Below are 142165 nucleotides of genomic sequence, written 5' to 3'. Positions count from 1 at the left end.
CCAGGGTGCGGGAGGCAGGGGGGTAGAGGGGGCCAGTTCACCAGCACGAGGCATATGTGTGCATGCCATGTTCCACATAGAGATAGGGAATAGTATCTCATCTCCAGGATCAAAATAAAAAATCTACGATGTACAATGTAATATTCTAACGATAAATATCGTGAATTTGATGAGGAAATCGCCAACAAATGCCCGGGAATTCGACTGTAAAAAGGGAGGGGGCAGTATTAGCCACTGAACTGTTAATCCCCCAATTAACTCCAACATCAGCCCTTGACCCAAGTCCAACCCTCGAAAACTCCGGAATAAAATCGTCTCAATCAGTAGTATCAACCATAAAATATAAACACCCCCTGAATCCCTGCCAGCCATCCGAGAATGCATTAATTTATACGAAACAACAGTGGTTATTAATCGCCGTGGCATAGCCGAGGTGAATCCTCTTACGTGGGTACAAATAACGTACACGAATGCGGCATCGCAAGAGAGAGAGAGAATAAGAGGGGCGCGAGGTGAACCAGAGAAATGTTTCAAGACGCAAAAGAGTAGAAGTGAGCGCACCCACGCTCTTATAAACGTGTGTACGCTCTTCTAACGTACGCCGATGTTGCCAACAGACGCGCCGACACGCGTGCACAACGCCACACAGTCCCTATTTCAGCCATAAATTAATGTTCTGTCTGCTCTACCGAGTGGATGCATAATTGTCCGGTGACGGTGAAGGGTGATGAGGGGGGCTGAAGGGGGAGAAGGGGGGCTGGCATATACCTGCGGATCGGTGCGTTTTCGCGTTACTCTTTTGCGCTTAACCGTGGCATCTCGCGTCGTCAACAAAAAGTTATTCACGGCAGTGACACGTAACGAAGGTTCTAATGGCTTCGCGGACACCGGCCTGTCTCTTCCTCTTCTAGGGACGCCATTTCACTCATTCTGGTTGGCTTCCGGGCATGAGGCCCCTGGAATTCCCGGAATTCGAGGCATTTTAGAATTTATCGATTTATCAGTTCGGAGGAATTCCAGGGAATGATATTAGAAATGTCGTCATTTTCGTCCCAATAAATGATCAATAAAATACCCGGATAAATAAATGCACAAACGAATGAATGAATACACAAATTCTAGGACTTGTTCTCACGCGATGAATGTAATACCGTAAAAGCCACTTGACTATCCCCAACACCAGAACAATACTCATGATTTCATTTGACGGAATGCCATTCTCATACCCCTGTCATCGTAGCTGTAATTGTTGTTTCTACCGCCAGTTAGAAAGTCCATTCATTACGCGACTCCTTGAGATGAAGAGCCCAAACGATCTAATACAATTAGTCTCCTATTCTCGTTCGACGAATATCGAGGAAACAATTCCCACTATCACCGAAAATTGATGACGACCATTGCCCAACACCCGACCAACCAACGCATCCAAAAAATCTCCTCTTGTTACCAGAGAGATCCTCCGCGGATTCTCCGACGGACCCAATTTTTTCCGCGAACGTCATCTCCGAGACGTGCGGGCCCCTCTGCATCACTGGCTTGATCCACTGATCATAATTCATGTCGCTGAATAAACACATCGACATCGTCCTCACTCCCTGATGAATATACTTTCGAATCCCTCGATGTATCATTACGAAGTGGCTGCGATACCGTTCGATTTCACAACTGGAAAAGATGATCCACCGTCGGTTACAGCGTCCATATGTTCACCGTTCACCGAACGAATCCATTAGCTCCATCCGCGCGGAACACTGGCCGAATGTTGGCGCAGTATCCCACCGATATTTCCACGCAACGAATGCTAATGTATATCAGCCAACTGAAGTAACAAAAGTAGAAACAAAAATACGCGAAAAAAAAAAAATGAAAAACAAAAATGTGAGCCATGTCCGAGCGATAAAATCAAATTCCGTGTCGCACGGGGCACGTGAGTGACAGCTCTCGGATAGTTTGTACTCAACCCTCAGTTCACTTCCCTGCGCGCGTCTCTTGGAAGATACTCTCCACGGGAAGCGCAAGATAAAAGGTGCACGGTGCAGTGCCCACCGGCATATAACAAGGTGCCTCTTACATTGCGCCAACCTTTGAGCTGTTAACCCGCTGACAAGAGTAAGTGGATGAAGCTCACTTCATTTTCCCTGGAATTCGAAGAGAATTAGAATCAGAGTGACAAGAATTTCGCCTCAACCCGACCCGGAATCAAACCCGTGTCTCCCAGCATCGCGCCGACCTCTCTTACCGACTGAGCTAACGGATGCCACATAAATTCACTCTCAAATTCACCAGAAACACTCGCCATTCAACGGTCATCCTGAAATGGAATCAACCAATTGTCCAAGTGATGCCCATCACGTACTTGAATTTCGATGGCGCAGGAAGGTCGTGTCCTTCGGGCTATTCGATCGTGATTCGCGCGTGTTTCGACCATCGAATTGAGGATAATCGAGCGGAAAAGGTGTGCCCACATATCTGATACAAATTTTATCGTCTTCTGGGGGGGAGAGAACAACATCCTTTCTTCGGAATGATGATGAGTCCTGGGTTTTCTTGGAATTCTGAAAGAGTTTCATTGATTCTCACGGTTGAGGATCGCATATTGAACTTGAACTGATCGCCTAAAAAATTGTCTGAATGGCACCCGAAACTGGCAGAAATTCAAATAAATTCATTCATGGAATGGTCATCCCCCTGCAGGGACCATTTGGGGGTTGCCCAACAGGTGCCACAGAACTTCGATATTTTCCATTCGATTGCAGTTCGAAGTCCACTTTTTAATGTGGACTCATCACATTTTTTTCACCCCTTCCCGGGCTACCCTTACGCTATGTCAGTTGCGTTTTGGGACACCCGGTATAAAAGAGAAGATATCCGCAAAGTCACGATTGGCTGAGGGCAGTTACCCGCGAGTAATTTCACTTACGCCAAAGTGCTGCCAGACGTGCGCCGAGTCTTCTGTCCTGAAGTTCTCTCCCCTCCTTCCCCCCTCTCTGCCCCCTCTTACCACCCCATGACACGCCGCTCTCTCAGCACTTGTGATAGATTGCAATATCGAGACTGTAGGTTTCGATTGGAACCATTTTCCATTCCTACGATCGATATCCCACACTCGATAATCCAACGGTAATCCGGAAGTGTCCCAGTGGACTCACGTGTACAGGAAAACCGTTGGATATTGCGGTGATGACACCTGCGGGGTAGGGGTGAACAGGGAAATTGAATTGAAATTTATTGGGAATAGGGACTGATCGGTTTTGAAAAATTACTGGTGTTGGTGGAGGGAAATTTTTGATGGACATTTATTTGTTTAAATAAAATTAATAAAATCAAGTTGGTGGGGGGTTAATTGCACATATCGAGAGCGATCGCCTAACAATTTCTAAAAGTCTAGTGTCGTTCTAGAACGATAAATGCACGAAACGAAAATCCTGAGGTGGAATAATCCTGAAGAATATCACCTCCTCCACCTCATTTGGATGCCACTCAACGTCTCTCCCTTCATCGAATTCACAGGAGCAACGTTTCGCCTATCCACCACACGCCGCTTTTGTTCCAAGTTTTATTTTCATTTTTTATGAGCCCAGAGATATTGGAGTTGTCTCGTCTCCTTCCTCTTGTCGTGCTCTTTGGTACCACCCGTGCGTGTTTCCTCCGTCGCTCTGTTGTCAATACGTACGATGAATAGAAAACATTAAAGAATGAACGTAAAAAAAAAAACAGGGGTTCATACCAAACCGGAGAGCGGATGTTGAGAGGAAGAAATTTGTCTTCAGTGTCAAGACCAGAATACGCACACGAAGATAAATAAAAAAAATGTAATAAGAATTCTGAGAAAAATAAACGTAAAAAATATATTTAACAATTTATTGAACGAATTTGATGGACAGATTTGCCAGAGAAAATGTCCCTGTAAAAATGTATCATTTATTTATTTATTATCTCCTCAAGCGCTTAATCGAACAAAAAAATAATTAATTGTTGAATAAGTAGAGATTATTATTAATAAATTCAAATCAATATTTAATTAAAAATAATTTTTTAAGTGAGACATTTTTTCCAGGATAAAATATCAAAATAATAATTAAGTTGAGAACGTTTTTGTTCGTATACTTGACGGATACTCAATTGTCTACTTGTTATTTATTTACTTATTTTTTCCCTGACGTCTTTTTAAAATGAATTTCGATGCATTTCACGGTGCCCTCGAGATTACAGGGATCGGTTAATTAGTATACTGGGAAATAATTAATATATCGGCGTGAGCATGGAACGTGTTATTATACTGATTCCTTCGGGGCCCCAGGGTGACGGGGCCTTCATTTTTCGAGGCGACAGATTCGGCAGCGTGACGGTTTTATCCCCGATACACCTCATCCCATATTTGATTTTATCGATGATAAACCGCATCGGTAGAGCCGAAAGCCAACGCCGCCAGTATTTTCGCCAATAAAAGGAATGTGAGACTCAATGTTCCAAATGAAGTTTTAATTTTTAATTCGAGCGCTGAAAATATGAGATTAAAATACCCCAGGCATTAGGTGGCATTGACCAATTGTGGAATCGATTTAAAAATGAATAAATCCTCCGAAAATTCTGAAAAAAATCTGGAGTGTCCTTTGGAAGTAACAAATAACAAAAAATCCTCCCCCCCTCCCCCCCTAAAATTGCTGTCACAAAATTCCTCAAGCCGAAGTAACTCACCGATAAAAAAACATCAGGATAAACTCCTGCGGGTGTGTACGGAATTCCCGATTCTATCACCAGTGAAAATTCATTTAACTGGTTTACTTCCTGTTGTGCTGCATCCGAGGTCATCAGGGTTGAGCGAACCGATAAGAAAAAAAAAAACCTCTCAACACCGTCGCATTTCCCGTGGCATTGGCCACGATATCTATTAACGACGTTTTTCCCGTTTTAGAGAGACCCCCCTCCGCTCCCTCCCTGGCCATCCCCCCTCGCCCTCGGTCCCGTCAGTCCCCCGCCCCCACCGAGACACACATTCACCAGTCAATCGTGTGGGCCCTCAATACATTGCTCACTACCGCTGATTCTCGGGATGGATTCGACCGACGATCTCGGCATTAGTTGATTTTATAAGAGTCGGCAGCCGACTGTGAGGCGATTTGCCCCGATCAGCGTGATATTTTAGACTCTCGATACGGTGAAAAGCAACCAACGCCAGGTGGAATGAGTGGCCAATAGCTTACATAAAGCCTTAAGGAATTGGCTTACCATGTTTGGGATTAATTTATTCCGTGTGTTGGCATTTTGTTTCACCTGGACTGATTGAGGAATTGACGAGTCAACTGCTCTTCTCCGGCGAGTGTTGGGTGTGGAATTAATTGAGGGATGTTCTGGGACAGGAGGGGGTTGATAGTGAGGGGGGATATAACTGATGATTGAGGGAAAAATAATATTTTAATGAGACGACCCGATTTTTAATTATTCGATTGATTAAAAGGATTTATTAAATTAAAATGATTAACGACTCTTCCCGTCGTACACCCCAACCCCTCCAGATAAACTGCAACCAGTACCATATCATCGCCCGTTCGTGATTCGGTCACTCCCCGAAATTCCCAAAATACCTCTCGTGAGGGAAAAAAGAGTCCTGGAAGGGGTTCGTGTCCTGAAAAGGCTTGCGAGTCGATCCATAGGTGAAGCACTCTGGATGAAATGTCTTAATCACGGGGGCATTGAAAACGATCTGCCTATTCGCACACCGGACGATTATAAACTCGTTCGTAGAGTAACCGGAGAGGCCGGCGAGACCACCGAGTTCTCGTAACTCGATGCCTGGTAATTACGCTTACAATTGCCCATCCCCAAGTGAGCGTGTGATCTCGAATATTCATCTCGAAAGAGAAATTAAAAATATTGAAATGGTATTATCTTCAAAGGTTCACTATTTCAAACCCGACAAAATAACTGACTGAATAATTACACTATTTTTTATATAATATAATATTATATAAAATAATATAATATAATATGCAAATATATTCGTTGTACCACTGAATATCACAAAAAAAAATTTTTCAACCCAAAAAAAAACCCAATCAAGACTTTAATTATCATTTAAAATCACAACGATAATTTTTGGTGTTAAAGAACCTCTCGATTGAATCGTCAAAATTGCCGGAAAGATCATTACCAACACCACATGTGTATTTTCATCCTCAGACATTATGATTTCTCACCCCGCTGTCTCGAGTCTGTCACGAGCTGTTGGATATCCGCTCGGCTGAAGCAATTTTCCTGAAACCCCATTAACCCCTCGCAGATGAAGAGTGATCTATGTATGAGGGGCATGTCCATCGTATCGGGACCCGGTGGAGATGCGGAGAGAGGAAGAGACGAGCACTGAGATGATGAGGATCCCTTGTCATTCACATATTCATTAGCTCGTGGGATATGTTCGAATTGAACAGCTGATGTCCCCGAGTGGAATTCAATTTGTCTTGAATTCTGTAAAAGCTGAGGGGAAATTCCTCCAAATAAAAAGTATTTGATTTATTTATAAACTATTATATATTATGCATTCACCCCCTGAGTTTCAACCCCTGCAATTGATTTGACTCGCGATTTTTGTTATTCATCGACGTTCACGTGAACAGATGAGAATGTCAGGACTTTAATTTCCTCAGGAAAATGATAAAATTAAGGTTAGAAGGCACCGAAGTTTCACATTGTTGTGTAACCCCCCTTCTGCCCCCTCTTTCCCCGATTATTTTCAATCCAGCTAATAATAAAATTTATACTCCGTGCATCGAGTGGATTTAACTGATCATATCATTTTCAGAGAATGCAACACACACCCCTGGAGTTGAGAATGAACAGGCTCCTCTTACACGGGACACGGGGCCCCGTACATATTGCACCATAATATTATTCGATAAACGGCGATGGCTTGTATATGGTTTACATAAGCGGCTTGGGGACTACGTGACCCCACTGCACTTCCTCCATCCTCCGAACGAGATCTAAGCTCCTCTCGAAGTGTGCTTGATCGACGAGAAGGTGCATCCCGTCCATTGAATGCTATCTAACCGCTGTTTTCCCGTTCCACGTCGTCAGGGTCGATGAATTTTCTGGTAAGACTTGTGTCCGAGATTGAAACACATCCCCTCATTTGTATAAATTTTTTTCTCCTTTTTTTTGTTTATAAAAATTGGAGAATTGGGCGGGCATTAAGAACGTTCGGTAACTGGTACCGAATGATGTTTTCGAGTATTAATTATATATTGTCGTTAATTATATGGGTGTTTTATTGGGTTAATGAGGTTTGGAGCCAAGTTAATTAATCGTGTAGTTCATTCAAGGAATTGGAAAATTGTTTTTAATTAGTTGTCTTAATTTAATCCCTTGAAAAACGATTTTCCCGTACAGTAAACTTCGTCAACAATCGCAGCACTCAGTCAACGAGACTTGAGTCTAGTGGACTTCGCTTTTTCCCGTGAATGATCTCAATTCATGTCGCAATGTCCACCGGTAGCTGGCCAGCTCGTTCATGTCCCCCTGGTCCGGTTAGCGCCCGTTGACAAATTTGACAAGGTACGCAATCCATTGCTCTTAATCGCTGGTAATCGATACAGCGATCGCAGTCCATTAGACATCGAATAGCCGATACCCAGGGTTTTATCGGGACACACTCCATTGGCTTTTCGATCACGTAGTGATACTCTAGTCAACGAGAAAATCGAGTACCGGGCTTTTCTACCCGGGAGACACGTCACATGTCACATTGCATTGGACATCCACCAGCTTCCCCTCGCTTTTTTCCATATTTATTTGTGGGTTTTTATTCATGCGCAGACGCAATTCTCGATCCCCGTCATCTCTGAACGATAAAAAATCGCTGCGGCTCGTGGTGACGGGCTGATCCATATTCCGCAGCGGTCTTTTTCTACTTCATCTATTTACCATATGAATATTATTAATTGCTTCTTGCCACATTAAAAATATAATTTTGCAGTCATTCCGTACCTCCCAAAATTAATACACTTCGCGATGCAATTTTGGTAATTGAGATCGTTCGTACATTTATCACTCGAGCACTCGAAAAATTCCCCGGGGAATAAATAAAAACTTAATACGTGATTTAATATAAAAAAAAACTACCCACGGTGGGGAGGGGGGAGGGGTAGCACTTGATGGATTGTCGTCGTGGCATTGGCGGATCGTCGATCGGCAATTTACGGCCCACCGCGGCGTTAAACGACGCGCGCCGTTGGAGAGCGCCGCAAGAGTCGTGCCATAGCGGCCCAATTACTTCGAATTGAGTTATAACCGGCTCAAATTGCCGATAATTGGCGATTGCATAGCTTAATCGTTGTTTTCATTGGATTTTTTTTCAGTTGTACACGGGGATTCGATGGGTTGCACGTGCCAACGATGCACTTCCTCGATTTTTCATTCTGATGTTTGTCGTTTGAAAAAATATGGCCGCAATTATTGAATAATTTTATAAAATATTTTAGTGTTATAAAATGGATGGATTGTTTATGTTGGTGGACAATTTAGTGGGAAAGATTGTTTTTGAAAATGGGCAGGAAAAAATTGTTCAGGTGAATCGTACGAACTTTTATGCAACGGAAAAACCTGATGAACGAGAATCTCGATCTGTTAACAATTACCTCCATTTGTTTGTTCACCCAAATGATGCATTCCGCTAAAAATAACACTCCACAATCCAAGAATGTACCCACCAAGGTCAAGCATCACGATCTCACGACAGGTATCCTTAACTCGATGATTTTGCAATCCCCTTCCTGGTGGTATTGATTAATGGTCCCCAGTTTTCCCCGGAGAGCATCATCTCGTTGGTATTCCACGTAGATAAAAATCAACTAGAAAATCCAAACGCTCCTGAAAAACAATATTTTTAACAACTCCTCACTGCGGAATTTTCGACCCTCAATTAAATACCGCAATTACTCAATTCAATTAATTCATTCGTCGTAAAAAACCCGAAAATATCCCGAGCAACTGATGAAAAATATTTCACGTTTAATTACAAACATTTGAAAAATTCCATCCGCTTCAATCGTCTTGAATGACGTCAACATTTTTTTTTATTCATATCTGCCACCTCAACTGAATCATAACCTAAACCCCGCAAAAAGTCCTCAGCCCTCTCTATCGGTAAAAGGTCTAAGGTCGCCGTTGCACCAGGGAATATCGCCTACGGTAGTTTTCTCCCTGTGTACACACTTTTCTCATGCACCAGAGCCTCCTCCGGCATGATTTATAGGCCAGGTAAGTGATTCCCCCGTGTGTAGAAAACCGTCTTGCCCCCCCCCCCATCTCCCAAGCATTTAGGATTAACGCACAGTCGTAAATATATCTTTTTAAAAAATCTAAAGATCAGAGAGAACAACTTACGCGTACGGTTCCAATACACGTTACGCCTTTGCGCTTCTGCAATTCATGGCGATACCGAACACAGGTTGGGTAATAAATGAACACAGGTGGACTTGTACATTGAGAAAAAAAAAGATTTCCACTTCTTTTTATTTCGTCGCTTACTGGCCTCATCATCACCTCTTACAACCTATTATGTACAAGAATATAAAAGTTTTCATTCTCTTGGGGCGATACACTTTCGGGGATTTCCCTATTTACAAATTGATATTTTTTTTATACGCTAGGGATATATTTGTTGATGAATTTTTGTTTTATGGAGATGAAAATAATGTAGTGCCCAATGTTACTGGCTGTAATGTCCTTAACACTAAGTCTTGATTGTCTAATGTGTACAGAGACTCGAGAATTTCCGAATATTTATAGGGAAATTCTCGCCAATCGATCAATCGCATGATCAGGGAAATTTATTTATATAAATATATATTAAGGCACTTTAGCATCTGCCTCTTTTATTATTTTATGATTCGGGTGTGGAGTGTCATATTGTATGACACAATAGTGTAGTTAGAAGGACAGCTGATAAAGATAAAAGGGAAGAGCGGGACAAAAAATATAATAATAAAACATACAAAATAAAACTCTCTCATCTAACTACTCAATAATAAATTAATTGTCGTTGCGATTTGAATAATAGATTATGTACAAATTGAACACAATTTTCTGCTGAACCCAGGCCCAGCCATTTTCGTCAGGAATCTCACAAAAAAATGTTGACAGACGTTAATGAAAAAAAACGTCTGAATATTCACAGTGATAGTGGTAGTTCCGCTGGCCTCTTGACACCACAAGTAAGATCAAGAGGTTTACTTTTGGCTGTTGTCTCCTCGGTGACGTTGTCCCTGCTCTCAGTTCGCGTTTCCGTATTCTGAACTGGACTTCTACTAGGTCTCGGTGAACTTCTGGTCGACCTGATGCTGAGGTCGATGGGCTCGTCCTGTTCGACAGCCAGACCACCAGGACTTGGGCTGACGAGTAGGAGATCACCACCACGGGGTGAGTGTTGTGATGCTGCTGGTGTGACAAGACCAGGTGGTGGATAAATCAACCCAAGACTGTGATGCGGATGATACCCAGTTGTCAATGTGACAGTGGCATTGATCTTCCTCGGTGGATATTCACGTTCTGACAGTGTTGGTGATGCTACCTTGAAGAAACTCAGTGCTGAATTACTTCGGGACTCATCGTGATCATTACCATCTGGTGATGATGCACCAGAATCACTGGGTGTATCCGCTGTTCTACCATTGTACACAGGTAGAAACGGCCGGAAGACCTCTGGTGGACTTGATGGTAGAGTAATCATTTTCTCGGGTGCAAAGTTCACGGGAAACATTGGTGAGGTCGTTGGGTGCTTGTAGCTGAATGGCGGTGGTGTACTGTCTCTCGGTGGGGTGCCAGGTTGATGTTGTTGTTGGTGACCGGATCTTTCCCGTTCGCGCTCCTTCTGCCATGCCAGTAACCTCAGCTGATTTTGCAGTGCAACATCGTCTGGATGTGGTGACTTATTGCCTCGTTCGCGCTCCTGTTTCAGCATTGCAACGTGAAGCAAGTGTGATTGTAGTGCTAGATCTTCCTGACTCGGTGATGCACGATCTTTGTCTTTGAAGACACTCGGCGATGAGTGAGATGGCGGAAGAAAACCGGGAAGAAAGCCAGCACCAAAACCGGAGGGGCTGCCACCCTGACTGCCATTGGTTTGTTCCTGAAGAAGACAGTGAATCTTGAACCAATTTGATCGTCTACCGTACCGTGAGCCCGACTTTGACATGCCAACCATCAGGCATTTGCGTAATCTGCAGGCTTTACATGCCGTCCGGTTCTTCTTGTTGATGACACATACACCGCCGTTCTTGCATTCTGATATACTCCCGAGGTTGTTGTAGGTCCTACCGAAAAATGACTGCAACAGAAAAAGCCGATACAGTGGTTAAGTCTCCGGTTGAGATGGAAATAAATAACGATTAGATACTATTGATATCTCTCCCAGTCGAGAAACAAATGCTCTTTCAGGGTCAAATCCCAAAGTTATCATCATCGGATTAAAAGATTCTTAATACCAAACGCGTCATGGGAATTAGCATCTAGGTCCATTTGCAAATGTACCCACGAGATAGAGAATAACCGACTCGAAAGAGGTCCTGGAGAAAATGAGAGAGGGGTGAGCCAGCAAATACCGGCGTGGTCGATCGTAAAGTTAAACGATTGTCGGCCGACGATAAAACTGCCTCGATGTGGAGAGAAACCCCCCACAGGGGATAGGCAAATTCGAAGAAGCTCCTTGAACTTGAATTCATCGAGATGTTATTTACGACCCACTTCGTATCAATCCAATTCCAACAATAATTTTCTCCCATCGACACGCCAACATTCAGATGAATGATGTTCCCCTCATTCGTGACAGATTCGGAATCAACACCTGGTGGTGATGATTCAGGTGATGCAGGTGGGTGGGACCAACTGCTATGACCTAACGGCTTTTTATTCCGTGTACAAGAGGAAAAATTTTCCAGGTCAACTGAAGCTGTCCTGGTGATTGCGGGTGGACATTCAGGTTAGCTCATCTTGTCATTTCTCATGGTGTACAGGGCACCAGGAAATTATTCTCACGGCAGCATTTCGTCCGGTCTGACGTGAAAATGACGAGTCATTGCAGTGACTGTATTCCAACCGCACTCACACACATATGAGTAATCATAAAATACTGTGTGCACTTCTCGGTGCTGATGCCACAACGATGCTGACACATTATGTATAATATCTGCCAGTTTGTCGCCCGGAGGAAGACGAAGAGGGAATGACCGAGATGAAAATGAATCGCACTTGGAAAGATCTTACATTTGGTACGGTTACACTGAATGCTGGTGGGGTATAACCCAAGACTGGCTTTGTAATCTTACAGTAGCAATCTCACAGATCGTTGGGGTAGAACCGGCAAATGCGAATGGCAACATGGACAGTGGAAACTTGGAGATGATGATCCGCATACACCGGCTGTCATTGCTACTGTGTGAAAGAGGCTATCGTGCGGTTATTCCGTTCAGCTGTTTGATGGAAATTACCGAGGTCAGATGTAATTTTAATTAATTGACGCTAGTGGGGGAGGGGGATGAAGGGAAGGGGGAGGCCAAGCGCAATCGTATTAACTCGAGAGAAATTAGCTGTGGACATTGCGAAATTTCGACACTCGCATAAGGATTTTACGAGCAGGTTCGCTACGTCAGTTGCCTCATTCCCCTGATTGTAGACCGGGAATATGGATTTGCAAGACTGTTGCCGTTGGATGAAAAGACCATTTCGGGCGGACGCGTGCGACAGATTTGTCGCACGCCGACAGACTAATGGAGGGATTATCCTCTGTCCGTTGGCACGCCCGGAATCCCGGTGCTATTTACTCAGAGCCTTATATATTGTGAGGAGATTGGAAATGTATCGCTCGGTGATCAATTGGAAGTTTCGTTATTGAACGAATGTACAACGACTTTTACGATGTTGCAGGTCTGCCAGGTAATTCGATAATGTGGAAGTAGTGCGGAGGTAAATATTCAATTTTATGTGTTAAGCTTGAAGTATGTGGACGTATTAGGGGCACATGGGGGGGAATTCCAAGGAATTTCGCAGCGACGATCGGTAACTTAATTAGATGAGTGATTATGTAGATGGAACGATGATTTTTTTGGGAATTTTTGGTCAGTGACGTCTGCAAATGTTTTATTGTACGCATGTGAATCATTGGAGATTGATGATTGATAATTTTATTGATGCGTCTGATCATTAGCTGCTCTACTGGGGGTAATGCCTCAGGAGGCGGTCAAAATCTCAACTTCCGCGGGAAAAGAATCGGTTGCGGGGTAACGATCGGGTCTAGTTCGACGCAAGATTGGTTTTTCCGCAGGTAAATAATCGCAAAATCATCCGGTCGAAGCCCCGATGATGATTCCTCCCTCATCCAATACCCGAAGATGACTCAGAGGCGTTAAAAACCCATTGCATTAAGTATATTACTCTCCTCTAGTCGCAACCGAAGAAGACCTGAAAGATCAAGTTTTCCAGTTATGAAGCACACGTTCCCTCGAAGAGAGAAGTAGTTTTATATACCATCACCTGTGCCGTGAGACTATCCCACCCACCTAGGTCCATTTCACCTTTCCTTCGTCGCCCTCCCACCTCCCCCTTAACCGCTGTTATATACCCGCCGACCCATGAATCGCCAACACTGAATATGTATCCGTGTGTGCGTTGAACCGTCTACTCGTGTATCAACAATCTATATTAAGGACGTGGGAATGTGAAATGGCCTGTCCAGGCGCACTGTACCCAGTGCCTGAACTGTTGGCGCGCGAGCGCGCGAGTAAACAAGCCCGGAGAGACGCTTCTAAGAGTCGGGAATTTTTTTTTTGTTTTTTTTTTCCCGCCATTTTTCAGATTATTTTCCATTTCTTATCGTGGCTGTGGCTGACTCGGACTGGTTGCTGTGTGTGGTGGTCATGTCTGCCTGTCTCAGACCGGGTGAGAGGGTCTCGTGTCGCGCGTCGCCGGGATAACCTCGCTTGGCTTCTCTAGGTACATGACCCGCCATCATACGATCAGGTCGCATGCGCAATGTGCGGTTCCCATAGCCACCTGTCGGCGATGAGACGAGGGGACCATGGCCAGTGGTGCCATTGGAGGTGGGGATTTCGGGGATTTCCCGGGGTGGAACGTTATGAGGTGTCAGAGATCTTCAGGAACATCATCGACTGATCATAATCATAAATCATAAAAAATTAATTTCTTACGGGAAATAATAATTGTCAGAAGGAATTAATTAATTAATTTTCAGTGCGAAGGTTTGAGTCTCTAATCCCTAATTTAAATCATCGCATTTTACCCCTCGTTTCAATGCGTTTAGCTTAACTAAATAAGCGTAATTTCATTCACTTTATTTTCGCTGTTATCTTTATGGAATGAAATGGCAAATGGTAAGGAAACTCTTAAGTAGTGGAAAAAAAATAAAATGAGTGGACATTATGCAGTTGTTAAAAATAAAACTCACGGAGATTATAATTCACCGAAGAATCCTTTCCACGAAAGAGATACAGAAACCTCATCGAACGCTTAAGGAAAACGAGAGTGATACATTTCACATTCCTAACACGCACGCAGAGAGTTCAGGCCTCAAGGTCCGACCCACGAGAGAGCCCGTGCGTTCCATTTAACCGTTGGGTATTTGCCAAAAAAAAAGAGAGAAGAAAGGAAGAAATATGGAAAGGAAGGTGAAGAGACAGTCCATTTCGTGAAAGAGAGAGAGAGAGAGACAAAAACATATACATTTCCCTGAATCTCTCCCGGGTTTTATTGGTGTCCGGTCCAGTGAGACGAGTCATCCCAGATGGAATGCCCATCGAGGAAGAAAACTCATCGAATTATCTGGAAATGAGATCAAACGATGAATCATGTGAGAATGGAAACTGCTGAGTCTAGTCATCCTGATCTGAGAGATAAACTCTGAGATATGACGACAATTGCGGAGATGAGAAAACCATGGATCAATCTATTCAATAATGAACTCATTAATTTCTTAATTACTCCCCGGACTAAATTATTTCACAATCAATTTTAGAAATTCATTAAAAAGCCTCAACAGTTCTCCTTTTGAGGGCATGAAATAGAACACTTCTAGTCTCTCCTAGTTCCAAAAAACCGCCTGATGGCGCCACCCGAATACTCCCACCTCCGGTGAGCTGACGTCACAAGACCGTCTCATTAAAAAAAATCTTTAAGGCGCATAAAAAATTATCGATCAACACATATTTGGGTAAAAAAAAATTTTGAGTTCACCCTTCCCATCCCATTCGTCTCTTCTATATTCCAAATGTTAAACTACCCGGCCAATGAAAGTCAAAGCCCCATGAATTTGCCAAATAGGAATCTACCGCACGTCTTGGGGGTATACTTTAGAAAACATAGGACTTTGCGATTGTCGATTGACTGCGCCGGTACTCACATAGTTTTCCATCACCATAGGGGGGAGTGAGGGGGATGGTGTACACATGGCGAGGCCTCGGGTGCCCAGTAGTTTCCGTAGATTCCAACCGTTATGGCAAGACCTCGACGGCAGGATCGTACGTCAACAATTTTTTTTTTCTCCTCTTCCTCAACTGCCTCTCTTTTTCCAGCGAATGCCGTCTCCTCTCTCTCTCCCACGCGCGAAAGGCGAAGGGAAAAGTGAGAGGGAGAAAGGATGGACTGATAAGGGAGAGGAGAATTTGTCTCCTGGGCGATTTGCTTGCATCAGTTTCTCGGGAAAATTGTGTCTAGGATCGGGGGTAATACACGTACTGCGGTATCGGTGGAGAAGTTGATCGGCCCATTGGTACGTCCGGGCATTCGTTGCGACGGGGATTGACGGGACGACTTATCGATTCACATTTCAGGTGAGTCTCAAGAGATCGGGGATTTTTTATTGCCGGGGAGATTCGAGGGATGATAGGGGAGAGAATGTGGCAGGAGGAATTTACGAAGGAATAATTGTCTTGATTAAATATTTTGAAAAATAATGGCATTGATCGGAAATCGATAATTCGTTGATTGAGGATTATTTTAATCGTCTGGGGGTCATTTCGGGAATTAATGAGGGCCCACTCGAGATTGTGGCTGATCTCTAATTGATGATTTTTGCCTTGGGGCGCGAATTAAGACGGCAAAAATATCGTAAAACATTTATTTCATAAAAACGCCATCAAAATGTCGTAAAGATTGTGAGCAAATGTAACCCAGTTTTGATTCCCCCTCGAGTGTCGCAATTCTCATGACAAAGTAAATAATCGTGATTCCAACTGAATGCCAAGTGTCGCCCGATCAAGGGCACCATCGGCTCCTCTCTTCGCCCAATATAATGCGATGTGGTAATTCACGGTGTACTCGAACGTCGAAGGCACTTCGTTCGATGAAAATTAGGACGCACGCAATAAAATTAGCGAATTCGATTCGCGTTCCTGGTCGATACTAATACACGAAACACACGCGCCAGTTTTTAAAGGAAATAAATTGCAAAATTGTGTTACATGTCGGAGTCATGCTGTGATTACATGAATCATGAGTATAGAAATATAAACTGAAGATTCTGTGGGGGAATTTGAATTTCTTCATGACAAGGTGAGACTTGTGAGGCTATTCCGCTCGTAATGCGGAATTCCTGGAGCAAAACGAAGGATTTCTCGCAAAAGGAATGACAAATTCCTGAAATTCTACGTTTCCTAAAACGCAAATCCTTCGCGCGCCCCTCCGACCGACGCGGGGGGCTCGGCCCCCCCGGCATCGCTTCACCGGCGACGAAATTTCGATCACAGCGCGTTCGCACACAGTCTCATCGCAGAAATACCACTCAGTAGCAAATTACCGGTTTATTAACCAGAATATATTAACAACGTTACGACAAAAGTATTTTTTTCTTTTTTTTCTCTCTCTCGCAGTGACAAAATATCACGAAACAACGGATATTATTCGTTCCCGATGCGTGATCCTCCTGATGGTGCTGGAGATCCATAATTTATGATCTCGTAAAGGCAATCGTAAATGGCTGAACCAACGAAACTGTATGGAACCCAGAAATGTCGTCTCTCGAGAAATGCTTTGGCCCACATACGGCGAGTTCATCCGTAGGTGTAGTCCTGTACACCTCAGCATCACTCAGAGTGGTCCCCCCCACCTCCCCCCCTCTGTCCCCACTCGCCAAAAATATACAACGAAGCAAATAGGAGTGGAGAGAATATTCCCATGTACGTTGCAAAAGTGAAAAGAGAAAGACAGAAAAGAAAAAAAAAAAGAAACGATCGTAAATCGCTCGCTTATGGGCGCGATCTGTGGTTCGCGGTTTCCTCCCCGGGGTCAGCTCGAGATTTTATATTTATACACAACACGAGCAACCACACATACTCATCCCCTTGTAACTTTTCTGTCTCCTCATCGGGAATATGGTATTTCCCCTCGCGCTTCCGAGTATTCGCAGTTCGTGAATCTCACCGCAGAATACACAAACACCTGCTATGTAACAAACTGCGAGTGGATACAACGTATTTTAGATTTTGAAATAGTGAGTGAGTATATTTATTTATTATACTAAATATGTAAAGAGACATTTTTCGGAGTACGAGAACTGGGAAAACCGAAACGCGTCGGTTGTCCGCCGGTAAAAATGACGATTCCGCCATTTAATTTCCCCAGCCCCTTCCGTAATCGATAATCGACCCCGACCCCCATAATTCCAACCGAACCCAGACCCCGCGCACTCCCATCGCCCCTCAAAACCATCGAAATTGGGCTGACACCAACCGCGCGAAATTCAAATAAAAAAACCCTCCGACCGATTCCCCTAGAAATATCCCAGAAATAACCAGAAAAAATTCAACTAAAATTTCTTTATCTCATTCACATGGTCCATTCAACTCTGAAAATCTCGGAATTTCATAACAGAACAATCAAAATACCAGAGACAACCAGACTTTACTGCATTTAATTCTCTTCACCGCGTGTCCCGACGACATCTCGACGAGTGCAATAACCAGGTAAAACGTCAACGGTTGGAATTTTACCCGGCATCCGAATTGTGGGCAATTATAGTAAGCTGTATAATCGTCGCCTGTACATAACTCGAAAGAAATACATGTACATGGGGATGGAGTAATGCACGCACGTGTACAAACCATGTATACACATTGGAAATACTTGTTGCTTTACGATGGTACTAATCGCTTCTACGACCGACGAGGACAACTATTGCAGGTCGAATCCCTCGGCTCGGATTTTATCGTTTTGAGAGGTTTCACCTGTTGCACCGGAGTTATAGGGTCAATGGGGAAAGGGGGATGGCGGGGGGGTCATGGGGGAGTCATGCGGAAGTGGTGACAGCTATTCTAAAGTGCCTTTCACGATTCGATGGAAATAACGCGGTGGAGAGATGCTAGCGTTAATTGTCTGGTGATAGTTTTACGAGAAATGGAAATGAGATGCTCTTGGAACAGTTTTGGTTTCACCGGCAACCGAAAGCAATTTTTCCGAGGGAAATTTTCCGGACGAAAACATCAAAAAAATGGAAATTTATCGGATCGTTTTTGGTACAGATCGATTTCCGGGGGGATTTATTATAGGTAATATATAATATATATAATGTATCATATGCAGAATATATTATACATAATATATATATAGTATATGATATATATATATTTTTTTTATATATTATATCGCCTTCCATATCGCCCTAAACTCACATCCCCTGATTTTACCCCGAAATTTCCAAATTAATTACCCAAATAATTTCCAATAATTAAACCCCATTTTGAATTCCCTCCACTTGAGAATGGCGCCACCATTCAATGCATAAATAGCCCCTACATACGCCCAAGTGTGCAAAATATTTACACATGACTAATGTAAGGTTTTTCAAGTTGAATTTCTCACAATGGTCAGTGGCATAAATTTGTCGGACTCCCAAGAGCCATTGAATTCCCCAGAGACAATGGATGAGTACATTATTTGCATCATATTGGGCCTCCACTCGACCCGAATTTTTTCTCCAACTTGTTGTGCCCCCTCACCCCCTCCCTCCCTCATTACAAACGAGGTAAACGGATTTTTTTTTCTTCTCCCGGTGCAACGAACTACTAAAAGGAACATGGGAGAGAAATCGCGTTAATATTCATACGGATCCTCATTTTTTTTTTACTGGCCCCGGCCACTCCTTTGACTCACGCTCATCATCCCGTATCTTCACCAATTTTGTGAATTTCGTTCATCCTTATATTTCGGTTTTATTCTCTCTTTTTCATTGGCATATCACGAAATCCGGTGGAATTTTAGTAATTCATGTGCCTTTGGTTTAACCCTGTGTGAATACACGGTGGATGCCGTCCACACGGGGTCACGAAATTTGATGCTGAACGAATTATGGACGAGAGAAGACGAAGAAGAGCAGACGGGGGAGAGAAGACCTGGAGAATTCGGTCGTTAGTATGCTAATAAGAGACGATTCTTTTGCAAATAAAATATATTTGATTTTTATTCGGTTGTTGGTGGTGTGTTGGTCTAATCGTTTTTGCCGAGCCACGTGTGTGACCCTCTGCGTGATGTATTCTAATTTTGCGAGTATAATCGAATCTTTCTCGTTCGGTATTCGATGGGGGATTTCGACATTTTGCGAGTCTCGCATTGAAATTGATCGATCAAATGTCGACGGGTTTTTTTATTCTGATTTTTTTTGTTAATGATAGGGAAATATATCATATATACTATATATCGTGTATGATATATAATATATTATGTATTATATATTATATTTAAGACGTAAAAAAATTTTTTTCTCATGTTTTTCAAAAATTAACTCCCAGACGTTTCCGCACAAAAAAATCTTCTTCACATCCGGAATAACCTCTCGCAAGCTCTCATGAATATCTCGCGATATGGACCATTTCCCGTCGCAACTCATTACAACTGAACCGACGAAGTCACGGTGAAAGGATTCGTGAAAGTGCACGCGGTGCAATAGAAAAGGAGATAAAGCCCCAGTAAAAAAAAAACTGTACCCACGAATAGGAACTTGTAACTCGAGGCAAATGTGCTTTTGTTACAACGAAAACACGTTACCCCGAGATTTAGGATTGTACCTACAGTTGGCAAGAGAATCGGTAATTATTGTCAGTGGCTTACGACATAAATCATCACATTTTGCCGCGGTTACAAGATAGCGGAAGACGGGATGCACTTTGCTGCCCTTTCGATCAGTACTCAATGGAAATAATTCATATGGAGGTCTCGATTTAATATTCATATGGTGGATGTGAGGGGACATCGGGGGTAATCGATTAGGTGCGCCGTCCACTTACTGATTCGAAACGGACGCCAGAAGGTTTTCTCCACGGGCTTTCGCACATTTCGGTGGACGAGTCGTGATTAATATGGGATAATTAATGTAACAGCTTTTTTGTGGTGAATGGAGCTACTGGGGGAATGAGGCATTTGTGGGAGACGTAATTAATGTTATCTGATTTTTATTGGGTTCATTAGAGGGTGAAGTACTGATTTTTCGGAAAAGTAATTATTTTGGGGAAATTTTTCGAGGAAAATATTGCAGAAAAAATATTTTAAAATAGTTTTTAGCTCCACTTTTGTTATTGATAGTGGGGGTACATATTTTCGGAGTATGAAAATTTTGAAATAGTCCTGAGAAAACGACGAAAATGTAACAGCTGCCAGCAGCTCAACGATCTAAATAAATTTATCTCGATCTACAATTAATTCCTTCAAAAATTAATTGTTTTTATCCGAGAAATTGTGCTGTTTTTTCTCTCTTTTGTCGCGATATCGATCGATAATTGTTCCACCATCTCTTGCCGTCGGTAATCTTCTCCGTAAAAATATGAAAAATAAAAATATTAATTTACCTTGCATCCCTCGCAGGTAAACGCCCCAAAGTGGAACCCAGCAGCGGGCTCGCCGCAGACCTTGCACTGTTGATTCATCTGTAATTACATAAACTACATTATTTCGGGTCTGATTATTATACAGTGGCAGTTCCCCAAAAATTCTCAAGGTCGATGGGCCGTCGAAAAAAGGGAGAGAGAAATGGCCGCGATAATAAAAGCAGAGGATTGAAAATAGAAGTAACCGATGGAAATAAAAAAAGAGAATGAGGAATGATACAACAGGCGGGGGAGCAACCGGTTTTCTGCACCTTCCCCTTTAAAATTCAACCTCGATTTTACGTTAATATACTCTATTTTCAAAAATTCCAACCGCAGTTTCGTCTCCGATTTTTCCTAATTTTTCCCATCATTTTTCCAACAATTGCAAACCATCAAAAATTCTCCCACCGCCAGCGCCCGATTTGGCCGACCCTAGGGCACTAGTTTTGCCCTTCATGTCCTTCTCAAGGTAAATGTCATAATCGTAATCAATTATGGAACACGCGCAGGTGATTCTGCGCGGCAAAAAATCCCAAATTTCCATTTCCAAAACACTGCGACTTCGGTGTAAAAAAAAAACCGTCATTTTCACTCCGTCAGAGCCCGACGAAGAGGAGTTCGAACGGAAACTCGTTCTCCGGACGATACTGTTCCATAAATCAGCGCTATCTACCCGCCCGGTGCCATCTGCCGGACGGCGATCCTCTCTTCATGCCCCCTAAGCCCCCCCTCCATCCCGGGCCCTGAGGCCCACCAGGCCGGGCCTCATCTACACTCATATACGTCCCCGGACCCATTTATTTTTTTCTTCCCGAGTAAACTGGAATAAAATTAGGCCACAATCTGATAAACCATCGGCATACACTACTCTTGTGACTTTACGAGTCCTCTCGGCGCCTCTTCTCCTTCATTTCTCCATTATTTTTCATTTCCTTTTGTTCACGTCTTCTGCATTCTTCATCGGACTGGAGATCCCAGGGTTCACCGACGTCTGATTTAGAACACCATCGCCTTAACGGTTTTCCCAATTTCCAAAATTCCATTGGAAGTATTTTTAATTGAATTTTTGTACTGACGATGCGTTCGTTTAAATGGAAAAATAGCCCAGTATTTGTTAATTCGAGGAAAAAAATGGTTCTGAGTTTTGCAGGATGATAGTTAGCGATAAAATACTTTTAGCAACATCTTTAATTTTTTTTGCAATATTAGAATAATGTTTGAAGTGAATTTATCGGGTTTAATCCAATAATTTTGATTTTAATTGGCAGTAAATAATTGGTGGACAGGAAAATAAATTATAAATCGATAAATAAAATGAGATGACGTATATATACATACATATATACATTTATATACATATTTAATGTATAATAAAAATTCTCAGTCGATTGCCACCGAATAAATCAATAAACCAAAATTGATATTTTCGAACAGATGAGACATTTAAGGACTGAAGACGGAAATGAGCAATTGTGACAGCACAAATCCGCTATTTTACGGCTGCCAAGCGTTCAACAAAAGGAGGGATGATGTTTTTACTCACTGGGGTATTTTAACGAGAATTCGCCTTCGGGTAATTAGAGCTCTCTCTCTCTCTCTCTCGCTCGCGCTCGTCCCGACTCCGGGATAATTACGTTAAAACCCATGACTCTCGCTCGGTCGTATAACACCCGTCCATATGTCCACTGGGGCTTCGTTAACGCTGAGAAAATACCCCATGTTTTTTTTTTGTCATTTGTATCAAGTCCCAGTTAACCATCACGCCCTTTACCCTCTCACTGATGAGGTTCGCTCCACTTTTTGATTGTCCATCGCTACTCGTTACTTCCGCGAAATCCCGACCGAGCGACTCAATTCTTGTCACTTTTTTGAGGGGAATGAATGCAGACCACGTTTTTACCCTACGGGTATTTTATGGAGTTTCTGGTAATCTCACGGTTCCCTTCGACAACTGAAAATTCGCATTACGAGGCACGTAAATTGCCCGGGGCAGGAGAACATGGAGACGTCGCTCGTTAATTTTGGAGTTGCGAGTGGAACTAGGAGTGGAATTCAAAAATAGTTGAGAGGATTTTTGGGTCTCGGGGGAGTGGGGGACGTTTGGATATTGTTGGGAATTAATTTTGTTGATGAAATAAATTGGGGGGAAGGGTGACAGCCCGAGGATATTCCGCAGACGAAAAGTTTGCTGCCCCCAACGGCTCCTCAGAACGTCTCAATTCGAGGCTCAGAATTTTTTTTTTTCACCGCACAATTATGTGAAGTACAAGGACGAGGTTGCCCTACATATAGCGAGGATTAACCGCTCTACCCTAGTTATTTAAGCGTCAATATTTGCCGACACTTGCACGTTAATGAAGTCGAGGCGACGCGCGTGCCCCGAAAATTCCGACACCGACCGGGAACATGTCACCGATGGAGTCAGGAAGTCGGGCCCAAGGTGGGGCCCTTTTTCACCGAACCCAGGGGCCCCCATTGTCACTGGGCCCTAGTGCAATCCGGTGACTTTTGGACACACTGAGCGAAAAAACGAGAACGAAGAAGATGTTGTAAAGGGACGCTGCGACCCTAGTCTAGTTTACGCACCATTAAATTCGAGAGGGCGACGTTTACCCCCTTCGCAGCCCTTGAGTTTTTTTTAGCACAAGGACCCTGGTGCTTCAACTCTTTCAGTTAACCCCTTTCTTTTACCTGACTTTTGTCACTTCCCCACTGGGAGTTCATGGGGGTAAGGGAGTCTCCGGATTCTTCGAGTGGAGCCGATGACTAATTGACGGATTCCCGGTTTTTTATGATTAATTTATGAATCTGGAAGATCAAATTGTTGATAGTGGGGGAGAGATGGATTTGGAATGTTGGAGAATTTTTTCAGATTTTTTTTTAAGTCGATTCCGACATTTTTATCGGGTTTTATGGAGAGTTTCGGGGGTAAATCGAATGGAGATGAAATTTCCAGATCAATTTTCTTTTGAAAATTCACATAAAATCAAAAATTGGCCAAAAAAATTCCAGTACTGCCCCCAACAAAATCCCCAAAAATTCTCTCCTCAAATTTCCAAACAAATTCCTCTCAAACTCAAATCGAAACTCAAATCTGCCCTAAATCGCATTCATCCCTCGCTTCCCCCAACGATTCCGAGAATCTCCCGAAAGTATTTCCTCCCCCAAAAATTTGTCCGATCCGAATAACTTTTTAACGATTGTCCTGACTGATGGCACCGCCAGGATTCCAATTCTCACAAAGGCCGCGTCTCCTGGGCCCTGAGGGTCCTTGAAAAATGATTCTCCCGTGAGTGTCAAGGGTCGGCCTCCTCGGGTTAATGTTTTCGCGATCGACAATGAAAAAAAGTGTCTCAAAGAGAGAGAGAGATAAAAAATCAAAACCCAGAAGCCGAATGCGAGAGACAATTAATAACTTTCCACCGAGGATCATTTATCGCGTCAGTTTAGCTTCGTCTCGGGCCAAAAATAGGGGGAGAGAGAGGGGGGGGGGCACCGTAAAAAGTTGGAATAATAATAGAGACTGGCCAAAAGTGTATTTCCAGGGCGACATTGTTCGACTCCTCGAGCCCGTGACCGATTCGATTTTTAACAGAAGTATGCATTGCACATTTGAATTCCAAGGCATCTCGTACATCAACCCTTTCTCCTTTTATTTTTTTTTTTATTTTTTTTATTCAACTCTACACGTGTCTGGGAATTCTAACGTCTTCGTTGCAATTCGCTCTGCCCTTTCGTGTTTTAAATTCGATCGCCAGATGTTACATATGTGGTTCAAGAGGCCGAGACCAATCATAATGGGGCGATAATTTTTCTCGGGAAGGATTTATTGGAAAATAAAAAATGGGGAAATATAAAATATCTGGGGAGATTGATAAAAATTATTGATTGTTTATTTAGGAATTATTGAGAATATTTTACTCGGTGGGATCGAATTTTTACGTACGATAAAAAATCATTTTTTCAATGTAAACGAACCTTTTGTGGATTGTTTAAAACGATAATGAAAAGCCGGTGTTTTAATTAATTAACAATTCACTCAGGATAAGGAGTCGTGAAAAATAGAGGAAAAGAATGGGAAAATCAATTAGACAAGTGACACCTCAATGACTGACATTGCAAATGAAAAATAAAACCCGAGAAAAATCATCTAATTAAATCTCGAGTTACTGGAGCAGAAGGAAGAATCATGTTAGATGTAAATCGTTTCTCGGGAAGTTGGGTAATACCTATAATTAGAACGTTTCCGCGTCACGGGGGGGAATATCACATTCCCACAATGATTGAAAATGAAATATTTCCCACGGCGTTTCCACGACTACGATCGCACAAATGAATTCATCTCAATCGTTTTGTTATTTTTATTTTGATTATTTTTTTCTTTTTCCTCATCGTGTCATTCACGATTACTCCCCATTATCTACGAGAGAAGTGATGAATAAAAAAACTACTCGTAAGTTTCCTCGTGGCAGTCGCGTGTGTCTCCTGGGACATGTAAACGATAAAACTGATAAGGGCTCCACTCAAAAGAGATTACGAAAACCGTTAGGTCAAGGTGTTTTTGCACTGTTTCCGTTTGTGATAAGGGATATTATCGTGTCGTAAATAGCCAATGCAACGATATGGTCAATTAACTTCTGCGATAGTTAAGAGAAGATCAATAAAATCTGTGTCCTAAATTATATGGATGCCATTAAATACAAATTCCCGGGATTTTAGAAAAAATATTATTTCGTGGGAGATTCAGACGTTGGGGAATAAAAAATTTGTGGATTTCCGGGAGCTGAAGATGTTGAGAGATGGATTTAACTGGGACGAGTAGTTTTAGGAATTTATTGCGGGTTTAATGATTTATTTTAATCGTGAGAAAATTATTTTATCGCGGCTTTTGGGCCCTTTCATTCGATGGGAGTTTGGAAATTTTATTCTGCAATAAATAGTCGAAAGAAAAAATTTGAATGAGCTTTTCTTCGTCGATTCCTGATAAAAAAAATACATTGACGAGGAAACAAATTTGTTTTTCAATTAAAAATTGGAAAACAAATGTCGTATATAATAAATAAATGCTTCTGTCCGTCATTTTTATCGAAACTTTCAACCCCTGAAATCATTTTCCTTTAAAATATCTCCGCCAAAACGCACACTCTGACCACCATAATCCACCCAAAATATGCAAATACCCCCCTCTCCCCCTGAAAAGGGAAAGATGAAAAAAACCAATAAAACAACCCCAAGCAATCACCTTGCGAGGTAGATGACTCCGATAATAAGGGTACGAAAAACTCACAAGGGTCCTCACAATACACCGACATACCACAGCCTCGTTTTTGACTCGTATCTGACCAACTTATGCCCAATGAACAAAGCCCTTGAACCACGAGACAAAACGAATCCCTCCCCGGCGACGAAGGAAAAAAAGCACAACTGCAATAAATATATTTTGACACGCAAGAACCCATTGTCATATGCATAATAATTGTAACGTTTCACACGAGACAAATCCAGACCCTCGGGAAAAGGGTCGACCCTTCATCCCCCGAATGGCAAGACGCAAATATTATAGCAACAGAGACCGCCGGGGCACATTTAATGTTTTCATTCCGCGAGTGCACGTGTGTGAAACTCAATGCGAACCCTCGGAAATTTCGCAATAAAACACCGAAGACATCCGAAGTCATTTCAATTTTTTTTTCCTGAAGACAGCGAGACTTCATTTTCATTCCGGATGAGGGAGAGCACAGGAAAAAATCGCGAGACGGAATCGGGAACGGCGAGCGAAGTTCAAATATCGGTTTTTCCCCAGTTCTCGTCCTAAAATCTATTTATAAACATTTTCCCATGTGTTTGGGACCGAAAAATCCCATTGACGCAGTTCAAAAACGTCAGAACTTCGGCACAAAAAAATTTGAAACCCCCATCGATTTCAATCTTCACACGATAACAAAAATAATCGAAAAACCGTCGACGAAACCCCAAAACTCATCAGTCTAAGGGCTGACCAAATGCTGACCCAATTCACTGCTCCTCCCAAAACCGCCTCAAATATCAAAATATCGCACCCCCCGCGTTATAAAAATTCTCCCAACCCCCCGTACTCGATTATTATCATCTCCCACCCCCTGAAACATCATTCCCCGAAGGAATTCCCCCAGCGCCGAAAATAATCGGAGACTTTAACGCCCGGACTGGTCGCCAGACGCATTGAAATCATCGTATCACTCACCTTAAAAATTTCCGAAATTCCGCAATCGTTCGGAATTCACCGGAGACTCAACGATAACAGTCTCTTAACAAAATAATCACAAATCACATAACCTCGGTTGACAGCACTTCCGCTACAGTTCCACCACTCCTCCAACAAATGTCGTTTCCCAAAAACTCAACGATATTTTTACAACCGATATCACGTGGTATTAAACTTCACTGACGACACCCGATCGTCAGCGGATCCGCGGAATTGATCGGTAGTGGACACGGATCCTGGCGACTACCGCTGTATCGACAGTTCGATAATCCTCTAAACTAATTGTTTATTTATTTATTTATTTATTTCAACAGCTGATACACGACAGTGGCGGGCACGCAGGGGACACCGAGGTGCGGCCACGTCGATGGACGGGAGAGGACTAGAGGCTCTTCGTGTACGGCGACCTGTTCGTCTGGACTAAGGTAACACTCAGGGGCACCGGGTTGAAGCGGTTTTTTGCTGGTGGGGTAAACCGGTACCGCCTATACCGGCACGCCTCGTAGACACTCGGCGAATTGCCACGAGACGATCGGCAGAACGACCAATCGGCGATGGGGAATCGAACTATGACACTCCCCGTATTGCCCCACCAACGGGGGATACCGCTGACTCCGACCAGGGGTGGATTTTTTGATATCTGGGGAGACGTAGGATGAGCCCAGATGGATCGGTGTTCTCGATCGAATAATCCTGGAGTCCACCGAACCACCCGCCAACGGATTGACTCGACACCGTCTGGACACGTTTTTCAGGGACTGGAAAACGTCGGGGTGAAATCGGTTGTCAAGGGGTAAGTCGATTCGAGGTGATTCCAGAAGTCGAGGGGTTGATGCGAAGCTCTTGAACCGATTTTTGTGCCGATCTCCCTCGGTTTTACGAAGGAGCTTTCGCAGGAGAAGGATCAGCCCTTAGGGAAATGTCTTTGTTACGATTATAGTCCCTCCCCTTTCAATATTTTCATGGACTTTCCCTAAAAGTCTCTTCTGTAGTTCCACACCCCTTTGTTTTCCCGAATCGATTCATTGATTTTGGTTCCCAATATTTTGACGCGTCATTTTATCATTCCGATTTTGCAATCGTTTCCACCCCTATTTCACCCCATACCCTACATAATGATATTTATATTCTTACCTTTAAAGTCCGCAGATGATAGACTTTGACAGGACCTCCTACTTTAAACATTTTTTTTATCGATCTATTATTATTATTCAATTTGATTTTTGGATGTGAGCGTTGCGTCTGTAATTAAAATTATTGTTAATATATTTTCTTGCTTTACAACCCCTGCCGCGTACCTGGGCGGGATTAAAAACTGCCATTAGGTCAGGAATCCGGAAATTAAGAAGTTCATCCGGGATAACGGACCTAATAATCCGGCTATGACAACCCCTGCCCATAAAATCCCCTCATTTCTGGATTAATCTGTATTATTATTTAAAAGTTATTACAACAGAAACAATTGATAAATATCAAATACCCAACTCTTTCAGGCTTTCGTAATCAATGTGGGGCCGTCCTAAGCGCCTCAGCTGCCCTTTCTGCCCCCACTGGGCCTCAATACCCTCCTTTAGTCTTCGTTCAGGCCTCGGAGCCGATCTCGAAATTAAGTACAAGGGTTGAATGACTCCTTTAACGATTGGGGCCTCGATTTTAGGATTCGTGTACTCCTAAATAATATTCTGCCCTCTTCGTTGTCTCCTAAACATTTGGGTCCCAGTTAGTGATATGGGACTCAGATCTGTAATGAACGTGAATTGAAATTAAATTGAATTTTCTGAACTGATTGGTATTTTATTAGGATTCTCTGATGGAATATTTTATTGGTAAAAAATAGTCACTTAAATATTAATTTGTCCCTTAAGCTAATGGGCCCAATTTTACTGAACATTTCAATTTTCGCGCGAGACAAGAAGAATATTAGAATCAAGTGATTAAAATTCCTCGATTTGTAGTTGAAATTTCCTCATAAAAAATTCAAAATAAATTGACGACTAATTAAATTTCATCCATCCATTTTTGAAAATCCCCAAATAATTTTCTCCCTGTACTTTCATCCAGCAAATTCTTCAGATTTCTCCAAAAAAATTTGATTCGTGCTTATGATTTGTCTCTCCCCGAATTAAAATAAATAATAAACTTGAGATAATCGATTGCCCGAAGCAATTAACGATTATTTTTTATTCAACTTCACGATTTGAGAATTTCGAAAGACATTTTCGAGTGAAATAATTCTTCCGATATGAGGCCTTAGATGGAATAAAAATAATTTCGAAATGCGCTCAAGGCAAAAGGTGGCTATAAATTAACGAAGAATATTGGGCTTTGGTATTTCAAAGAGATACATAAAACTGGTTTTTGAACTCTTTAACGACATTTAATTTTCATTTTATCTCTACAATTTCCTATTAGCGTTTAATAACAATAAATCAAAGGTCTTAATAAAGAATATGTTTCAAATGCCCATTGATTTATCACTTTTCATTCCACTTTATAAAAAAAGTAGAAGTTATGTGATGGGTTCCAAGGAGCCCGCGTGACAAACACTAGAGGCGCGTTTGGATTCGTGATCAATTGGCTGTAGATAATCCGGATCTATGTATCGTTTTATTTCTCTCATGTTTTCATTTTTTTTTTCACCAAGACATGAATGCAGTGCAGAGGAGGTACGCCGTCGGGGGACTAAAGGTGATATTTGTTGGCTTCAACTGTACCCATTCACTCATGCAGAAGCGCATTCGAGGAGGCAGATGGGGCTAATATGGACTCGTTACCAACATAAAGTCCCTACATATCCAAAAATATGAACTGATTCTTTTGCTTTGTTCAGCCAACTGGAAGACGACGCGATGATAAATCGTAAACGATTTTTTTCCCTACGTATTTCCACACCAAGACCCGCGCACAAGGTCGCATTGGACACCAGAAAAACATTGTTGTCCCCACCAAAAAAAAAATTGCCACAACATTTTCCAAAATCAAAATAATACATTCACCGCGTTAATTATTATTATTGACTTCCCTCAGTCTCCTTATCTCCCAAAAAACGACGCCATAATATCTCCAGCACCCGCAGAACCCCTCCCCCCAGGAAAACACTCATAAATTCATGCTGCAGAGACACAACTCGCTGCCGAGGATTTAGGACTCATAAAAACCGAAATCGGAGTCTGGGAGTAGCACGTTGTGCAACCTGCATTCCACACACCCGATGCTCCCATTGAGAGTCCTCATAATTTTTTTTTCAGGACTATCTCATCTCACCACCACCTTCACGAGCCAAATAAGACGCTCCAAGTGTATCTGTATTTATTGTTGCAATTCGTAATATATTTATTATTCACTAAAGTGATTATCGCTGCTCAATTCATTCCATACGTATTCAACATAACATATTATATATAATATTATATCATTATTATTATATATATATAGAGAAATATTATATTACACGAATATATGATATATAATATGTGATATATAGTATATAATATACTATATATCCGATTACGCTGATATCGAGTGGCATGAGAAGGGGTGAAAGGTGTCGAGAAAAAAAAAAGACAATTGTAAAATAAATCTGAGGGTAGACCACCTCTGTTGGGTGACCCTTGGCGAGTATCTGGGCGACCGTTTTGTGGGCAAACATCCTTTGGACACGCTCGGACCGCTCGAGTGGCCATTCACCAACACTTTTCTTTTCTCTGACCCCTCTCTCCTTTTAAACGAATGGGCGAACACGGGGCGACGAAGGGGTAGGGAGGGGAGAGGGGTGAATAGAGGGAGGGCACCTCCATCAGTTCACCCGAACTCACTGCTATGCACGAGAGGGATGGAGAGAGACGTTGGAAGTCAGGACAGACTGAGAAACTAAAAATTGAAAAAGAAAGAGGCCGATGAGTGCGCAGAGAGAATTTCGCATTTGTCAGTGCCACGAAAAGTGTCCCGGGGCCACTCAAAAGAAATGCAGAGCATCATCCCCGAGGACTCAAGGAGGTTTAAATGTACCAGTGGACCGCACGGTGTGATGGCCTCCTTTCCGACTACTAACGACTTTTTGGTTTCTTGACGACTAGATTTCGTCTTTGAAATGACGTTAAATCTTTGGTTTAATCCCATTAGTGGTGGGGATTGTGAGGGTAGGGGTTTGGGGTAAGGGGTGAGGTTTGGGGTGGGGGTTTGTGGAGGATTTTTTTCTGGATTTTTACGCGGAAGGAAAGGGTTAGTAAACACTGGGGATTTTGATTGTAATTACGAAGCGAAATGTGGTAGGACATTTGACGAAAGGGGGTCGATGATTTAGGGGTTGAGTTGGAATTATTGTCTGCGTCTTCCATAAATATTGAGAAGAATCATTGAAGATCTCTTTGGTGATAATTGATAATTCACATCTGATCGTTATCAACCGTATGATCCACATAAGAATGAACCCATCGTCACAATCATCCAATAACATGACATTCTAAAAGAGTTATGTCACATTTGATGTCCTCCATTCACCTCAACCCGAGTGATTAATAGAACCCCACTGCAAACCCTGTGCAATCCACTCCTATATTAGCCCTGAAATATGACTGACAATTTGATACGGTTGACACTGAAAGAGAAAGGAAGACGATTCGTGACTCTGCACTAGACTCTCGTTAGTGGTTATTCATCAATTATTTACACGTTTGCCTACGGAGCTGTTGGCTACCGAGCTGAAGCACCAAAAAAAAACGGGTCCAAAACGAGAGGAGAGACATCGACTGTTTGAAAAATCGCTTGCTAAAGAGACCGAAAAACCGCGGGGTTTCTGTGAGAACCCGGGACGAATCGACAGATGTCGATGACGGCTACTTAAATCTCGTGGTTTTCCTCTGTGATTCCAATCGGTCACAGTTCGTTTTCAGTTTCAATCCCCCCCTCCCCTTGGCCCATGGGGTATAAACATGTGTGACGGGATATGAGCATTCGGGGTATGAATACCAAGGGCCTTAATGGGGATTTTAAATGAGGTGGATTGACGAGTCGTCGTCGAAAAATTTGTTTGCGAGTCATTTCCCAGTGGCAGAGCTTCGATTCATAATTTATTAAGAACCTGAAGACGATTTTTTATTGGAAAAAAAATTATATGACATTGCAAAGTCAATTTGTAGACATTCGGGGTGCGCGCACCGATATTAGAACACATTTAGCAGAATTATATGATAAACAATGCGTTATATTAAACAAAAGTTGGGGAAAACCGTTTAAACCTCAAAACGCTTCACCCAAAATAAAAAAAAACAAATCAAAAACAAATTTTAAAAAATTCGTTTTGCCAGTTTTTTTTGCTTCAATTTCCTCTTCGATTGTTACAATTTTAGTGCAAAGTCCTCCCACAATTGTTTAATTGTTCACGCGTGTCATGATCCGGAAATGACCCGAAGTATCTTACGATCGCCTCCAGAAACTTAATTTCTCGGTTTCAATGAAAACGCCGGGTTTCTTAGTTACAAAAAATAAACAATAAAAATACTTAAGGGAAATGAAATGCGATATCTTACTGGTAGAATATTGCGTTGACTACCAAGCAACCACTTTGTCCCCACGGAATTTAATATCACCGCTGATCGGTAAGGTTTTCGCGGCCTCATTCGGTGCAGCAGGGCCGCCCACATGCATTCGTGAGATTATTTTTAAATACCTCTCTTGTTCGCGGGAAAAATAAAGTAAACCAGTTGGATTCGTAAGTGGGAATTTGGGGGAGATGTTGGGTAATTAAATAGCATGACATTCCTGATGATCGTCATTGCCATCCAACAGGATTAATTATTATTTTACAATTCCCCAGCTCAAACGAATATTAATTACCCCGTAATTAACGAAATTATCGTCTTCATGAATCACTCCAACTCCAGTCCATTCGATTAATCATCTCCTTCATTGTTTAGAAAAATTTATTCGAAGACGAATCCCTCGATATTTATTAATTGAAATTATATTATATTATATTATATATTAACGGGTGTTTATTGATGAAAAAATTGAATTAAATAATCCCTTTTAATTCAATCTAATTTGTTATCTTCCAAAGGCACCTCTGAACGTCAAATCGATAATTAGGTCGTCAAAAAAAAATTTTCGCTGTGTTTTTCCACATTTTCCGTTCTCTCTCACTGCGATTGATCAATCATCGAAGAATCACTGAACAAAGCATCCGCCAAAAGATAATATATAAGCACGACTTATCTTCCAAACCGTAACCAGCAATCTGGTTAACAGCCATCTAAACTCCAGCCCTCATCCTCTCCCTGACTAATCCACAGGGCCCAGATGTCTCTGCGATTGTAAATTAAGAGGAGGAACAGACGAGCAACGCTGTCAACCACAAATGATAAAAAACAAAGGAATTGGTACATTAACCATCCAACAACCTGTCAGCCAATCGTATCGTATCAGGAGTATCGCTCATGCGCGCAAATCCACTGTGTACGGGGCCCAAACAGGCCCCTGTACCTGATCTATTTGAAAAAGTACTGGGAGAGGGCGCGCTGCGGGTGCTTAAGCCGAATTTAAATGGATTCGTTGCAATGCGGAACGGACCAAAGCGTCGGAAACTCTCGTTGAGTGGGCGGTGCACGTGTAGACTATGGATTAGGCTTTAATCCTGGGGTTAAGATCTTCTGGCCCACTGTTATACCGTCAACAATTGCCTTCTCCAGAGCCGGGCGTGAGAGGTAAATACAAACTGAATTTTTTCTATCGATTCCGGAACAATGACAAAGACGAAACGAGACAAAACGATAGTTTCCAAATCTCAAGTCGATCTCGAAGACGAATAATTACTCTACGGTGATTGGAATTGATATCGATTCATAGGACATTTGTTTGTAATTAATTCTATCAATTATTTAATTGGAGAATTGAACTGGAGGATAATTTAGTAGCGAAGGGAAACGAGATAATCTGGCTCAACTCTGAGCCGAGTTTTTGGGCAATACCTCTGAATCTATGAGAGATAGAAGAAATTTTGTTATAACATTTTTTGTAGCTCTCAATTCGCTCCATAAAAAAGGTTCCAGTGAAAATTTTCCTATCTCGTGATGGAGACCACCAAATCTCATCGAACGTGAAGCCTTCATAAAAAAATCGCCATTTGTCGCAGGACCATTTATTTTATTTATAAATGAAATAGAAAAAAAAATAAATGGCCAGCCGAACATCTGGCAGTCTCAAGACTATTGTCTGTTAGTGTCCTCACGACCTACCACACCCATCACCACAAAGTGTCCTTCTCCTGAGCCTCCGTGCAACACCCAGCTTCTGGGCAACCCTTTCGTGATGAGAAACCCAGGAAAAAATTGGAGGAGGTACCCTGAACCGGGCAGGAGCACAAATGTACCTCGGTAAGGCCACCTACGGTGCCCTGCAAAACCACGTTAATTTACGATACGGTATATCGCACTTGACTGAATTGTGGGTGACCGCATCCAACGGAGAGCGCCTGAAAAGACCCAGAATCGATCGTAAATTTTGGAAATGTCATCGATGCACGTTATTTCCAGCAAATGAATTTTCCCCTTTTCTGTTTTGTCATTTCCTTCACCTCCTACAGCGCCCCATAATTGGCACTGAGAAGGTATTTCAGGAATTGTGTTGATCCTATGCTGACAAATGGATATTAATTTTATTCTACAGTGTTTTTTTTTTGTTTTACTTACTGAAAAATGGGTTATTTAACGTAATAAAAATTCTCCTCCACAAAAATATTTTTCATTTTGAAGCACAAACACTCAGAAGAGTATGAAATTAATTTTTGCTATTCATTTCATGAAAAATCGAACAGGTCATCTCGCATTACCGTATATTCCATGAATTTCTGGCCGTCCGCATGAGGACCCACTTTGTCGAAATCGAGTCAGCTCTATGGGCGACGACCTGGTGATATCACCCGTATTTTAAGGCCAGCCAGATCCTTCTGAGTTGAAAAATCTCGAAGTCACTGAGGCCTCAATTGGAATATTCGAAAAACTAGGAGACCCGGCTCCTTTCCCAGCTCCGATCAACGCGAGACTGGGACTTGGATTTTTCCCGGGACCGATCCAAGACGATACCATCAATTTCCACTCCTTTCAGACCCAACACAAAACCCCTAAATATCCAAATATAATAACACCACATTTATCCATCCCCAATAAACCGAATCTGAAAGCCACTTCTCGGAACGGAACATCTCGCCATCTGCGACACGTCATATCAAAAGCGCAGAAAAAAAAAATTCTCTCAAAAAGTCGCACGATGTGACTCCCCCAATATTATGACTAGTGTGTCAACGAATAAACTGGTGGCTTTGAATATGCCCAGCCAGCCGTAAAGCTATTCATTTCCCCACGCGTGGACATATTGGAAAAAATGTACACACCACTGTGGGCCCAATGGTTGCGACGGAGACAGTGGTATGTTGTGTTAAACGGTGCGCAGATTTATCGAGTCCCGAGTGTCCCGGGTATTTTCGGTGGTCAGATTTGTGGCTTTCGGTGGTATTGTTCGCACGGCGAGAATTGTTGGTAGCATCCTTCAACCGCAGGCGATCATGTAACTGTGTTTGGGGATAAAATGCGTTCCATTGACTGTAATCGTCACGAGGAATAAAAGTATTTCAGTGAATGTGCAATGGAAAAATAACAAAATTGCAAAGTGCCCTTCGGCGATCGGAACTAGCTGACAGTATCGATTTTTCCCCATTCCTCCTTTCCCTCCTGCTCCCCACCATGACAGGGGTAATGGCCTAAGTGTTTGATAACATGTGAGTAGAGTAGATCAATAGGTCACGAGAGGTTTCCGAAAACCATAACCTGGCAAAGTTGTTGTCATAACAGCTCATTAAGTAAGAGACCAATCGATATATTGATAATAATGAGGGCATCCCTCTGAGAGGGTGAACTACCGAAATTATCCAGTGTGAGCGGTAAAATTGTCCTGACCTGTTAATAAATGGATTACAAACAATGTTTATCGGAAAATTAGAACACAACTCTTCGGTTTATTTTCGAAAATCCCTCGACAAGGTTTATGACGTGTTTTAAAGAGTCTCCAGGTCTTTCCGTAATTTCTACTGAATATTTCCCTCCGTGAATTGAGCCCATCGTCGAGGGACATAATTGCCGGTCAAACAAACTCCTGGAACTCCCATAACACGGCATAAATTCATTCCCAAACCGGAGTGCCCCGACCACAAAAGAATTACAGATATTCGAACGAGTCCCAAGGGACCAGCGGATCTTCAGTCCCAGCGAAAGGGGGCGCACCATCTCGCAAAAATCACCAAGTGGGAAAAAATCGTTGGGCGTGACACTCCCGTTACCCTTTACCCTTTGCACTGCCGCACATTTGGGAAAATGAGGAAGAACTCAACTCGGAAAATGGGATTATCCTAATACTGGCCAATACACCGAGAAATTGTAGCCCATCCCAAGTCAAGGAACAATCCTCAACTACAAACTTGTCGACTCGTTCAAGCGATATAACCGACCTATTGTCCTTACTGAATATTTCAGCGGTCTCTCGAATCAACTGGCCAGCTTTATATTTTAACAAATGACGTGCAATTGTCCTCACAGACCAAGTTGCTCTCGCACCTTGATGGTTGGCAGAAAGCTGGGAGAAACGGAGGACGGAGTATTGGAGTCATTATGCCGATGGAGAAGTTTGGCCGCTTGTTATTTAGGGCCACCTCTGCAGCCTCAATGGTTTACTGCCTTCATTGTTGGGCCCACCTGCTGTAACGAGCCGAGGTGTAGCTGTAACTTTCGCGGTCAGCCATCGCTAATCTCCCTCAAAAATAATTGAAAATGGAAGAATTGTCTGCATGAAAAAAAGCCTAGCCCTTGGGAAACGAATGAATTGAAAAAATAAGACGCTATAGTGGGGGGGCCAAGCCCCCCCTGGGGGGGCTCCGCCCCCTAGATCCCCTCTTCCTCGAGGGCGGCCCATTCTCCCAACTCTTCTGCCACCCCAGCGAAGCACTCTCACCCCCTTCGATATTTTTTTGTAGGGGGGCCTAGCCCCTCCGAGCGCCTTCTCCCACACCAGCCACGCACTCGCACACTTCCTCACATATTTTTTTATCGTAGGAGGGGCCAAGCCCTTCCGGGGGGTGGGCATTGAACTTTATAAAAACTCCAGGGCCACATCTACATCGATAATTTCTCAAAATCCTCCACTTCGTCGATTTTTATTCCCCTCCCCCCCATTCCTCACAATCACCCGAGTTGATGTCAAGTGTCGAACCGTTGATATTTCAAAAGGGATATCATCTCGAAATATGTTGACGTAATTCTCCATTTCCCTCACACACTCGTATGGATTACCAAATGCAGGAGTGACATGCAATACACAACGATTGATCCCTTGTAACGGTTAATCGACCCGATCACCGATATAGATTCACTCTCATGATCTCAGAGAATCATATCATTATGATCCACGTTTAGATACGCATTTCAAATTCATTAGCGCATACAGAAAGTACTGAGATGATTCCGATTGTCGTATCGCTCTTTGACTTCGTTCATGTGATATCGTTCTCAATGAGAATTGACTTCATTCGATTAATCATTGGGCGATTGTGTAGACGGTCCGAGGGGAGAGGCCGATGAATGTAGATCTGTGTGGCCCTCGATACTATTTATAAAACAAAGTCACGAGTGCGGACAAACGAAACCGAACGCGCTGTAATTATGAAAATCATGATTGAAATTTTCAAAATTCAATGAGTCCAGAGGAGGAACCGTCATAGACACAATATTTGATGTACATTATGTACATTAGGTTCTACAAAATGATAATATACAATCTGAGACCTCATAGCACCGGTAATACAGGCGGCAGTGCAGGAAAGATAAACGCGATGATAAGATAAACGTGTTATCGACAATTTTGATAACATTCGCATATTAACTCGACTAAACATTTTTATTCTCCGGTGCCCACTTGAGGCTGAAAAATAGACCACTTCCCATCGGCTCCTTAGCTCAGCTGGTTAGAGCGTCGTGCTAATAACGCGAAGGCCGTGGGTTCGATCCCCTCAGGAGCCAATTTTTTTTTTCTCGAAACCGAACATTTTTGCATTTTTCATTAAAAAAAATTTATTCTCCAGTCAATGTCGATAAAATTATCTCAGATCCGGGTACAAAAATCGTTAACTCTTTGGAATCTGTCAGATGACAGCTATTGTATTCCAGTAATAAACAATATTATTCAAATACCGATAAATTATCGATAGAATTTATTCCTTCAAGTCTAGAACCAGAATAATCACAAGTACAACAACAAAAAAAAATTTTTTTTAGTTACAAAATGGCGATTTAAGTCAAAGGGAGAGAGTGAACTTACCTTCCGGGACGTGATCAATATTAATTTCTCTGCGACCCTTCCCAAAAAAAAAAAATATACTGGAGTACTTACCGCAGCATCGACCTTGCCAATGGATTCGATACTCTATGATTCTTGAATTTCCATGCAGCCCCCAATATTATCTCCTTGCACCTCGGAAACAGGCTATCAGTGCCAGATCTAAAGCGTTTTCCAAGCTCCCCAAGGCAACATTTGTTTTACTGCCGTCAGGTGTTGTCTATCCAACGACTAACCACCACAATCGCACTCCTCCGAGAAGCGATGCATGAGAAGAAAACGAAATGAGCTGGTGTATGCTCACATCCACCAGAGGATACAGTCCCTCCTGATGGAGTGTACAGGCTACCGCGCACGAGGCTAGTTAAGATAGCGATCCTCAGGACGCCAACAATGCCGTAAAGAAGCCGGCCTGGGCCCGGTGAATCGGGCGTTATGGCGAAAACGTGAACGATTAGCGTTGAATCTCGACAGTGTCTTGAGTTCAGAATATACGTAATACAGTGGTGACTATCGGCATCTCCAGCAGTTCTGGCTCATCGATGTCTGGAGATTCACCTCGAGTTTGATGTCTGGTCGATCCTAGGGTTCCGGAAGACAAGTCCACGGATCTAGATCCATCAATTCTCCCTTCGAGTATCCTTTCTCCTAGGGTCAGGTTGTCCTGGCTCCCTATTTCGTCTGTCTTCGTTCATCTGGGACCCTCGGGTCCATCTGCCTCGTTGACCGAATCGGAGGACACCTCGCGATTCCAGGACTGACCAGACTCCGCTCCAACTATGACTCCTGGCAATCTTATTCATGTTATCAACTATTAGTATGATAGCGTCGATGAAGTTGGCGCCAGCTGATCAACTGCATCAATGTCCCTCTGCTTTCTTCGATACGAAACGCGTCATCTGGGCCAGTACAGCTGACAATAACACAATCCACATACTCGACGGGAGTTGAATTAGTCATGTGAAAGGTACTTGAAATGTTAAAAGATCGGTAGGACAATTGCTCGTCAACCAGCCGTCAAAACATCCCCAAAGAAGCCGTAGCAAATCATCATTCTCACCCGAAATTCAACTATTCAATGTCGAAACTATGAACACACACTCGAGTTATCTTCAATTTTTTTTTCCTCCACCCGTACCCGTTTTTCCACCCCTCTGACAATGTGCAACCGCAAACAAACAAGTCAACAGATAGGGGGCGCCAATTCACATTCAAGACGAGACAGAATGTCATTTGTCAAGTCTTTTCATGTCTCTCTAATGACACGCACTGCTTTTGGACAGCTTTCTTCTTATGTATTCCAACCCAGGGGGCACCTGGCAACTGAAGTTTGACTCTTTATTATTCTCTCTCTCTGCAGCCCCATATCTCTCTCCCTCGGATCCCCTTTCACCGCGTCTGAGGGGATGCGCGTCAAGCTAGAGCAGAACAACCGACGGTTAGGTATTCGATTTATTAGGATTATGAGGGAAAATATTCCGAGACATGTGAACCGGAAGTCGAGGAAAGCAAAGCTACCCCTAGGGGGTGAAGATGCGAGGAAATGAAGCCTCAACTTATTTGGGCTATCTAACCCCTGTTATCATGTTCGCGAAGAAGTCGATAACATTCCATCCCTTCGACCTGATAACCCTTTCCAATTTCGGTCCCTCCCCAACACCTCAAATTAAGCCGTCCTCGACTCCCACCACCTCCACAACCCAATATGATTTAAACTCATTGTGTGTCCATCTCCAACCCCTCCACACCGAAGGCACAATCAGCCAACAATGACGCAGGGAAATAAGCCTCCAAATACCAAAAAAAAAAAGGGATAACCCACCAAACGAAGCGCGCGTATTGCGGTTGCCCTTGCTACTTGTGCAACCGGGTTGTGGCCTCCAGTTGAGGCATCCTCTGGTTTTGTGCCACCCACCTGGTACAGAATACCGCACGAACAAGCCAAGAAGCCCCCGGAGGAACGCTCCGCTTTGCGGCGAAGCAAGTCGTTCCTCACGGAACACCAGTGAAGACGAAGATGTTCCGCTCGGTCTCCCTTTCCTGCCATAAAACTCGTGTCACGTTTCTTTTGTCATTCGTGAACTACCACACATATCCACCTGCATTGCCCTCCATGAACCACTTGAGTTCACATTCCCATACCTCCACCCCTCAAAAACATCATGGCCATCATATATTTAACCATAGAAATTGTTTCACAATGATACCATATACGACTTCCAAGTCAACTTTGCAATGGCTCACCGGATAATTTTATATTATTTTTATTCACTGCTATTTATAAAGGAATGGTAAATATCATCAGTTGTGGAGGTGGAAAAATGTGGTGCAGCTTAACAGAAGCGGTAAGCCGCTTATCACGGACATTTATAAGCGGTTAAGAAATGAAAGCTAGAGGCCTACCTTTGCTCACCATTACTGTTGGTAACATTGGCTGGTAGCTCAGGCTGTCTCGAGCCACCAGCATTGTTCTAGCCGACTCACTGATGGACGACTGTCGTTTGTTATATGACCGCCCTCGAGCATACGTCACGTGAGAGAAGGCCTTATACCCCTTGTGAGGAAGATTCAAGACAGTTAGGACGTTTTGTTGGACGCGCGTTTGTGGCTTTGTTTTTTTTTTCTCGTCATCTGTGGGTCGCGCGCCGCTGTTTCAAGGTAGCAGCAGCAACCGGGAAGATTTATCTCATTCATCACGTGGAGGATGTCTTTTTTTGCTTTCGGGAGGAATTTTTACCGCCATTTTTGCCGCAGGGGTGAGATACTCGGGTGGATAATCAGGGACAGGGGGTGATTGTGTCGATGATTGGTCCCCGAGTGCGCCATTTTTGATAATGTAGATCGGATAGTGTGTGAGAATCTACGACGCATACGCGTACACACATGTTGGCGTCTCATACAACTTGTTGGGGTCATAAAACCAGGAGTTATGGTTATTTAAAAACTTATTGGCCCGCCCCGTATGTATGGAGGGGTGAGGGGGGGGGGGAAAGAGGGGGTTTTGTTGCATTGAGAATGGGGTCCACTGGCTTGCCCGAAGCGCCGTGACCCAGCCGAGATAAATCAATGGATATTAAGACCACGTTTTCTTCTCTTTCTTTCGTTTCTCTTTCACTTGGAAATTCTCGAACATCTGAAGTGGAGGATACATTGCTGGGAAGGTGGAGGCCATCTCGTAAAAACCTATTCATGATTTTGCTGGTGGGAGGATGAGGTGAAGGAATTCGTTGAGGCGTCTATTAGCTGGAGGGGTGGAGATAATTGTGGTCGATCTAATTTTTTTACACTAATAGTAATTAGTTTTTGGTTATTGTTGGAGGGGCTATATGTCTTTGAATCGAGGAGACATCCCATTGGTTCAGACCATGAGGGATGCCTTCACTCGAGGGGATAAACAAGTTTTATTGAAGGTCGATCGATATTTGGTTTTCCCAAATTGATGACAGGATTCGAAAACAGATTTTTCGAAAGAATGCTATGCTAAGGGATGGACTGGATCCATTGACATGAAATTTGGTACGTTCCTCGGGTACCATTTGGGGAGGTCGTACCTGGAATGTCCCATGTCCAGACTGAAAACTCTGTCCGTGAACCAAAAGTGGTTTGCCATCAGAACTCCTCGTGCTCGAAGAACATCCCACCCATCTCTCCCCTCATAACGATTTCGTTGCGCTGAATAAATGCCAGGGTGCAGAAGAGGTGAGGTTAACCGCATATAAAGAGAGCATGAAAGGCACCGGATAGGTTTGAAGAGTAGTCTGCAACGTTGTAGAGGTTCTCGCGCCTCGGGTAGACGCCTAAGAGGATTAATGAGTGCATCTCAATCTGGCTATTTTTCCACGTCCATCTGGGTAATGCGCGAACCACAGGGGGGCCCAGCCGGGCCATATTGCCTGATCAATCAAAATCCAAGTTCTTGGGTAGTTACCCAGGATACACCAGCATCAACGCTTTTGATCCGGATCGAGGTCGAAAGCACTTATCTCCCCCCTCTTACCTCAGCGCATCCAACAATTACTCCACCACCATCAGCGCATATCTGTCAACGGCCAAAATCATTCTCGGCTTTTAATAATCATCCGATAAATAAATACCCCATCAATCATGATCACTCAATTCGTACATTTATTTATTATTCATGTGTTTAATCTCTCACCGTTCATCGCCTTATTTTTTTTTTCTACCTGCAGGCGGATGCCTTTTCATCGATTGTAAAAAATCGAATCAATCAATTTCTGATGCTCCTCACAAATATCGCCCAATGTCACTGCATACGCTTTGACGAAAGGTCCTTTCCATGTTTCTGCGTATCAGGATGCAGTGGAGAGAGGAGAAGAATTTACCTGACGCACTGCCACGCCTATGAAGGAGGAACAGAAGGTCGTGTGTGAAAGTTCATCCCTCCCTGTTGAAATCATAACAGCATTGTCGGAAAATCACAACGTTTTGCTGTTTTTTTTTTCACTCCACATTCTTTTTAACGATCTCGAGTGCTGCCTCTGCCTCGTGGAACGGATTTCCTTTGTCTAAGGATCAGCTGTAATGTCCTACGGTTGACAAATGGCTGAGGAAAGCCGGAGGTCGGAGAAAGATCGGGGGTTGAGAAGCGAAATGGTGTCGCAAGGGCTGAGCGACTTTGATGATACCAAATTGCGAATAGGTGAGGGGTGGGTGAGGCGGGAATTCCAATGCCTGGAATTTCTAATGCCTCGAGTCAGGGTTTTCGGGCAGGTTTCGAGGGACCGCCGGCCGATTTGTAACAGGAAGTTCACGAATTACATCTGCTGGTGGATGGCCTTGGGACAAATGATATGGTATGAATTGAGGTGAGATTGCTGCGTGGGGATTCTAACAGCTGCGCGGAGCGATGACCGACCTTGTGGATTTTGATCAAAACAACCGGATCAGTTTTTTTTTTTCGACACGTGGAATCGGCTGATCTGGTAACGGGGTTATTGGTTCGGAGTAACCGCGATAGAACGAGATTTTAATCGACGAGAGTTAGAAATCATCGTTCCCTTTATATATTCATTTATGTACAAAATAAATAAACTAATGTATCGTCTGGTCAAAATTTTGTTTGTCATTCATGCAGTGCTGAGATCAGCAATCATAAAAATCATAGGTTTGTGAAAATAAAATTGTCATCTTGTTCAATCATGTCACAACCGCCCGATCCCCTCTCCTTCATTAAATTCACCCGATCCGCACGAGAAAGAGTCACCGTGGGTTTGAAATCGAATTCTTAATTCGATTTGCGGTCACGAAATACCCGAATGAGGACCTCAACCACCGTAGAATGGAGTCTCTCAGGTAGAGAAAGAAGATTCTCCTTGTGGGTTAACATATACCGGATCTATCTCAGATGATGATCTTTGATTCAGCTATATCGGCACGATCCGTTTTCTCTGATTGATCTGATTAGTCCCCCTCTCGATATTCCCCATCCACTTTGGATCCCGGTAAATGACCCGAGCTATCTCAATCAGCTTCTGAAAAAAACTGAGATACTGAGGATTATTTCAACTATAATCTTCCAACCGAGAGATTATCAATTCTGCTTTTGTATCTCATGTCCAGTGTAATGATCAGCCTCCCACGTTGGAAGTGGATGGGAACTTAACATCGCCCCTGGAAATTGATTTGGAAATTGTATTGCATTACCTCCTCATGTTTGTTTCTAGATCAGTATTTGACATTGAGTATCCTGAGGGGCTGTGCTAACGGCCCAGATACTGACGTGATTCAAGTCACTATTTGGGCCTGATCCAGACCAAAACCCTATCATCTGTTGACATCCCATTTCCTCCCAACTTTTCATTAATTCCCATTCTATTTCAGCAGTGACTTGCCCATCGATAATTCTCGAGGTATCGCGTGACCGTGCGTGATGATGTCCTTGATAAAAATGATCCCCAAGGCTATTGTTTCGGGCAGGAAAAATATTTCTCCTAGAAGCGTGCCACCAAGAATATCACTCAGCCCATCGGCTCAACAGTATATTCTCCACCGAAGTATTTTTTTTTTTTCAAACGTGTCAGGCCCATTTGACTTGTTAGCCACGCTCGATTACGCGCACGTGACTACGCATATGGGACCATTGTCCAGTGACTCTAAACGTCTCCTCATATTTATTTTTTTTTTGTTTCTCTTTATCTGTTCGAAGAACGAGACCATTCGAAGATAATTTTGTTGGGAAGAGTGTGCCAACCACGGAATATTGTATTCGTCAACCAGGAAATAATATTTTCAAAGGTCGTTCAGGTGCGTGAGAGATTCCTTCATCGTGAATAGTTTTTCAATGTAATTGCGAATATCTATTCCTGTTTCAGATCTCACTGGCTCATCTTGACAAGTTTGTACCTCATTCCTGTGCATCGTAGTGATGGCTCTCACTGGAGACAGAACAACAAGGGAAATGCCCTGGGGAAAAGCGGATTGCGGTTCATCTCGCAGTGTGACAGCTAAGTATACTCTTGCCAGGTGAATACTGTGTATTGCACGAGGCAATTATTCTTGGATCGAAGAAAGTGCCTCCAGCGGAGCTACGATTTTCTGATTTCAACTGTTGTTTAATGTTGTAAACCGCCAGTTATTCAATAATTTTATGGGAAAACTCTTGTTCCCCAGTCCTGTCACTGTATATTATATACTCAACATGGAATTTTATTCCATCGGACCCAAAATTCACGTCAAGTCAAAATAGTTCTGCGCATTCAGCTCGTGACTGAGCTCTCGACAATAAGTCATTTCGGAATCATAGTATATCACGCTTCGCAGGGGCCAGCGGTTGGCGGCCAAACTATTGGCTAAATAATTCAACGAAATTCAAACGATATATCGCGATATTCCAATGGCAATACTAATGCCGTACCACCAGCAATGATGAATCCAATCATAATTTAGTTACATCTTATTAGACTCCTACCGCGCTGGCACGCCGTGAGACTGGCCTTTGCAACGGGTCCTTAATCCACCAAATGGCTCCCTCACCCTTAGGCTACCCACTTTGCTCCAGTCCATCTCTCCCCCCCCCATGTCCTCCACCTTCCCTTTCGCATCTTATACATTGTAATTTTGTTCTTCCCCGTGTTCCAGGGAATCAATCCACGTGATGAATTTATATTTCGTTGAAAAACCGAGTCTGCGAGAATTGATGAATCATTTTGTGATTGATATTCTTCGCGATTCGAGAATAATTCCGGTCTTACGAGGAATCGAATCACCAAAGATCGAGGAATTTATCAGATATGATTTATAATTATATATTATATATGAGATCAGTGCAGTTTTATGGGTTTTAACAAAAATAAAAATAGTAAAATTTGAAATAGAGAAATATTGCCTTTTATTATTTATTTATTGATTTTTTTGTTGTGTCCTGGTAACCGATGGAGGACCTTCCCATGAAGTTAACGATCCTGACTGATGACTGGTCGTAGAGTGTATGTGTCAAAGGATTTTTTACAGAATTTTAGTCATTTTAATTTTTAATAATTCTATTGATAGAAAAAATAAATGATAAATGTAATTAAGGAGTAAAATTAGTAGGCATTTGTTCTGCGTGGTCACTCACTCTGTTGTAATGATATTGCCCGCCTATTTTTTTTTATTGAAGCCAGGAGAAGAGGGGACTTGATAGGATATTGTGAATTTTATGGGATCCCGCGGTGTGAAGGTAGATCACTTGACAGTACCATATGGCGCAATCAGCGATGTACCCGTTCATCCTTCAGATCCAATCGTACGGGTCGCCCGTGAGGTTGACGGTGTATCGATATCTCGAATCGACAGGGGAAACGTCTACTCATTGGGCATCGTCAAGCCGTGTGTATCGAGAAAATTGCTGAATCACTAACACTGGTTATCGGGGTCTTTTTTCGCTTCCGAATGCAGTCTTTGTTCTCTGCAAAAAATTTTATTCGACGAATTTTTGAAAGTCTCAGTCCCTCCAATTTAATTTTTCTGATTAAACCTCGTTAGACTAATCGGCAATTCGTTCGATATTTCATGAAAAATATGGAGAAAAGTGAAAGGGATTTTTCATCGTTTTGGGGAAGAATTGATATCGAATTTAATCTAATCGAGGGCTAGTCGATGGCAGTTCGATTGGTTGATCATCGATGAAATAATGATCCACCGATCTATTAACGATTCTCAGGTTATTGCTGACGAAAAAAAGATCTGCAGATAATCAAAATTGAAATCACCGAACTCAATGAAATTTTCGACTGTAATATCAGGGTTACATTAATGTTCCAGTCTGTTGTACGTTATTTTCCTCGTGAGCGTGACGACGCGATCTGCGCTGACTAGATGATGATCTCGATACTGATGGGATGAATAGACAGTTAAAGCGTTAGATTCCAAATGTCAGGGGGAAACACGCCTTCTTTTGATGGATGAGGAATGTAAACACGACACCCGAAGTGAGCGTTGATAGAACGGAATATATATTCTCTAACTAGTTCTCGGTCTTGAAAAATATATTTTATCATTTCATCGTTTCAAAATCACGAGCCCCGCAAAACGCAAATTCCTCCAATTAATTTTACATTCGTTCAAATATTAAAATCTCCCGCCTAAAGATTTTCCAATAATTGAAGTGTCAACTTACTTCTTATTTTAGTCTTTCAAGTCATTAAATAACAAAATAACAACCGAATAAACAAAAGTATTGGCCTTCGTCGTGAAAAATAATTGACACCACAATTTTATTGACTCAAATAATTTTTTTTTTTTAATTAAATTATGTTTTTACAATTTGACGAGTGGTCACTATTTTTTAAAGTCCTCCCCAGGAATGAGATGTTCAACCCTAGTAAGTGGACTTCGGTAATGATTCGAGGGAGCCAGTGTACACGATTTCCAGGTACAGAATATGAAATACGTGATTTAGTGTTTCCTCGTCAGTGGAGAAGACTGAACTGTTGGAGAATGACAATTGAATCGATTATGACCCATTCAGCGTGAGTATATACCCTTCATGGTTTATCCATGGACATTGGGTTATTACTTTACGGCGGGTCAAATGGAGCGGGAGCGGACCCATCGTAAACCAAGAGGATCAGGACGTGGTGTACGCGGGAGGACTTCGGAGAGGTCGAGAGTAATGACAACGACGGTTTCTGTCTCTGGAATTAGTTGATTGGCATTCACTAATATTTTAAAAAACCCGAGATGCAACGAAAGGGTCGATCTCCTTTCCTTTTCCATCTCATTATTTGATTTCAGTGTCAAAATATTCGTAAAATAAATTTATTGAATTTAATTTGAGTAGAATTTTAAGTATAATAGAACCACTATCCAATAAATTATGGGAATTGTGAGTAAATAAAATATGTATTATATATATAGTTTCAAAAAATACCAGATATTTTAGTCACGTTATAATCGTAAATCTAATCTCGAGACGCTTTATTTTTCGCCTTCGACCAGACAATTCTTCAGATCCTAGAATTCCTAGATCAAAGTGGATCACGATCGTTCGAGACCTTTTCCAAAAAAAACCTCCGGGTAACAAGGGTACAAGGGCCCCTTAACGATTGAGCATTCAGAATGCGCCCGTTTGCCCACGTGACATGCAAAAATCACCCTCAGTCATGAGTCTCAACCGACCTCGTGCGTCCACAAATGGGGAATGACTGGTCGCGATCGGTAGGGACGCCCCGATGGCTGTGAAAACGAGACAGAGGGAGAACGAGAGAGCGGTTACGAGAAAAAAAAATCTCCCAATGCCACTGCGAGCTAATTCAACCAACAAAACGAACGTTTATGTCCTTTTTGCATAAGCGCCGAGTCACTGCGTGCCCTTTTTACAGGGTTTTATGCTCGCAGGAGCATTCAAGGTATTTCTGAAAAAAAAAACGTAGCCGAGGTTACCTTCGGATAGCCTTGTTGATGAGCCAATAAAAATGAAACATTAATTCCGACGAAAATGATTTTCCAATGCTCCTGCTCATTACATCGGATAGTTCAAGGAAAATGTCCCCCTAAACAGCAAATAAAATTCCCATCAACATCAATCTACCCAACCCAAAGGTACGGGGAACCAAAAACCACCCGATAACACCCTCCAACCGCCCATTTTTAATATTTTCCAAAATTATCATTTCACCCACAAAAATATTACTCCGATCCCCTGGAAAACCCGAAAAAAATATAAAAAATCGTTTGCTCGAGTTCCCAGATGACTAAGCACGACAATAAGACCCACACATGACCGGTGTGGAATAGTTCGAAAGGCGACAGTGTCAGTGGGCGTCTCCAGATCAGATTAATGACATCATAAACCCAATAAAATATCACCACGTTTGGATCAAGCCAACAATGCGGGCGAATCCCCCTGGAGTTTAAAGAATTCTCGTTATTCCATTTCACCTTCTTTCATTCGTGTTTTATCCGTCCAACCTTTCTTTTCCTTCTCAAGAGCGGTCTTTTCTCCCTTTTTTTTTGGCTGATGGATGATGCAAATAACTGTGCCGAGCGCCTGACGCAACCCTGAAATGGTCCACCGTCCCGGGACGCCCGAGTATTTTTCACAGCAGGTGGTTCCCATACTGCTCTACGTCTGTCTGTCCTCTACCACGGTGGCAGGTCCTTCAGTTTTCAAGTCGCGAGGATGGGATAGTTGAATCAGAGAGGGGGATGAGCAGCCTGACTGTGTCACAAAGTCACCCCAACTGACTTTCAATAACTCCAACAGGAGTGGATAGTCATAAGTACAAAGGTACCTTAACAAATTACTAAAATAGTAACTATGGGCTCATTAGTACTTCATTTTTATTTATTCATTTTGGTAAACATGTATTAAAGTAGAAATTATATAACTATTTAGTACCTAGGGTGTGTCCCCCAATCTTCTGGCTGTATCAGAACCAGAAGGACGCCCAAAATTTTCTTTTCATTTTCGGAAATTTAACGGATTGCCAAGAACATGATAATTTCCAACGATAAATTTCTTTAAAGTGTCAAAACACGACAGTCAACACCCCGAGAAAATCCAATTGCACCCAAATCCTGGGCCCACAATTCTTCTCTCCAATTTAACCAACAAAGACGCCCGGAAAAATGCCCAAATCCCTCTCTAAGTCCCATTGTCCGGCCTCAGTTTTGATGTCGTTCTCCCCGACAACGGGACCGCAATAAACCATTTGACCGTTGTCAATGCGAAAATTAAGATAGCGATCGCACATCTCAAAATAAATAGATCTCCATCTATCGAGACGATCGAACTACCCATAAGTATTAATCCCGTGTATATCGTGACAAACTATGCAACACATCCGGCTGCGTTTAGAAAAAAAAAGGGCCTCAACTGTAAAGATATTTTAATATTTTTCCCGGCATCCGTAAACTCTTCGAGAGATCGTTGAAATTGATTTGAAACCTTTGATTGTCGACAGCTGCGAATAATTTTCAACTCAAATCGTATTTTCATGGGGTTTTTTTTTTTTGATTTTTTTTTCTCTCGTATAGGTTGGCCTCGTGAAGATTCGAAAGCACAAGAACATGACCCCGAGGCCATACGTGTGGGAAACAGTTGAGACTTATCACACGCAAGTGCCCCGGAATATCGATACAATGCGCGATCTGAAAATCGGTACATGATCTCCCGCTGCTAGATCCCTGAATCCCATCAGTTACACAGGGATCCATTGATCCCGCGGTGTGCTGGGCGTCTGCGTACAACATTTATTGTTATTATCCATCGATAGGCCTTCTGATATTGTTCAATAGCTCTCCACAAGCCTCCGCGACTTTTTCACGCGTTCGAGAGGGAAAAAAAATGGGTTTCAATTGTCTAATGGTTTTGTTAATGGCACTTACCGCAGGAAAAGGTGGGAAAAATTTTAATTTCCGTAGATCACAAACGAGACTGAAGATCGGCCTCGCAAAACCCCAAAATTATATTTTTGAATTTTCCCCGCACTCGACGAATTGAGGTATCAATGTAAACATAATGTAAGCCCGTTAACAAACTTTCTCACGTCACCGGATTATCCAAAAGAGCCACCACCCCACCATCTGTTTGAGCCAGATCTCATTATCCGTAGCCGAACAAACGGAAGTCGTCGAACAATGACATCGGTATAATCCGACAGCGTCCCATAAATTGGCGGGAACGAGTTAGTTTTGAAAATCCCGCGTGTCTAAAAGGGTTTCCTCACCAGGTGCTGGGAAATTCCATTGTTCTGATCATCACCGAGGATCCTAAGCGAATCACATCTGAAAATATTCATGAGTCCGATGCTTCTGTCATCCGGGCGTCGCATCTCGAGGCGGTCCCAAGAGGTCTGGAACATCCTGAGGTCGAGTTCAGGGCGTTGGCAATTTTTAATCTCTCGGAAACGATCGACGGGAAGTCTAGACCTCAAGAATCATCGGAAAGTGAAAGGTTTATCGGCCCTGAGGATGTGAACAGCATTTCGGATGACATAATCCACTGCTCCCAGGGAAATTCGTTGACGTCACGTCGGCCAGGGTTTTCCCATGGTTCCCCTTGACCACCAGAAGCCTCGTGGGGAGCAGCTCCTGGGGGACACGATTCCCGAGAAAGTCGACCCCCGACACACTGACAAAACGAACCATAAAATCCCCACACGAAAGTGTAAATAACCACAGGAACAGCTCCACCACAAACCACCAAAAAAACCGAGACCTTTTATTTTTCTTCCTTTCGAGATATCGATCCGAGAAAATTGGTCACACCAAAAGGGTTCACCCCCCTCCCACTGCTGCCCCCATTAAAATACTAATCCTTCGCACAAACCGACGTGAAACCAACGAGAAGTGAAAAAAAACCCTGGGGATAACCTGAGGATAACGTAACCTCAATCCAATGAAATGCGTTTTTATCGACAGAATGAAATATCGCGGTTAAGTTTTATAGGGCCTATTCGACTCACTGAGACCCGTAGGAGACATGGATTATTGCCATTGGGTTTTGAACGGTTATGGGGCGGTTTGAACGATGCATTTTGTATCGCGGAAGAAAACAAGTACATGAAGAAATGAGAGAATGAAAGAAGCACCTAGGGTTAATGGGTTTGCTGGCTACCTGTCACGGATATGGGCACGGCTATTCGAAAATACTCTGGCGTATTGCCTAGGCATACAGTGGCTGTTTTTTTTTTTTACCACATGCATATACGTATACGCGTGTGGTATTTTTTTATTTTCCATATTTTTTTTAAATTTTATTATTTTCGTTTCTTCATGCAGGTTAACTCATTCTTCGCCGGTGGACGCGATCGTTTGCGCACGAATTAACCACCGCTTGGGGCCAAAGTGCAAACCGCTTGCCGGCAATATGGCGCCCTGTTCTAAATTCAAAACAAGATGCCTGTTTAGCATATACATATAGTCGTGGATAGGAAGCTGGGGGAAAAAAATTTTTATTTCTCGGGAGATGAGTCGTATATGGCTGGGGGTATGTACTCGGTGCAGGAGGCACGGTATGACATTCGCAATTCAAATGATACATTTCTATTACCATTTTAATTCGAGAGCAGGAGATGGGTTGGTAGCACGAGAGGTTATGAATTACTGATTCGCACGGGGTAGCGCATGGACATTTGTTTTTTGACACTTCCGTGGCGGTGGGGGAAGGAGTTTTTGGGGTTTTATGGGTTTGGGAATTTTTGGAGGGTGGGACAGAGAAAGAAATATTTTTTTCACCACCAAATTGGGTTGAATATCTCGACTTTGAAAATTCCACACGAATTTTTGAATGCAGGAGGGAGGGGAAAGGGCATTGTTGTTTTACGTGACCAACACATTTCCTCTGCACGAAATTCTATGGCAATTAGAGGATCTCCGGAGCGTTCGTTGGGCTCATATTTATCCAGTGCAAACAGAAGTATTTTTGTTGGCCGAAAAAAAGGTGGAGAAGGCTGAAGAGAAAAAAAAATCCTGATCTTCGTTCTGGTTTCCGTGAGCACAGCTTTTTGGAGCGGTTTTATTATCCACCCGGGGACCTAAATCAACATCACCTCCGTTTCCCTGATGTCCTTCGACCTTCAGTGATATCCCTTAATAATTATGAACATTAAACAATTCGAAACATCGAAATTTTTCTGGGTAAAAAAAATCATTAAGGGCTTTGAGGTTCTGGGTCAGCTGGTCCTCCTCAGAGAAAAAATATTGTCAAAATTGGGCCCAATAATTGTACTTTGCAAAAGTAATTTTTTCCCCAGAGCCGTTGCTGATATTAAAAATGAGAAAACTATATTTTTTGATGGGTCAAGTCCTCTCGTGTCATCATATGCCGACAGACAAATGTCTTCTGACAAGGAATTGATGATTATAATTGATGTGAATATCCATAATACCTTTATTCACAGTGGAATGTACCGCTGGATAAAAAATAGTGATAAAAAAATGATTATATAGAATTCGATCAGAGGTTGCGCAATGGAAATTACATCTCTTTTTTCGTTAAATGATTTATTGCCTCGAGTCAGTCAATCTCGGATGAATGGAGGGGAATCAGGGACACGAGAGAACACACAAAAACCATCAGGAAGGCTTCGGTGAAAAAAAAACTCGCTCGGATTCAGAATATTGTTCTTTACTTCAGTGGAATTCTTCGGGCTCGAGGTGATTATTTCGGAGGCTGAGGCGATCGCTCAGTGAGACCGTAATGATAAAGTGTTGTACTACTGCACCGAGTAATTGTTAATCTTTTCTGAGTTCAATATAATTAATAAACAATTTTTTTCAGTCGTGAATCACTCGAGGAACATTTTTCGTTGTCGATCTACTTCCAAAAATCGTTCAAACGCCTCTTCCCCTCTTCACCCCGATTCCCACTGATCTCCGGCCCCAAAACAAATCTCGAAAACTAATCAAAACGATATCGATATACCAGACCAGCTGTTTTCCCCCATCCACCCCCCTCCTCCCCCCGGAGCCCCGAGGAAAATAGTGAAATCAAAGGCGACCCATTCAAGAAGAGAAATCATCGGTAACGAGAATTTGAAGACTATCCATCACCCAAAGAAATTCAACAATACCTACCTACACCTTCGGAATAGCCCTGAGGGCGGTGCCCACCGCAAGATACACTCGAAAAGAAATTCCGTATCGATTTCGATTTTTCCTAAAAATAAGAGGGTAATAATTTATCGAGTTACACGTGAAAACGAGATAACATGTTTGATCTTCAAAAATTCAATGCCTATTCATCCCTCTCCTTCTTCCTCCTCTCCCTCCTCCCTGTCCACCCCTCTTTTGTCCGATTTATTGGGTGGAAGTGACCGAGCGTGAAGATGAGGGTGTCGTGGACCGGTCAAGGATGTCGGTGGGCATTCACGAAAAACCAAAACATTCATTTTTACCCCAGGGTATGAACAATAGTGACCCCGTTGTTCGTCCCGGTGACAATGACCTGGTGAACGATGAATGACGAAGACGAGGGAACTGTGGGATATTTTCACATTACCCCACCCCCGCACCCCGCGGCCCAGATCACTAGATAAATGTTTTTCTTTTTTTTTTTTTTTGCATTTTCTGTGAGGAGATTCTGAGATCTCTAGCGTGCGCCGTGAGGCTGCCACCTTGGGGGAGGACAATGGGGGGGTAGAAAGGGGAGGGGACGATGACGGATAAAGGAATAAGTGGAACATAATGGTGTGTCAATATATCTTTTATTCGGACGATTGTCGGGGTTGAATTGTCGGGGTGTTGTAGTTGGCGGATCGTGTTGACGAAGGGATGTGATGGCGATTGTCAGGGAGGGGGATGAGGAGTTGATGGAGTCAATATATTCACTAAAAAATATTTTTTAATGAATATACTTTGCGCCCAAACTATTTCCCCGAAAAATTAATTTGTAAATTCTATTTCCTTCTCCCCCCGATTAATTATTCTCCCCCCAATTTCCGGAAAGTCTAATCACCCTATTATCCCCTTCCAAGTCTCCGAGCTACGTCATATATTAATTCCACAACCCCCCAAAAATTACCAGATTTTTCAAAAACTCGATCCACAATTTCCCCCGGAGTATTACCTCCTCTCCCCGAGTAAACGCAAATTATAATACCGAAGTATGTTGTGGGTATCTAACGTTATAAAATTTAAAAAAAAATAATAATAAATTTCTCGATGGTAAGGCGAAGTCACCCAGCAAGGTGGTGTAGGTCAGAGGTGAATTTTCTCCTCCTGCCAGCCGATTAGAAGAGGCTTTAATCATCGCAGCAATGATGCCTAGCGATACACACACCGTTGTGAGAGTATTGCACGTATCCAAGGTACATAAGGCCCGTAAGATGGGATATAGAAGTGCATAGGAGGGCCTCATGGGGGCGGGGTGGGGGCAGGTGGATACCGGAGGGGGCCAGAGGGGACCGGAGGGGGCCAGAGAAGACCAGAGGGGGCCGGAGGGGAGGAGGAGGAGGACAACGGGCCCAAAGAGGCGAAGGAGACGAGTGCAACTCGCATATGGCCACCCACAGTGGTTCTCGCATAGCGCGAGTAGCCTTTATTTCTCGAGAAAATATTATCGTAACACCTGTCACCTTCGTATAAGCTCCAGTGTTGGTGCACCAACAAGTTTTATTCTCTTTTTCTCATGGCGCACGCCGTATACCTCGTTTTTCGTGTATACATCTTCTGTCAACTATCACGGGGGGAGAATAATATTATTTTTTTAATGGGGATGAAGAGGGAGGGAGATGAATGGGGGTAATAAGATGGTAATTGATTTTTGGAGTTCGATTTTCCGGGGTCAGGTGATTATAATAAAACATTAGAATTCCATTTTTACTTTTCGATCTCGATTCTAAATTTTATTATAAACAAATTTATGATGAAATGTGTTTTTAAAAATACCCTCAGTTTGGAAAAACGCCCAGGAAAAAAAATATTCCATGATTTTTTATAATCAATCGATGAACCGGAATAATTCAATAAAATTATCGTAAATCTCGGGAAAGACCTGCAAGAATCTAAAGTATTCATTATAATATTTCCCAGGCTAATCCGATGAATACGGACTATCCAATAGTCTTAATCATAAACTCTCCCCCATCCAGAGACAAATAAAATCCGCTGTGGAAATCGCTGGATAAACGATATTACAAAGGACACCATAAAATCACGATTGCAGTATTTTCAAGAGATCCCAGGATTCATTGGATTCTATGTACCAGATACGAAATGTACAAAGTGAGAGGAGAAATATCATTTTGTCCTTGAATTTTGATGACGTTAACCGACTAGACCCTTGCCAATTCTCATCAAGTATCATCTCCACTGACCACACACGCACGTTTCCATTTAAAGTGCTCGGGGTGCGATATCACGTAATGCATTTCGCATGCAATTGAAGCACATATTTCCGAGGTAAGAACGAACCCCAATGACAATAATTTATAATCACGAACGTTAATTTATAATTTAGGTATCAGCTCCTAACATGATCCTGAAATTTTCCATCACATTCGCTAATTATGAAACCTCCAAAAAATCCTAAAACAATATTTTTTGCCCCCAATTCTCCCTCAACAACAACTTCCAACTACCAAATTAACCAGCCCTTAAAAAATAAAAATAATTCTACCCCAAAACATTCGCCGAGTCCTCCAGTGATGTGATACCAGGAATAGTCCCACCACATAAACCGTCAACGTCTCCTTCCCCCCCCTCTCCACCTCCACCACATCGGCATTACATAAACAATACCCGAGTGCTTATTATTCCTTAAAAAAACTCACTCAGTAAAAAATAATAGAAAAATGATTATCCCTGAGATGGCGTCGATGACGAAAGAAAAGAAGACGAGTTAGTTCTGTAATAAAGAAAACAAGTAATCCTGTATCACTGGATGATCTTGAACTAACACCTTTCAGGACACATCCTGGCCATCTATTACGGATACGAGGTGTTCCAATAATTGCGCAAACAGATTGAAGAGTGTTGGTGGCTTGATTGCTTTGATGCATGCATAAGTCATCGGCAATCGCTAGAGGAGAAACGCATGTATCGGTCAGCCTTCGTGCGTTATATCCCCTTTATTTTCTAGCAGATGTTACAACAGAAGGTCAAATTAACAATATATTCTTCATTTTTAATACGATAAAAAATGGCTGAAGCCGTCACGATACCAATACTTCGACGACATGGGTATCTGCGCCGATAAAACTAATTATTTATTATTAATAAGTCGATTTTTTATCGATTGATAACGGATTAGGGTATGTTTGGGTCCTCTAAATATTTCTGTACCAATAAAACTAATTATTAATTATCAATGAATTGATTTTTGATCGATTGGTAGCAGATAGGGTGTGTTAGGATATGTTTGACTCCATTGAACGTTAACTGTTAACAGTTTTTGGTAAAAATGAGGGCCTCGTGCTGATTTCATTGATCTGTCGCTGTTTTCATGGAAATTTCTGAGCTCTGGAGGGCAGTAGACTGATGATGATTGCAGTTCTACTCGTATTGAGAGGCGGGGGGAATTGTTGGCCGATCCTGGCTGCGACTAACGATGTCCAGAGGTCGCAGCACAACCTCGCAAACGATGTAAATCTTAGTGACAAGCGCTTAATAAGTGGATAATGCGTACTTGGGGCTTCGATGAACCAATGGATGACTGACCGAGATATTACTGCCGATGAATATCTAATGCCCACTGGCACCGCACTTCGTCCTTTCAAAAATAGAATTAAATAAAAAATGAAAAAAAAGAGTTGAGGGCAGAGAAATAAAAATTTTAGTGAGTGTCTGACTCAGACGAGGTAAATCTACTTATCATTATCGAATTTTTTACGAATCGACCGACGAAGACCGACGATCCATCGCATTAAAAATAATTGAATCTGCTCAATAATCGATACCCAAATTTCCTGAACTTCTGACCATAAAAAATACCAGTGAAATAATTTTCTCCCCTCCACTCACTTCGGATAAAAATTATTCGAGTCATTCCTCGATGTTGATGGTAACGTGTGAGAAAAGCCATTACGGAAATGTTCACCATTTTACGCCATGAATTCAATCGAAAGGCCTCGTTATCGTTCACCAGAGTCCATCCAAAGTGGATCCCAGCCAGTCGCTCGTCTTTTTTAACGAGATCGGGGTGTTTTATTTACCCAACTCCACACGGCCCTCTCCAGGTAAGTGCGAGATCGACTTTTCAACAATTTTCTCTCACTCATTTTTTTCTCACTCAGCCTCCACCACACTAGTCACTTCTCTAATGGGTTCCCATGCACATAAGTATAGAACCTGACGCTAACGCGATCGTACCCCCCCTCTCCACCCCTCCAGTTGTCTAACAGAAATTTATATACGAAGATTTCTCACACGGGTGTGTATGTGTTCATAAAAATTATTCCATTTACAATTCTCATCAACACAACAATAAAAGAATAATAATAAATTAACTGATGAATTTTTGCTGATTAGTTCTGTTGAAATGTCGAGTATTCAAGTATTTCAAGTACTTTCATCCCTTTATTTACCCATTTTTAATAACAATTTGGGTCTTGAGTGACTCTTTCGATACCACAAATTATTCCAAAAGGTCTCAAATGATCAGAATAACAACAAAAAAAATCCAAAATCCGCTCAGTATTTTTTTCTCATCCCTACCCTACCCTTCAGGAACAATTAACACCCCACGTAAGTCAATCCACCCCCTCATCAATAACCAACAATAATTGTAGTAACAAATGGCACCTGCGACGGCGATAATTCAGTGCAGTTTCTGACCGAGAACAATGCCCTCAATTAAAAACCCTATCCCCCACGATCCCGGGTCCCGGAAAAAATCAGCGGTATTATCCTGCTGCATACCTCCCCCCCTTCCATCACAGCACGCGCTTATGCGTCATCCAATGAATATTGCAGCATAAAATCCAAACATATACCGCACCGAGATCATTCCTCCGGTTAAACACACGATGCGTGGTCTCACGCCGGAGCTATTTTCACCAGATGACGTTTCATATTAATTCCATGTGCGGTATTATGCATTTGTAGTGTCCATACTCTCACATCTGCCCTCCACAAGTATCATGACCCATTCAAAGGACCTCAGAATAGATGAATTTTCCCGGGATATCGTCAGGAAAAAGCAGCGAGATACACCGTCTACACTTAATGCACAATAAAAATTTACTCATGTGTCACTGAATATATGAGCGAGTCACATTGAACAACTATGGCCGTCGATTATCAGAGGAATATCTCGTCGTTTGTCTTCAGATAATTATTTAAAACCACGCTGACACTTATATACACGATGAAATTATGTGAAATCACTCCGTCGACTCGCACACACACTATTATGGACAAGACACCGGCTAATGTAATTGATGTTGACCTGAGATGAGGATGAAAACAACAGTAAATATAAAAGAACAAATGGAATAATCACCGCATACGTTCGGCGATCGTTGGCAAATCATTTTGTTAAATTTCCGAACCTTTCGCGAAGTCAGAGAAATTACGGAATATTTCTCTTTGTGAAGAGACCCCCATCCACATAAAATTATAAAAAAAGTAATGATAATGGGAATAGAAATATCCTGGCGAATCTCCGATGTTATCGAGCCGCCATTTGCGGCGATTGTCATCGATTTTCTATTAACATTTTTTACGATATTTCCGGTGTTGGAGGCTCTACGCAGATGGAGATTTCTCTACTATTTTACGTATTGTATACGTTCCGTTGAATAAAACAGGAAAGGGATTTTTTTCCCCGGGAAAAACACGGAAGACCGCGTCCTTGAAGAGAATTGTGTGCACACCTTCACGCTTCTGTTCGAGAGCTCGTAAACACAACAGTAGCTGGACCCCTTGCTCTCACCTCCTCACCCCTCCTCACCCCCTGAAGTCATTGTGATGCTGAGGAACATGACAGCGAAGCGATTTAAACACTTGGATTTCATCGCAGTAGAAAAGCTCATTCATAAAACTGGAATTTTATTTATTTATTTATCCACTCACTCATTTTGAAATTGATTACCTCCCCCCACCCTCTCCAGCCCTAACCCAGACGATAAAAAAAAAATGGAATTGTCCCGGGGCAGAAAAGTTCATTCGTTAATTTGTTGTCCAGTTGATTCGACTTTTTGTCATTGAAAAAGGTGAATAACCAGTGAAACTTGGATTTTGACACATTTTGACACGAGGACCACACAACGAGTCATCGTCGTCAAGATAAAACATTTCGTGCAGACGTATATTTTGCTACAATTCACCGAGTTGGAGAGAAAGTCAGTGTTGTCCGGAGGGTCTTTAGACGAGCAAGAAGTGACCGACGGCGCCCTTGGCTCTGGATAAGTTATTAGCGTTGGTCACATGAGGATACAATAAGAGAGTGAGGCATTGATCAATAAGAAGAGAATTCGATCGACTTCTCATTGGATGTATTTATTACCACAATCGGGTTTTTCGATGATTGTGAATGAAGGGAGGACATTGACGATCAGGGGGTGAGTGGGAATCCCATCTTTTCCAGAATCTCTGAGATCCGGTTCTCATTGATTGATTGATCAGCTCAGGATTGATCCAGAATCATCAGGGGATGTGGGTAATTAGTGGATGGGGGTCAGGAGGGGAGGGAATAATTCGGTGGGGGGAGTGAGGGATGATTATGACCTTCGGGGGGGAGCTTTAATTGATTATCAATCATTAATCAATCTCTCCTCCCTCCCTCCCTCCCTCAATCACCAATTACAGTCCAGAGATTATTCTTTTAAATAATTACTCAACAATATGGAGATGAATTTACCCCCCGGTATTATTTTTCCAAACAATTCACCAATGAACGTATCTCTTGTAAAGCGAACACAGCAACAGTGAAACAACTTTGGAGCTAATCCGAGTTGTCCATGAGAGGGAGGTGAGAGTCGCTCTTGATGGCGAGCGGCGTAATAATCCGGAGAGGCCGTACCCTCCCGACACTTTTTAGTGCTCGTATATCACAAAACAGGGGGCGAACCGAGAGAATATGAACGAAGAAGGAGAGAAGATTGAAGTCGACTATGCGGCATCCGTAAAGTCCCGACCGTTATACTATCCCAGGGGTATATTGCTTTGTGTCCAGCTACCGCGCACCAGATCATCGGACACGTGATTTTTTTTTTACCGCACGAGGTCGGGAAGATCCGAATCCCCTCCGCCGCAGGAGATAATCGCTGATTATGAATCGAAGGACAACGAATTGGAGGACTGGGATTCAATGAAAACAATTGTCGTGTAGAAACGTCGGAGGAAACAGTTTAAGTGATAAAGGAACGGAAAGTACAGACCTCGAGGCACTCAAGGGTTTATAGGATGGGTTCCCATGGAGCATTCGCCCACACGGTAAATGGTGACTACGGTAACTGGTCTGTCGTCAATCCGACTGCAGGAGCATAAAAGTGTCCACAGTGTATATGTAGACACGATGGGAGTGTAGTTTAGTCGGTGGGGAGAGCCCACCCGGTGGGGTAAACCCCAGGTGAGAAGGGCCGATCCTGACGAGGGAATGAGGTGGATTTGGGGTGGACATGGAGCCGGGGAGGACCGGGGTGGAAGCAGGATTAATTTTCAGGTTGAATCCTACATTGATCCCACTGTCCCGATCAATCTGACCTTGAAACAGTCCTGCCCTTCCAGGCTGAAGGGCCCAGGACACACCTGAACTTCATTTCATCGAGCGAGACTTCAACTCATCTCGATTCACCACGTCCTTCCTGATAATCCATTAAATAAATAGGAAAAAATTGCCTCAGCCCTTTGTCGTCATACACAATCACCCCCTCCCCCCTCCGCCAATAATAAGTTAATGAACAAAACAACCCTCTCCCGATATTCAACCAAAACATTCATCCCACCCCATTCCAGTCCACATCTTATCTCCAGTTTAGCTCTGACACACACGGGCGGTCCCTTCGCATTAGTAATTTATTGTAACTATTAAAGGTATAGCCGCGCGTCGCCTTCGTGGTGGGCAACGGGCGTTATGGTCGAATATAATCGTTTCTATGGGTGCACGAGGCGTCTACCATGATTTACAGTACCTTCGGAGTTATGACGACGTTGGTAGAGAGTTCCTCTCTCGTACTCTCACATCCTCCTACTTTCAAAAATTTATTTATTTTTTTCACGACCTCAAAATATCAAGAGCGCCCGTTGGGGAAGGCCCCCAGGTATAATACGAGTCTGAAAAACGGTGGGAAAAAAAAAATAAAATATCGACGCGTCGGAGGTACACGTGTAAACTGATTGAATGACAGGGAAAAAAATGTGTTCCTGGTGCCTCTACGGGTGCATTTTGAGTACTCTCGTGGCATTGATGGGTATGGGGGCTCTCAGATACCCCAAGGACTTTGAAATGACGATGGCTCGGAGTCGAGTGGTGAATATTGCCAGTTGGAAAAACCTTGGATAGGAGCTTCTTGGCTCTCTCACAAGGTGTGTGGCCGTAAAATCACATCGTGAGGTAAAAAATCCCCACATATGTGCCATCAATGACATTTCGAGACAGTAAAACGACGGCTTATATGCCCCACACTCAAATCCAACTTTTCAAATTTTTTTTTCCCGCCTTTTTTTTTGTCGTCTCCGTCTTTCTTGGGACTTTACCCTGCCTTATCTGCTCCTCTCGTACTTCAAGTCGTTGCAGATATACTCAGTTTTATTCGATTTTGTCGTTTATTTTTCACTTTTACTTTTATTTCCGCACTCCTGGCAAATCGCTGGCGAGTATCTTCATATCGTGAATCTGTCACGTTTCGAATATTCAAAACATTCTTGCTAATTTTTAACACAGTTGAATTGCTGGAGGAGTTCAATACTAAATTTTGTAGTAAAGATTATGGAGTTTTTTTTTGCTCACGAATTTTTATGGGGAACAATTTTATTTTTAGAAGGGAATTTTATTACTGATTTGTTCTCGTCGAAGGTGATATCGACTGAGGGATTTCAGAATTTTTTAAATTGATTTTTCGATGACTTGAGAAAATTCAATGATCGTCGAGTTCGATTAATTATTCAATTTAATTAGTTCTTAATTTTTTATCAATGTGGGTATGTAAATGTACAATGGGGGTGGGGGTGAAATGCAGGTGTTTTGAGAGGACATTTATGTGATAAGTGGATCACAATTGAAATGGCCAGACAGTGGTATGAGAATGAATAAATTAAATTCACATACTCGAGTGAAATGCTGTTTGTGAGAGTAAAGTTTCTCATCTCTTCACAACCAAATGTTTGTCTTTCTCACGATACGGTTACACTCATGACTTGCACGCATTACTCTCTTCAGGGTCTATTCCCATTCAGCTCCAGACCACCTTCAGTCTCTTTGTTTTGTCTTCACATTCGATACTTGAGACAAACAGAATTTTTTTTTCTCTCGGGTACCTCTTGAACCGTTCGGGAGTACTCGAGAGTGAGAAATGTCAGCTAATGGGATCGATGGTGAGCTCCAGTGGTATTTTCCATCCGGTGGGCCCACGAATGCGAGGAATTCGTTTTCATTTCGACGTAATTACGGACTCAAAGCACTTGATGAAGAGCTCTCGAGTCTAGTGAGCGTTATATTTTGCTGAAGAATTTTTTATAATTTTTTTGGTGGACCTGGGGTGATCAGACGACTCGGTCCATTTCCACTTGAGACGGGAGAAGTAGAAAAATCCGCTTCCGTCATCCGAACATGTGATAAATAAATTATCGAGGTGATACTGACACCGAGTGGTTGACAAATTGGAATTGGACAACCGGAATTAACCTTTGATTGACCTGGATAATGAGACCAATCAGCCAGTCCGAGGAAAACCAATTAATTTCGATAAGAGGATTCCGATTGATTTAATCTCATTTAAATCCATCGAATTGTCTTAATCAGGAAATAAATCTTAATTTTATTCAATATCTTCTGTGTTATCAGATCCGATGAAAGAACAAATTCAATAATAAGGATAATTACGTGAAATATTTAGCCGACCAAAAAATGCTGTACAAACGAGTTGTGCGTTAACGATAAATCGTGATTCTACTTGTTATGAGATGGGGGGTTATAAGATGGTGTATTTTACTGGAGGATCCACGGGGATCCGCGCTCATGTAAAGACCACATCACAACATCAGTAATGTGACCATAATGCTTATTTACCGTTTACGCCATAGTTGAGCGAGAAAACTCGGTATATTTACCCAACATAGTGGGGTATTAAGCTCCAGAATGTAGATATGCACCAAGGGACGTGGTTAAGAGGTTTGACCTTGGTCTGTGTCACGACCCCCGTGGGCCCAGTCTCGAGTCTGCGGTCGGTTGATTTTTTTTTTTACGTTTATATTTTAAGGATGATTAATAATAAAAATTACGGTCGTAAGGAGTTAATGAGGATAACTTTGTGGAGATGATGGAGAACCGGGGGATTTTCACTGTTTGGGGGCTATCATCCTCGGGGTGATCGGTCTCGGAATAGTTTTTGAAGACTACAAAATTTTGGATTTTTTGGGGGAAACCGGGGACAAATTGTTTTTGTATTTTTACGGCGGTTATTTTCTCTGATTCTTTTTTATATTGATGTGAAAATTAATAAATTAATTGGTGAATCAATTCATGAGTAAGTAGATTAATTAATTATGAAATCGATGGATAAATTATCGTTCGATGATCCGTCTGACAATGTGATCCACAATTTCCAGACACCGAGAGACCGTCAATAAGTGGTGATGCTGTGTTATGTGATGGCCAAACTCAATGTAGAGGGACTGAAGAGAGGGAGAACGGGCGGGAGGGGAAGTTGGCTCGGGCGCATTGTTTGCCGTGTGCAGCCGATAATTCAGTAATGAACGTAAAGGACGCGCGCACATTCGAGGGCTATAATTACTGATACCATGCCCGATACTGAATGAGAAGAAGCGGGTACCTTAAACTTTGGCAGCATGTGAGGGAGGTCTTGTACCAATGGGGAATGGGCAATGAAGAGGAGGACAGAGTGATTGGGTAATATTATCGTAGGGTCTTAGAATGGGCAGCTCTAAATTAATAAATCAAATGGTAGAGAAAAGAGACTTTATCTGATCAGACCGTGGGTGGAGTTTGTTTGTTTAAGAGCGTGGATTTATTAATTTTTCGCTGGGTGGTATTACTTACCCCGTTTCGAGCATCCGATCGAGAGTTCTCGGTTTTTTTTCTCTCGTGGGCACTAACGCCCTCTCCTGATATCGAGATTTTTTTTTTTCACATATCCGAGGACTTGAGGAATTGCTAATTGCGATGGGAGAGATTTTTGGAAGCGAATTGAGGATTTGGGACAATTAATATCACACCCAGAAAAATTATTCATTCAAATTAAATTCCCTCCATGACCCCATCATCCCAACAAATCCAACCTAAATAAAACTCTCCGCCATCATCCAATTAACAACGCACCGCCAGTAATTGACGATAGAAAGTGAATCTGAAAATTTATGGAAATTGAAAAACACGGGATAATACTATTTCCCTGAAACAATTAACCTCACTCTTCTCACTGGATTCATTGAACCATCTCCGGAATAATTAAGCCCACTGACCCCCTCCCCCCCTATCACCTCTTCCCCCCGCCCTCTTACAGTCGATTTTCTCCTCCAGCATCGGCTGAAAATTTTCTCTCGCAAGTGAAAAAGAAAGACAAATATTGAATAACTAAATAGATATTCAACGAGATGTTGCACGAGTGAGGACATGTGAGATTCACCATGTGATAACTACCGTTGTACATAGGGTACAATATAAATGTACACCTAGTGCGCATGCAATCAAGAAATGAAAAGTGACGATTGATGGTGAAGACACGTACGGTTAAACGCACAAGTGATTATTCTTGGAATAACAGAGAATCGAAGGTGTTTAAATTTTTTTTTTTCAAAGTCTTTTAGTTTTCGAGTCGAGGGGAATAAAAAAAAAAATAGTGAATAAAAATCGGAGGTAGAACTTTCTAATTCATTAAGACTTCCCACACTTAAACCGTTAAGCGTTTTCTGCTGGAACAATGCCGAGCATTGTTCAACCCCGGTCATAATTCGTAATTAGCTTCCTGATTAATTATCGATTTATCGTCTAATTATTGTAATTATGGTACGAAAATCGTGTGCCTCGATGTCTAATCGGGGTGAAACCTCCGGCGTTTTGGTGGTTTGTTTTTTTTTTTGGTGGAAGTGTTCTGGAAATTTTGATGGGGAAGTTGGGGAGGGATTTTATTTCATTGATTTTGGGTTGGAGGGGGCGGGGATGGGGAAGGTACACACGTGGGTGTGGTAGATGGATGATTAGGTCGGGATTCACCTGACCCCCGAGCTTTATCGTGTTTAATTAATTATGGGATGCGATAGCGTGAATTCTCGGAGTGATGTTGGGGGAAATTTCATTGTGAATTTGGAGGGAGGGTTTTGGGTGAAACAATATTTTCTGATCTCGAAATATCGAAAAATGTGGGGCAAAACCGATCTAAATGTTTATTGAAAAAATTCCCTCACGATGCGAACGTTTTAGAAATATTTTCTTCCCCTAAAATTAAAATACAAAATATTAAACAGACATTTCTCCTCGGGTGGGCGGTCCACGCACACCCTCCCCTATCATCCCGCTGATGAACCCTTCGATCCATCGTTAGAACGTCCTATAAATACTGTTGTTGACACGAAAATAAAATGGAAACGCAAATGAAATACCATAATGAAATGAATGAAAAAAATTGTGCGGCGATTGGTGCATTGGACGTAGCACTTATGGATTGCCACATCGCACCATAGGGTCTACACGAAAGCGGCTCCTTTCAAATTTATCGACGGCCGCGCACGCGTCAACGTGCGGGCCTTAGGACGGGGCAGCAACACTTTCGTTGCGCACGAACCCGAGTTAATAACAATTTGCCGTCGTCGGATGTTGGATGAGGTACAAACCCAATGATGAGGTGCAACTGAGATGAAAATTGAGTGTTTCATCAGTCCCAAAATCTCGGGGCATGAGCACAGAAAAATGGGCGCGAGTGCATTAAATTCTTCATTTTTTAATAATTTTATTTATTCCCCCATCCGGGAATTCGTTATTGTAAACATTGAACTATTGAAAATGTTCAAGGCCCGTTCATTTGAATTTCCCTTGATCCACGATCTCGCGATTTTCACACACATTGAAAACATTTTTTCCCGCATCTCCATATCTCCACAATTCTCACCGCTCCGTTTGAATTTCTCTGATTTCAATAACACTCCATACACTTCACACACAGGAATATCCGTGTGATCCATCGAGATGGAGTCAGCATGATTGGGAAGTGCGTGACGCATCTCGCACCAAGTGCGAGATCGCATCTCCCGGCGGTCGATGTATCCCATGTTTCGATTAGTAATAACCGATCCCGATGAGCATACATGGAAAATATAATAATCAATCTGATACAACTGATACGTGATATTTCCAGGCCTCAATACTCCAGCAAATCACATATCGTGCATGCGATCTAACACAATCGAATCGATCATAAAAATATCGTTATTGTACCCCCTCCCCCCTTTCCGCCGTTCACTGATGGTGAGATTCCCGTACCGTACGATTTGGAAAAAGTTACTTTGGTCGTTCAATAAAAATGACCTGTCAATTGATGAATTTTTATCGAACGATCGGACAACTGTTACCACGCACTCAGCGGTTGACAAATATTTCTAAACGGTCCGGTCATTTTTTCCGAGCAAAACAAAGGGCGATTACCATACGGTACAGTCATTTCGATTGAATTTTTTTGTGCTGGTGTGGGGATTATAAATTATGTGAAGATTCTGTGCAGTCATACTTGATAATTGCGACCGGTGTCTGAGTGTGGGTGAGACCAGTCCAACGTGGGAACCGGTCACTGCGATATTAGAAAATTTAATTAATGCGTTACATATTTTAATTACGAATTTCTGAACAGCGAAATTATTTTCGTTTTTGTAAAACGTTTTATGCGCTAAAAAATTCAAAAAACCCTCGCTCTCTCGAGTCCTCGGGCATTTAAAAACATTAAAGATTGTACAATAACGATAAATAATTAATACTAAAAAATATTTCTCCAAAACTCTCTCACAAACGGGTGAAAACGTTCGGAAAAAATATCGAAAATTTAATTAAAAAATCGCAGACGCGCCTTTTTAATTCCCGTCTCCCATCCGCTGACTGCAAAAAAGATTCCGCAAGATAGAAGTCCCAGGCAATAACGGTGGTTTGAATCCTAAGTCATTATCAAGGGGTGAAAAGTGTGCCGCCTTCGATTCGTACCAGTTGAACGAATGATGAAAAAGGAGGAAGAAGAAACAGCGAAGAAGACGAGCCGGAGGAACGAGAAAACTGCGAAAGACGTGGTGGGGAGTACAGATGGACGATGAAGAAGAAATAGAGAGGATGAGGAGGAGAATGAAAAAAATTATGAAAAGCCGCGCCCTGGCGTACAAGTCTCACGACCTGTGAACTGCGGTCTCGTAGTAACTGCAAATGGAATGAAAATATTAGAAGCCTCCGGCGATGCCTCATCACCTGTACTATACGCTTGAATTGAAAGTCTTTCTCACATATTAATGCAACGATCCGGCGATGCCAGTCTGTCTCAAGAAATGGGATTAAATATTTTAATCGCCTGGTGATTTGTCCTACGATCACCAAAATCCATCGACTTGTCCACACGAAATGAAATTTTTATAAAAATTAGACCTTTAAAGGGCTGAACGTGAGACGAAATTACAATTAATCAATTTTAGGTCAAGTTATGTAGGAAAAATGGGGATTGGGGGCTCGTTCCACCCCCGAAGAGCTCCCACCGACCCTTAAATAACATCCGCCAATGATTCTCCCTTTTTCCACCCCCCTAAAGCACTTCCTCAACCCCAAAAAATCCAGAATCTCCACCCTTCCCCCCACAAATAACCCAATCAACCATACCCCCTCCCCCTAATCATGAATTCAAATTGTCGGCAATGTCCAATTAGCCTTTGCCTCCCATCACCATTTGAGATCAGCGCATGGTTTCCTCATCAGAGCCTCTCCCCCGGGGGGTTCCGCCGCAAAATCCGCGACAACCGCCAGCGCCCCCTTCTCCCCCCAATCCAACCGATCAAAAGCGCCACGAGTAGTCGCATCAAACCCTCCCCCTCCCCCTACGACACGTCTTACGACGAGCGACGGATGCCATCTCTTCAGGTATTCACGACATTCCTCAATGACACTGGTACGAATTACTCATTCCTAACCAAATCGCCTAGCTAACGACCTGACTAGGCATCATGAGAATCCGCCTGTTGCACATCCCGCTCATCATCCAGGAAGTCATCCCCCCCTCCCATCCCGTCCCTAACAGGGTAATTAAACGTTTTTACTTCATCATGTGACAAGCGCCTACCCACCGAGATCCAATTGAAACTGTCCCCCTTTGTTGGAGAAATCCTCAGTCCAGAAGAAAGAAAGAAGCGAAAAAAAAAAAATTAAAAATCTCATTCAATTATATTGCCTCATAGATTATATTCGACTTGTTCCTGTGGTGGCTAAGAAATTCTCACCACCACCGCCACTAATCCCCGGTCGCAAAGCCAAGGAAATAACGGGCCATAATTCATGAGTAAGAGCTCTTCCCCTGGTGCATCACCTCGCTGGAGCACAGTGGCTGGTGGCAGTAGTGCATGCTCTCATGGAAAAGAGAAAAGAAGGAGAGGAGGAGGACGAGGGAGAAAGAAAAAGTAATGAAAAATCGAACGCAGGGAATAAACAGAAGACTTCTAAAGACATGCATAGGTTGTTGTGCCTATTCGCCTGCCAACGAAAGAGCAAAATACTCCAGACACTAGTGCAAAATGCAATACCAATGGTAGATGACTGGTGATCGTAAACTGAAACGTACATTTGAATATGAATAAATCGTTTAGTCCAGCATCTTCGGCCGCGTCATTTGGTTATTTCGCTTGCGCGTATGCCGCGTCATCTCCTACTCGTGCGTTACAGTCGCTGATCTAAAGCGCATGCGCATCAGTGAGGGAGGGAAGAAAGTGTTTTACGTTCAGTGCGTTTACGGTTTGTTTAATGGCGACCGCCTACAAATTAAAGAAGCGGTAAATCAGTATCGAGACGGACCACCAGATGAGACGGAAAGAGCGTAACAATCGGTCTACCGAACTGAGTAATCAGTTGCGAATGAATCCTACGATTCCTGAAGACGTTAGGAGTTGGTCAGCTTCTGTGATGACGAGGGAATGTCAATTGGATTCCGCATTTGAGTTGTTTTTGGGATAATAGGGCTGTCCGGGAGGTGGAGGTAACCTGGGAATGACTTAATCGTTGTTTGATTGTCGTTTGGGATTTGATGCGGTGGAGACACAATTCTGGTTGGGGCTGTCAGGGAGGGGGAGAGGAAGTGGGGAAAATGCAATCGAGTGCGGCAAACCACTGGCCTGATGAATATCTAACGACTGGGCGAGAGTAAAAGAGTCTCAGGGGACAGATGAGATAATCAACCTGCAGCCGCTTCCTGGGGGAACTATGACAGAGACGTTTGGTTGTCCAGACTTACCAACACTGCTTTTTGTAATCCGTCATGAGAGGGTGTGGGAACGAGAGCTGGAACCATTGCTATGAGGCCTTCCTGGACAGCGTCCTGAAGAGAATGACCACCTTCAGTATGACATGGGGATAGACCAAATTGAATCCCTCGATCGTTTGCGATTTTCCAAAAAAAAGTGTGACAATCAGAAAATTCAATGTATCGATTCCGTTCCTCTGATGTTTACGGATTAGCCTTCGCCCTGACAAACCTCATTTTTTATATGACAACAAAACATTCCTTCCACCTCCTCTCAATGCAGAGGCGTGAGACGCTCTTCAGTTATCCAGCGGCAGTTTCTCTCGTCTCGACAGGGACAAGAACTTCAGCGACAAGAAGCGGTACTCGAGAATGTCTCTGCATGTGGACTTTCGCACGGCTATCAGTTTTGCCACTCTGCAATAGCAAATTGTTCTGGTATGATGTCCAAGAATGAGAACTTGGAGAAAAAGGTGTAGTGCAGCATCACTGATGATTGTTTATTTTCATAGTACCTCGCCGAGACATAACCCAAGGGATCTCTATATCTACCGTATGTAAACTGACCCGTCTTTCATTCTCCTCAGCTGCTTCCAACCACCGACCAGGAAATATTCACGAACTTATTGATTCCTTCCTTCCACTGCTGCACGATGTACCAAACATTCAGGAGGCTGACAGCATTGAGACGATTCCCGGTCAGGTCACCTCAATCACCTGCTCATCGCATGATCCACGATCTGCCACCAATATATCTTGAGGAATCAGTATGCAAAGGGAAGGCTTCATTCCCATTTCCGGAATTGGCGATCGCGGCGCAAGGGAAAGACGTCTGCAGCACTTCGCAGTGTCCAGGCATCCGCTGTTAATCGAGGAGAAAGTGAGAAGGCAACACACAACTTGAACATCATCCACAACTCCCGTGAATTGCCCATAAACACCATTACCGCCGGCCTGCACCATTTGCACTACACACTCTGCTGGAATTATGACGAGAGTCTGCTTGAATTAGGTACCCGTTACCGGTATTACGTTCCAGAGCAGTCTTATAACCTGGGAAATACGCTGATGTGGAATCGAAGAGTTTTCTATTTGCATTTTTCCATTTTTAAATGAACCTAAAGTGGTTTCCCGCCAATTCCATGATTCGGAAAGTCGTGGATTCCCGGAGGGACGAGACGCGCGGAACGGGAGCGCATTCAATTAACCTCACGACGATCCAAATGTTCCATTAACGGAATTGAGTCTGACCAGCACAATTATCTCTTCTCTAGTATTTTTTTTATCGCCGTCGAGTCGTTCAGGTCTAGCGTAGAAAAATTGAAGTGGAAGTAGAGTGGGAACTGATAGACGACGGAAGATGCGTGACGCGACGTAGGTTATTGCCAATGCATTTTAAACAGTACCTGAAGTAATGTGGCAACGGGGAACATACGGACAATATTGCACCTGTGGGTATGGACGACACGCATTTTACCGCGCCTAACATAACGTCCCGTGGCTATTGCTCTTTACGGGTATGTTGTATAGTTAGATATATGAGGTATACAGTTGGGCTTCGCAGCACAATGCGACTGATTGCAGATGCTACCTAGCTATTTCTAAACGAGAAATGTTTCTTGTGTACACGAACAAGTAATTGCAGTGATTGCACTCCAGAGAATTGAAGTCCTCGGTGAATGATTGGAATAAGATCAAAAAGATTGAAAGTATGAACTCGGGTTTCCTAAGGTCCCTCCGACTGTTTCGCGAATACTGAATGCGTATATTGAATGTTTTTGCGGTACTCTTGAGGGAATTGACTCGTAAATACGACAGGACCTACTTGTTGTAGGTGAATTCAAGATCCTCGAGACGTTAGACTCGTTTTTGGATGTTTTGGTTTGGGCGGAACTCACCAAACCCCACTCCCCTACGGCAATCCGGCTAAATTTTATTGTTGATATCGATTTGTTGTGGTGGTAGCTGACGAGATATTTCACTTCAACAAAAAAATGTGATGTAGGAGCCCTTCGTCCCCGCTTATCAACCGCTGAATCAGTTGATGAAGTCTTTGTGGCGCCTTTTTAAGGGAAACAAGCGTTGAACATAACTTCTAGAGTCAGAAGTGTCTCCCCTCGATTCAATGCGGTCTTTCGATAATATTCATGCTGTACGCACGTGCAAATTGAATGGATTCACCAACTTCCTGGAATCCTTCTTCATAGAATCTACTTTTTCAGGGGATCCGCTGGTTTATCGTCTCTCTTCCTCTCATTATTTTAAATCCCCAGCCATTCGCATTATACTTCGCCGTGAATTGTTGATGAAAAAAATTATGAAAATTCTTGTAATGGACGACGATGCCTCAACGGGACTTTTCGACAGAAGTGAGTAGGGTTAGGGGAAGGGAAAGTGGAGAGCCACTATACAGCGCATCTAATAGAGCTATACCTCATTACAGTGAATGACCGTGTTCTCACGATGATATACACTACGCCTTACCTTTGCCTCGTCTTCATCATATTCATTCTCCTTTGCATTGCCCCCTATCACCCCTGACCATCCACTTGCTTTACCAGATAGATCTCATCCACCTTCAACTCAAACCGCATATCCCGGAGGTCTTGACGGAAGGCTCAGCATCGCCGGTTATCGGTCATTATTTTTTGTGATGAATTTTCGGAAAGTGAATATCACCCGGCCATTTTTACTTGATCTGGACTATAATATTATTGTTCAGATTGTTGCTCCGTCTTGTGAAGCTTCCGAGAGTCGAGTGACGACGATTTTTTTGAGATTTTTCAGTTCCTTTGGTTCCAGTATTGAGCTCTTAATTATCAATTGAGTAGTCGGAATTGAGAGCGGTGGACGTTGGAACCTGGTGATTAACTTCCTGAAGGCTTCGATAATTAAATTTTCTCGGAGTTGATTTACTTGGTAAAATAACCCGTTGATGTACCGACGACAACCGCTGATTTTCTGTTCTTTCAATTTACTACAAAACGCGCCTGAACTCGATGAACTCTAGCGGCCAACAGCTAAGACTCTATTGGAAAATTTCTCGGTCAAGTGCTCCTAAATCCGATTGACCCCGAGGTCGTCAGGAATGTTAGGAAACTGGTCGATTTGAATGACTGGAATTTTTTTGATTTCGAACGTCTGTTTTGGCCCGGGATTTTTTTTATGGTCTAGACGATATTTCTCCTCATCGTTCGTTCATCCAAACAATAAGTTCTCGACGACCAATGATTTATCGTTAGGCAACACGCACATGTACAGCCCCCGCAAATGTTTACCCTTTGCCGTCTCGTTAACTCAAAATTAACAAGACCTATTATTTGAAGGATGGGGGGAAAAGAATCGCCCGAAGGGGGAGAGAGAGAGAAAAAATTCTGAAAAATGAAATCCAGACAAAAGTAGAAAGTGCGAGGTCATACGCTGGATCCGCACCGCAAACGTATGATCGTGAGATAGTCAAACAAAGTTAAAATACACTTGTGGATGAGATCTGTAACGTGTACCGAAGGCCCTCTTTTGTAGTTGTCTTGCGATAAATTCATTGAGTACATCCAGTGTTTGTCCACATGGTACGTCTTACACATAAACATTGAGGATGAGATGGCATGACGTGTACTGAATGGTTTTGTGAATATAACACGTGGAATTGACTGGCGTGTGAACGTTGGACTTGATGTTTGGTGAAACAGTTTGACGGAGTTACATAATTGCCGAGCAAACGTTGACTGTCTTCAGATGAATCCCGCGGACGAGTTCAAATGAAAAGAAGGAGAGCAAACACTGGGAAGGACGGAAATGAGGCTGAGGATGACTGTGCATCGTCTACCAATTCATTCAACAACATTCATGAGATGGTGAGAAGGGCCTTTCACGACGGAATTAGCGGATTTTCAGTTTTTCGGGGGGAGAGAAAAAAAATTTGTAAGAAGTGCGAAAATGTGAGATTGATGTACCGAAAGGATGTAAATTTAAAATTAAAAGATATTTAAATAAATAACGTCTAATTAATGAAAAAAAAAACATTCAAATCTTCAAATTTTTTTTCCTTCGAGTGGTTCTGATAATTATGAATTTTTTGTTGGTTTAAAATTATTTAAATTTATTCTTTATTTGATGATTTTGTTAATTCACCAACTCCACGAGGGAAAATTTAATTTAAAAAATTGAAAAGCGGCTGGAGCCCTCGTTATCAAAGAACGACCCAAATAACAAGCAAATTGGCGCGACTCCCACACTTATACTAGATGATTTTTTTCCTTATTATTCTCGTACACTGATGGCCCCACGTTGTGGTGCCTATAACGAGCCCTTTATCCACAACATCGGTATACACCGTTGTTATATATTGCGTTACGCTTACGCGTATGTAATTGCGAATATATCCACAGTTCAAGTTCACGAAAGCAGTTGATTTATGTCTTCATAAGCGACGGCCAAATGAACACGTGGGCAGCAGACGTTTGCGTTGAGTCGATGGAAATTCATCGAGTGCAACTCAAAATGATCAGTAAAAAAAATTCACCAGAAACCCGATGGAATGGCCGCCATTACTTCGTCATCATCACGAATTTATTATTCGATAGGACAATTAACAAAACCCCGGACTTTCTCAGCATCTCAATGGCCGAGATAAACTCGAAGAGAATTCCCAGTTAAATGATCCAACGTTTTTTTTTTTATTCACTCCAAGTGTGACTATTTAAAGGGTCAACAAGCAAGGGACGTTAAAAAAAATATTACTAACCAGTATGTGGTCAGAATGTTGATACGCCCACACAGGCATCGCCGAGGCAACTGGCCTCCTGGGGTTTTGGGTGGTAGGGAATTGAAGTGAAATAAAACAATCACGCTGGTTTAGAAATTAACATTTTCACGATACAACTTGTTGATAAAATTTTTAAAATGTTCACCATTTAAAAAAATAACGAGAGACTAAGCGCTTCATGATTGACTGACACCACGACTTCTCCACGGAATTCCACATGATTGCGAATTTTATTGAAGATCTTAGCAAACATGATTTTAATGAAACTACGAAATTACGAAATGTCCCCTGTGATCCGTCCAACCGGATCCACCATTTTTTATTTCAAAAACATGATTATCCAGCAAAAGGAACTCCGCGAAGAGAACTACCTCGTCCAATTGACGTTTCCACCCCTCAATTCCTGACTTTCCCCATCAAAATTAGACTCGGGAGGCTCATAAACTACCCTCCATCCCTCCTTTCACCCCCCAAAGACCTAATCCCACCGAAAAATTTATTTCCCAACAAAAACTACATTTTCAAACCCCATTCCCTCGTTCCCGTACCAGCGTCCACTCCACCACAATCCCGCGAACAGCATCACCAGGAATGGAAGACTCCACCGAAAGCTTTTAGACGATCACGAGGACCTGTCCGTCATGCACGACGAGCGCGGGAGCACCCACCTTTTCTTCGGGGCATCCTCGGATGCGGATCCCAAGAAGGGAGGTGAGAGGTTAAGCAAACACGAGGGCCTTATCTGATGGCCCGTCGGCAAGACGGGCGCCGGTGTGTGCCCTGGCCCTCTTCACCTCCTATTCCACCTCTCCCCCCCCCCCGGGCCCCCTTTGCCCCTCCACCACCACCGAGACCCCCTATCGCTCGCCTTTCTAGTGCGGAGCATCGCTGTTCGCTCTTCATCCTCAGTCAACCAGAAAACAAGAATATATATCCAAATAATGGCCGTTCTCATCAAGTCCCTTCTTTCCCCCATCCTCTCGTGGCTGAATTTTTCGTACCTCGTGGGGGTGGGTAGGAGGGGAAGGGGGGGGGAGTCTGCATTATCGCATGCTGCAATCATCCAGAAAAGGACGAAGAACAAGAGGTCAATATTGATGAAATATATTGCTATCGACGAAAACTATCTAATGGGTGGGAACAATATGGCGATTGTTCCTGTCAATTGTGAGGTATACATATGTATATGGGTATATACACGATGAAAATTCGTGGTACATATGTGGAATATCGGGAATATATGAGACGGTGTCGATAGCATCGTCGGATTCCCAGAAATCTTCACCGAAATGGGAGAAATGCGCGATTACACGAACAGCCGGGAGGGTATCTTGATCATCCTCGAGGGGTGATGGCGGTGACTGGGACAATGGTTCATTAGAGCATTGTGGATGGACAATGTCATACAATCAGCTCCCAAAAAACTATATCCGAGGTCAACTGGAGGACGTACTGCAGCCAATAGTTGCCCGACATTGGCCGCCAATTATATTTTATCATCAGTGTCCTTGATCAGCAAATTGTCTTACTGTTCTCGGAGGAGTCCTTATACTGCAGCCGTCAGTCAGTCTCAAATGAGACTTATCAATGTGTCCAACGTCCAGATGAGGACACTCAGGAGATCCTATTTCCCATGACGTCCACAAATTAACTCATTTTGAAAAAAAAAACCCGTGGAATGCGTCATAAATCACCGGCCTAATTAGACAACCGCATTCCTCGAGATCATCCTGAGACATTTCAAGTTATTGTCCACCTTTCGGTTCCAGTTGAATCATTGATTCAGATTTTAGGTGATCCCGGTTCACTATATTCTCCAAGATCCCTCCTCCCCCACCAGAGGCCTGTTGGAGGGGTCCGTAAACCCTCTGGAGGAAAATAATGTGATCAAGATATTTCCTGAAGTTGAAATACAGAAAGACCAGCACCTGGAATTCCAAACTGGATGGGGTTTCCAACAACGCAATGTTATCTACTGTCTTGCTGTGACTGTATTTATATGAAATATATCCGGTCGCATCTAGTAACATTTTTATTTCTGTTGAAACTCCCCAGGTACCACCTGACTTCAGTTCCTCCGTCACAATGAAACTTTGGCTAATGAAAATTCCGAGAGGAAGAGCTGGACTGGGAGAAGTTACAACCTGAGGAATGCGGTGCAATTAGAAGATATATCTGACCAGTAAACCACGTCAGTCCACTCCATCTTCCTGATAATATCCCAAATGTCTTCCTTGATCCATCGGTATTGATGGGTGAGACTCGTCTCATCATGTTGAGTTGGCAGAAATTAACAGTTCTCGATGTTGTTTTAATTCCGAGGTCTTTGTAGTTATTTTCCACCGACAGACTGACGAATCAATCCCATGGTGATTAATGCACACCTCGGGTTATTCTCATTACCCGGCTAATTACATGATCAACCATCAGTGGTGGCGATCAGGCGCCAGGTGATCTTGACCCGTTGGTCTTTCATGCTCCTCATTCCGATTCCTTTTCCGTTGGAAAGGGCATTCGTCATGTCCGTTTCATTGTCATCAGACTGCAGATGAGAGGATGACGAGCTATTTTAAGACTCCAGAAGTCCTGAAGTCCAGTTCTACCCATTCCAGGTTCCGTTTGGGACTTTTCATAGAATCAAATTGATGCTTCGACGGACTTCACCCCACGACTTTCCACCCTAGATTTCAAATTTTCCTCCCGTCGGACTTGAGGAGACCGCGAAGATGACCCTGACCAGGACTTTTCATGATGCGAAACACCAAAATCACCTGCACCAGTGGCTCTCACCCGAAATCATTGATTTCCGAATTCCGGAAGTTCCTCAACGTCAACTGCAGTCGTGAAATCTTGTTCCGTTACCACAAAAGTCATTGAAGTCCCATTCGGTCGAATCGAACGTTCCAATCACGTGAAATCGTCATCACTTCGAAGTTATGCTGAACTTCTCGAATCCATTAATCGTAAATAATCCTCGTACCAGCTAACGGCGGATAAAATTCAACTGTCAGAGAAATGAGAATTACCACTCACTATGAAAAATAAAAGTGTTTCCTATAATACTTTCGCTACCGAATCGAACGTAATTCACATGTATCTGTATTTGTTCAAATTATGCGTAGACAGGAAGCAAACATACGATGATTGCATTATTCATTCGTATAGAATCGTTTATCCTCCCTACCATGTACAATATCATCGTTGCATCAGTTCCATACGGAGACCCCGCGATAGTATTGAAATTGCTAGTTAGGTGCATAATCGAGTTATGACTTTTACCGTGAAGTGATGGAGATAGATATCAGGAGAGAATTCGCACCGTACCGTTGGGATACAACGAATGATGAAAAGGAACTTCCTCTCTTATCTCACTCTCCTCTTAACTCATTTTACCCCATACCCCTCCCCACCCACTGCCTTTCCGAATCATTATTCCACTCATCCTCATGGTTAACATCCCTCCCAAAAGCCTCCAGAGTTATTCCGCTGCAACTACCGCGGAGCACCTAAATCATCAGAAAATTCATCACGCGTTTGGGAATATTAACGTGAGGATGATGTTAATACTCCCCTCCAGCATTTCCCTCACCATCAAATAAAAAATTACCCCGGCCAGCGTGCGTAATCCCCCACTTACCGCACGCAGTGACATCGGAAATAACTCTTCAAGTCCCAAGACAGCACCTCCATTGATAAATTCCCCATTACCCTGGGGGTAACGCCCCGCCTGACTCCTCCACCACCCTTCACCCTCCCCTCGTCTAATAAAACGTATAACTACGACCCCCGTGTTCCTAATACCACGTACCTAACCCAACGTCCTCAAACGTGCATCTCCCCACACACTCAAACCCCCCTACACCCCCCACCCCATCAACAAATGTATGTTACCATATACTTGAGCATATTATATCCCGTTGGTCAGCTCTTCTCCACCTCAGTAACGGGCATATCCGCCTTGAAATAAAATCGCCGATAGTATCTCTCTCCTCAATGAACTCTCCCACGCCTATGGGCCCTGTTTCTCGTCTCTTGCCAAGTCGGCTCATCGTCTTTTATGCCCCCACCCCCCCCCCTTCAACAAAAGAGAAGAAACTTGCGCTGAGCTCAACCAATGTGTGTTGGTCGTCTCGGTGTTGTTGTTATAGGGTACAGTGAAAAAATATACTCGCGAAGGGAAAAAAATAGTAAACTGGCGGCTTGAGGAGAGAGGGGGGGCTCAGCCCCCCCTCCCACCCTCGCTCTTCAGCCGCTCGCTCCATCGGGCCCAGCGCCGCTCCCTCCGGCCCCTCGTCGCTCCCTCTGGCCTCTCGTCGCTTCCTCCGGCCCCTCGCCTTCGACGCTCTCCCCCCCTCCCCCCACCATCACTCGCGGTCCCCGTTAAACCGGGAGAGGAATATATCGCTGTGTGAATCTGACCGCGCGCGCTCGTCGCGCGAGTTTATGTTGCGTGCGTTTACGCGAGGGGTATATAGAAGAAGAGGTCCATGCGAGGGGTCGGTTGAGGTCGACCCTATGACCCAGGCACGTATTCGCCACACCCGCACACACTGACTCGTGCACACACCCCGATGAAGGAGGATGAACATAGAGAGAATTTCATATGCCATTGACTCTGTTGGTTGCTCAGGTGGAGATGAAGCGAAGAGAAGTTTCAAACTGGATGGTGGGAGGGGTTGGGAGGGTGGTGGAGGGAGGGGGCGGAAGGGCAAGGGTGTGGGACCCCCACAAGACCCCGGTGCGGCTTCTTCCGCGGGCAGAAATGAACATGCGGCTGGAATTAATAGCCGGGCAACAGTGTAAAAATTCATTCTGTAATGTGATTACGAAGAGCGAGGATCTTTTTGCCTTTAGTATACAACCAACAATATGAGTGGATGTGGGGTATGGCTGTGAAGTAGATACAATATAGTCTTTGATCAGGTGCAAGTTGGAGGTGATTGGAGGTCGGGAATCGTTGGTTTTTTTTGGGCCCGAGGGCCTTCGCAGAGGGGAATTAATACTATTTCATGAGATTTTTTTGCCAGACTGTTCTAGGGTTTTATAAAAGTGTGTCATGACTCATTGTTACTTAATTTTTGTTGGGATATCGACAAAAGATTGATAAGTGATAAGCAAATTTTATTGGAGGTTAGAGAAATGTTTTTTCTCCTGATAAAAACGAAAATTACTTTACCAGAATATTTTTTTTTCCTGATTTCAAAAAAAAAATTTTACCCCACCCAAAAATAATCCCCAAATCCTCCCCCTCCCCCTCAAAATTTATCTCATTTTTTTTCCCTTCATCCAACCGATACTTTTCACTACAACAAATTCTCATACCACAATCTCCTCACAAACTCTTCATCGTAACAATTTATTTTTTATTATGACAAATTGATCGGTCTCCCCGGGGTCAGGGCAGGCACTTAAAATAGAATGGAAACGTGAAAATTACGTCGACCATCGAATAACGATATTTATCGAACAAACACGGTGGGTATGGGTAAAAGATCAAAAGCAATTTTTGTTGGGCATCGTAAACCCTCAAACTTCACCACCATAAAAAAGTTCATAACCCCCTCCCTCCTCCCACCCCACTCCTGGTTATCGTTGGCGACATAACTGGAATCCTGGCTTGTTGAATCGGCCGTTTGCCAATGGACCATAGATTTTGTCCACATTCACCCCGTCCTGGGATCGACTTCCCCGGGCGACTACATCGGCGAAAGAGTATGGGGGGAGGGGGGGGGACGTGGTGAATGTCGCGCGGTGGCGATTGCCGATTATTTGCGAGAGCATAAATTCTTTCGGGTTCGTTGGTGGGGCACGTGGAGAAGCGCTCGGGGGGGAACACAGGGGGAAGTTATCCCCCCTGGACACAGCACCTTCACGTGTACAATGTTTAAAGAAATGCTCGGGGTCGTTCAGCATTTTTGTATCAGCTACTTCTACTACCTTTAAATTTGTCCACGTGAGATATTGTATTTGTCGAGATTTTCTCTTTTGGTGCACTCTCACGGGGGTCACGTTGTCATCTATGCAAATTAAACGAGAAGCAGGATTCCGTGAGATCATCGAGCGAGGACGATGGGTGTCACGTTACGATCGATAAATGAGTGTATAAGTCCAGGTTAGGGGGGTTGGCGAAGGGGGAAAGGGGGGCTGGGGGGGTCAGGAAGAAAGCTTACCGACTGTGCCCGATGGTTTTATGCACGTGCTTTGTACAGAGAGGTATTTAATGGTTTTCCATCAGTATCATTCACCCTTTTACAACCGGGGGGGAGTCTCTAAGGATCGGTATTGTTTTTTGAAGGCATAAATCTTGCGAGGGGTGGAGGGGGGATATTATGAAGGTGGGGAAATTTTTAAATAATATTCATGGTGGGAAGTAATGGGCGAAGGACAGGGGAATTTCAGATGGTCTAGGGGGGAGGAATATTGTGGGATAAGTATGAGGGGGTAAATTATGGGGAATTGTTAATATTTTATGGAATATGTGATTATAATTGTAATGAAGGTAGGGGGTGGGTTCATCCCATCGCTCTTCCAAATTTGAACGATAATTTTTGATGATTTATTTGATGTAAAAAAATACTGGGGCATAACAGTTCGTTTTTGATACTGCGATGATACCCAATACATTCAAACTTGATGACTAATGTTCGAAGTGTGTGTTACCACCCGTAGTGTGCCCTCGGTATCACCTCATATATAATTCCGAGAGAGTCAACTATGTGACTCCGCATTATTTCAATATTTATTCTGTGCCCCTGGATTCTCGTTAAATCTTCTTAATACACCATGTATAGTAACCAGTGTGCTTTATCAAGATGCAGGGGGCATCTCTTAGCTCGATACTTTTTTTTGTTGGCGAGTGCAATACGGACAATTCGTCGCGAATGAATTTCACTGCGTTTTTCCCATTTTGGGGTGAAGGATAGACAAGATATACGAGGACTTGGGGGTGAGGATCTTCAGACTTTGGGACCCTAGACCCTAGGTGATCAACAACTGAAGCTATCATCAGTCCCACACGAATAAAACGTACCAAACCAGACTCCTTCACTGTAAAAGACCGTCCCAAATGTGCATCAAACTCCAAAAGACTTCAACTACGACCTCCAAGCATCCCCAGGACTGACGCGATCTTCACTCCAATTTTGATCCTTCATCCTGACCATAACAAGCATTCCATGGACCTGTCAAATGTTGGCCCATGCCTGGCAGAAGCTCCACTTCGTTCTCGAACGAAAACTCTTCGCTGCTCGATCCAAAAGTCCAGTTTGACTGCTGCAGGACGCCAAACCAGATGCCAAATGTTGGTCCAGTTCTTCAACACGTCGATTCCCATCAACCACTTGATACTACCCACCGAATAATACCTCCCCACGTCCAATAAACTCACCCGTAACCGTAGATACACGAGTAAAGACCGAATTGCTGCGGCATCTTGATGCCGTTGTCAGTGAGTTCTCCAGTATCTCAGTGTAGATCGGAATTCAGGTACACGGTAGCATTACCTAGAGGCACGAAAGGCAAGGATAAGGGCAGAAGCAAACACACCGAGGTACCGTGGATGTGGAAGAAAAATTGCCAGACGCTTAGAGGGATAAGTCGATTCTCATACATGTATACGGTTGAATTACCCATACACAAAATCGATGTGTGTGACTTTCTTCCTCCCCTGGCCCCTCTTCAAGCACTTCAGTGGTATTCTCCCACTTCTTCGTGCTCCCTGACTCGATGGGGTTTCGAAGAGGCCCTGGGGTGATCTACCGTTCCGAGCCAAGCCCCTCATTAACGCCTTTACTAAGAAATTACACGCAGTCCGTGGCAAACAAGAGCAAAAAGGTGTCGACCATGGCGCGCTTCTTCGACGATATCCGAGACCCAACTCCCTTCTGTGCTCACCTTCTCACCTTACCCAGGGACCAGTTGTTTTTTTTTTTACTGATGCTTCTACAGTTTTAACAACGTTTTGTCTCCCTTCCGTTATTCGTTTTCTTGATTCTCCCCGGTGTCCGTGTGAATATTGTCCTTCGGGTATTCAATTTTATCGTGATTTCGCAGACTCAAGATTATAATCGATAATTATAACCGGCTCTGGATCACCGAGTGATTACGTTTGCTGATTAACGGCGGGAAGGGATCATAACCTTTCGAAATCTGGTTCCTGTCCCTCTTCCTTACTGAAATAACCATAGGACCGCCATGTTCTTGGCGTTCGCCTCCGTCGTAACGTTTTCAAGCACTAGATCTCGCCCTATTACCGCATTCGTAAATTAACATTTGGCTGTGTCTTGACACGCTCCCACCACTGGTATTTCCTACCTAGGCCAACAGCTCTTGTAAATTTGAGGAAAAAGTGACTCTTCAGGTACCATCGCAGAGACCACTTGAGATCCAGTTTATAGGTGGGGCCCGCCTTCGTGTAATATCGGTTTGCTTTGATTTCATTAATGGATCGGGTCCTCACTAATGACCGTCTATTTACCAAGCACTCGACTCGCATTAGGAATAGCCCTCTGTGTGTTCACATAGGTGAACAGTGTTTGTGCATGTGCTATCGGAAATGATTGCATAGTCGAAACCCCGATGGCAAATTCCATTGCAATAGTAGCGGGACACGAGGCATTGAATGTTTTCATCCTTTCACGGTTTTTGTTGCTACTTTTTCTAGGTGTTCAGCATTTTTTATGAAACTTGGGTCAGAAATTAACACTTCTAGACAACTGGCCGCTTGCTGAGTTTGCTTATGGTAATGCAGAATGGCTGTGTGCCTGTTGACGCAAATATATAAATTAACATCGTCATCATGACGACCGGCTGCACCTCCTCAAGTTCTTTATATGTTCGGAGAGACATTTTTATTTTCCATCGCTCGATCTTGGTCCGGAGAGCGGACCAACTAGCCTCTGGAGGAGGCTTTCCAGGTTCGAGTCACGATGGATTCTCCACAAGAACTCCCCGCATCTTAGGATCATGAAGATCCACATGAAGAACTCCCTATGGCCCTTCATGATACCCTAAATTTCCGCAAGTTGTTGTCATCAATTCGCCCCGTCATTCGCGTTTTTTTGGGAAGTCGGAACCGACGATGAGACCATGTTGCGAGTTCCATCGGGACTAAGAGAGTCAGATTCCAGGCGTTCCTGGACACGGTCTCCCCGTTGTCCGCCATTATTTACTGCCGAAGGAGATCCCTTCGTAGTATCCTTACGAATATCTTGGAACCACATGAACACTCGTTAATTGCGACTGAAATTTCCTGGTGCGGAAACCCTGTCCTGATTTCTGTCAGTCGAACAGTCATTTTTGGATCTTCATGATCCATCCGAGGAAACATAACTCTCGTATCCTCAGGTGCTAGTCTTACTCGGAGGAATCATGCCGTAAAGACCTTCCGCAATGCTATCGGCCTCTCTTTTATAGCCTCATTCATCCGAAGAAAGCCAATCCTCCTTGATTGGGACAAACGAGCTGTAAAATCCATGAAAAAGAATTCAATAACCATTGAACCTTGAGGTCCCTTTGATCCTCGGTGATCCAAGTCCGTGGGGACCTGGAATAGTACTCGTCCGTGATAACCCGGGTTTTATATCTTCTTCAAAAGGAAAACGATTCGCAGAAACTCGGGAGGCACATGTCTTCTGAATCAACGCAAGGTGCATCCAGGGTAATCCTGAGTTTCCACTAGTTTACCATGCATAATAGAGGTTAGCCGCAGGATGGTAAATCACAAGACGCCATGCGGGCGTAGTTATATCGTGCGTGCGTGATGGAAGATTAGTCCGGGCATTGTGCGAGCACAGAGGTGGCACGCGATGATTTATCGTTTACGAAATCTACTCACATGTTGGCTCACTCTATCGCACGGGGTATGCTCCACGTGGAGGAATATGGAGCTTTGGAGTATCGTTGGAAAATTGGTGGAATATAATTTTTTTTGGATGGGGTGATTGATCAGGAATCGAACCTGGGGCTTATGCGTTTTGAGACAAATAGGATCACGATGATTTTTCACGTGGGAATTCACTTCCAAATGCCGGGGAATCTCTCAAGGACATTCCCATGGTGATTTCGGAAGTCATTCAAGCTGAAGGCCAACAAGTGGTGCAGAGAGAAGGGGAATTTCGATAAATTCCAAATGGAGAATACGGTGGTAACAGGAAGGTATAAGACGCGTTAAAAAAATATTGGAGGATGTTGGTTTGTTGGAGATGGGACCCACTCGGTGGGCAGTATTTCTCCCCCTGAAATCCAAGCATTGTTTCGTGAAAGAGTGTTAACTCGTACTTCTCTCTTTCTCTCACAAGTTTTACGGTGAAATGCGAAGCCACCCCAATGTTCCGAGTCGCTTAATAGCGATTGGGAAAGGGGGGGGGGGGAGGGGACTCCCTTGAAGTCTATGGACCACCAATCAACGACCAACAAGTTGCATTGTTCGATACCTTGTACCGTCTTTAATGGATTTTGAATCATTCGTGAAACTGTTCGGATCCCGCGTAGAAAAATTCTTGTCTTCCAAAGATCTTCAGGATTCCCCGGACGAATCATCCCATGATATTCAGATCTTGATGATCCAAAAAGACTCTCCGAGAGGTCTTCAAAGGACGATATTTTATTTTTACAAAGATCTTCATTTACCTCCGTAAATTCTTCTTAAAAATCCGAGGAGGCTCCGAGGATCTTCTGATCATTCACCCGAAGTTTTCCGACCGATCTTCACCGGACCCAGACTCCTCTACCTCTCCATTAAATATCAACTGTCCCAAATCCATCCCGAATAACCAAATTACGATTAAATAAACGAATCCCAAAAATTTCAATTCCTCCAAATTTTATCACCGACTTGATTCAAACAAATTTAATTGGTTCAATGGTATCGTAACCATTTTTATATTCTCATCGTACCGAACAAAGGTGAATTTATTCACGTGTAACGAGCCCATGCATTTGCAAGCAAACTCACGTATTTGGGTCCCGTCATTCCTCTGTTGGGATGAGGAGAAGCAGCAGCCGGAGACGACGGGGCCCGGTCGGGCCCAAAGGGGAGGGGGAGGGGGCGATGGGGGGCAAGTTGAGAGTGCTCTTCTGCAGGAAGAACAAGTAGGAAGAAAGTATTTTTTCATTCTCCATGACCCCCATGTATACCCACCAACGCATAGTGCCACAACCTCGGTCTCGAGAATAGTTACCGCACTTTGTCCTCTTTTCCATGATTATTTTATCTCTCTCTTCGTCTCTCTGGTTGGATTTTTTACCAGGACAGATACCAAGTGCATATGCACATGCCCTCACTTGAAGATCCAACGAGTAAAGTAGAGGAGAGCATAAACCGATCTGCAGAAGATGGGAGCAAATGACAACGCGTGCTTTGCATGTCGAGCATGTGGTGTCGTGTGTATGTGCAATGAAGAATTGGTTGTGGATGGTGAGAGGAGGAGGGGGGAGGGGGTGGGTGGACATCTATTCCATCCTCATCCCCTGGATTTTATCCTTTGCTCTTCTCCCTTGTCCGGTTGCAGGGAACCTGCTGCACTGGTGAGGAGTAAATAAACTGGAATCTGCACGTCGCATTGTTTGAGCCGGTGGACGGACGTTTAGGGCGACAGTAAAGGGACCGACTGGTGCATACAAGGCCCCGGGGAGAGACAGGGAACTCGCTGATTTGCCAGGTTCTCTTTTCAGATGCGATAGGACTTCCTCTTGCGATTTTTAGGGGTCTGGAGGAATAGAATTGGGGGTAGGAGGGTTGGGAAAGGGTGTGGGGTCATTTGGGGGTGAAATATGGCTGTTAAATGTTTTTTGGGGTGAATTCCTGGGATGATATGTTCCCGGGAAAACCCCGAAGTCGCTGGGGATAATATTTTTTCGATAGAAAAGGTCACGTGAACACAAAGATCTCTCCGACCGGTGAAATCATGAGCTGGGGCTATTAATATCGAGTGGGGTATCGGTGAGGACTATCTGGCTGATTCACACTTGCATCAATGGAGTCAAAAATAAAATGGCTGGGTGAGGGAATGGTACATGGAGAGAGTTATTTTTTTTATCAGAATATTAATGTCCTTCGTCATGTTCAGTCGGCAGTAGATTAGTCAATGCTAAAGGGGCATTCGCTGTGGTGTCTTTTCTGGTGATATTAAGTGCGAATGTATCGGACAAAAAAGAATTCGAGAGGTGAGAGATACCCTTGAGAGGTAATTTTACCTCTTCGACTAAAAAAAATATCTCACGGCCTCAACTCATGTCTTTTATTTGCATCTAATTTTTTAATTATTTTAGATTGAGAGAGCCGTCACCTGATGGTTTAATCAATCACGGGCGGACGTTATTTATGATAAATTTATTCGGCTCCCAATCGCACTGACACTTGTATCGATAATTATTATAAATCGAATGAATAAAATCGTTGATATTAAAAAAAAGTATTGCGGTTAATAATTTTTTTTTGCTGTAAAGTCGATTTGTTGGTTCACCTCAACTTTTCGGATTTATCGGAGCAGTAATTTATGTCATGGGACTCTGAAAAATGGAAATTTTCCGTTCCCTTCGATTTTTGAATGGAATAAAAATCTCGAGTGTAGACAGATGAAAAATCGTGTCTCCTGTTCGCGCGTTCGTGTCGTCAGGTTATCGGGGCGATATGTCATCGGTGACAGTTGTGTGTAGACGTCGGTGACTTCGGAGGCCACATTTCTCATTTTAGTGTTGGCGAATCCCCTTTGAGGTACCTCCACCTTGTAAAAGTGGAATTCGCCGATTATTTCAGTCAAATTTCCGGTTTTTTTTCAAGGCTGATTTTTTCTCCGGCCGATTTAGAACACAACATCGAGTTTTATCATTCAAGTGAGTCTAACGCTGTCATTAGCATACGACACACCGCCCCCTCGTCATTTTTACCCCATAAAAATATTCTAACGATCACAATTAATTCCAAATATCCAAAAAAGCGTTCAAATGATTTTTTCCAAAACATCACAATTGCGGACGCGAAAAAATCCTTCGGAAAATTTCCAACCGGTCATTCCCCTTCACAAACACATTCACAATAAATAAAATAAAATTTTTTGCAAAATAACACCTGGAAGATCCGCCGGAGCAAAAATAATCGTCGAAAAATCTTCCGAAAAAATTCCCTCCGTCGCTCGCGACTCCTTCCGGCCTCTCCCGACTATTCTCCTCAACATTTCTGCAAGATCTTCACCAGACGAAGATCCCAACCCGCCCTGACAATAATAAAACCAGTACATTCAACCTAAATGAATAACAACCCCCCCAACATCCACCAGACTGACGTGTGAGAATATGAGGTCACAAAACCTCCTCCACCTCCACATCCCACTGCCCCAGGGCACCCCCACCTCCCCCATATTCACTTTCCTGCATCATCAGTCCCTGACCCCATCCACCCTCACCCCTCCCCCCATGTTTTCTCCATTTTTATAAAGAGCACAACGTCATGGAGCCTGCAATTACCAATTTACAGGTGAGACCGTATAAGATCGCCGCGCGTTAATGATAACGCCCTCTCCCTCGCGGTGTTTTACTTTTTTTCCCCCTCACCGCTGACGAGGACAAGAAAGGGAGGATATCGTTTCACGAGGGATGATGTTAAATCCGCCCCCCCACGTAAGACCCAACGGGAGGGGGAGGGAGACTGACTAATTGAGGGCCTGTCAGGTCATCAGTGACGTGCCTTTCATGTACCTCCAGATCAACCAAAGAAATCAGTTAAACCGAGTTTATATCGCTTTTGCCAGTAATTAGGGCTCCGCCATATTTCATATTTCATTATTTTAATGTTTAATATTAATGGCAACAACCTAATAAACACTTTACCAAGGCATAATGATGACTTTCTTATCCTCAATCCAAAGGCTGTTCAACTTTGTGAATTGAAATTGATCGAATTTGCCTTTGGGGTGTGTTAAGGATCATTTCCGAATATATGGGGTGGGGGGGAGTTATGCAGATCAGTCTCATTTTATAAGAAAAAAACAAATTAGTCGGTGTTTAATAATAATTTAAATATTTGGTAAATTCGATTTGGTTTTTCGAAATTGATAAGGGGAACAGTGGAGAGGGGGTGGCTGAGGTGAAAGGGGAGGTAGAGACGAAGAGGTCGATGAGAATGAGGTCCAAGAGGGCGTAGAAGGTTCGAAGGTTGGAGGTGTTTGACGCCATAGGGGGTCCACGAGTTGGCTGGTGCTACATCATCCACGGGGACAGGGTATCCACTTGTTAGCGATGTGGATACCAGCCACTGCCTACAAATACGTTTCCAGTCACACACAAACGTGTGATAAATGGACTTGTGGGCTCGAAATACTAAAGGCATTACTACTCCGGGGTGTATTCTTGATTAATGAACTGCGAGGGTGCATTTCTCCACATTTCAGTGGTTTAATGAAGGGAAATTATTTTGATTGTGATTGGAATCGATGATAATTGAGGATTAAATTTTGGGAGGGGGGGGGAGGGGATGTATTTTTTGAAGGTATTGAAGTGACAGATTGTGGAGAAGTCGCAGTGAATTCGCGTGAACGTCGAGCAGACGATTTTCCTGTACGTTTTACTGACCCAAATCAGGCGACGTTTGTTGGGAAAAATATGGCGCGGAGGATAAATAAAAAATTGGATTATTTACTTGATTTAGATTCTCATTGGATGAATAATATGATCCAGCAATGCCAGTAATAATTCACGCCTCCCTCCGTGGGAATAATAATTGAAAATTATTTGGCAATAAGTCGTTGATCGATAGGCACCCGTTAACTGGTTCATACATCACCCCAGTGGTATGCCCAGGGGCCCACACATACATCTATCGCCAATCAGCTGGTTCGTGAATGTATACAAGGCCCAAAGCGACCCCCACAATTTTTTTTTTCTCCACCGGCTGCCCCCTCCCCCCCCTCGCTGCCTTCAACCCCTGGAGCAATAGCCAGCGCCACCATCATTTCCACCCACTTTTCTGCACTACAAATGTAGTGTTACTGTGTTGTATTTGTGGAGGTGGTGTCTTAGCAGGGTCAGGTCGACCAATAAATCCAATACGCCATGGTTCGTCCTGCGAGAGAACAGCAGTTTTACAATTCATGAATTTATTATGGGCAACGGGCATACCGGTGCCTATCGTATTGATTTATCGTTACGCCCCGGCACTTTTGCACGCACACTGACCAATGTCTTACGGCTGATGTCAGTTTATGGGTTTCATTCGAATGATGATAATTGTTTTTGTATTATTTGATGGATGTTATCGGTGTGGGTATTGTGGAAAAATTGAATTATTCATTTTTGGAATTTTTTTTTGGTTCAGACGGAGGATTTTTAAAAGGTTTCGGGTTCGAATCTCGGGTGGGACTTTACATTGTTTTCAGTAAAAAATATCCTTTCAAAAATCTTCAAACAAAAATTGTCTTCTGGAAATCTTAAAAAAAAATTGTCTTCCGTAGATTTTCTTGGCTCAGCTTTCTCCAGACCTCACCCAACATTAGAAAAAAAAATCCAACCGATGCGTCGTTAGGCGACGATCAATTTTCCAAAGATTTCCGCGACAAGAAAATCTCGGAATATGTATTACGTACATAAAATACGCAGTGGAATTGCAGTTAAACGTATTCATCCAGGAGATGAGGATGCTGGTATATTGCTGGAGGAGGGGAAAGCCCAAGCCTACATCAAATCCAAGCTACGCCCATCGACTACAATTCCCCCACTGCTAACCCCCTCCTAGCCTTCAGGGTGACCTATGATCCGTGACCCTCACGCACATGCGTGTGTGTAGATAATCCGAGCATCATGAGTGCTTGCCATTTCTGGTTTTTCGCAAAAATCATTGTCAATCAATTAATGGGAATCGATATCGAGGAGGGGTCGGGCTGCATTAGGAGTGACTGGCACATCTAACGCTTACTTTGGATCCCCAGGGAGATCATCCCAGGATTAGACGATTCTCTTCAACATTTCGTGAAGATCCTCCGCGCACTAAACGTTTTTCCCCCGAAATAACTTCAAATAAAAACTATCTTCCAAAAATCTTCCAAAAAATCTCCTGTTTCACTCGACAGATCTTCCCCTGGCTTCCCAAAATTCCCTCAACATCATCCCCTACCCAAAAGTCTTTCCACTCCAACCCCCATCTTCACCCCATAACAATAAATAAATTTCAAAATAATCAGATAATCTTAAAAATGAAGAGAGTCAAGATAACGGAATCATTCATTCGGCTAATTGTTTTGCATACTTCAATCAAAGCGGTTAAACCATGTGACAAGTTGAAGTATCCTGTCCTCTCTTGACATAACGGAATGCTTGATTAACAGCAACTCTCATAATAATAATTATTATTATTGTTATTATCCTGGGAAGACTCGTAGAAGTTGAGCTCGAAAGCCATTTCATGCGCCAGCCCTCAGCCAAAGGACTTTCCTCCCTTGTCGAGGACTCGTACAATGTTACTATCGCTTCAGGTGTGTTAACTATGGGATAACTATAGTTATGGTGTTGGTTAACTTATGAGCAAGTTGCCTTACCTCATGTCATAGCTCATTGTTGTACCAAAGGCAGCATGAAGAAAACGTTGTCCTTCGCGTCAATGACCGAGAGCCCCGAGGTTTTCTGATGAAAATAAAACATGAGGGTTTCAACCATTGAAAATCACCGTCTCGTGTGTTATAACCATAAGTAATTGAGAGATGGGGGAATAGCTTCCTGGAAGGTCATTACTCGATTTTTTTTTTAAAATGGAGAAGGAGATTGTTAACGAGTGAGACATCGGTGATTCTCGGAAATTATTTAGGGGGTTGGAGGGGGTAATTGGAATGGATTTTATGGGGATGATGTTGGGGATTGTGTGGGGGTAAATTTGGGAGGGGGAAAGGGTTGGAGGGGCGGAAATTTCTTTCGTTTTATTATTTGAAAACCGAAAAAATCAGAATTTCTTCATTCAGTCGATTGAATCCATTATTTTCTCCCCTCACAGTCCGTCATTTTTTACCAATATTTCTCTCCCTGACGTTATCACTGGTATCATGAGCTTCCCATGCGGTAAATCAAAAGTTATCAGTCCCATATTTCCCCCAACTCTCCATGTAAATACATAAACCCGAGAAATTTGCATTGAACGATTTAATCAAACACAAATCTAGGCTTTTTCAGCGAAGATCCACGAAGAGAGACACGAGTCCCGACAAAACCGTGAGACAGAAACTGGTAAGGCCCCCGGATAGGTCCCCAAGTCAGCACGAACCATTGAGGAAAAACGTTCGTCCACCGGAGAAAAATTGAAAATTTTTTTTTATCAGTTTTATCGCAACCGTTTTATCCTCTGCCCACGCATCGATGTTGAAGGGCGCCAGAGCCAACTCTTCAGGGATAATCTTCTGTGGGTAATGGTGAATCAGGGACTTGCACTGGGTGTACGTATAGGGAGTGAGGAGGTGGATAAAACAAGGGGAATGAACGAGGAATAAAAAAAAAATAAGGAGACGAAGGAAAGAGGAGAATGAACGCTTACGGCGAGATCCGATATCACCGGAAGGCTGTTGGTTACCACTTCTGTACGTCATTTGTCTCTGGTTCCTTTGCCCCGTCATCTCATGTGTAAGAGGGCTCGAGACGGATTGATGTAGTGGGTTGGGTGGCAAGTGGATGATTTTAAAAATTTGTTTCTAATAAAATTGACATTAGGACGTGAAACGGTGTGAAATTATCGGGGACTTTCTCCTTTTCGAGTTTGGCCAGGGGGGAATTTATGACGACGGATCATTAGACGTGATGATTTATTCAGTGATGTCAATGACATGACCTGAGTACGTTAAATATTTTTTTTTAATTATGAGTTTGAAAGAGAAAGATCTCCAAAAATTATGTCATCCCAAGATCTCTCTGCCCCATCGGAAATAATTCGAAAGGATCTTCCGAAGATCCCCGAATAACTCCGAAAAGATCTAGATTTGTCTACCAAAAAAATCCCACAAATCTGTAAATAAATTTCCCCTCAACGTTAGTCTATCCCAGACCCAAGTTTTGGGTCTCGGGGTAAGAAATGAGGGGGCGAGTAAGGTTACAGAACATATAACTGGAGGTTGGTAGACCACCCACGGGTTGAATCGATCAGCAACTGATACCCTCCTTGAACAGCTTGGTACAGAACCACATACTTGCTTTTTGAGATAGAATAAGAGAGATAGATAAAAAAAAATGGAGGAAAAAAAATTTTTTTTTAAAAACCTGAGGAGACGGTAAAGAGTTACAGGTGCTATACTGTGGTTGGATTGTGGGACCCCATCGGGATTCTCGCTCAATTCACGATAACAGCCGTTCGAGCAACGTTTCGCGGGTGCTTTAATGTCGATCTTATCCGTTTCGAGAATTATTGTTCGAACGGCAGCCGCGTTTATTCGCCCACAAAACAAATCGCCTTCAACGCTTCTATCCTTTTCAATTCAACATTGTTTTTTTTTTTCCTTCACTCGTGTATCCTTTTCTTCATTTTCGACGTTAAGTTTTATTCAGTTATTTTTTTTTTAACAATACGAAATAACATGGAACTGTGAATCTGTAAGGGGATATCCAGTTGATTTCCTCCGGGTAAATCGATATTGTGGAGGTGCTACCGTATCGCTGTCACTGAAAAAATCGACGTAAAGTGAAGACGAGACCATTGAATTAAATATTATATACTAAACATTATATACGATATACACGCAATCACTGGAAATTCGCTTTGATAATTAATTAATATTTACCGCAAAATAATCGACCTGACATCGCCAATTTGCTCAGAGAATGTCCTTCTCTTCACTCTTCACATACCTATTTGTTCATGTGATTCATGCAGGCGCTCACATGTGTAGGAACCTCTTCTTCGAGTATCTCCAACGCTCCTTCCAGTCAAGTGATACGATATAGACCTAGCCAGGTTCTGATGTTACACCCAAAAGGTAATATTGACACTGGTACCTCGTGACTCCGTCCGGAGAATATACGAGAATCGAGATAGAGACAAATATTCAACGAGTTCTTGACTCTTTTCTTCACGAAGTAGGGTAATGCGAGGGATTGAATTGCTTCTTCACCGATATGTATGGAAAATACAAAATTTAAAATGCGAAAGAAGCCTTTGAGTATTTAACAGACGTGGAAGAAAGATATTTTTACTTGGAAATAACTCCACGAAATGTTTGACTTATGGTCATTTATTTCTATGGAAATACTACAAATATTTACACGCATATCATTACCGAGGATCACTCTCGTTTTACTGACCTCACCTGCAGCCTCATCAACGTGAAGAACGACTCAATTTGGGATGATAAAGTCGACGGCAATTACCCCTAGATTACAACAATTACAACTGACTTAACTGAATTACAACTAAATTAACAGAATTTTAAGATAATTGAGATAAGAAATATGTGTACACAAGAAGTTCGCTGACGTCATCTTCGGGGAAAGAATCCTTTCCCTCGATGAGGCCTGAAGATTGATGAAGAGCAGCGACTTTACAATAAATTATTAATCTGTTATTTTTCTGGCATTACCTTCACGCATTCCAATCACAACATCCACTCCTGTCATTCATCAACATCATCAAACCCAGAATAGCTGGATCCTTCCTAAGCACGTAGAGGACTGGTCCTGAATGTGAAAGACTTATCGAGTCCAGGAACATGTTTCCACTTCGTCATCTCACCTCACCGTCTTCACCGATCGTTCAGTAAACTTCACTGGGTTCATTTGTCAACTGAACACCTGGACATCAGCCTCAGAGGATATCCTCATCCTCGATACCCCGATGTCATGTCTTCCAACTAAGATCCAAAAGGGAGTCGCCCTCAGCTCCAATAATTCTCTCATTACTTTCGCTGTCTGAAAGTCCCTCTGTCTCATCAACATTCTCCCCAGACTGGCACGACCCATCATCCCGACCATCCTCACCCCCAAAAGACTTCTTGCTAAGGTCCATCGGCTCCTCCTGCTCCGGCCCAAGGGCCTGAAAAAACGACGCGCACTTGTCTCCAAAATTCCTCACATCACACGATTGTTCAACATCACCCTTCGGTGATGGTGTTGATCGCAGGGAAGCACTTTCACTCGAAGAAATGGACAAACTGGTGACAGATATATGGGGTTCTGCCTGATTGGCGTAGGGTACGACGAGGCTCTGTTGAAACGGAAAGCAAGAAGTGCCACCCAAGAACGGAATATGATTGAGTGTTGGGTGAAAGAAGGGAGGAAGTCGCCACAATGGAAACCTCGTTGGATCCGGCATCAGGATACCATGAGGGAGAAGTTCAGATCGTCCTGGAGGCCTTGATGAACCATCAGCTGATTCATCCTTCGTTGATCTGCTCTGGCTGACTCCTGAAGTCAGTCCACCTGTCCCAGCTGAATTGATACTGTTGTCATTGTTGTTGGCTGCGTCCAACGAGTTCAGGACCTTATCAGGATTGACGTTGGAGCTCTTCATGAGGGCCTGCTGTGCCTGGTGAGACTGCTCCTGGAGAAGACAGTGGATCTTGAACCAATTGGATCTTCTTCCGTACCTCGAGCCAGATTTCGACATTCCCACCATGAGACACTTTCGCAATCTGCAGGCCTTGCACGCCGTCCTATTCTTCTTGTTGATGACGCAGATTCCACCATTTTTGCAGCTCGATATACTCCCGAGATTATTGTACGTCCGTCCAAAGAACGACTGATCAACAGAGAAAAATTGTCGAGTTTAATCGTCACTCTGAGCGACGTTGGAAGCTATTGGCATTTTCATATTATGTTTTGTGAATACGAAATTACTCGGGTAATTACGATAGTATTTACGCAACGCTGTGACATTTAATATCTTCTGTACAAATTCAAATGCTTTTACGGTGATTCTAGAATAAGAATTCACGGGAATATCGCAAGACTCGAGATAACTTGAGACACAGACGTTATAAATCTAGATGTTATTGAGATTCATAAATGATGGGATGTATGAATTATTTATGATACAATAGATAAACTCAGCAGGGAATGTAACTCACCTTACAGCCCTCACACGTAAACGCACCAAAATGGAAACCTGCTGCTGGTTCACCGCATACTCTGCATAATTGATTCATCTGAAAGAAAATGAAAATATTTGCAAGAATTAATCTGATGTTTGTCTTGAAGATTGTGCTCCATCCACTGGACTTTCCGAGCTTTCAACTGGAAAAGGACATCTGGTTGATGCTGGACACCTGGCCCATGGGGACGACCCAAAATCAATGTCGATTCTCGAAAAAACGCGATTTTCATCGTTGAAAGTGAGGCACAACAAAAGTTAAGGATTTATTAATGAAAAATATCACTGCGTACGAATTATTCGTGGACGTAAACAAATTGACGAGTCTCGAATGATTTTTCCCGCGAGATATTCAATTTTCTCCAACAGGAGGAATGCAAGAATCATAATCATCGTCGTAGTTATGCCTCATTATCAGCGTGAATTATTATTCCATAAAATGACGCGGGAGGCGGTCTCAGCGAGGCATATAATTCATGACAAACATAACGCAATGTACATGATGGAACGGTAAATGTCAGCTTTATGGAAATCAGAGTCTCTTGTTTATTCATGACTATAAATTTTTATCACTCGACTTTAGATTTTTCCCCGACGTGCATTAGTACAGCTACAGGTGCACGAATTTGATAGGTCGAAGGGGTTTCAATAAAGAAATTATAAAAAAAATCCGGGGTATCAATAGCAGGGGGGCTGAGCCCCCCTTCAGTCGTATCGACGTCTGAATTTAATTAATTCGCTGGAGTTAAGATAATAAAATTGTGAAGACACCCGTCAGGACGAGGGCCTCGTTATTGCCGATCGCACCACAGAGGGGGCTGAGCCCCCCTCCCATTGTTAATACATAAAATCGAGTACTTGCCACGTCGGTGTTAGTAGGGCTTGTCACTATTGTCGAAGTTGGTGTCCACCATCCAGTGCTACCATGTATACTTGTGATAGTATTATCGTTTGCAGTTGTCACGCTGGTCTCAGTGGCGTATCCCCGGGTCCTAGGATTTCCACCGAAAACCGCTGGTCCAGTCCCCGCCAATCCAGCGGCATTCGACGACTCCCCCACGTCCATTCGTACATACGAATTTATCGGCTTACACTGCAACTAGTGTGGCCCATCTCGTATGCCCCATTCAGCAGCGAGATTTTTATTGTCGTCATTATCGTTGAGTTGCACCCCTCCAAATTAATAATTATCTTAATGGGGGGTGGGTACTTTGAGACTAAATAATGTACAAGATAGAAAGTAGTTTTCTAGTGGTAAAAATAAATATTGTACATTCAAACATTTAAAGTAATAAAAATAAAGATTCGCATTTTAATGTGCGGAAATAATTAATTTAATTCATTAATCGAAAATTAAAATTATGTCTATCAAGCGGCAGCGAAAATTAATAGACTGATCAATTATTGGAGATATGTGAAGGTAATTGGTAGAAATAGAATTAATAATAATGGAAAATGGTTATAAAGTAATTCCCCAATCAATAGAACTATTTCACTATCAAATTAATTTTAAAAAACAAAATTCGGGGGAGGGGGGTTTTATTTTGACGGAGAGAGTGAATATATTATCCGATGATCGCCCGACGGACGTCAACTTGATACCAAAATGGCGAACTGTAACCCACCCTTCAATTTCAATAATCAACCGATCGAATTTTCAGCTTCAGTAACTGATTACAATTTTTATCGTCAGTTTTATCGCATAATAACCCGAAAACAGCCCTCAAAATTATTTTCGCGATTTTCACTGACGTTTCAGTCGGAAAATACTCAATGACATCCGAGAAAAACCACCGTCGAAAATTATAAACAAAATATATGCACATTACCAAGTTCTCACCTCTCGTAAAGTATCCACAATTCACTCTTCGTCATAGCCACAAAAATTATAAACAAAATCATCACTGTCACTCAGATATTCCCCGGAAAATGCATTTCAGCGATTGGGGGGTGGTTTTTCGGTGGATTTTTTTGGGACGTTGATAAAATATTTATCCTATAGTTATTGGTACCGGGTAATTTACGGGAAATTCGTGAAGTTCATTCGTGAATCGGTGACCGGCCGGTGCGGGGCGTGCGTTCACCAAGCACGTGGCCAGAAGACTGAATCCCAGTTTCTCCTGCTGCGTCAGGTTTGTTTGTCTGCTGTTATCTCGCTTCTACACACTATAGGAGACATGTAAGACTTGTGTTTAGTATAGCTCGTGGATAGCCCTGTCCTTCTTGAATTCCAGCTTCACCGGTGACTCCTCGAAGGTGGATTATGGACAACAGGTTGGCAGGTTGCAAGTGTCATACGTCTTCCCGGTTAATGTGACGGGTATTTTTGTCATTGACCTTTGGCGATAAAATTTACCGAATTGGGGGGATGATTTTCGGCTGCTTACGAGCCCCAGATGTGGGTAAATGCGTTATTATGTGGGCATACGACACTGTCAACGTGACACGTGACACATGATTGTTCGTGAATAAAAAAATCTAATTAAAAAAAAATCCCTCAGCTGTTGCAATCAAGTAATTCATCTCTTTGGTATGCGAAATATATGAGACAAAAAATATTAATGAGGTAAATGAATCTCTCATAAATCGATTAGAGTAAATTGCAAAAATCCTTTTGATGAATAATCTAATCTAAAAATTTCTGTGAATTTATACTTTCCTGAAATATCATCGGTTATATCGTCTCACCTCGATTTTTCCCATCGAAACTTATCAGAAATCAGGAAGAATGAGGAAGAACGAATGCAATCACGATTTAGAACGCGAATAGCCAGTACTCGGTGTGTAAAAACCATCGGAAAATAAAAATCGTAAATAAAAAACACCTCGTAGAGGGGGTACGAGAGACTCGCGCGAGTGGTGCGCACGCGAGATCGCACGGGTGCGCAACTGAGTGGGAGGTGCCTTGATCGGCAGCCAATAGCGAGATCCGCCACCCACGAAGTGATAAAAATTAATTTATCGTAGGATCATACGCCTACGCCATTGATGGAAAAGCAAAAGTGGGCTTGGCAATGTTATTGGTATCAGACAGGAGACAGTGTTGACAACCGGGCATTTTGTCAATATAGGGAGGGGGTTAGCGAGCTTTGCGATCAGGAAAATTGATGTTCCATACGAAGGAACAATGCACTGAGCGATTAAGCGAGTGAATAAAACAAATATTTTTTTCATTGATAACAAATTATTTTTTAACCGATTAAATTCCAGTCGATTGATACGTTATTTTTATTAAATAATTGATCTGCGAGGATCCTTCACTCGTCAGACCAAATGTTTTTCTCGATCCAATCGAGGTACGAACTCACGCGAGTGTAGACCGCGGGAGAATTTTGAAAAGCGCAAAATTTACCAAAACTCGTTATTCCAACTAAACTGTACATACAATAAGGCTCGGTCAGGACTCGTTGGAGCGGTCCTCCGCTGTCTCCCTGATGAAGAAATTCGTCATTAGTTCAGGAAAAAGGGAACACCAGGTGTGACATACTTGACACGTGTCGTGGCCTCCTGCCATTACCCCGGCGCATATTTGACTTGGAGCGAGTCCTTCTGTCATCCGTCTCCCTCCAACTTCACTCTCAAACATTTTTCCGCACTCCTCGGATGTCACGTGGTCTAATGTCACCTTCATCAGCTGATCGCTGCCAACAATCGCCTCTGAAGGACGTGTTAAAGATCCAGAGATGATTTTTTTAGAAATTAATTTGAAAAGTTATTGATTACCGTACGACGTCTTTCCGAATCCACTGGCGATGAACTTTCCCGTCGACGTCGGATTAATCTCCAGACACGCCGGTCTCACTTCAGCGTTGAAGGTCAGGGGCTCGTCGAGCTTGATCAGGGCAATGTCATTATATCTGGAGGGGACGTGGTAATCAGGATGGACAATTGTTTCAATGACGTTCCTCTCCTGCATGCGGTGATCGGGATCTCTCAGGTCAGTAAGACCAACTCGAACCTTCGACGCACGTCCTCTGGGATGAGAAAAATCACCGAGGACGTTCCCAATTACAAAACGAAGAGATTTTTTAAATAAAAAGTCTGGGCTGACCCGGGTAGAAAAATTATTTCGATGATTCCTCGGGTGTGATATTCCTCGGGCGAATTTTTCGTCATAAACAAATATATTATTTAATTGAATAGATCACCTATTGCGAGAGTCGATGCAGTGAGCCGCAGTGAGAATATAATTTTCCGATATAACTGAACCCCCGCACTGCCAGTGAACCTCGTCGCCGTAGCCAATGATGGCCTGGTGGGGAAATTCCCGGTGTTTCGCCTGCACTCCGCCGACGATCAGGGGGGTATCGACGATTCCACAGTGAGATACGATATTTGAAGTTGCCCCAATCCTCAGGACCGGGGCCAACTCACTGGTATAGACCAACTCTGCGTACTCTTGACATTCTCAACGAAAAAGAAAAATCATTATAATTAACACTCGGTTGGTTCTATGACATATTAATCGTTAATTCCAAGAGATATCACGTCCGGAAAAAAATTCCAGGAGGGAATCGCCGGGAGAAAATCCCCTGGAAAAATTCTTCGGGCAAAAAAATCCCTCGATTATTAGAAACAAAATTATATTATGTAATAAACAGTCCTGATAAGTCGGATAATGATCGAATTTGTATCGATAAATATTCAAACAATTACCACAGGCGAAAAATAATTACTTCGACTAGATATTCTTTCCATTGTGGCAGTAGTCTCCATAAAGATCTTACTGAAGACACCGAAGAACGCCCAGCGATAAATCGAGAACTGCATTTTCAATCACTAGAGTCGATTGGCTGGGAGCTTTAAAAAGTTCAACGATATTATGTGCAATTGCCTGCGTCGAGGTCCGAACGTTGAAGTGTCAATAACTAGTGAACGACAGCGAGCCCGCCATTCAATTAAAAATTCAATTATCTCGAGTTTAACCATCGGTGTAACTACTCGGTCGATTTACTATCGATATAACTATTTGGTGTAACAGCCGGCATTTACGAATGACCGGGGGGGTAAACCGGAAAGTGTCAGGTCGAAATGTCACTGTAATTAAAGTATATCGTAAAATATGGAATTGTATTTGTATATTATCAGCAATAATCGACATAAGTACATGGATACAATCAATTAATGACTCCACCAGCAGCAGAATTGAATCTGAAGTCCTCGAACACAGATCTGAAAGCAAATGTAAACAAATCAAAATAAAATATCGAGGATTCAATGGGATGAATGTTAATGAAATATTAAGCACAATTGATCTTTATTAATATGAATTACAGTTTATTTCCGTTTCTCTCACTCTCATTTTCCTCTAGAAAAAAAAATTCTAATGACAAATATGGAATCAAACAGAACGTTTTCAATTCTCATAGAATTCGAACGTTTGATAAAAAAGACAAACTTATTATTTACGTCAACGGAAATTTACTTACATCATTTTCACCACCAGGAGAACAAAGTGTCTACTGCAATATTAATACCATAAATCTGTCAGTCCCTATTTTTCATACATTTCTTCACGAACAAAATGTACAACTCGAGAATTCAATAAAACATTTTCACTGCATTAAAATTCAACAGCCCTTGATTTTACGACGCTTCACAGTAGGATACAATTTCCCTTTTTAATCTTTAATGAAAAAATACATCAATACTTTTCCTTGCGCTTGTTAATGGAATTTTTTACGATTTTTTATCGGTCAGCCTTCCAATAAAAAAAATCGAAAACAGCAAAAACAACTGGGTATTCAGGAAATTCATCTTTTGCGAGCCATTGACATCGATATCATGAAAAATTGAAACAAATACGGAACGCCTTGCTCTTTTAATCATAAGGACTAGATTAAAGAATGCATTTAAAAAATCCTCCGTATTTTTACTTTATTTATTCACAGTGAACCTGCAATAAATACTCAACTGTGAGAGAACAAAAAATTAATGTGCATGAGACATTCCACATGAACTAGTGAGGCCTTAAATATTGTGGTTTCGGCAATCACTTGATGTGATTGTTTCCGATGCCACTAAGTTTTTTCTAATAATTAATCCGATGATTATTTTACGTTACGATCAGCCAAATCCGAGGCTATAAATTTGAAAACTCCACGAACCCCCAGAGAATGTCCCATACGATTTCGATGCATTTTGAGAACAATAAAGTCTCGAGAAAAAATCATTCCCTTGACGTTCATTGTAAAAAATCCAAAAACGAAAGATTGAACACTTTTCCATTTGAGCCTGTCTTTTAAAAAATATTTGCCATAGAATCGCAGTTTACTCGTTCTCGATTTTTTTTTGTTTCACTATTTGACGACTGATTAATAAGTTCATAAAATCAGACTGTCATTTCATGACAATCTACTGCAGGCTCTCGGCCTTTGACAGCAGCACAATCGTCGCAGTCTTGCCGCAGGGCCCAAATCTTCCAATCACCGCTCCTCACTTCCCTCACCACTGCTACCAGGCTCCTGTTGGGGTCTCACAATTTGATAAGTTATTAAATACTCAGGATAAGCTTGTTCTCCACGATAAACAACGTATTCGGGAAATACTAGGCCACCTTGAGAGGGCCTACCCATGACACTGTGATGACCAGGTGGTGCATGCGCCATTTTCATTGCTGAAAATTGCAGGAATGATTTACCAAGAGTCACTCGACACAGCAACAAGTGCCTGGAAAAGACAATTCAGAGCGTCAGCTATTGAAATTACCTAAAAAATCCTTAAACCACAATCTGACACAAAAGGATGAACGTCAAATCCCCATTTACCTGTGACAAATATAACAGCTGCGGTCCTTGTGTGCAGGACACCCTGTACCACCGCAAATTCCATAGACATACTGATTACTCTTGCTGCTGTGCTCAGCAAAATAAATTCCTGCTCCAAACATACCACCGATGTAAGCATGTCTTTCATCGAAGCCTTTCTGAACAATAGCATTGATAAAGGAGGAGCCATGGAAAAGCATTCGTTCGTTTGCCTGTGGGGTGGTTAACGTAGAGTTTGGTCTGGGTACGGTATTGGGAGATGAGAGGCCAGCAGCTACCATCTCCTCAGCCACCTCTTGTCGACGATGAGCGTAACGCTCCCACAATTTCCTATTCTGGACTTTTTGTATCCTGACAATATTGTATCGCCCAAAGATGCCCCCAGAGTGTCCATTGTCTCTGTGTTCCCTGACAGTGCTCTGCATCTCCTCCTCGACAGCAAGATACTCCTTATCATCGGCCAATAAATCAACCAACAGGGTTCCAGGATTGATAGACGGTTGCCAGATAGACCCGACCGCTGAATTCAGTAATTTATCCATTCCCTTGATCAACTTGTGCCTGTACCCATAAGCAGATATGCCAACTTGCTTCAGGTCCTCATGCCCCATCTCAGCAAGAATATCCAGGGTGATGTGCTCCCTCTCAAAGAGCTCCAGCAAATGTTCAAGTCCCAGACTCCCCAAGAATCCGCTGACCGTTGTAATAGGAGCACAACTCCTGTCCTCACATCCATCTTTCTCCCTCTCCTGGCAGTTTTCAATAGCTGGCATGGGACTGAGACAGGCAGTGGGCCTGGCAACCGGTACACAGAGCATCATCTGCGCCCCCGATGGCATAATAACAGTCTCCTGTGTCAAACTAGGTGGTGGTGTAACAGCAACTGAGACAATACTAGAAGGTCTATTCCCACTGGATGTATTTCCATTGGAATTAATTCCAGAAGCGGCTGGAACTGAAGAAACAACTTGCTGAGAAGCCATAGCATCCTGCAAGAGACATCTAACATCCTCAGCACTGGCAAGATCGACAGGACTCTGTCCCTCCTGATTTTTGAGAAATGGATCAGCCCCATGGGCCAGAAGGAGTGCACACAACTGAGTCCTTCCCTTCTGGGCAGCTTCATGAAGTGGGGTAAATCCCCATTTGTCAGTGGCGTTGACAACAGTATTATATTTAATTAACAAAGCAGCGATATCCAAATGTCCATAACTGGAGGCATTATGAAGTGGAATTAATCCACCCTTGTCCTGAGCATTAACATCAGCCCCTCGTTCCAGCAAATATTCCGCAACTTCGAGATTATTGTACCCAGCAGCTAGATGAAGTGGTGTACTATTTCTTCCCTGTGCATCCCGACAGTTAATATTATCCTGAGTAACCAGTCTCTGGACCCTCGCTAAATTTCCCTTCTTAGCAGCATCCAGAAGGGCGCTGTTACCCCTCAACAAATCCGCCACATCTTGATCACCTTCTCTCACAAGATCCAATGGAGTTGCACCATCCCTATTCTTCTTCGATGCATCAGCTCCATGTCTCAACAGCAATCTAACAATCTCACATTTACCCTTAGCCGCCGCCTCGTGCAGCGGTGTAAATCTCCAAAGATCAGCGACATTCACTGATGCTCCATGCTTCACCAACAATTCCGTAACCTCGTAATGTCCATAAGAGCAAGCATTGTGCAGAGGTACCAATCCACCTTTGTCCTTGGCATGGACATCAGCACCATTTGCCAGAAGATATTCAACAACTGGTACTCGATTATAACCCGCTGCAAAGTGCAGAGGAGTCGAGTGTCTACCGTCTAGATCCCTGCAGTTGACAGCGTGTGGATTTGCCTGAAGAATTCTCTCAACAGCTGTCAGATCCCCAGACTTGCTGGCCTCCAGCAGCTGGACCTCGACGTCTTCCGTACAACTGGGTGGATTTTGAAGAATCTTGAGGACATTTTCAGTGGCAACTTGAGTCGCAGTGTAACCCTGGAGGGAGACTATCGTTGGATCGACGTTGTAGGACAGTAAAATCCTGACCGCCTGAACGTTGTCATCCCTTGCACAGCGATGAAGTGCTGTTTGTCCTAGTCCATCCAGGGCATTCACCCGAGCATTGTGCCTCAGGAGAACGTCCATGGCGTCGTAATACGAGTGATCAGTTGCGACGTGAAGGGGTGTGAGAAAATCTTTGTTTTTTTCATTCAAAGATCCATTTTTACGTATCAATGCCTCGATTATTTGCTTTCGTTTGGGATACGGTGATGCAACAGCGCAGTGAAGTGGTGTATCACCAGTATAGGGATGCTTGAAGTTGACAACATCAGCTGATAAATATTTCTTTAGCTTTACTAAATCTGCCTGTCTGCAAGCGTCTAGGAGGCAGTGACCTTTGTACTCATAGGCTAAACGCTCTTGTAGCTCTGCTGTTGGTGCAACATCAATTGCTGATTTACTGTGACAATTGAGTTGCGTTGGATCAGCACCTTCGGAAAGGAGCAAAGAGCAGACTTCGGCGCGTGATTTACTCGCACCCTCGTGCAGGGGTGTAAATGCCCAGAGATCACTTGCATTCACTGCTGCACCGTGCTTCAGGAGGGCCTCACTCACCTCGAAATGTCCGTAGGAACATGCGTTATGCAGAGGGACTAGACCACCTTTATCCTTTGCATGAACGTCTGCTCCGTGTTGGAGGAGAATTTGGACGACTCGGGCTCGATTGTAACCCGCTGCGAGGTGTAGAGGCGTTGAACGACGTCCATCACTCGCGTGACAGTTGACGTTGAGGGGATTCAGAAGCTGGAGAAGCTTCTCCTCATTACCTGAACGAGCTGCCTCGAGTAGCTCGTCCTTCCGGTACTCCCCGGTTAATACTGGTTTTGTTACGGGTTCAGCTAGTTCAAGGGCTGTTTTCCCCTCCGTGTTGCGGATGTTTGGGTCTGCCCCGTGCTGGAGGAGGGCTATACACACGTCTATTTTACCCTGTTGAAGAGAAAAAATACGGCGAATGGTTATTTGTGGGGAATTGCCCAAAAATTAATAAACAAAATTTGGAATTATCAGACATATCTTCGACAAATAAATCAGATACCACTTATTCTTGACAAGTTTTTGTTTTCCTTCCCCCTGAACATTTCCATAAATACCTTGATGGCTGCTTCATGCAGTGGCGTATAATTCCAATTATCCCTCGTGTTGGGATTAGCTCCAGCTTCTAGGAGCAATCTAACAACATCGGAATGCCCAAATGAACAGGCATTGTGGAGTGGATGAAGACCTCCATCGTCTCTAGCTTGAATGGAGGCACCTGCTGACAGTAGAAACTCCACCAGCTCCCTCCTACCATATCCTGTAAATCAACAATCCTGATCACTTCCAATCCATCACTTTTTCCCAGTTCCCCCAGCAACAGTCCACTCATAGAAACCAACACACCACAAATTTTATTCTCGATGAAAAAAAAATGGACAATTTACCAGCTGCGAAGTGAAGAGGAGTTGACTTTCGTCCAGCCGTGTCCCTCGCATTAACAGTCTTGGGATTAACTAATTTCTTGACTTTCGCTAAATCGCCATTTTTACATGCCTCGAATAATTCCCTCAATGGATCTTCAGCAACAGAACCAACGAGGGAATCAGCATTCACCAAACCCGAACGTCTTCCTGCCATTCTCTACAAAATCGCCATTTTCACGCCACTGTCACAACTCCATTGCTATAAGTACTGCAGGAGCTTCCTGACATAGACAGCCACTAGATATTTACAACAGCACTCATGATTTATTATCATCTTATGACTAATTCAATCAGGAAGATTTATACACTCGATATTACTCCCAAGACATTGAATTCTCCCAGCAATTGTCGTTTTTTTGTTTTCCTCTGTTATTGGCCCGAGTGGGCTGCACTCTGCCACCGTTAATTTACCTTTTGTTCGGTATATTTTTTATTTACAAAACATTTTTACTTCCCCTATCGCGATTAGGGCCGATGCACACACGAAAAACAAAGCGACAAGCCACGGATATTAGCAAACAAGGAGTCGTATTTTGAGGGGACCATCCGACTTGGTCTATTCTGATTACGGCCGAAGAGCATTAACTGAAGTAGAGGGACACTCCTCAAACCCAGGTGACCCCCAAGCCAGCAATAAGTACCGGAACCCACCCGAGAGGCGCCATCGATACGCTGTTCATTATATCATTAACCAACAATAATAAAGAAACATAACTCTATCGATTGTATTCGATTCGTACCCGTTTGTACGGAACTTAAAATATTTCGTGAGTGCCCCATTTATTTTTAAATAAATACTGTACATCGCAAATAAGCTCTCCCGAATGGCACTCCACGTACTGCGTGGTAATGCCTTACCCACAGGCACGTCCACCAGGGTAGTCCATGCGCCACCGCTACGAAATTTGGTGGTTGAAGCCACTTCATAAACGTCAGTAATCTCCCCTATAATCTTCGGTTCGGACGTTCACCCTGATATGATAACGGTTATCTTTTTGATATCGTCGCGAATGCGACTCTCAAGGAGATTGTGAATTCGGCAATATGTTCAGGGTCTTGAGGAACGCAAGAGGATTCTTCAAACCCTTCGGGATTGACGTGAAATGCGTGAGCGAGTTTCTGTACAGCAGAGAGGTTAGGGACGCCAGGAAGAATGGCCTTCCAATTGTTGCACTCGAGACAACAATTGTCACACATGGGATGCCATATCCTGATAATTATGAGACAGCTGTCAGTGTTGAGAATGTGATAAGGAGAAAAGTAAGAATCAAAAGCTTAATTTTGTCTAATTGTCGAGATTGGGTCAGGGTGGAGGTGACAAACTCTGGTAATCCAACAGGAACTTCCCACAAATTTGTCAATTTTTTCCAGGGAGCAGTTCCCGCAACAATTGGGATAATTAACGGTGAAATTCACGTGGGACTCACCGAGCAGCAGATAAATACACTGGCTGTGGAGGCTGGGGGTCCCCAGGGTGCCATAAAATGCTCGCAAAGGGACATTTGTGGTGCTGTGGCTGGAAGAAAAAACGCTGGAACCACCGTTGGAGGTACTGTGACAATAGCTCAACTGGCTGGAATTCCTGTGATGGCAACTGGAGGCATCGGCGGGGTTCACAGAGGGGCTGAAGAAACGTTCGATATTAGTTCGGATTTGGTTGTCCTGGGGAGGACTCCAGTGGCTGTTGTCTGCGCTGGAGTCAAAGCCATTCTCGATATTCCTAAGACTCTGGAATTTCTGGTAAATTCAGGACAATTTTCCTGTCTCTCCTCGAGAAGAGAATTTGCAATTCAATCCTTTTCGTAAAAATCATCAAACGAAAGTTTGTTTTCCATAATTAACAGGAAACACTGGGTGTGCCAGTGATGGCGATAGGAGATACAGAAACATTCCCAGCGTTTTACAGCCGCAGCACCTCGGATTACCTGAAATCCCCAGCTAAAGTATCTGGATATCAACAAGCTGCTGAGTGTATAAAAGCTCAGAGGGATTTGGGATTAAATTCGGGTCTGGTTTTTGCTGTTCCCATTCCACAATCAGCCTCCCTTGACCCAGTGGAGATCGAGGGATTCATTCAAATGGCCCTGAGGGAGACTGAGAACAGGAAAATCCGGGGAAAAGCAGTCACACCTTATTTATTGAAGAGAATAACTGAATTGACCGAGGGAAAATCACTGGCAGCGAGTAAGTTTTTTGGATATGATATTTCTTAACTGAAATTTGAAAAAATGGAATGAAAAATGGACTTACCTTGGATGTCCGATAAAAACGTATGAACTGAAATGTTTCAGATAAAATTCTCATTCAGAATAACGCAGCCGTGGCCGCAGAAATATCCATCCACTTATCTAAATTACTTAATCAAAGTGAGGAAAATTATGCTAATGATATTAAAAGAAGAATTCCCGGTGCACCAGTGAGTTAATTTAGAATTACAATTTGTACAAACGAGTTCAGAATAAAATGGAAAAGTGCAGTTGACGTAAAATTATGCAAATAAGTCATTAAAAAGTAACTGTTTGAATATTTATACAGAATATTTTATGTTGAACATTTTAATTAAATGAAAAAGTCACAGAAAAACGTCTCTCAATTTTTCTGTCATTTTTTTTCTGGGGTTTCATTGAGTTTTTATCAAAGTTTTCTGATTTTTTTACGTAATTAAAGGAACCAATTTCAGGTAGTAATTGGAGGAGCAGTCAAGGACACTCTGCTGCAATGTGAGGACACCTCTCTCAAAGTAAGTCACCACCAAAATCAAAACACATTTTTTATACTAAATAACCAATTCTCATTTCTCATAGTTTATTCGTATAATAATGATGATAATAACGAATTCTCTTCATAATATTAAAGTAGGGCTTTTTGTTACACGCATACATAACGTACGAAGATTTTATTAATATTCCACTTGGTACACGTAGGTATGTATGCATGTTTGTTTATAAATGCACATGCAATTTTACGAATAGCGTTTTATTAGCGAATTATTTTCGTTCAAATTTTCGATTTTTTTCGTTTACCATTCTTCGATGATGTCAGGTGAGTCCCGCGAAGCAATTGTCGAGATTAATTGTTCAGCAACACTTAATCGTCAATTGCTGGTGAAATCATCGAATGAAGGCCCTTCTAAGTTCCATACGCTCCTGCGACACGTTTATTTTTATTTTTTATTTTAGATAAATTTATCTTTCAATTACATCTTACAAAAAGCAAAGCAAGGGTATAGGAAAGCAGTCTCGATAGTTTCTATTATTGGTTGGTTTTTTTTTCCTGTTGTTTTCCATTCGTCTAACATTCACAATTATTCTCTCACGATCAACTGTTATAATTTATTACTCTCTGAATATATTTCCCATAAAACAACAGTCATCCCCATCACACAATGAAAGACACCAGCATGAAACTTTTTTTTTCATGAATTACATTGTTGTTCTTTTTTACACTGAGTTTTTTTTTTCGCTGTAGTTTATTCATCTGGTTCGGCTTATCTAGATACCACTGTGTGAACTAGGTAAATTCAATTTAGTTTATACGTTTAACTGAGTTTTAATAGGTAATTTTAGGAGGGTTTGGGTGAAACGGGCTGAGTCAGGGGTAGTTAATGGGAAATATGGAAATTTCAGGGATATTTAGAACTAAATGACTGGAGAAATACTTTTATATGGACGATATACTCACAGAAATGACTTGTGTGCATTGAATAAAATTTATTTATAATAAAAACTAATCCCCCCCACAAATGCCAGTATTAAGATGACTCATCCCATTTCACCGCTTCATTATCAATTTATTTATTCCATTTCTCGTATTTAAATTTAACTCTTTATATATATTATTTTTCATCTTTAAAGCAGGCACTATTCAAAGCTCCCATCATTCCCTCATCTAATTATTCACTTCACTCGTGTTACCCAATTATATAATTATCATTCCTTTATTTTTGTTTCATCATTTTTTAAATATTTCTTGTTCATTGGTTTATATTATATATTTATTATGACGACTATCAATTAAATTACAAACATCCTAATTTTTTATTATCGTTAAAGTCTCGAATTTCATCTCAATTAGTTCGTTTTTACGTATCGGAGCAGTTCTTCACTAATTCTTGATAATTTGTTTGTTCTAATGGTGTTACACTCGTCATGTCGTTATGACAAAATATTATTTGTTCCGTTCTTAGATTATTCACGTTGAGAAGGAGTTTTCAAAAAAATGGTTAAATAAACTGAGCTGATAACAAACATGAGAACAAATCACGTACGAAAAAAATTTATTTAAAAAAATCTGGGTAATTCTTGCGAAGTTCTTGAAGTGAAAATATTTAATGGAAAAAATTTCTATCGGATTTGCTTTTCAATCAATTTTTCTCGTGCGTGATGAGTTATTTTTCTCTCGGAATACACTTTTTGGTTTCTCCAATTGCTTTTTCTCAATTACCTGACGTTGGAAATAGTTACTGTTTACATTCGGACGCATTTTGTACGTTGTTACTCAATTTATTTCATTATTCCGTAATTTTTTTAATGAACATAGTGATCACTATCTTTGATCCACGCGAAATCGATAATTTCTTCCAAAAAAATGTCTTTCATTGTTATTCCTTCTCAGTTTTGAGTTAATTTTGTACACAGCGAGCGATATGCGTGTCAGTTGGACAGTAATTATGAAGTAATGGTGCAAATAGAGTGACGAAAATAAAACAGTCACGTTCGTCAATGTCCCGAGAAAATATAGAGACGAGAGAATGGAAAATGGGGGAGAATTTCGGAGGGGAGTCGTTAAACTTGATTCCAATTTTAGGTTTATCAAGAAAATATCAGTGAACGTCCAAACGAAAAATGTCTCTTGGCTTTTCCTATGGTTTTAAAAAATTAAAACAACAATATTCCACCGTTTTCCCAGAAACTCATTCACTGCAGAAATAATTTAATAATTAAACAGGTGTGAAGACTCTAATGGAGCTCAAATAAATTGAGTAAATTTTTTTTTCGTGTCAGTCGTGGTGTTTATGCAAGACGTATGTACTGTATCAACATTTCAATGACAACCAGTGTTTCATCCACGACAGTAAAGGCCTCCAACTGGTCCGCAGACTCCTCTCGAAAACGTTTTTCTCGTCCCCCCCCCATTTCCCTCCCAACATATTTCTGTTGTTAAGTCTATATGCTAAATTAATTCGGACGAGGGCAATTACGTTAATGCTCGGGGATCTCCACTCACGTAACATTCACGTTCAACCTGACTCCTAAATTCTCTCCCACAATTCCGCATTTATTCACTCCCCTGTAATTGTTTTTATCTCTTTTAATGTCATTTCTTGGTCGTTTATGCTGAACGCAAACTTCTCATCGAGTACTGGCAGTAACGTGATTTCTTAGTAATTATTCCAGTGTTTTCATGATGTAACTGAAGATTTTGGGTAAATAGAGTTGAGGAAATGTCGGGGAAGTGTTGAGGAAATTGAACAGGAGCGAATAGATTTTTTTTCGTTATGTTTTTCATACGTTCTGATACTCAAAAACAACTCGACACGTTTCAGCCTTTGTCACGCAACCCTCGACTAGACGTTATTTTAATATATTTTTAGTTCATGGGGTGAATTGATACCCAAGAGAATTAATTCGAGCGCGAGTCGAGTTTAATTAATTTTTGGGAGGAATTGAGGGGACAATTTTTCAATTAATAATGAAATATTTGATGTCACCAAATGAATAGAACATTCGCTTCATATCATTCACCGAATCTTCAATTAATCTCTATGAATAATTGTTCAAATTCAACCGTTTGCCATTATTACGATAATTACGAGAAATAAATCCAATAAAAAATCCAGATTTATGCCAATCATAGTCCTCCCCTTCTAAATCATTCCCCTCAGCGAACTTCTCGCAATTAATTCCCCGGACATGTAAAATGATCAACAAAAAAAATATTAAACCAATAATCTCGATAACTCTGGCTACTTGTATAATGCATCAAGCTCGACTGGTCTATTATTTCTGTATAAAAAACAATTCGACGTTTGTCGCCACCACTTCCATAGTCAGGTCCTTCTGTTTTGCCCTACAATAGTTATTCCCGTCGGTGGACTACCACCATTTGACATTAAATAACGATGATTAAACTCCTTCATCTCATAATTGTTATTACCATTGCTCTTCTCCTTGGCTGAGCTGCAATTGCGGTGGGCTGTCGATGTTGGTGTCGTTTCCTCGAGGATAAGTGCAGAGTGACTATTAGTATCACTGTCAGTACCAGTGTCCTGTTGTAGATTACTCGTGAATAATAGGGGATGCTTAACACCGTAGTCCTGGTCCAACTGTTGTGGAAGTAGGGGTACATTGTTGCCTGCAATCAAATCTTCTCCTTAATTATTTCGTTAAAACCAGGAAAAGTGAGTAATCACTAATTGTCATGCTGAATTTATCTAGGACATTCGAATCAAAGGTAAAACACATATTTCGCCAAAAAATGTTCCACAACTTCAAACGATAATCAAGTTGAACAAAGGATTGAGAGATTAAAGAGTTAAATGCCTCTAAAAAAATCGATAATTCATACAAAAGAGCTAGACCTAATTATCCAATTTCCCAACGTTCTCTCTTAATCTCTGCATTATTTCACGGTGAATTAACTGAAACATTTCATACAATTTTACTCGTTCAAGTACTAGGGAAAGGATTCAACGTTAAAATAAATTATCAACTCATTCTGTTTCTCTTCAAAGATAATAAAAGACAGTAGAAGAGACTATAGAATTTCAATGAAACCGTTTACATGAGCTTACAAGCTCGTGAATCGTTTCTTCCTCCCCCCCAACGATGCACGAAATTGTCATTTCCCACGCTCAACTTTTAATAACTCTTTGATACTTTAAAACTACCTGTAAATGGATTTTGTGCTGTACGAGCGGGAAAATAATACTTTAGAACTGAGATGGAGTAGGAATTAGTGACTCACGCGATTCAGCACAGGCCATTGAGGATTTTTATAAGGGGTATTAGCCCGATAAATAGGAAATTTATTTAGATTAATGTTTCACACGCGAACTTTAGATAAGTATCACGGAAACTGGAAATGGCGGAATTTTTTTGCAAAATTCCCCTGGAAAAAAGCTCTATTGAATTTTTCCAGGGCTGCCTGTCCCACCTAATTCTGAGGATTAATCCAGCAATGGAATTGATTCGTCTGAAGGGCAGAAAAAAAATGTTGGAAGGCTCTTCCACCAAATGCCCACCACGTGACGGTTATCGAATTGTTCGATATGTGCTGTCTTCCGCATGAGTCACCAAAATCCATTGTCCAAAGCATGATAAAACCCTTCTTCCCTTTGAGGAAGTTGAAGAATAATCGATCGAAATGAAAAGTAAACGTGCAGGAAGGAAGGGTGAACTAACCGAAAAAAGGAATCATTGTGTATTAAACTCAATAGTCAACAATCATCATGACTATTACAATATCAAGGACAATATTTCTTAAGCCAATGCCAGTGATTTGTTGTTACTGTGTCGAGGAATGATCTGCGGTGTGCTGAGTTTAGTGCTTGAATAAGCTGTGCAGCAGGATGACGACGTAACTGGATGATGATTAGCCCTACCGAAACTCGATGGATTATTTGTGATGGTGGATGATGAAACGACAATGGGCAGTGTCGTACGTCTGGGTCCAACGTAGTTCATAATCCCCTTTCCACTGGCATCACTACCAGCTAACGTTGCCGTTGCTGTACAAGATGAACCACTAGCTGTTGTCGTTGTAACGGCAGTTGGCATAGCTGCTGGCTGACAAAATGACTGTATATAAGCAGCCGATGCCATTGGCGGTGGTGCCCTCAGCAATCGTATTTTCTGTATCATCTCCCTAATTTCATACCTCAGGATACCGAGGAAGCACAACTTGGCAAAAGCTATAACACAAAAACCAAGGACAAATAGTAAATCAGCAGTTTTTCTCAACCACTGCATGAGAAACTCTTCACATCCATTGTTGAATGGTTGATTGCATCCAACAGTATCATTAACTCCACCAACACTATCACTACTTAACACAGCAGAATTGCAGCAACTGTCTGGTATGATTTTACTGTCAAAATCACTGGGACCAGTGACACCACAGCAGGAAAAGTCTCTCTGCAATCTGTCCCAATTATCACTGAATCTACCCTCCCTACCGTAATCCCTTTGGAGTTTGAGCCTCAGCACTGGTCTCATTTCAGCTCTCATTCTCTCAAATCTGAATACCCATGCAACACCAATAATGGCATCACCAAAGAGCAGTGCCAACAGCAGATACCAGTAAGCATTGAGTAACTTGGCACTTAGTCGTCTTGCTGCTATGCAACCGAGCAGTTGGACAAGACCAAGTTGAGTTGCCAATGCAAGATAGGCATACAATGCTGTTGGATCCCATGCTCTTGGTACACCTGGTACCAAATAACGTCTCGGATCACCCGAGAACAACAGTGTACGTGATACAACAGCGGCAAAGCCAAGTGCACTTCCAAGCAGCACTATGTTACAGGCATATATCCATAATCGATAATATCGCATCACGACACCTTGACTACAGTATCGGCTTTGTGACGCCGATGTCAATTGGGTACACGTTGTACCCGTGGTAGCTGTTGTTGTACGCGATGTTATAGTCTCTTGTCTACCAGGATTTCTATTTCTTCCCAGTAATTCGTCACTCTCAGTAGCTTCACTGTTATTGTTATTGATGTTTGATAGACCTTGATTGTGACAGCAACCACCGCTGCTACGAAATTGTTCGTTCTTGCAGCTGTTGGTTGCGTTTATTATCTTCTCTTTGTCAGTGTAACTACTGTTGTTTGTTTTATTGTTATTGTTGCAATAGCAGTTGTCAATAATAGTATCGACACTCTCCTTTATGATGTGCTCACTCGTATTGTTGTCTATTACCAGTGTCAATTGATTGCTCAATTTTTGGCAATTACTCACTTCGTATTCGCATGAGTTTGTTAATGTTTTTTTAGCGTGGGGCGCGGCAAAACGTTGCAGCAGCATCACCGTCATACTAGAGGGTTGATTTTTGGTGTTTTTGGATTTTTTTCCCGATCTTCTGGATTTTTAATAGCACCTTTGGCATTGGTAGTGCGATTGTGGGGGATGATTTTCTTCATAAAAAGGCTGGTACCCTGATTTATGGCACTCGATACCTGTGGTCGATCCAATTGTGATTATTTCAATGGTATTTTGTGGCTGGCTGTGATACCGATGGGGTGTGTCACGCGAGGTATCGTCAGGGCACCTCGCAATCGGCCCATTGTTCACTGCGAACAGAAATTTAAGGTGAATTTTTAGGGATTGCGTGCTCCGGGTGTAAATTATGGGGAGGGGTTTTTGGGTTAATTGGGGTGTCAGTTGACGGGTTTAATTCGGGGTGAGTGATCTCCTGGGGAAATTGGGCTACCGGGTTTCTTGGGAGGATTTTGCACGCGACATCGAGACGAGTCTCGTCTCTTGTCTCGTCTCGTGTGCTGCCCTAAGGACGATAAGCTAGAGAGGGAGATTTTTCGTAGACCAGAAAATTTGATGGAGAAAGGCCTGTCGCAGGAAAATCTTTGGAAATTTCGCGTCCGATGGGACTCACATGAAAATTCTGTTGTCTGACTTGATACATTGAATTCAGTCTTATCCAGTCCTGGAGGTTTACGGTTTATTAAATCAATTTTCTTGAGAGGCTTCGGAGCAGAGTTTGTGTTATTGATGGAAGTAATTCACGAGAGGTTGAGACATTTTTTTTCTACACTTTGAATTACCCGAGCTTGAGGAAAGGGAGTCTTAATGGCAAAAGTTTTGAGGTGAAATTCACAAACTTTTTAATTAGATTTTTCCTCCTTGATGGTTCCAGTTGGGCCTTGATGAATTCATCGGGGTTAATTGGGGGTTATTTGATCGATATTTGTTACGATTTTTTCACCTCAAATTAAATAGTCGCGTATTTTTTTTACGGAGGATCTTATCTCATTTCCAAGGGTAATTAGAAGATCGTCAGGATGAGCAATTACAAAGCTTTCATTCGGAAGCCATCTCCCAAGCCCCAGGTCTATCGCAACACTGATAACTCCAGTTAATTGTCGTTGATCATTTGGTGAATAATTCATTCAAAATCCCCCCGAACAAGATTAACGAATGAGTACAAAGACATTGTCGATCGACTCCCCCAAAGTCCTCGAAATTATGTGAACCAAACAGAAATAAATTAGTCCACCCTGATGCACTCCCCCGCAACGTTTCCCTCAATTGCCCCAATTATCCTGCAAATTAAGGGTCAAAGAATTCGTAGATCCCTTATCGTTGGAATAATGTCGCTGCCATTATCCCATCTACGGCCCGACAATGTTTCGTTGTCTTTATTGATGACTCCCTCGAGGTCTGGATCCACGAAATTTCTGAACCCTCCCCAAGACTTCACGGTTCCCATGGATTTTCCTATTTTTATTTTTCATTTTCCCCCGCGTACAATTTTTTTTTCACCACATTCAGTAGATTTTTATATTTTAATTAAGAAATCCCTCGACAATTCAATGAAACCCTAGTCAAATTGCTACATTTCCCCTCGAAAATCTGTTTTCTCTGTTTTTCCATTGAAATGATTAATCCGTTGCAAATAAATCTCTTCCCCTCCATATAACATTCCTTTCGTGCTATATATATCTCTCAGGCTGAAGTAATTTCTCCTCTCAGACAAATCCCCACACGACATCTCTGAATCATCACTTGGAATTCCCAGTTGTTTCATCAAACTTTAAATTCTCAATTCCAAAATTTCTTGAATTATTTTTTACCCCTTAAATTGCACTTTACGCACGAGTGACGATGAAAAATATTTTTTATCTGAAATCGAGGGTGTACTCTGTTGAAAAATGTCTGGTCTGTTCTTCTGAATTAATCCCTCACGAATAAATCTCTTCCCCTCGATAGAAAATTCTCCACATGCTCCATATATTTGTTAGACTCAAGTAATTTCTACTCTCGGTAAAATCCCTCCTTCCCCCCCAACACATTTCTAAATCATCGTAAAAAGAGCTCACAACAATGGGTGAGGGTGGCCACTTGTGAAACAGGTGTATTCCTCAGTCGTCATTGTCGTTTGTACATAGGGGCCACACAGTGGATTGTACCATCGATCCGTTTCTCCAGTGGGTGAGGGCTGTGGGGAGGAATGAGGGCCAGCTGAGTTGCTTGGAGGAAAATATATAACTGCCCTTTCCCTCACCCTGGCCCTCCCCGTTAAACCCACCCTCCTCGTATTTTCCCCTCTTCTCATTTCAACAGTATGACGAGCCGAGTGGGTAAAATGTTACTGGAGTGCCTGAGGAGGCTTGAATATGCTTTTGTATACGTATCACCATTAAAAGCACTATGTGCATGCAGTTATTGCTGGGTTATTCCGCAGATTGAATTGCAAATAAACGTGGCAAATCGTCCGGCATTCAGAGGAAACGAGCCGTCAAAGGTGAAGGAAAAAACATTCATCACGACCTCTTGACATTTTTTTTTTTCACCTTTTTTTTTAAGTAATTTCAACTGGGAATTTTTGACAGTGAGAAATTGCGTCACTGTCACTGGTGAGGGTTCAACACCGGCTTCCAACAGCCTCAGACATTTTTTTAAGAGATTGAATGGGGGATTTAGAGAGAGTAAACACAATATTTCAGTCCTGGGAATTTTCAGGTCTTCCAGTTCAGTCATTCCATCGCTTATTTGGGGACATTCTCGAGTTTTTTTTACTGATAATAAATTTTTGCATGAATACCAATTTTCACGATGTTTATCTCGAAAATTGGCGTGGAAAAGATAGCTGAAATTTTAGTGATCCGAATTTTAGGTCGTAATTTCTATCGGCCATAAAAAACTGATGATGCACATCAATTGGAACTGTGACGGTAGATTTTTACGTCTCATCAAATTGGTGTTATCTGAGTGAACAGGAAAATAGCAGGAATTGTCCCACTATCAGCCCTCACATGTCCATTTGCACGTTGAAAAATATTCCTCCGATGTTTCAGTTTAAAGCCACTGCTTTCATTGATTTGCATTTTTGCCGATAATTTTTTTTCTCTTCCTCATACGGTTTTTAGGGCATTGTTCGATGATGTGTTGAGGAACCGACTGGCACGGATTTAAGAATATGTGGAGTAACGATTGATTGACACGACACGCTAGGAATTTATCCTGCTTCGCTCATTCCTTGAAAAATATTTTACCCTCCTCTCAACTAAAATCCTCCAACAATTCCAAATAAATGATTGAATGACTAATGATTAATTGAAGAGCTGGTGATCACTTCCAATGAATCCTTACTGCGTGAAAATGAATTGACAACTGTTTTCCTTTATTTTCAGGCTGAAAGTGGATGAATAACCCATGATGATTGAATGATCCTCTGGCTGCCAACCAAATCATCCGAATTTGTACAATTTTTTCCCATTCCACACCTCGAAAAATCATCCGAAAAATGCCCCGTCACCCAATGAAACATCACTCGACCAATCTCCAGCGATAAATCACCCACAACAACCCCCCTCCCCACCTCTATACCCAATTTCGATGCTCCACCACTGGTTATGTAATACACCCTTTGACCTCTTCTGCTCTTCCACCACCGCTTGGCATCCAGTGATATATATCTCAATCTCAATCCCACCTACTTTATTCTACCCGTAGCCTACCAGTACCTCCCCTATCTCAACAACCAGTCGGATTACAAAGAGATAAAGACTGATAAAGAATAAAAATTTATGCACACAACGTACTCGTTTTGCTCTGAAGGTGCTATCTAGATAAACCCATTGATTTTGCTGTTGTGGGTGGATGGGCGACGGGGTAATGGGTGTCGAGGGGGTTGGGGGAGGGACTGTGTTTTAGTTTACATGATAACAAACTGTGTTTTCAATCTCTCATCGATTGTTTTTTATTTTAAAAAATTTATTCCGATGTTTTTCGCTGATTTGTTCATTTTCCTATCAAGTGGAAATTGTCTGGTCAATTGAATTTATGTTTTGACTTATTTTTGTGGAGGGGAAGAGTCCAATTGCTCGGCGGTTAACGGAAATTTGAGTTTCCTGGTGGAATTTTAATTGAAACAATTACGTAAATTACGAAACAGTTCAAAGCAGTTGAACTCCTGGACCGCTGGGCCATATTTTTTTATTTATTAAAACCGGACAATCGAAGCATTAATCGTTGAAATAATTATTCACGAATAATATTAGTGCAGGGGAAATATTCAACACGATTTTCAGTTGATTAATTAACGAATATTCAAAAAATCAAATATTTTTTTCAAGCGTAGGTGTTATCGAGTCCTATCAATCACCATCAACTAAAAATTAATTCATCCAGTAATTCATTTATTCCAAAAGAGATTGTCCTACGATAACTACAAAAAATCTGAATAGATTGAATAACTTAAACTTAAGAAATATAGTTCAGCCATTCATTTGACCAAATTTTAGAAAATGATGAGAATAACAATGACTTTTTCCCCCGAAAAATTGATTTTCATTTTTCCATCTCTGTCCCCACAATAAAAAAAAATAATAATAAATTGTTGAAGACCTCCCAGTTCCCCTGATAACGAAATTCTCATTTTTTTTCATCTCCCACTCTGCTTTAAAAAAATCAAAACATATATTGTCAGATATTTTTTACCTCTTATGGATCGACATCCGGTCGCAATCACCCCGGCTTCCGTATGATCATTATCCTTGATTTATAATCCTGTCGATGGAATCCCAAAACCGTCCATCAGTCATGAACAAAAAAAATCCTCGAATATGCTTTTTCCCTCGTGATTTATGTCAATAAAATTGATCCAAACCCTGCCCCCCTTCTCCTCCCCCCCACCCCCCCTATATTTAAGCTCGAACGATCAATCACCGTTTGTCCATACCCCACACACTGTACCCCCCACAAAAATGCACATTAATGCCATTGCAATTGTTAATAATAAACTCACACAATTTACACACAACTTGCACTGTCACATGACGAATAAACCACATCGTCCTCCAGTGTTATTTAATGAGGGGGTAGGGGGGAAGGTGCTTCAAACACTCATGCAAGAAGTTCCCTCTCAACCCCTTCAGAGTCACTCGTGAAAAATAAATTACCCCGTTAGCACATTTTTTTTTTCTCTCAACTTGATAAACTAATTAAATGCCAGGGGAATGTTTACGTGGTTTTTCCATCTCCAGGATTTGTCGTGATGAATCCTCGAGTCCTTGGGGATGACAGCAGGAGTCAGGGGAGGATTGATGCCAATATTATTCGGGAAAACGAGTCCTTCGTCAGCTGGAAGATGGCGGTGAATTTTCATTTGAATTATTCACTCAATTTCATCCCTCTCGACACCTCAGGCACTGGAATATATTTTTTTAAACCATCACTTTTGTCACTGTTATCAGTCAATCACTCGTTATCCATGAATAGCTGATGAAAATAAATTGTCCTAAGGGAGGATTTCACTTCAGCTCGAGAGGAAGGAACACCAGCGCCTCTCGATCCCCGACTAAAAGCCGATGGTCAACTGTGTAAGGGAATAGAGAGATGAGGGGAAGGGATGGAATACACTGGGGTAGGAGGTGAGGGGTGGAAAGGGGGAGAGTGGGCTTTTTGTGTCGGAGAGCTTGCGCACATCTTCACAATGTTATATTGCCTAGAGTTTCGGGTTTTTCGGTGGCTTTCCGAGGAAAGCTGTTGTGAAATCAACTTCGATAGATTGTTGAGGGGGTGGTGGGAGGGGGATTTTGTGTTTAAGGGTTATCGATCGGTCGTTATTGCAGGGGTGATTTAAACTGGGGAATTTAAATTTAGAGGTGGAAAGACGGGCAGTCACCTCGGCCTTTCTTTTTTGCGGAGAAATTTGGTCGTCTCATCAAATGGGGTTGATGGGGGATGAAACGGGGGAAAAGAGAAAATTGCGCGATTAAGGAGCTTCTGCCCCCTTTTTTCCCCAATTTTTTTTCCATTTTTTTTGTGAATTTACGATGGGATTCCCCGGATCATTTTCTGTTATCTTTTGAAGGGGAATTTTCTTTTATTAAAATTGATTTCAATTTTTATTGCTCCATAAACAGATCGTTTCAGATGTTTCTTTTCTTTTAAGGGCTAAAACTTTTTTGGGAATAACTTTGATAGATTTTCGGGCAGGGTGAGGGTAGGCGGAGGAAGCGGGAATTTAGTGATTAAGGGATATCGATCCGTCGTTGTCGCCAGGCTGAATTAAACTGGGGAATTTAAACTTAGATATAGGCACCCGGACAATCACCTCGGATTTCCTTTTTTAGATTGCGAAACTTTTGCAGGGGAAGGGGACAGAAGTTTTGAGCGAGTGATTTATTATTCGCGAGGACTGACTGTCGTGGTGGGAATAGACTTGATGGAATTCCTTTTTACGGGGTTGGAAGGGATGTCTAGGGGTATGTGGAATTTTAATGGAGCGGTGGTGATGGGGGGTGAATGGGAAAGAGGGGGCTCAGGGCTGTTTGTTTTTTAAATGATGTGGAATAATCGTCTGGATCTGGGTGCGAAAGAAAATGATTTTTTTCCTCCCTTTTTGCTGATTCCGAGGGCTTTATTGACATTTCAAAAATATTACGTCGATTGGTCTTAATATGGAAACTGTTGTGCAACAGTGCAGGGGTGATTTTGCTAAAAAAATGTCCCAGAGAAATTGCACGGACACCGGAAAGGAAATTGAAGCCCTGGGGACACCTTCAGGGATGAATAGCCAGATTAAATCAGCGACAAGCTTTAATCGCTTGATAGAGTAATAAATTCCTCCCTCAATAATTGAACCTGACCCTAAATGGCTCTTCCCCGCGTTAGTTTTATCCGCCTACCGATACCGTCGTTATCTGAGGTAATAAGCTAAAAACTCCATAAAACATTTCATGAAAGTGGAATGAAATGAGCTTTCTGTGCAGTAAATTATCTCAACGACTTCTCTAAGATTTTTGGGGATGATTGTGTCACCATTGTGAGTACTGAAATAAAGATTCAGTTTGTATTCGAGCTACTCAGCCCAAGGGAAAATTCTCTTGATGATTCAGCAAGAAAAAATAGAATGAAAATCGAAATAAAATTACTAGGAAGTTGAATAAATTACTGAGAGCGATCTGTAGAAATAATATCATATTTTAGGTATCCACAGGGCAATTTTTCCTACCTTAGAATAATAATAGAACGGTCCTATCTACCAATGTATGTATCTGTTTACATAGGAAACGAAATTTAAATAGAATAACAATGACCATGTGACAGCACCCCCGTAGCTTCACCCGAAATATTCGTCATTTAGCTTCACATCATGCGCGGAAAAACGTTATAAACTTTTTATATCAGAGAATTTCCACTAGAAAAAATTTCCCTGAAAAAAAAAATCTGTACAATCTTTTCGTGCGGGTAATTGAATTATCTCATCATCTGTTCCCCAATTATTTCCTAATAAAAAACATGTTACAACGACAATTCTCCTCAGTTTATTTTACCTCAACAGTTTTCGTGATTTAACTGCCTGTTTTGTTTATTTTTTTTATGTGCTTTTTTAGTTTGATGGCAGAACACACAAGGGAAAGAGCCGGAAGGGCTATGGAGGAGTTGGAAGGAACATTGCCGCTGCTCTCGTTGCACTTGGAGTGGAAGGGACCAAGTTCCTGTCGGTTGTTGGTGATGATGAGGCTGGAAGGACTATCGTGAAGGATCTGGCGGGGGCTGGGGGGACTGTGAGAGTTTTACCGGGTGGAACTACTGCGAGGTAACATTTTTTCTGGATTTAAGAGTTGAGTAGAAAAATCCTGATGATAATCGACTGATAAATTATTGAATTATAAATAATTCAAGATAAATGACTGAAAATTACAGATGAGATAAATTCGAGGAAATCAGTGATGTAATTAATAATTGAATAGATATTTGTGAGCCTGTCTATATTCGAATCTTAGTTATACAAATGTAAATACAATAAACCGTCTTGGATGAGGCAAACTCACCCAAACAATCGGCTTATGCCACCGAATCGTAAGCATTCCCCTGGGAATTACGTAATAGGGCTCCTATTTATGGAGGAGATATCGATTCATTCACGTTCTCGCAGACAGATTTTGTTTGTCTGATAAAAAAAAAGGTTTGAGTGGAAAATCTTTGGGGAATGCATAGAAAATTAATGGACGGGAGAGAGTGTTAATTAACGTAGTTCAGTGGGCAATTACCTAGCTAATGAGAGCCATCAATAATTACTGGGGTGATTTGCGACGAGGGGGTCGTGGAGTAAAACTTTTTTACTGCTTCTTCACTGAACTTCACGTCTGATTCCGGGTATGACTGCTCTTTATTCAATTTTCAGGTGCGTACGGGGCTCGTTAAAGTTGAAATAACTCGATTGAAGTGGCTTTGACCTGTTGATGAATAAAATAAAAGTAGTAGTTTAGAACTAAAAAATGAATAAACAATGATTACATGGTCTTCGTAAATCTTGCAATAAACATCTGCCAAAAGTCATTCCAAATTCAATTATTATCGTTCCAATTCGGGCGAAAAATCGCCTGAAATATTGACCAATTTCGTTACTCTTTCAACTGAAATCATAATTTCGATTTATTTTCCCCAGCTACACCGCAGTAGTCGACAGATCGGGTGAATGTCGTTTTGCTCTAGGTGAAATGGATATTTTTGATTCAATCGACGTATCCCTCGTGCACGAGAATCGATCGGCCCTCGAACAAGCACAGCTCATAATTCTCGATGGTAATCCACCAGTCGACACTGTCCACCGGGTCATCGACACTGCTGTTAATTACCAGATACCCGGTGAGCCAAATGACATTTTCATTTATCTAAAAAAGACGATAAAAACACTTGGCGTTTGTCCACAACAGCCAAGACAATTGATTTTACCCCAGTAATTCACCCACCACCCACCTTGAGGCCATTCTCTCGTACTTTACGATGCACTGACACGTCACACTATACGTAAAGTGACGCTATTCCCTTGTGTGTCTGACCTTTCCAGACTCTATTCACTTTTAAGTGAAAAAGTCGTGGATAAGAGAAGGAAAAAAAAATTGTGGAAATGGTGAAAAAAAGTTTTGTCACTATTTTTGAAACATTTCTTTTCCTTCTCTTCCCTCGTCTTTTCTTTTATTTTTAGAGAGGTATTTATGCTGGAACTTTACCAGTACTGCATCAATGCATGACGCCCGGCTATTCTCGGGACAGGGGGTAGAGAAATGAGGAAAATCGATCTCAGCTTATGGAGGGATATATTCGTGTGCGTTACTTAGTGTACAGATATAGAGGTTTATAAGATTAGTTATAAAAATAGTGGATGGATTGGCTTGCATCACTAAGCGTCAAGGCAGAAGCATCAGTTTTTTTCGTTCATGTATTCATTTCTCTGAAAATTATGGAGATAAATGGGGAGTTGAGTGGATAAACTTATTTTTAGGCGAGTGGAATCCACCATTTTAAATCTCCATAATTTATGTTATGACATTCGTGGGAGTATTTTCATGTCACTGTTCGTCGCAGTTTTGGAAATACCGTTGTCAGTCCGTCACTCATTAATTCATTCGGTAGTGGAGAGGCCAGGGAACTCTGGTCGATATCAATGGAATCGTTATAACTTTCTCGGAATTTTTTTTTCCCAGCAATCGCTGTCCTGATTAACATTAAAAATTGAAAATGACGAGAGCAAATTTAATAACAGAAAATAATCATTTATTCAGATAAAAAATAATAGAAAATTTCCTTCTCAATTTTTTTAATCAGCGAAACATTCACATGACGTCCGCATGCAACTTAATTAAATAAAAAAAAATGCAACTACAGAAATATAAAACTGATGCTTCGATATTAAATCTAAATCGAGTGCAATCTCCATCGATTCAATCGGTCAAAAAACCTCAGGAAATCGTTCTAGTATAAAATACTTGGAAAATGAGATTTGGACGGAGTTTGATAATAAAATTGTACAATAATCGCATTATCGTATGGAAATGTGACTTATATGTATCCTTGACGGCTACTGGCAAAGCTCTGGCGGCTATGGGACGTGGGCTGCATTTGTACCACGAGATTTCTCGATTGCGCCCGATTTTTGTAGCCAGCGCGTGCATCCAGGTACAGGAAAAATGCAGCGATACCATGAAACATCGAGGCTATCACTGCAAATGCATATGACCAGGAGAGATAGTTCCAGGTCGGGTACATCAGCCAGTCCCGGCGCCAGCACTGACCACCGAATATTGCGACAGCCAGGAACAGCAGAAAAGCTGGAAAAAAATGTTTCGAATATGCGATTGAAATTTCGACTGATAATTCAGTCCAGGATACGATCGTCCAAAAAAGAAAATATTTACGATGGACCTGAGATTATTTAATGGCTCACGAGGGGTGAGAACATCCTTACAAAAATTAATCGCAAATTCCGTCCACCAAAAAATGCTTTCCTCACCTGTAACAGCGTCGCAAATAAAAGCGATTGCTGAAAGTAGCCACTCATTCTTCAAAATACATCTCAGTGGCCACCTGACAATAACCAACGCAAGAATTCCCTGGGCTGCGAAGGACAATAACAGACTTATTGTCACGAAGGTCTGAACGATCATGAGCCAGGGTGGCAATAGCCACTCCCGAATCACATGAAATTCTTGGGAGAATATGTGATGGCACCCGTTGAACATCTTGTCAAATTGGTAGTAGGGGTAACGAAAATCGTGGAAGCAGTATTCCCACAAGCCCATGTGCTTGAAGTTACTGAATGTCTCCTGATAAGACTGAATCCAGTAGGGGCTGAAAGCCAAAGACAAACAAGGATTTTTTAGACCAATTAATTATTAACAAAATCACAGACTGCTATGCTGCGTATCTATTATATACATAACAAATATGTAATTAAGACATTCATGGACTCAGTCAGTAACTGAACTTCATCAAAATATGAGACATACCTTGTGAAAGATATGACCAGGAGAACTCCCCCGATGTAAGTGATGAGCCCACCGAAGACGATGGCATCTGGTCAATAAAATCAACAAAAAAATTAGCAACACAATCCAACAATTCCAGCACAACCTCCAATATTTAGTAAATATTGATTGAGGTTACCCATCTGCAATGGATAACCTCGAAAATAAACTCACTGGAGGCTCTGGGATACTCCTGATTGCTCTCCGAGCCCATCCTGAAGGATTATCCCCCGGTTTTTACTGAATATCCAAGTCCTGAGATTGTTTGGCTCCTCCAGAGGATGAAACCAAAAATGACAAACAACACTGGAACGCTCTTTCATTCGGTGCTGCCACGCCTCGCTCACTCACCACTTTTATTTACTCATCCACATGCATATGACTGGACATACACTTGTGGAGGGTACACACACTAACAGGTGGTCTAGATGGCGCCGAGAATCCCCAGATAACAAGGCAAAATGACTAACAATGACGATAATTTGAAACGAAATTTTAAATCACAAATTATTGATACAAAAATACATTTTTTCGAATCATCTTAATAATAAAAATGTAGAAAGTGAAGTCACACTCTCACTTTTTTTCTAAATTAATCTTGAAATAATTATTTATCCCATGATTAATGTAATTGTTCAATCAATTAACACTTGTATAGGAATAATTATGACTGGAATTAACTCCAAAGAATAAATGGATAGTAAAATGATAAATAAGAAAATGATAAAAAAGAAAATAATAAACAACAATAATAAGGAGAATGAAATCAAGTGAATAGAACTCCCAACTGTTTGTAAATATCATGGGAGACAAATTCGACGATTCGTAGGCATTTTCACAGTTGATTAACCGATATTTGTGTATGAAGGTGGAACATGTTGTGGCCTCAACGTCCCATAATCACCAGGACTTCTCTCGATTGATTCACAGTACCCCCAACTTCGCAGTCTCAAGATTGAATGGAGGGCACTCCAGTTTCGTGACCAACGCCTCCAGCAGGTTTCATTCCTCGTGTCGCGTCAACAAGGTGCGAGGAAATTACGCGGATTTTTCAAGTGTTGAAGGACAAGAGAGTTATGACGATTGTGGTGAGGAAATGAGCTATGAAGCTGATGAAGTTGGGGAACAGAGGCCGGAGGGTGGTGGGCTGAGAGGATTGCTGGAGGAATGTCTGATCATGTGAGTTTGGAGATCATTTTTATTACTGAGCAGAGATTCAAGAATTTATTTACCTCCTATTTATAGTTATTTATTGTGTAGTTACGATCGGATAAGCTTGATTGCACTCAATGATTTACACTACTAATTAAACATAAAACATTTGTTAAACTATTTATTCCAAAGTAAAAATGATACAGTGATATCTTCTCGATATGTACATTATATCAGTAAATAGTCTTATTGTAAAAATCTTATAAAATAAACTAGAATACTTGTGGAGGAGATTCAAGTCAACATACATAAGTTGCAGTTGCATTTATTGAAATAAATCTCTGGTGTGAGTGCAATTCTGGAGGTAAAGCTCTAGATCATTTTTTCCTTCTTTATTATTTTGTACTTAAGGACAGACAAAGTAACAGTGATCAATTTCTTTGAGTTGAACCCAGTTTAAGCTAAAAATACCCTTTTCTATTCTCCTCTGTCGTTTTGGCTGTGAAAGGCAGGGGTTTGTTATTAATCAGTGGATTATGCGACTGTCAATTTTCAATCATTTTTTCCCCACGTTAAAATTAACAAAAACTTGAACTTCATAAATTATATTTCGCCAATTGATTCCCGAATCAGTCACAAGGCACTTGATTTTTTGTTCTCATTATGTGCTACAAAAAAATGGACGGAATTGAACGGACGTGAACTAGTTCCGAGGACATACACTGAGAGAAAAACAGTCGACCTCTGAAGCCAAACAATTCTTTTATCCACCAACAGTTATTCTAATCGAGATAAAAACATTAGAATAATCATCTCATCTGGGCGTGACTCGTTGGTTTTTTTCTCTCAGTGCAGCAATAGCAGTTGCATTACTGCATCAATAAATAAAACTTCCCTTATGACTTGGACTCCAGTTGGAACCGCGTCTGGGACTCCTTCAAGTATGTACGTTTCTTCTTCTGAACAGTCGCCTCGACGAGGAAGAGTCCCCCTGCGATTACCGCGAGAGCACTGCCAACGACTCCCAGGGCAAATGACCAGGAGAAGTAATTGTTGTCATGATCTGGCATCCATCCCTTCCCATTCGCCAGACACGCAAAAACAATGACAGCGATTCCACCACTGACTCCAGCAACTATCAGTATATAACCGATGGAGTAGATCATCTGGACGAACCGTTTGTGCTCCGGGTCCACGCATGTCGTGAAGAGAATGACGAGGGCAAATGCTACCACCATCAGGAGGAAGCAGATCGTGAAGAATAACTGGGTGACGACCATGAAGGCTGAAAGGAGAGGGCAATGTGTCATTTCTTGAATGCAGTGATTCATTTGGATTCTCGAGGAGTCTGGGAGGTGACGTCTTGGGTTTTTTTGAAAATAAAATCATCGAGACTCGTAACCTTCGTGAAAGCTAACCAAAAACCCTGGAGTATTGTTTTTCTGTGGTGTGTGACCCAGTTAAATTTATTTTCACTACCAAAATTAATTTCTCCTCGACAACAAGTGGAAAGCATCCCAAAGGGACCACCCAAGACCTTCAAGAAAACTCACGAGGTATTAAAAATCCCCTGATCTCCGACCACCCAGCAGTGAAGGGATCGTAGATCCACCTGCACCCGACGAAGAACTTCGTGGGTGCATCAGCAGCCGCTGGATCCGGAAGGGACTTGAAACAGTGTGTCCAGAGTCCGAATTTATCGAGTCTAGTGCTGGTGATCCTCCAGTCACTAGCTAGCCACGCTGGGGTAGCAAAAGCCACCACAACGCACACCAACGCAACCACAAACACACCAACAGCCACACTTCCCGAGAAACTTCGTTTCTTCATTCTCCAATCACTCGATAACAACCAAAAAATTTAATTCTCAAATGTTGGAAATCTCCGGGCCAAAAATCTCTCGACACCGAAGTGTTCAGAGGATTTTCTATCTCTCCGATAAATTTTTATGTCTCGATACAACCACACCCAGCGTCAAACTGTGACAACACAATCAAATCAACCTGAGTCAATCGTGGGCTTGGCCGCTGTTCCACCGACACACACTGTCCACCTCGACAAACTTCGTTAACTCTCGGATGACTCACACATGAGCACTCCTCGGGTACAAATAAAACGTCGTGAGAACACCTTTAGGCGTGAGGCTTGAGGTGAATTCACCTTGTCTATTATTTCTGCATCGTTTAGTCCTCGTTATTCTAGGCAACAGGAGGACAAAAAGCATTTTTCCCACGAGTCTCCAACAATATGCGGTCACTGGGGGGACTCGGGTGAACCTGGGCGGAGGACAAGTGTCTTTGTATTTGTTGACTTTCATAAAAATGTCGTTTCTTTATTTCGTTTCTCCTGGAATTCGTCGGATTCCGTCATGCAGATGAGGTCGTGATTTTTAGTTCACAATGAATATGCTAATTGTCAATTAGGAAATAAGTTGTTAATGTGGGAGATAGGGTAGGGGTTTCTTGTGTCGATGGGTCGACATGTCATTCAATTTTAATTACATACGTATGTCAAAGAGGTTCATTATTCGGTCAATGAGACAGACAATCTTTGGTTTTATTAGAAAGATTTATTCGTTTCTATATAAATATTCCATTACAAAATTAACATGAAGAATCGTTAATTGAAACTAGGAATTTCGACACGAATTGAGTTGCATGCACACCTCGTGTCTGTAAAATCTCATTGAATAATACGATGTTGAGAGCTATTTACAAATATTAACAATATTCGTGAGATTCTCAAGGTGATTGGAGTAATGGACGGAATTTATTCCTCAGATTCTTCCACGAATTTCAATAAAAATCCGGAAGATATCTCACGGTGACTCTGTAGTTTATTACAGAATTGTCGATAAAAACCACCTTTAAAAATTATTGTAAAAAAAATCGTGTGCGTTTTGTAAAATTGTGTAGGTCACTGGATTCAATACCTTCCATTGTTCCATTGTTGCTTAATAAAATGATTTTCACCATATTAATTGTCAAATTAATTCTGAACGCATTATCTGATTGAATGTTCGGACGGAAATAGATTGATTGCACATTTGGAATGTATAATTCTGAAGGCAGAAAAATAGTTTTCATCTTTGTCAGATCTTTTGATTCTTAGGAAGAGAATTCTTCTGAATCTTACCCAATTTTCATTAGAATTTTCTTTCATATAAATTTGTACGTAAATATGGAAGTGGTGGAACGAGACGAGCGAATTTGACTTGAGTTTTTGTTCCTGATGACTATCTTTGGAATAACAGGGTGTCAAAATATTCGTATACTTTATAAACTGAATATTCTGCCAATAGCAGAATTTTTAAATTTTACGTTAGGGTTACGTTACCCTCACCTGGCTCGTCACCGAGCCCTCAAGTACCCTAAATCCTGCTGAATACACCTTCTGCTGGCATTTCACGACTTCATCTTATCCCACCACTTCTCCCAAAAACCACCTGAGACCATTAGATAGTGGTATGTGTCTTAGGCTCCTCATCGAGCATCCTCTCGAGCCTCTTCTTGTGTCTCCTCCCCTCGACCAAGAACAAAATCCCACCAGCAAGTAGAAAAAGACTACCTACGACAGCCAGTGCGTACGACCAGGAGATGTCATTGTGCTCCCAATTGGGCATCCAATCTCTCCCATCTCCCCTCGCCGCGAAGATGATGCAGGCTATGAACCCTGTAACCCCGGAGATCGTCAAGTTGCCACCGATCGCCCAGAGGAGCTCCTGATACCGTGGATGGGTGCGCGAGCAACAGGTGTACAACGCCGTCAGGAATCCACCGATCAGAAGAAGAGTGAGACACAGAGTGAAGAAGAATTGCGTCGCGACGAAGAACTCAGGGAGGAGAATGTCCCTGATTATGTAGTACTCCTCCTCGAAGACCCACCAACAGCCCGTGAACTTCGTGTCATACATGTGACGCGTGTCCTGGAAGTCCTGGAAGCAGACCTGCCAGAGACCTGAGGGAAAATGAAAATGGATTGAAGGGTTGTTGTTGTTTTGACTGATTTTTGGTGACAGTTTGGGACAAACGATTTTTATCACAACTTTTGGAGCTGTTTATGGTCGAGGGGAAGTGCTACCATGGCAGCAGGACCTTCGGGGAGGGCCTGGGGTTGTGAACAAGGCTGTTTTTACCTATTCTTAAAAATTTCGGATGTTCCAGTTTTCCATCGGTCTCCAGCCAATTGGGTGTGGTGAACGCAATCATCACGAAAACAAACGCCAAAACTGTGCATATCGCCGCGGCTTTTCCAGTTTTAGTTTTTCCCATTTTTAATTCCGATAAATTTCCAGCACTTGTCACTTCTGGAGAGGTTCTCCGGGTGTTCTGCACTTTTTTTTGTTGATTTTTGTGATGATTCAGGACTGGGAGGGACAACTAATTCTTAATATACGTCTGAGTACTAATGAGACAAGTGGGATCTCCTACGGGAATGATTGTGCTGCGCGGGTTTGATACCAGGGGGAGCCTCGCCAGGTGGTGACTCACGTAGTGGATGTCACCTTGCGCGGTTCACCAGGCCTTTCTTTGAATATCGAATCCAGCGGGATTTTTTAATAAATGTTTCTGGAGGGAATCCTGAAGGTGGAATTGTCTTTTAGGATGTTCTGATCATTTGTTTCAGTCTGGTATGAACCTACGGACGTCAGGAAGGCCTGCAAAATATTCGACGCTCATCCTGAGTGGGGAAAGATCCTCCACTGCATCACCCCCAACGTGAAAGAACTCTTCGCAATGTCTGAGTATTTTTCGATAATGAAAATGGAGGAGATTCCTCCCGACGGAGCTGTCGAAGTGATCACTGATGTCGCGGAAAAATTGGCTGAGCACATTCCGGTTGTGATAGCAACAATGGGGGCCCAGGGAGTTCTGGTACGATAAAAAAAAACTTTTCCAATTCAATCGTGACGTTCATTATAATTCAATTGAATTAATAAAATAATTATTCCCTCAGATCGCGCGAAAAGGGTCGAAATCCGATGTTTTCTACGCGAAAATCAGCGACAAATTGTCCCTAATGGAAACTGGAGATATCCAGAGCAGACTCTACCTTCCAATTTCAACAATTACTGAACACTCCAGGGGAAATAAATTCAGTGTGAGTGGCTGTGGCGACTGTCTAGTCGCAGGAATTACCTCTGGAGTTCTGCGAGGATTAAACGAAGAATCCTGCGTATCCTTAGGGCTCAAAGCTGCTGGTCTGTCCCTAGAATCCACCGACGCAGTCCCCCTTTCCCTCAAAATGCTGTGGTAAGATAAATAAAAACGTATTTTTCTAAAAAAAAACAGTAGACGAGGAATTATTGAAAATAAAATGCTTCTGCATTTTTTATGTTTTAATAAAATATGGGTAACATTAACAGATAGTGTTCAAAGAAAACAAATTGTGAAGTAAATGGAGAACAATATTTCATGAATTATTTCTTCAATTTCTTGGGGTTTTCCTCAACTGGTTCCTTCTTATTCACGATTTTTCTATTGAATTTTTTCATGTAAGCGTTCACATCGAATGTTTCCTCGCACTCTTTGTAGTCCATGTAACGAATCGTCCCGGTTACCTCCCGCTCCATAAATCTCCGATCGTGAACTCCACAAATCGACCACATGCACCCTAAAAAAATATTTGAAAAACTCAATTGGACTCCATAAAAAAAAATCCCAATCAGAATTGACCAGCGTATTAACGAGAAGATTAAACTATTAATAATCCAGAACGATCTTTGTGGAGATAGAAAATTATTAGTTCATTTTAATAACGTACTCACCAACATAACCATTAGGATCTCGGCCGTCCAAACTGTACTTGTCATTGAGGTAGATTGCCCAGGCTAGAGCATCCTCAGGCGTTGGACTCCACTCCAGAATTTTCTTCGCCCAGTACTTCCTCATGAATCCATGCATTTTTCCCTTCCTCAGCAGCTGATTGTGGGCTGCGTTCCATAGATCATCGTGGGTCTGAGAATTCTCAAATTCCTCTAACGTGTACAACCACTTCCTATTGTCCTTCCTGGAAGGGCCTCCCCAAATATCAGTATCAACAAAATTGATAAAAAGTTAAAATTATGAAGGAAACGGGTGGGTCAATATTTGAATGAAATTACCTGTGTGCTTTCAGGGATTTAATAGCCCAGTAAGGCGCTCCCTTAAGTTTGTCGTAATTCTCATTATAAAAACAGAAATTGTCGCTCAATTCTCTCCTGATAACCGCCTCCGCAATAAAGGACTTGACTGACTCCGGATGGTCCTTCATATATTCTTGGACCTCCAACATGACTCTGGCCGGAGAAATCAGGCCAAAGTGAAACCAAGGGGAGAGTCTACTGGTGGCTTTCTTCATAGGATCATTCCTCTTCTCGTGGTAGTCCTGGAGACCCATCCTGAGGAACCTCTCAAGCTCTCCCACAGCCCCTGGGTACCCGGGCCTGCACCAATGCAACATTTCGACTGTATCATCGATGACGATGAAATCCCGAAAATGATTCCAATTGAGGTTGGGGAATTGGTAGGTGCTGTCGTAGGGGTGTTTTACCACCGGTGGAAACTCTGTCAGATACTCTGATAGTTGAGAAGTTATTTTGGGTCCGATTGTTTGCCATGACTGCTCCAGTTTATCAGAGGCCCGCCAGCAGGGCACGATATTGTGAGCATCAACCTGATAATGGCAAAATCAGATGCCATCATTATTTATTTTTACAGTTGCCATATCAGTAGCAATGTGGTAAAATGAGATGAGAAAAAAGAAAAATATGGCAGCAGAGATTGAGAACAAAATGGCACCTGACAGAATGGAATATTCTTAGGTAATTTCTCCCTAATCTGCTCTACCCAAGACATTGGCAGTCTCAGTGGGGAGAAATCGATGAAAAGGGCTCCCATTTTATAATTGTGAATAAAATCCAGGACGGCCGAGACGGGCTCCCCGTAGAGCAGATGGAAACTGATATTCAACTCTTGGCATTCATTGTAGACCAGCTTCAAGGCTCTAACAAGAAATTTGAAATGACGCAATGAAGTGCGCGCACATTCCGAGTGAGTGCAGTAGCAGACGTGCAAAGGGAGACGATTTTTCAAGGCCAGTTCTTGTGCGTAGAGGAAGGCCCAATTGTCTGATTAAAAAATAGACCAAAAATTATGGGAACTACATCCATCATTGGGTTATCAATTAAGACGAGATTACGACGAGCTACATCTTCAGATAAATGTGTTGCTCATTTTCATTGAAATTATCAAAATTAAAATAAATTGATAATCTAAATTTTCAATTAACTAGTGAAGCACCTGAATGACAACAGACGATCGTCACCTGGCGATTAAATGATTGATTTATAATTATTAGACGTTTGGAAGTATTTTGAGGCGAAAAAAATCTCCAAATTGAATTTATCGGGTAAATTAATCAATTGAGGGCAACAAAATCTTAACGATTCGATCGATTAAGCAATTCATCGACTAATTAAGATTTTATGGTTACCTTGAACTCTGCAATCGCGAAACATCCAATACAAGATCCCTGCAGCATTCCGCGCGAGTGTCTTGGACTTCGACAAGACTCTTAACCGTTTTTTATTCATCGGAAAATCGATTATCGAATCGGCAGTCTGCAATCACAATTGGAATTACGTTCCCCCCGAATTATCAGATTAAAAAAAACATGACAAGTCATATTGGAATTTAATTGCGCCAAAAATAGTGAAAAAAATCCCCCAAAATACCTTCTGACGATTGTGGATGAATTTTTTCAACAATTGCTGTTGTTTGAATTTCCTGAAGTTCTCCGTCTCTGGAACTTTACTTGCCATTATAATATGCCGAATTTGGACGCAAGAATCAAAACATCAACAAGTCGAATGAAACTAGCGAGAGGGACATGAAAACACGGCTTTTAATACAGTGGTGTCAGGGACTCGGGAGCACACGTACGGCGCACCTTTGTGCGCACAGCTAAAATGGATTGTCCCACTCCGAATTCCAAGTGTTCTCCTGCACTTTATAGAAAATTCGGTGTTGTTCCTTCCCCAAACACTCTTTGCACTTGATATTTCGATGGAACCCCTGAAGGGTGTTGCAAAACCTGCCATCACTTCCCTGACATAAAAAGGGCTTGCGAGGTAAGCTTACGGCAGGATTATCTCGTTGGTTCGTTTGTTTGCAGGTCTGTCCCTAGAATCCACCGACACAGTCCCCCCTTCCCTCAAAATGCTGCGGTGAGATAAATAAAAACGTATTTTTCTAAAAAAAAACAGTAGACGAGGAATTATTGAAAATAAAATGCTTCTGCATTTTTTATGTTTTAATAAAATATGGGTAACATTAACAGATAGTGTTCAAAGAAAACAAATTGTGAAGTAAATGGAGAACAATATTTCATGAATTATTTCTTCGATTTCTTGAGGTTTTTTTCGACTGGTTCCTTCTTGTTCACGATTTTTCCATCGAATTTTTCCACGTAAGCTTTCACATCGAACTTTCTCTCGCACCCTTTGTAGTTCATGAAACGAATCTTCCCGAATATCTCACGCTCCTTCCATCCCTGATCGTGAACTCCACAAATCGACCACATGCACCCTAAAAAAATATTTGAAAAACTCAATTGGACTCCACAAAAAAAAAATTCCCAATTAGAATTGACCAGCATATTAACTAGAAGATTAAACTATTAATAATCCAGAACGATCTTTGTGGAGATAGAAAATTATTAGTTCATTTTAATAACGTACTCACCAACATAACCATTAGGATCTCGGCCGTCCATACTGTACTTGTCATTGAGGTAGATTGAGCAGGCTAGAGCATCCTCAGGCGTTGGACTCCACTCCAGAATTTTCTTCGCCCAGTACATCCTCATGAATCCATGAATTTTTCCATCCCTCACCAGCTGATTCTGGGCTGCGTTCCACAGATCCTCGTGGGTCTGAGAATTCTCAAATTCCTCTAACGTGTACACCCACTCCCTCCGGTCTTCCCTGGAAGTGCCGTCCCAAATATCAGTATCAACAAAATTGATAAAAAGTTAAAATTATGAAGGAAAAGGGTGGGTCAATATTTGAATGAAATAACCTGTGTGCATTCAGGGATTGAATAGCCCAGGCATTGCCTCCCTCGAGTTTGTCGTAATTCTCATTATAAAAACAGAAATTGTCGCTCAATTCTCTCCTGATAACCGCCTCCTCAATAAAGGAATTGACTGACTCCTGGTGGTTCTTCTTGTGTTCTTGGACCTCCAAGATGACTCTGGCCACAGAAATCTGGCCAAAGTGAAACCAAGGGGAGAGTCCACTGGTGGCATCCTGCACAGGATCATTCCTCTTCTCGTTGTAGTTCTGGAGACGTTCGCTGATGAAGGTCTCAAGCTGTCCCACAGCCCCTCGGTACCCGGGCTTGCACCACTCCACCTTATCCACTGTCTTATCGATCAGGACTTGATTCAGACAATTTTTCCAATCGATCTTGGGGAATTTGAAGGCGCTGTCGTGGGGGTGTTTTATCACCGGAGGAAACTCTGTCAGATACTCTGGTAGTTTCGAAGTTATTTTGGGTCTGATTGTGCGAGCTGCGTACTCCAGTTTATCGGAGACCTGCCAGCAGGGGACGACATTGTGAGCATCAACCTGACAATGGCAAAATCAGATGCCATCATTATTTATTTTTACAGTTGACATATGACTAGCGAAGTGGTAAAATGAGATGAGGAAAAATAAAAATATTGCGACAGAGATTGAGAATAAAATGGCACCTGACAGAGTGGAATATCCTCAGGTAATTTCTTCCTAATATCCTCTACCCAAAACATTGGCAGTCTCAGTGGGAAGAAATCAATGACAAGGGCTCCCATACTGTGCTTGTTAACAAAATCCAGGACGACCGAGTTGGGCTCGCCCAGGAGCAGATGGAAATTGATATTCAATTCTTTGCAATCAGTGGAGACCTCCTCCAAGGATTCAACAAGAAATTTGTAATGACGCAATGTAGCGTCCAGAAATTTCGGTAAAATGCAGTAGCAGACATGCAAAGGGAGACGATTTTTCAAGGCCAGTTTTTGTGCGTAGAGAAAGGCCCAATTGTCTGATTAAAAAATAGACCAAAAATTATGGGAACTACATCCATCATTGGGTTATCAATTAAGACGTGATTACGGCGAGGTACATCTTCAGATAAATGTGTTGCTCATTTTCATTGAAATTATCAAACTGAAAATAAATTGATAATCTAAATTTTCAATTAACTAGTGAATCACCTGAATGGCAACAGACAGTCGTCACCTGGCGATTAAATGATTAATTTATAATTATTAGAGGTTTGAAAGTATTTTGGGGCGAAAAAAATCTCCAAATTGAATTTATCGGGTAAATTAATCAATTGAGGACAATAAAATCTTAACGATTCGATCGATTAAGCAATTCATCGACTAATTAAGATTTTATGGTTACCTTGAACTCTGGGATCTCGAAACATCCAATACAAGATCCCTCTAGAATCCTTCACGACTTCCTTGGCATTCGACAAGAGTCTTATCCGTTTTTTATTCATCGAAAAATTCATTATCGAATCGGCAGTCTACAATCACAATTGGAATTACGTTCCCCCCGAATTATCAGATTAAAAAAAACATGACAAACCATCTTGAATCTTAATTGTGCCAAAAACAATGAAAAAATTCCCCCAAAATACCTTCTCACGATTGTCGATGAATTTTTCCAACAATCGCAGTAGTTTTGCTTTCTTCTTGGTTGATGTCATCCCTTGAAATTTACTCGACATCTAATATTCCGAATTTTCACGCAAGAATCAAAACATCAACAAGTCGAATGAAATTAGCGAGAGGGACATGAAAACACGGCTTTCAATACAGGGGTGTTAGAGAGAGACTCGGGGGCACATGTACGGCGCACCTTTGTGCGCACAGCTAAAATGGCGTTCGGCCGTTCGCTGGGTTGAGAAGCATCGCGTGCGTTCCCTGAATTTTCCGGAAAAACGAGGTAAGATCAGCCACATTATTGCAAATAACATAATAATTGGGCAATGATAAACACGGCAAATGAGTTAATTCAATCATTTGTTGACTCGAACGATGTTGAAAACTCAAAACATCTCGAAAATTCGAAAGCTTTGTTGAAGGCATCCAAAATACCTGATTAATGTTGAGATTCATTGTACCATTGAGTTGAAAGAATATGTGTGGCGTTCGAATGTTTTATTGCCTGATTATGTTCTCTTGGCTGATCCCTTCATCATGAAAGAACGATTGATACCACGACCTTGATTTTGATTGAATCAAACGCATATTCTACCGGGTCTAGGGACCGGTCAGATTCCAACGAAAAAAAAAATGCAATCGACCATTTTTATGCAGCGCTGCGAGCGCCACCATTGTAAAATTGCGGTTCGAATAATTATTAATCGTAACCGACTTCATGACCGACATTCTTATGACGTCACCAGGTGGCGTCCAACGAATACTTTCCGGACTTCCAATCCATCCCAATTTCCAACCCACTAGTCTCGAGTATTGATTTCCAACCTAAAAATCGTTATCGATTGTCCCACTCCGAATTCCAAGTGTTCTCCTGCACTTTATACAAAATTCGGTGTTGTTCCTTCCCCAAACACTCTTTGCACTTGATATTTCGATGGAACCCCCTGAAACCTGTTGCAAAACCTATCATCCCTTCCCTGACATAAAAATGGCTTGCGAGGTAAGCTTACGGCAGGATTATTTCGTTGGTTCGTTTGTTTGCAGGTCTGTCCCTAGAATCCACCGACGCAGTCCCCCTTTCCCTCAAAATGCTGTGGTAAGATAAATAAAAACGTATTTTTCTAAAAAAAACAGTAGACGAGGAATTGTTGAAAATAAAATGCTTCAGCATTTTTTTATGTTGTAATAAAATATGGGTAACATTAACAGATAGTGTTAAAAAAAAACAAATTGTGAAGTAAATGGAGAACAATATTTCATGAATTATTTCTTCGATTTCTTGAGGTTTTTCTCAACTGGTTCCTTCTTGTTCACGATTTTTCCATCGAATTTTTTCACGTAAGCTTCCACATCGAATGTTTTCTCGCACTCTTTGTAGTCCATGTAACGAATCTTCCCGGTTACCGCCCGCTCCGTAAATCCCTTATCGTGAACTCCACAAATCGACCACATGCACCCTAAAAAAATATTTGAAAAACTCAATTGGACTCCATAAAAAAAAATCCCAATCAGAATTGACCAGCGTATTAACGAGAAGATTAAACTATTAATAATCCAGAACGATCTTTGTGGAGATAGAAAATTATTAGTTCATTTTAATAACGTACTCACCAACATAACCATTAGGATCTCGGCCGTCCAAACTGTACTTGTCATTGAGGTAGATTGCCCAGGCTAGAGCATCCTCAGGCGTTGGACTCCACTCCAGAATTTTCTTCGCCCAGTACTTCCTCATGAATCCATGAATTTTTCCATCCCTCACCAGCTGATTCTGGGCTGCGTTCCACAGATCCTCGTGGGTCTGAGAATTCTCAAATTCCTCTAACGTGTACAGCCACTCCCTCTTGTCCTTCCTGGAAGGGCCTCCCCAAATATCAGTATCAACAAAATTGATAAAAAGTTAAAATTATAAAGGAAAAGAGTGGGTCAATATTTGAATGAAATAACCTGTGTGCATTCAGGGATTTAATAGCCCAGTCACTGGCTCCCTCAAGTTTGTCGTAATTCTCATTATAAAAACAGAAATTGTCGCTCAATTCTCTCCTGATAACCGCCTCCTCAATAAAGGACTTGACTGACTCCGGATGGTCCTTCTTATATTCTTGGACCTCCAAGATGACTCTGGCCACAGAAATCAGGCCAAAGTGAAACCAAGGGGAGAGTCTACTGGTGGCATCCTCCACAGGATCATTCCTCTTCTCGTTGTAGTCCTGGAGACGTGCCCTGAGGAACCTCTCAAGCTCTCTCACAGCCCCTCGGTACCCGTGCAGGTACCAATACGCCATTCCGATTGTCTCATCAATGTCGATGTCATCCCGAAAAATGTCCCAATTGAACTTGGGGATTTCGGAGGTGCTCTTGTAGGGGTGTTTTATCACCGGTGGAAACTCTGTCAGATACTCTGATAGTTGAGAAGTTATTTTGGGTCCGATTGTTTGCCATGACTGCTCCAGTTTATCAGAGGCCCGCCAGCAGGGCACGATATTGTGAGCATCAACCTGATAATGGCAACATCAGATACCATCATTATTTATTTTTACAGTTGCCATATCAGTAGCAATGTGGTAAAATGAGATGAGAAAAAAAGAAAAATATGGCAGCAGAGATTGAGAACAACATGGTACCTGGCAGATTGGAGTACCGTGAGCTAAATACGTCCTAATATGCTCTACCCAAGACATTTGGCGTCTCAGTGGGGAGAAATCGATGACAAGGGCTCCCATTTTGTACTTGTGAGCAAAAATCAGGACGGCCGAGTCGGGCTTGCCCCGGAGCAGATGGAAATTGATATTCAACTCGTTGCATTCATTCTGGACCTCCTTCAAGGATCTAACAAGAAATTTGTAATGACGGAATGAAGTGCTTTGACATTCCGTTTCAATGCAGTAGCAGACGTGCAAAGGGAGACGATGTTTCAAGGCCACCCTTTGTGCATAGAGAAAGGCCCAATTGTCTGATTAAAAAATAGACTAAAAATTATGGGAACTACATCCATCATTGGGTTATCAATTAAGACGAGATTACGACGAGCTACATCTTCAGATAAATGTGTTGCTCATTGTCATTGAAATTATCAAAATTATAATAAATTGATAATTTAAATTTTCAATTAACTAGTGAAGCACCTGAATGACAACAGACGATTGTCACCTGGCGATTAAATGATTGACTTATAATTATTAGACGTTTGGAAGTATTTTGAGGCGAAAAAAATCTCCAAATTGAATTTATCGCGTAAATTAATCAATTGAGGGCAACAAAATCTTAACGATTCGATCGATTAAGCAATTCATCGACTAATTAAGATTTTATGGTTACCTTGAACTCTGCAATCGCGAAACATCCAATACAAGATCCCTGCAGCATCCCGCGCGAGTGTCTTGGACTTCGACAAGACTCTTAACCGTTTTTTATTCATCGGAAAATCGATTATCGAATCGGCAGTCTGCAATCACAATTGGAATTACGTTCCCCCAGAATTATCAGATTAAAAAAAACATGACAAGTCATATTGGAATTTAATTGCGCCAAAAATAGTGAAAAAAATCCCCCAAAATACCTTCTGACGATTGTCGATGAATTTTTCCAACAATTTCCGTTGTTTTAATGTCCTCTTGTTCTCTTCCATCTCTGGAAATTTACTCGCCATATAATATGCCGAATTTGGACGCAAGAATCAAAACATCAACAAGTCGAATGAAACTAGCGAGAGGGACATGAAAACACGGCTTTTAATACAGTGGTGTCAGGGACTCGGGAGCACACGTACGGCGCACCTTTGTGCGCACAGCTAAAATGGCGTTCGGCCGTTCGCTGGGTTGAGAAGCATCGCGTGCGTTCCCTGAATTTTCCGGAAAAACGAGGTAAGATCAGCCACATTATTGCAAATAACATAATAATTGGGCAATGATAAACACGGCAAATGATTTAATTCAATCATTTGTTGACTCGAACGATGCTGAAAACTCAAAACATCTCGAAAATTCGAAAGCTTTGTTGAAGGCATCCAAAATACCTGATTAATGTTGAGATTCATTGTACCATTGAGTTGAAAAAATATGTGTGGCGTTCGGATGTTTTATTGCCTGATTATGTTCTCTGGGCTGATCCCTTCATCATGAAAGAACGATTGATACCACGACCTTGATTTTGATTGAATCAAACGCATATTCTACCGGGTCTAGGGACCGGTCAGATTCCAACGAAAAAAAAATGCA

The 142165-nt window shown here is 42.2% G+C and overlaps 12 protein-coding genes and 1 non-coding gene across 21 annotated transcripts; 2 read left to right on the top strand and 11 right to left on the bottom strand.

The window, feature by feature from the left end:
* Positions 1–9480: 9480 nt before the first annotated feature.
* On the bottom strand, positions 9481–35146 carry LOC135170737 (zygotic gap protein knirps-like). Of its 4 annotated transcripts, none has more exons than XM_064136789.1 (5): positions 34931–35146; positions 28586–28846; positions 28240–28347; positions 20841–20918; positions 9481–11323 (listed from the first exon to the last, which is right to left on the bottom strand). In XM_064136789.1, the coding sequence occupies exons 3-5, from the start codon at positions 28288–28290 to the stop codon at positions 10169–10171; spliced, it is 1284 nt and encodes a 427-aa protein (XP_063992859.1). In that variant the 5' UTR covers positions 28291–28347; positions 28586–28846; positions 34931–35146; the 3' UTR covers positions 9481–10168. The 4 variants fall into 4 exon arrangements, with proteins under 4 accessions (XP_063992859.1, XP_063992858.1, XP_063992860.1 ...); XM_064136788.1 differs by having other exon boundaries at positions 28591–28846; XM_064136790.1 differs by lacking the exon at positions 34931–35146 and adding an exon at positions 34791–34899 and having other exon boundaries at positions 28591–28846.
* A 2945-nt stretch (positions 35147–38091) lies between these two features.
* Positions 38092–38165, top strand: Trnai-aau (transfer RNA isoleucine (anticodon AAU)). Its single transcript has one exon. It is a non-coding gene; the product is annotated as a tRNA-Ile (tRNA).
* Positions 38166–93947: 55782 nt separating this feature from the next.
* LOC135170810 (knirps-related protein-like) lies at positions 93948–98781 on the bottom strand. Of its 2 annotated transcripts, none has more exons than XM_064136872.1 (4): positions 97665–98781; positions 96687–97041; positions 95802–95879; positions 93948–95473 (listed from the first exon to the last, which is right to left on the bottom strand). In XM_064136872.1, exons 2-4 carry the CDS (start codon positions 96888–96890, stop codon positions 94574–94576), a joined length of 1182 nt encoding a protein of 393 aa, XP_063992942.1. In that variant the 5' UTR covers positions 96891–97041; positions 97665–98781; the 3' UTR covers positions 93948–94573. The 2 variants fall into 2 exon arrangements, with proteins under 2 accessions (XP_063992942.1, XP_063992941.1); XM_064136871.1 differs by having other exon boundaries at positions 96687–96997.
* Positions 98782–99102: 321 nt separating this feature from the next.
* Positions 99103–101540, bottom strand: LOC135170812 (serine protease snake-like). The gene is made up of 5 exons (XM_064136874.1): positions 101254–101540; positions 100501–100996; positions 99973–100231; positions 99548–99798; positions 99103–99481 (listed from the first exon to the last, which is right to left on the bottom strand). Exons 2-5 carry the CDS (start codon positions 100592–100594, stop codon positions 99222–99224), a joined length of 864 nt encoding a protein of 287 aa, XP_063992944.1. The 5' UTR covers positions 100595–100996; positions 101254–101540; the 3' UTR covers positions 99103–99221.
* Positions 101541–101684: 144 nt separating this feature from the next.
* On the bottom strand, positions 101685–106681 carry LOC135170801 (poly [ADP-ribose] polymerase tankyrase). The gene is made up of 4 exons (XM_064136856.1): positions 106061–106681; positions 105731–105933; positions 102592–105566; positions 101685–102493 (listed from the first exon to the last, which is right to left on the bottom strand). The coding sequence occupies exons 1-4, from the start codon at positions 106251–106253 to the stop codon at positions 102250–102252; spliced, it is 3615 nt and encodes a 1204-aa protein (XP_063992926.1). The 5' UTR covers positions 106254–106681; the 3' UTR covers positions 101685–102249.
* Positions 106682–106982: 301 nt separating this feature from the next.
* On the top strand, positions 106983–132744 carry LOC135170804 (uncharacterized). Its single transcript, XM_064136862.1, has 9 exons — positions 106983–107359; positions 107471–107839; positions 107944–108283; positions 108391–108515; positions 108780–108839; positions 122685–122890; positions 123743–123942; positions 131880–132127; positions 132210–132744. The coding sequence occupies exons 1-9, from the start codon at positions 107144–107146 to the stop codon at positions 132507–132509; spliced, it is 2064 nt and encodes a 687-aa protein (XP_063992932.1). The 5' UTR covers positions 106983–107143; the 3' UTR covers positions 132510–132744.
* LOC135170805 (uncharacterized) lies at positions 109256–121801 on the bottom strand. 4 transcript variants are annotated; one of them, XM_064136863.1, is made up of 3 exons: positions 119785–120695; positions 113703–115397; positions 109256–112453 (listed from the first exon to the last, which is right to left on the bottom strand). In XM_064136863.1, exons 2-3 carry the CDS (start codon positions 115138–115140, stop codon positions 112149–112151), a joined length of 1743 nt encoding a protein of 580 aa, XP_063992933.1. In that variant the 5' UTR covers positions 115141–115397; positions 119785–120695; the 3' UTR covers positions 109256–112148. The 4 variants fall into 4 exon arrangements, 3 of the variants coding, with proteins under 3 accessions (XP_063992933.1, XP_063992934.1, XP_063992935.1); XM_064136864.1 differs by having other exon boundaries at positions 120311–120695; XR_010300440.1 differs by having other exon boundaries at positions 112317–112453; positions 113503–115397; positions 119785–121801.
* Positions 124378–126476, bottom strand: LOC135170814 (uncharacterized). Its single transcript, XM_064136876.1, has 4 exons — positions 126276–126476; positions 126084–126150; positions 125588–125925; positions 124378–125405 (listed from the first exon to the last, which is right to left on the bottom strand). The coding sequence occupies exons 1-4, from the start codon at positions 126313–126315 to the stop codon at positions 125137–125139; spliced, it is 714 nt and encodes a 237-aa protein (XP_063992946.1). The 5' UTR covers positions 126316–126476; the 3' UTR covers positions 124378–125136.
* Positions 127408–129325, bottom strand: LOC135170816 (uncharacterized). The gene is made up of 2 exons (XM_064136879.1): positions 128807–129325; positions 127408–128538 (listed from the first exon to the last, which is right to left on the bottom strand). Exons 1-2 carry the CDS (start codon positions 129081–129083, stop codon positions 128150–128152), a joined length of 666 nt encoding a protein of 221 aa, XP_063992949.1. The 5' UTR covers positions 129084–129325; the 3' UTR covers positions 127408–128149.
* LOC135170818 (uncharacterized) lies at positions 129803–131699 on the bottom strand. Its single transcript, XM_064136881.1, has 2 exons — positions 131389–131699; positions 129803–131210 (listed from the first exon to the last, which is right to left on the bottom strand). Exons 1-2 carry the CDS (start codon positions 131522–131524, stop codon positions 130708–130710), a joined length of 639 nt encoding a protein of 212 aa, XP_063992951.1. The 5' UTR covers positions 131525–131699; the 3' UTR covers positions 129803–130707.
* LOC135170809 (deoxyribodipyrimidine photo-lyase-like) lies at positions 132556–135205 on the bottom strand. The gene is made up of 6 exons (XM_064136869.1): positions 134968–135205; positions 134727–134853; positions 134033–134361; positions 133357–133907; positions 133021–133262; positions 132556–132866 (listed from the first exon to the last, which is right to left on the bottom strand). Exons 1-6 carry the CDS (start codon positions 135052–135054, stop codon positions 132673–132675), a joined length of 1530 nt encoding a protein of 509 aa, XP_063992939.1. The 5' UTR covers positions 135055–135205; the 3' UTR covers positions 132556–132672.
* Positions 135206–135509: 304 nt separating this feature from the next.
* LOC135170808 (deoxyribodipyrimidine photo-lyase-like) lies at positions 135510–138553 on the bottom strand. Of its 2 annotated transcripts, none has more exons than XM_064136868.1 (7): positions 138384–138553; positions 137924–138209; positions 137683–137809; positions 136989–137317; positions 136313–136830; positions 135977–136218; positions 135510–135820 (listed from the first exon to the last, which is right to left on the bottom strand). In XM_064136868.1, exons 2-7 carry the CDS (start codon positions 138011–138013, stop codon positions 135627–135629), a joined length of 1500 nt encoding a protein of 499 aa, XP_063992938.1. In that variant the 5' UTR covers positions 138014–138209; positions 138384–138553; the 3' UTR covers positions 135510–135626. The 2 variants fall into 2 exon arrangements, with proteins under 2 accessions (XP_063992938.1, XP_063992937.1); XM_064136867.1 differs by having other exon boundaries at positions 136313–136863; positions 138384–138547.
* A 540-nt stretch (positions 138554–139093) lies between these two features.
* On the bottom strand, positions 139094–141677 carry LOC135170807 (deoxyribodipyrimidine photo-lyase-like). The gene is made up of 6 exons (XM_064136866.1): positions 141508–141677; positions 141267–141393; positions 140573–140901; positions 139896–140446; positions 139560–139801; positions 139094–139405 (listed from the first exon to the last, which is right to left on the bottom strand). Exons 1-6 carry the CDS (start codon positions 141595–141597, stop codon positions 139212–139214), a joined length of 1533 nt encoding a protein of 510 aa, XP_063992936.1. The 5' UTR covers positions 141598–141677; the 3' UTR covers positions 139094–139211.
* Between the last annotated feature and the right edge of the window lie 488 nt (positions 141678–142165).

This window comes from Diachasmimorpha longicaudata, chromosome 18 (genome assembly GCF_034640455.1).
Source record: "Diachasmimorpha longicaudata isolate KC_UGA_2023 chromosome 18, iyDiaLong2, whole genome shotgun sequence".
In the NCBI taxonomy this organism is placed as follows: Eukaryota; Metazoa; Arthropoda; class Insecta; order Hymenoptera; family Braconidae; genus Diachasmimorpha; species Diachasmimorpha longicaudata.
Note: the sequence above shows the minus strand (reverse complement) of the source record. Positions and strands in the feature narration are given on the sequence as shown.

Excerpts from the sequence above, each read along its gene's own strand:
- LOC135170737 (XM_064136789.1), bottom strand. The coding sequence starts at position 28,290 with ATGTTTAAAGTAGGAGGTCCTGTCAAAGTCTATCATCTGCGGACTTTA. Across the intron at positions 20,919-28,239 it reads ATCATCTGCGGACTTTAAAG|ATGAATCAACAGTGCAAGGT; the intron begins GTAAGAATATAA and ends ATGTAATTACAG. Across the intron at positions 11,324-20,840 it reads TTACCTGCGAGGGATGCAAG|TCATTTTTCGGTAGGACCTA; the intron begins GTAAATTAATAT and ends TTTCTGTTGCAG.
- LOC135170810 (XM_064136872.1), bottom strand. The coding sequence starts at position 96,890 with ATGGACGTGGGGGAGTCGTCGAATGCCGCTGGATTGGCGGGGACTGGA. Across the intron at positions 95,880-96,686 it reads GCCCTACTAACACCGACGTG|ATGAATCAATTATGCAGAGT; the intron begins GCAAGTACTCGA and ends ATTTTCTTTCAG. Across the intron at positions 95,474-95,801 it reads TTACGTGTGAGGGCTGTAAG|TCGTTCTTTGGACGGACGTA; the intron begins GTGAGTTACATT and ends TCTGTTGATCAG.
- LOC135170812 (XM_064136874.1), bottom strand. The coding sequence starts at position 100,594 with ATGCAGTTCTCGATTTATCGCTGGGCGTTCTTCGGTGTCTTCAGTAAG. Across the intron at positions 99,799-99,972 it reads TGCATCGACTCTCGCAATAG|AGGACGTGCGTCGAAGGTTC; the intron begins GTGATCTATTCA and ends TTCTCATCCCAG. Across the intron at positions 99,482-99,547 it reads ATTCGGAAAGACGTCGTACG|AGGCGATTGTTGGCAGCGAT; the intron begins GTAATCAATAAC and ends CACGTCCTTCAG.
- LOC135170801 (XM_064136856.1), bottom strand. The coding sequence starts at position 106,253 with ATGGCAGGAAGACGTTCGGGTTTGGTGAATGCTGATTCCCTCGTTGGT. Across the intron at positions 105,567-105,730 it reads TGCATGAAGCAGCCATCAAG|GGTAAAATAGACGTGTGTAT; the intron begins GTATTTATGGAA and ends TCTCTTCAACAG. Across the intron at positions 102,494-102,591 it reads AGCTGTTATATTTGTCACAG|GCACTTGTTGCTGTGTCGAG; the intron begins GTAAATGGGGAT and ends TGTCTTTTCCAG.
- LOC135170804 (XM_064136862.1), top strand. The coding sequence starts at position 107,144 with ATGTTCAGGGTCTTGAGGAACGCAAGAGGATTCTTCAAACCCTTCGGG. Across the intron at positions 107,360-107,470 it reads AGAATGTGATAAGGAGAAAA|GGAGCAGTTCCCGCAACAAT; the intron begins GTAAGAATCAAA and ends AATTTTTTCCAG. Across the intron at positions 108,284-108,390 it reads GGGAAAATCACTGGCAGCGA|ATAAAATTCTCATTCAGAAT; the intron begins GTAAGTTTTTTG and ends GAAATGTTTCAG.
- LOC135170805 (XM_064136863.1), bottom strand. The coding sequence starts at position 115,140 with ATGACGGTGATGCTGCTGCAACGTTTTGCCGCGCCCCACGCTAAAAAA. Across the intron at positions 112,454-113,702 it reads AAATAATCCATCGAGTTTCG|GCAACAATGTACCCCTACTT; the intron begins GTAGGGCTAATC and ends ATTTGATTGCAG.
- LOC135170814 (XM_064136876.1), bottom strand. The coding sequence starts at position 126,315 with ATGGGCTCGGAGAGCAATCAGGAGTATCCCAGAGCCTCCA. Across the intron at positions 126,151-126,275 it reads GGAGTATCCCAGAGCCTCCA|ATGCCATCGTCTTCGGTGGG; the intron begins GTGAGTTTATTT and ends TTTATTGACCAG. Across the intron at positions 125,926-126,083 it reads CTGGTCATATCTTTCACAAG|CCCCTACTGGATTCAGTCTT; the intron begins GTATGTCTCATA and ends TTTGGCTTTCAG.
- LOC135170816 (XM_064136879.1), bottom strand. The coding sequence starts at position 129,083 with ATGAAGAAACGAAGTTTCTCGGGAAGTGTGGCTGTTGGTGTGTTTGTG. Across the intron at positions 128,539-128,806 it reads CAGGGGATTTTTAATACCTC|CCTTCATGGTCGTCACCCAG; the intron begins GTGAGTTTTCTT and ends CTCTCCTTTCAG.
- LOC135170818 (XM_064136881.1), bottom strand. The coding sequence starts at position 131,524 with ATGGGAAAAACTAAAACTGGAAAAGCCGCGGCGATATGCACAGTTTTG. Across the intron at positions 131,211-131,388 it reads TCCGAAATTTTTAAGAATAG|GTCTCTGGCAGGTCTGCTTC; the intron begins GTAAAAACAGCC and ends ATTTTCCCTCAG.
- LOC135170809 (XM_064136869.1), bottom strand. The coding sequence starts at position 135,054 with ATGGCAAGTAAAGTTCCAGAGACGGAGAACTTCAGGAAATTCAAACAA. Across the intron at positions 134,362-134,726 it reads TCGCGATTGCAGAGTTCAAG|ACAATTGGGCCTTCCTCTAC; the intron begins GTAACCATAAAA and ends TTTTTTAATCAG. Across the intron at positions 133,908-134,032 it reads AGAATATTCCATTCTGTCAG|GTTGATGCTCACAATATCGT; the intron begins GTGCCATTTTGT and ends TGCCATTATCAG.
- LOC135170808 (XM_064136867.1), bottom strand. The coding sequence starts at position 138,013 with ATGTCGAGTAAATTTCAAGGGATGACATCAACCAAGAAGAAAGCAAAA. Across the intron at positions 136,864-136,988 it reads AGGATATTCCACTCTGTCAG|GTTGATGCTCACAATGTCGT; the intron begins GTGCCATTTTAT and ends TGCCATTGTCAG. Across the intron at positions 135,821-135,976 it reads AGATCCTAATGGTTATGTTG|GGTGCATGTGGTCGATTTGT; the intron begins GTGAGTACGTTA and ends ATATTTTTTTAG.
- LOC135170807 (XM_064136866.1), bottom strand. The coding sequence starts at position 141,597 with ATGGCGAGTAAATTTCCAGAGATGGAAGAGAACAAGAGGACATTAAAA. Across the intron at positions 140,447-140,572 it reads ACGGTACTCCAATCTGCCAG|GTTGATGCTCACAATATCGT; the intron begins GTACCATGTTGT and ends TGCCATTATCAG. Across the intron at positions 139,406-139,559 it reads AGATCCTAATGGTTATGTTG|GGTGCATGTGGTCGATTTGT; the intron begins GTGAGTACGTTA and ends ATATTTTTTTAG.